This window comes from Microtus oregoni, unplaced genomic scaffold, assembly GCF_018167655.1.
Source record: "Microtus oregoni isolate MIOR12 unplaced genomic scaffold, Mior012 000009F_ref0000495, whole genome shotgun sequence".
NCBI lineage: Eukaryota > Metazoa > Chordata > Mammalia > Rodentia > Cricetidae > Microtus > Microtus oregoni.
Genome location: NW_024543068.1, coordinates 3,161,054 through 3,305,232, shown reverse-complemented (window position 1 = coordinate 3,305,232; position 144,179 = coordinate 3,161,054). Strand labels below are relative to the sequence as shown.

The following is a 144,179-nucleotide window of genomic DNA, read 5'->3' as shown; positions in this document are numbered from 1 at the left end:
CTTACATCCTTAGTTCTGTTGAATTGTCTCATACTTTCTTGCTCTACCCTATCATTTAATCTCTTCCCTTTTGATACCTTGACACGCCACACCTGTATTAATCTGTGTCATGACTATTATACACAGTGAATACTGTGTTGTGTGTGTACACATACACATATAGAAATATCCAGTAGGATAGGGCATCACCAAGAACAGCAGTCAGTGGAATAAGACAGCCAAGAGTCAAAGCAGAGCCATGGAGAAATTGGTGAAAGCAAAGGAGGAGAAGTGAAAAATAATTGGTAGAAGGAAAAATAATTCTATTAGTCAATGACAGAATCTGAGTGAAATTATATAATTTAAGAATAAGACAGAAATGTTCAGGATGGGGAATTTAAAGGAATAATCAAGACCTTAATTCCAAGGGTCACTTAGAGAAGTGACTAGAAATAGATAATGAGCAGCAGTGAGGTAGACATCAAAGGTGACATAGCTGAACAAAGTCTTCAGAGACAAAAATAAAAAAAAGGTTAAAGACTATCATTAGGGATGCTTGAGGTCATTAGCCAATAAGTTGCTTGGTAATTTCTTCAAACTCGGTCAGGTTCCAGTACAAATTGATCATAGAATAAAAAGAAGGACCAACCTATAAGGGAGATATATATATATATATATATATATATATATATATATATATATATATATATATATACATATATATATATATGCTGCAATTGTGGGAAATGAGAGGTAACAGAGATTGGAAAATCAGGGGCTTGACAGCACAATTTAAACTGTCCAGGAATTCTGACAGTTTGATGATCTCACTAGTCAGGAAAGACTCCACTGCAGAAACCACAGCTTTCCTCTTTGCACACAGTTACGATTTCTAGTAATTTTTAGGTAGCTCGATGAAAGACCTTGTAGCTATGAATCAAAAATCTGTGTGCAAGTGCCAAGGATAGGGTGCAGGTGTTAAGCTGCTTGTTGAGAAAGCATAAGGACCTATTTTGATGGCCAGCATGTACTCAATACATCCCTTTATATTCTACTTTGTATGACCAGGAGCAAGCACATGTAACTGTAACCGAAACGCTCAGGGAGGAAAGATGGACGAAACCCAAAGAACAATAGACAGTCAATCTAGACAGTAAGGGAGCCTCAGTGACAGATTTTGTTATAATAAACATAGTAACAGTAATAATACATGATGCTGATATTGATGTAGAGGGGTAATGGAAAACACTGAACTTCAACCTAAGGCTACTATATATGCGTGCATAAACATGAGCAAACACAACCAACAAACAAAACAAAAACATAATAAAATGCTTTTTTGAAAACCTGTTGTCATTTATCTAGGTCTATCTGCAGATTAAAAATAAAACAAAATGTACATAAAAATTTAATAACGGATATATAACAAGTATTTAAAGAATTCCCCATGCTTAGCATTTTGCACTCTTTGTCACAATTCTTACAATAACCAAATCAAGAAATGTTATTTACATTACATCCATCACTACCCACAGGGAAACTAAGACCCAGTGATGTGAACAGGTACAGAAAACCAGAATCAAATTCAGGCTATGACCTTGCAGTCTATGGTTCTTCAGAATTATGATTATGTGACTAGAGGGGGAAATTTAGAAAAGTAAGGTGGCCAGATCTTCAGTTAAGCAAGATTGTGGTTAAGAATGATCCTCTGGGCAGATTGACGTGCTTAAACAAAGGAGGTTTCAGAGCTGTCAGTTTCTTCTGCAGAAACACCAGTCAATAAATGAGCTTCACTGCTTTCAAACCACAAAGCAAATCCATGCGCTGAGTTTGCACATAATTTTGGCTGTAAATAACCTTAAAACTCTGTCATGAACTTAGGCCAGGATTTGAGTTACAAGAAGATAAAATGTTTGAGATACTCAGATGGGCAAATTATGGATAAAGCCCAAGTGTGGCCTTTTATATACAACTATGTAAGTCAGAATGCCTTTCTGCACTATCAAAGGACTGGAATAAAAAAATAACATATTTGCATATTCCATGATAACACTACATGTGAAAATGATACGTTATTAAAAATGCAGTGTATGAAGTTTGTTTGGAAGATTGCCAGGCTTATTTGTGACATAAGGCCAGTGGTGGCTTTTACCCTGCCCCAGATGCATGGAAAGGCTGTTAACTACACTACGGAGACCCACTGTCTTCTACTTTGAATAAAATGAATCAGGCTTGCACTCTGAAATAAAAAAAAAAAAGAAAGTTCCATCTTTCAAGGCAGTTGTACCCAATTTCTGAAAAAATAAACTGTCAAATTTTAAAATTCACAAGACAAACTGAATTCCATGTGTGGCTCTGTAGCCCCCTTTTCCATTATCATGACACACTCTCACTATTGGGTAGATTTGATTGTTTTTTAGAATATAGTACATAATATCTTCTTGCTTTGAGTCTCTGCTGTAATATTCTTGTAGTACTGCCTCAACCTCCCCTTTCTAACTCTTTGTTCTTACTCATTGCTCATTTCTACTGTCCCACAATGAAAATATGTAGACACACTGAAATTCATAATAAATTTGTATACTAGCCACACTTATCTAGATGATTCATAATTTTGAAAGTCATTTAAAATTTCTCAGGCTCTTGTTTTTCTTTAGAACATCCTATAAAATTTTCAACACAACGCTCCCCTCCCCACAATTTAACAAAAGAGACATCAGCTGTTTTCAACCAGGACAATATAATAACCTCACCTTTTAAAAATGTATGACTATTGAAAGAGTAGGCTAATTAATACTCCTAGAACTAAGGTTCATTCATGGGGTAGTGAACTCCATAGAGGTGGCTTCTGGCCAAAATAGGACTGATAAGTTGTTAATTAGCTTTCCCTGTTATTTGTCTGAAAGCATTTACTCTGTAAAGGAGAATAAAGTATACCTTAGAGTTCCTTAAATTATAAGAAACCTGATGCATTGAGTCTAGCTGAAAACAGTGATATAATAAAAGTAAAGCATACTTTCATTGTCCTAAAGAATGTTCATTCATGGTCTGCTTTTTTTCTATGGTTATTGTTTTCTATATTCAACAGCTAAATAAATCACAGCGCTGGAGTTCCCTTTGTCATGGATCATTTTTCCAGATCCCCTCCCACTGCCATTTTCTCCTTTGTCCAGAAAGGCAAGAGTAAAATTGATTCCACTCAATTTCTTCTAAACCTGAAGCTGTTGTTTTATAAGACCAGAAAGCCAAGGGCAAACCCATCTCAGTTTGGAAGCAACAGTCGCAGAATTAGTCAAACACTCTGGTCTACTATATCTCTGTAGATGAACCATAAATTTCAGTACTTTCCTTTCCACATCTGTATTTCTTTATTGGCACTAGATAGCAACAGTTGCTGACCCTATTATGCCCCTATTTCTAAAGTAACATTGAGGTTTTAGATTCTTCTTTTTCTTTGCAATGGCACCTTCTCCCTCGGGATTTCTGGTTTCTATTACTAAGATGACCAGTATTTCACAGAAAAGTCTGGACCAAACTATTGACACATGGTGCTAAAGTACTGAGACTCACACACAGCCTTTGGTTTCAGTGAAGAAAATGTTATAACATGTGCCAGACAATGATATTTCAGATAGTAGTTACAATAATATGTAACATTTTCTCTACTGCCTAGTTGCAAATCTCAAAGGCTCGAAATTTGTAAGGTTATCAGAATTACAAGGTTAATAATGTGCATTTATGTTCTCTGACTCGAAATTTGGTGTCCTTCACATATCATAGTTTTAAAGAACTTTACTGTTAGAGAAAACAAAGGCAAATGCTAGAGCAGTAAGTACCTAATACAAGTCTCTTTCTTTTTTTGCCTCTTTTCCCCTTAGATTTGAAAGTCCCACAACAAGGTAGGTAGTTCAAGAATTTCAAGTTTTTTTACAGAGTTATTGACGGTAGAGATAATCATGGAAGGCATAGCACTATAGAAGGCGTTTCTGGTTGTGAAGATTTTTCTCCTCTGATTGAATTAATGCTGATTGATTACAAAATAAATTCAGAATATCTTGCTCTCTCTCTTTCCCTTTCCTTTCCCATCCAACATGGAATGTTGTGGCAAGTACATTCTCATCAAACATTGGCACTTTATCTTGGACTTCCCAGCCTTAAGACCTATGAAGAAATTCTGTTCTTGTGAAGTGTTCAGTATTGTTGTGACAACATATAATGGACAAAGATATCTCTTATATGGACTAAGATATAAATCCCTCTTCTTCTGAAAGTGTATTTTCTACTTGTACAACTATTAGACTTGACTTAGAACACATTGTGTATCTATTTCCTTCCAAGTAAACTGCCCACCCCCTTCAGAGGATGGAAACTCATAAGAACCAGGAAGCAAACAAAATGTCCAAGTTTCAGGAAGCTTATTAAAGGTACAGAGTTTGCAACACCCCTTCCCATAGTTGTGGGCATAAACATTTGTGGTAAGTAACATTTCCTGGCAGAGCTGTCCACGTGTGGTATAGGGAGTCCTAGGGACAAAACGCTCATGTGTCTTTGTCAATGCTGAGGTAGATTTAAGAGTGAGGCAGATGCTTTGAACCATCCACACTCCTGTATGGAACTCCTCATCTACAGTCATATCAGTGGCTGTCAATCTCACCTCTTCAGTAAAAGGCATGGCTAGAATTGTTTCTTGGATTTGTCATCAGTGCCTGACTCAGGGTAAAGAGATGTTTGACCATGCCTCTGAAGATAAAGTCATACAATAGAAAGAGTTTGTGTTAATCTATGTGATGACGCTGTTCCTAGGTCTAACTGATTAGACAAAGAATGGGCTATAATCCTGAGCAGTGAAATCACAGTCTTGTAAACTAACCTGCATCCACAGTCATTGTAAACACACCTATCTTCATTCAAAAGACCTAGATTATGAGACTCTAAGAGACTAAACAACTTTAAAGAGTTTGAGCGGACAAAGAGCCAGGCACGGCAAGGAAAATCCATGTGGACAGTTAAGATAAGAGAAAGTTGCATGAACTAACATATGAAAATACAGGAAATCGGCTTACGGGAGAATGCAACAGGAACACAGAAGAGCACAACATCTGGGAGTAAAGGACGTCCCTGGAGAAGCCCTGCTTCCTCTGTGTGTCTGCTTCTATAAATCACTGCTTTTAAGGTTACTTGAAAGTTCTCTTTTCCTTACCGCTATTGTAAACAAATCCACAGGCTAAGTATACTATGGGGTTTTGTTTGCATCCACTATGTAAGAGATGCATCATACTCATGCATTTGAGCAAATGTTTGAGAAGTCGGGTGTGTTTTTTTGAGGACGCCCACAAATAAAACTACACAGAATCCCAGTTCAATAACTAAGTGCTTAGGTCAACCACAGACAACAGTATTTTGCTGAATGACAGTTTATTAAGTAAGTATGTCAAATGTATTAATTGTAAATGGTTCTGTCTGTGTTTAAGAAAAACAGGGAAGCTCAGAAGTACAAACCATATTTTAAACTAAACTTAAAACATCAACCCCAGTGACCTTGTGATCTGTCACTTTGTCCTGAATTTTCAGATGCATTATGTTAAATATCCACCGCAGTTAGGGAAGAGAGAAAACAACCCTTTGTAAGGGGATGGGGTACATTTTGCTTGGTGATGCCGATTCTGTGGCATCTATTGTGTGAAGGTGACAGAAAAAATGATGCAAAGACATTAATCACACAAAATCTGTCAAGATGGAGGGATACAGCCAACAATTTTACCATCAAACAGGAATCCACAATCAGGAGAAAAGGGGAGATGCTTTACTCCATGATTCCATCCCTGATAACCAATTTAATTAGATGCAAACTGCTAAATACTGGAGTCAAGGAAGACAAAGGGTCTATTTTCTCTCTTTGTAACAAAGACATTTACAAATGGACTATGTTCATTTTTTCAAATTTTTATTTTGTCAGATTAATATTTGAAATGAATGATTTAAAAGTATGGTTATTAAAATACCTAAAAGTTTAAAAATTAAAATGGAAAGAAAAATGAATATTATCAATAATATTTATGCCATTTTTCTTAGAAACAGCATGGTATGCCCCTTAGGAGTTTTAGAACATGTATTGTTACTGTGTATTAAAATTTAAATAAATATCAAACTAACAGGGACAAGTTTTATGTAAATGTCAAAATGGCATAGGTTTTTTGTGTACACATGTTTTAAATTTCCTGTTGAGAGTTTTGAAAGGAAGTATGGAAAAGAATGGAATGAAAAAGCTGTCCTTGGCTTTCAGATTTTAAATCTATCCAAAGATAGGTCTTAGGGCAGTGGGTAGTGTTTATAGGAATTGTTTTCCTTTTCCTTTTCTTTTCTTCCTATTCCAGTTATTAACCAAATTAGAGTTATTACCCAAGAATAGAGGTCCTAGAATCAGGCCCTGGGGGAAGTTAAGGGCAAAGGCTTTTGTGTATGAATTTGTGCTGTTCTGTTCAAACAAAGCCATTCACACTTTCAAAAACTTCCTTTGTCCCCATCAGTGTTTTAGGAGAACAAAAGGGGGGTTAATATAGTACATACATGAAGGTAGATTAGAGATGGAGTGTGAGTGGTTCAAAAGGGGGGGCAGCTGGGGGACTTTCTGCTCACGCTTTTCAAGTGTTCAACCTAGTGACAATTGTTAGCAGGCATTAGAATCAGTGTAAGTTATCACTTTCTTACAAGCTCCCTGACTCCCACTAAGAAGCAAGACCTGTGTGTTTTCTGGATCTCAGGACAAAGTAAGTCCTTTCAATTAAAATATTAGTCATTTCTCACTGGGCAAAAATCATTTCATTCTTCTGTGGCATAAGCGACTGTGTTTTTATTGTATACTCATCCTGGGAGCTTAATCAGTGTGGAGCCTTCTGGTGGATCCAATATTGTTAAGACTCACTTCCTGCCTGCAGGACCTTGTCTTCAGTAAACAACAGGTATAATACACAAGAAATAAACTTGAGGGAGAAAGAGTGAGAACTGGACACATTGTGATGTTTACATAAAAGGTAAAATTCCTTCTGCTAATCTCTCAATTCAGGGACTCGTTTATGACTAAATGTGGGGCATGATAAAAGTGAAAGAGAAGTGAATTCTATCGACCATTTCGATACTCATAGAAAATCCAAGGATGTTTAGAATCTTTAAATTTGAAAAAGAGAGGTTTTATTTTATACTTAGTTGATGTTGGTGGTAGCTAGTTTTCCTTTGGTAACTAGCTCCAACACTGCCTGGTATTTAATGGCATGGTTATGTTAAAGGTAAATAGACTACATCATAGAATCCTTTACTAACATTTATCAGGTCATAAGTTGCCCCAGCTGCAAAAATTACAAGTGAAGTCTTTTCTTTGTTTTAGAGCGTTCCATTAGCGCTTCTTCACAGTGTGATGCACGATGATGTATTCCAAGAGCTTTCATAAGATGACCTCGGTCACATAACCTTTACTTGTCAGAAAAGAACAACTTTATCTTTATGGTGTTTTATCCAAACTTGGGTCTTTAAACATCATTTCTTTTATAAAATGTATAAAGGCTACAGTGGGCATACCATGTCTGATTTCTTGGGAATATTATGGAATTTATGTCATTGATCTTAATAGGTTCTTTAAAATATCATATAATAACACCTTCTCAAGATTTTTCCCATCCATGTGTTTGCTTTCATAGAACATTATAAGGAGAGTTCTTTCCAGAGAGCAGATCTAAATTTACCATGCTATGACACCAAACTGTTTTCTGAACTTCAACAAATCACATAAAATCTGAAGTTTTCTTTAATCATGGCGATAATAGAAAATATAGCATAAATTGAGACCTAGAACTAGATCAGTTGCTAAGAAAATATGCTATGAAATTCTGCATGTCCAGAAACAAATGCACAGACCTAGAGGAGGCAATGCATTGGGGGAAATGAGAAGTGGGAAAATATGGATATTACCATCCCACTTATGCAGATTTAACACTTGCATGCACACTTGCATGCACACATGCATACATATATACATATACAACACAGCAGTACCACTTTCACTCTTCTTCACCTGAAAACATGTATGCTCAAATACATACATGTGTGTGGTGATAAATGACCAGAGCATGGAAATAACGACAATGCAGTTCTGACGAAGAGAAAACCTGAGTTTATTTTAAAGTAGCTCACAATACTAATTTTACAGAAATAGTAAACACTTTTTATCAATTCCCTGCACCTGATAATCATAAAGAGAAAAAAAAATGTGTAGCTGAATTTAAGTGGTGATGTCTTGCTTTGTGTTCTAAAAGAAGACCCCTAAATGCGGCTTTGGGAACTCATGGTCATCTCAGAAAGGGGCTGGAAAATGACAGGGGCAGTTGTTTATTTAATGTGGCTGTAGTCTGCACTGTTCTCTCCTTTTGATGAGGTACTAGGTTGAGCAGAAACCACTTTCTTATTTAGCACTATAGAAACTGAATGAAGAGAATCCTGAAAACATTGTGAAAATGTGTCAAGGACAGCTTCTTTGGCTCAGAGAAAAACTGTGCTCAGTTTTTATGGGCTCCGGGACTTTCAGGAGGCTATTTATTTCTGTTTTATAAGTCTTGGTTTCCTTATCTGTTAGTGGAGATAACAGTGCTTTGTAGGATAGTTACAATGAGATACTTTATTCATTCAATACAATAAATATTTATTGGGTTTCATATCTTCCCATTCCTTAGGGTTGAGATATGGCAGTGAAGAAATTGAATTAAAACATATTTTTTTTACTAAAGTGTCTAGTTTTTATGGCTAAAGGAAATGTATGGAATCTTAGGTGATGAGAATTTGATATAGACAAAAGGAATCTGGGAAACATAGAAAGAAAGTCCCCAGGTGCCGGAGAATTTCACTTTAAGTAGAGTTGTTTAGAAAAAGCCTTGCTAGGAGTTTTAAACAAAGACTTAGAAACAGTAAATGGTAATCAGGACAGATAAAGTTATACAGATAATTAGAAGTAAAGCTTGGAACCTTGGCAGCCAGAGGTAGAAGCTTGTGTGCCATGTGGAAGAAGAACAAGGGAGCAGTGGATTGCAGAGCCATGAGAAAGGGGAATCACTCATGGTTCGCATCACAAGGACTGAGTGGGGCATTGCAATGACTTTGACCTCCACTCTAAGCAAGAAGCTACCAAAAGGATTTGAGCAAAGGAGGGTTAGGACTGCACTTACTTAAAACACCTTTCTGTACTGATATAGACCAAACTATAACAAGCAGAGAAAGAAGAAAGGACTAAGAAGCCGTGACCCTGGCAAAAGGCAGTGGTGGCTTAACCATGCTTGTACAGCAGAAACTTTTTTGGGTGACAGATTTTGAAGATATTGCTAGACTAAACTGCATAGCATAACCACTTGGGGAAACACTTAGAATCTCAGAATCACTTTAAAGGCAGTTTCCTCAAATGTGACATTACACCAGAGCCCCCTAAAAGGCACCCACTAAGTACATAGCACTGGCATCTATGTGAATATAACTTCATTCACTAACTATGAAATGGGCACTTAAAGGAACTGGTTTCTCTTGATAGGTTGCTTGATAATTCTGGTTGTCCTGTGCAACTGTTTCTACCAAAAACAGTAATAGAAGTTCTATGTGCTCACTTTCAAAAATCTGGGCACTTGGGGGGAAGAAATACAATTAAACTATGGAAAGCGGGTTTATGACAATCTCTAGATGAAGAATTCATTTCAATATTAAGGCAGGAAATTGACATCTGATACTATGATGTTTAAAGGTGACAGGTGTGGAGCTACAGGGGGAATGAACTTAGGCAAGTATTCTTTCAGTGAAAGTAAACCCAGGCATGACTGAGTATTTGATTGTTTGATTACATGGAATTAATATAAAACATAATAATTGTAAAAAGAAGCAAAAATTAAGTTGTGGAGGATACCAGATCTATGCCAATTTATTTTTCACTATTTTGTGCTTAGGTTAACACACACACACACAAAATATTTCTAAAAATAAGATAAAAAGTGTTTGCCACTGATTGTCTCTCAACTTGATTTAAAAGCTCAGTCTGACCTTGAAGAGTCAAACAAGGAGAAAAGATATTACTGACACTTTTTCTTTGTATGTTGACTATGTACTTTCTTTTCAAGTAGCAAATTTGAGCAGGATTTCAAAAGTTGTTGATTGAATGGACCCTAGATTGAGTTCAAGATATGTTTTACTAAATAATGATAATTAAGAACATTCCTATTGTAATTTTAATTAATTATTAGTGGCTAACATGTACTCAGATCCTACATTAGAAATTCCTCCAAAATTAACTACTTTTCATAAAATCAAGGAGCTGGAGGGAGAAAGGTATTTCTCAGTGTTTGGGACATGAAATTTAAAACACTGGATGTTCAGATAAGGTTTGGGTGAAAATCCCAACATTTTGTTTCTTTTAAATTCATCCTGTTGCTCTAAAGTGGGAGATAGATACTGTGAATCAACCATAGTGATCATTGTTATAGACAAAGTTCTTGGGTATATATGAAGACTAATAGAAAATTAAATATTTCATTAATTTTTAAAGAAAAAGATATAAAATAATGTTCATTTCATGCTATAAAATATTGCATTGCAGAAACAAATGCATAGACCTAAAGGATGCAATGCATTGGGAGAAATGAGAAGTGGGAAAATATGGATATTACCATCCCGTGTATGCAAATTTAATACTTGAATACTTGCATGCACACATGTATACATACATCAGCTATTTAATTATTAACTACCCTGTTATGTATCCAGAAAAATTAAAGAGTGCCAAATGTGCCCCTAGTCTGTAAGAAATCCTTAGATAGGCAAGAAATAAATAAATTCAATTCAGATACTTAGAGTTGTCAGAAAGTTTGATGAGGATAAAGAAATGTAATTATAATTTTGTTGAGACTTCATCCACAAAACATCATTTTTAAAGAAAAATATGAGTTTCTCTTCTTTCTGAATATATGAAAAGAAAACGTCTCTGGAGACAAATTGCTAAGTATCATTAATGAAAGAGAAACAAAGCAAAAAGACAAACCACTGCAGTTAGCAAGTCTTAATGGCTCAATTGTGTGTTCAGTTCAGCAAACCCTGAGCATCTGAGAAAGCCAAAAGGAGAAGATGACTTTTGAATGCATAATCCAATAGTAAAAGCCTTGGAAGCTCTGCCCAGTGTTTGCATGGGGAGGATTTGTCCTGGATTTTCTCAAACTTGGCTTTGATACATCTGAAAGCAGAAAATGGAGCTCACAACGTGTGCCAGATTAAAGTAATTTAAAGTATGTCATTTTTTCTCTCTCCCTCTCTCTCTTATCTTGTCAACTGCAATCAAACATTTAAGAGGGTAAATAAGAACAATTCACAGATGTGCAATTCAGAGAATATTTAGTAGCCATAATATATAGACCAAGAAGAAGAACCTCCTCCATCACCACAAAAAAAAAAAAAAAAGGCTCAAAGCCAACAAGTCCGTAGGACTATCTAGAGACTTTTCAGAATTATTGTCACAACTGGTAGAAGTATAAACGATATCTTTTGAGTAGAAACTAGATGTACTTCTAGTCTCTAAGAAATCCTTAGATAGGTAAGAAATAGACAAATTCAATTCAAATACTTAGAGTTGTCAGAAAGCTCTATGAGGATAAAAGAAATGTAATTATGTTTTTATTGAGACATCATCCACAGACATCACTTTTAAAGAAAAAATATAAGCTTCTCTTTTTTTCTGAATAGATGAGTCTACAACGTTCTGGTGCAGTTTCTCTATTGTAGTCATCTCATTACAAATTTCAGAGGAAATGAGGCTGACAAAACTCCAAAAAAAAAAAAAAGCTATTCAGCTATGAAAAAGTAGTGTTCAAGTAGAGAGGTCTAGTCAAAGGATAGTGGGAGTGTATCTGAAGGGATTTGTGCCTTTAAGGATTTGGAGGCACTAATAGACATGTTTTTGAAACTATAATCATCTTTGAGTTCACTTAGATGAATTTTTTGGTTCATATAAGTAGAGCTAGCAATTCAAAATATTAAGACATACATGTGAATAGGGAGCTCAAGAGATGGACCAGTGAATAGGAACACTTGCTGTAATGGTAGAGGATCTAGATTTGGTTCTCAGTACCAGTGTGGCAGCCTTGACCACCTATAACTCTACTTCCCAGGAATACATTGCTCTCTTTGGGCCTCCTCAGTCTCTTGCACATAAACTCCACAAGCTTATAAATATACACATACTTTTAAAATTAATCAATTAAATTGGACTTGGTAATGCACACCTTTAATCCCAGCACTTAGAAGCCAGAGGCAGGCAGAACTTAGTGAGTACAAAAACAGTATGATCTCTAAAGAGAGTTCCAAGAAAGCCAGAGGAGCTACACAGAGAATCTTCATTTTGAAAAACCAAAAATTTAATAATCAATCAATAAATAAACATTTAAACATAAAGTTAAGCGAAAGTGAAAAAAATTTAGAAAAGTAACTGGAGCATTTTCAAAACAACTTTGAGATACCATCTTACACCTGTCAGAATGGCTAAAATCGACAACACCAATGATAGCCTTTGCTGGAGAGGATGTGGAGTAAGGGGAACACTCATCCATTGCTGGTGGAAATGCAAACTTGTGCAACCACTTTGGAAATCAGTGTGTTGGTTTCTCAGGAAATTCGGGATCAACCTACCCCAAGATCCTGCAATACCACTCTTGGGAATATACCCAAGAGATGCCTTATCATACTACAAAAGCATTTGCTCAACTATGTTCATAGCAGCATTATTTATAATAGCCTGAACCTGGAAACAACCTAGATGCCCCTCAATGGAAGAATGGATAAAGAAAGTGTGGAATATATACGCATTGGAGTACTACTCAGCGCTAAAAAACAATGACATCTTGAATTTTGCATGCAAATGGATGGAAATAGAAAACACTATCCTGAGTGAGGTAACCCAGACCCCAAAAGATGAATATGGTATGTACTCACTCATTTGTGGACTCTAGCCATAAACCAAGATCATTAAGCCTATAGTTCACAAGCCCAGAGAAGCCAAATAACAAGGTGAACCCAAAGAAAAATATTTATAGATCCTCCTGGAAATTGGAAGCAAACAAGATTGCAGGGCAAAAGTTGTGATCATGGGGGAGGGGGCAAGGGTGGGGGTGAGGTTGGGGGAAAAGGGGGAGGGGGAGTGGGAAGGGAGAAGGGAGAAGGGAAGGACTGGCAACAGCTTGGGGGAGTGGGAGGGTGGAGATGGAGGAAGGGCAGATATAGGAGCAGAGAAGATGATACCTAAATTAAGGGATCCATTTTAGGGTTGGCTAGAGACTTGGCTCTAGAGGGGATACTAGGTGTCCACGGGGATGTCCCCTGCTAGGTCCTTGGACAGCAGAGGAGAGGGTACCTGAATGGTCCTTGCCCCACTATCACACTGATGATTATCTTGAATATCACCATAGAATCTTCGTCCTGCAACCGCGACAGATGGAGATAGAAACAGAGACAGAGACCCTCATCAGAGCAATGGACTGAGCTCCCGAGGTCCAGTTGAAGGGCAGAAGGAGGGAGAAGATGAGCAAAGAAGTCAGGACAGTGAGGGTTTGGTCCACCAACTGAGGCAGTGTACCTGTTCTAATGGGAGCTCACCAAATACAGCTGGACCAGGTCTGAATGAGCATGTGATCAAACCGGACTCTCTGTGACTGACGATGGGGGCTGACTGAGAAGCCATTGATAAAGGCACTGGGACTTGTTTTTATGGCATGTTCTGGCTTTTTGGGACCCTAGTCTGTATGGATGCCCAGCTCCCTAGGCCTGGATATAGGGGGGAGGGCCTCGGATTTCCCACAGGACAGGGTTCCCTGCACTCTCTCAAGCAGGGAGGGAGAGAGAGGAGGATGAGTGGGGGAGCAGGAGGAGATTGGGAGGAGGAAAGGAAGTGTAAACAATTGAATGGAAAAATAAAATAAACAAACAAACAAACAAAACACAAAAGCAAACAAATAAAAAACACAAATACACACACACACACACACACACACACACACAACTGAGAAACCAAAATATACAAACAAAAGACCAATGAAACAGGAAAGTCCCCACATAAAGCTTTATGGGACAGAATGTGTCTAGAATCTTAGCATTGAGGTTTTTGTTTTGTTTTGCTTTGCTCTGTTTTTGTTGTTGTTGTTGTTGTTTTTGTTGTTGTTTTTGTTGTTGTTGTTGTTGGTGGTGGTGGTGGTGGTGGTGGTGGTGATGGGTTTTATGTGTGTGTTGGCCATCTACTCTTGAACATGAGACCAATCCTGAATTTTGATGAGTAAAGGCGTAAATCACAAAGAATCCCACACCAGTTTGGAATTATGATTAATAGAATGGTTATTTATTTAAAGGGGAAAAAACTTACAGATCACCGTCCAAGACAACAGTCCTCTGCGCAATAAAGAAGGGAGTCTAGTCGCCAGAAGTGGAGCAGAAGCAAGAGAGAGAGAGAGGAGAGGGAAGTGGCCACTTTTTTAAAGGAGAGAGACCACACTCCAATGGGCTGGTATCTCAGAGGCTATTGGCTGAAGGAGCGGAAGGAGCTCCTGCAACAGATGAGCATATCCAGTGAGGCTCCACTGGGGAAGAGTATTTTTCCTTTGCAGGTAAGTACCTACTGCACATAGCTTCTTGGTTAGGGATGGGAACCCATGTCCGTCTCTCGTTTTCAGTACTGGAAGCCTTTCTGGCTTGAATGGTGGAAGGATCTGTGTGTACTGCCACAGTCTCTGTCAGTTTATATGTATATAGTCCTGTTGTGTCTAGAGGACACAATTGAAGTCATCCATTACCTCTGACTTTTACAATCTGATTTCTTCAATGGGCTGCAAGACATAGCATTTTCCAAATATATACTCCTAAGGAAAAATTTCAAAACTATTCAACAGGGATAAAAAATATTTTTGAAAAAAAAATGATGACAGCAGATTAATCTAAGATCTTTTATTAAAATTAATTGCTTGCTTATTCTGTCCCTCTCTCCCATCGACCATATCCATTCTACTTCGACTTGCACCTGATAAGCTGAGCATAGGCTTGTGACTAAGGAATCCAACAGGCACAGAGATGTTTCTGTGCCCAGCTAAGGATGTTGTACACATACTTCCAAGAAGAAATAGTAAAAAAAAAAAAAAAAAAAAAAAAAAAAAAAAAACCTCTAAGAAAATACCAGAAGTAGGATAATAAAACTTGTATCCCAATATTCCTTGGGATTGAACTTGTATAAAAGCATTTTTTCTTATGGATTATGGTAATATATTGAGGAACAGTAAGTAATTACTTGAATCTAGGAATAGCTTTCATGGAAGCAAGGAAAACATTAAGTAGTGTCCATGTCATGTATTTGTCCCACACATACTAGAAGGACATAGATCAAGAGAGCTTATTTAGTGGCTTCAAATTTTCTTTCTTCAAAGGATATATTATAACCTATTAATATGTAAGCATGCACAGCAAATAGAAGGAAAAAAAAACTCTAAAAATCAACTAACCCAGAATCCAAACCCATATTACTCCTCTGCCATATCTCCTTTCCCACTGACATTACTTCTTATGATAGGGTCTGGAGTTAATTAGCTAATTGAAAAAGATAAAACTCAAGGATGCAAAACAGAAACTAGATTTGATGAATACCAACATTTCTACTTTGTCGAATAAAATGCATTTCTCTTTTGTTATCTACATTTGGTTCTCATTTATTCTTTATTAGTAGTCAGTAAATATTTGGGGAATTTCCAGCCAAAATGAGTTTTATCAGTCGGCTATCAAGTTGGTAAATTTTGATTCATATAAATGCATTGATATAAAAGATTAATGTTTGGCTCGAGTGATGGCGTAGTGGTTAAGATCACTGGTTGCTGTTTCAGCAAAGCCTGGTTCAATTCCTGGTACCCACATGATAATTCTAACTACCTGTATGTATCTCTAATTCTAACTACCTGTATCTCCTGCCAGGGCATTCCAAGTCCTTTACTAACCTCTGTGTACACAGGGAGTGCATGTGGAACACAGAGATATAAAACAAATAACCATATTCATAAAGTAAAAATAAATCAAAAATTTAAAAAGTGTTGTTTAAAATGTGGTTTACCCCTTTAGGCAGTCACTGAATGCTTGAAGATAGGCAGGCTGAAGTCAGTGGAAGAGAAAAAAAAACATATATATATATATATATATGATAAAAATCACTCGTATTTTCTCTTATTGGCTATTGACCTTTTTGAGTCTTGCTTCTATAATTTATTAAATTACTCAGTAAAGAATTCTTCACATCTTCAGTGGTTAGCTAAACAAAGTAACAATATTCTTTAAATTTTCAGTACCCATTAGAAAGTTCTACAAGAATTATTTGTCATTCTGCCAAACTTCAGGTTGCTAATAAAATTTGGAAGTCCTTTTCTAGACATGTTCTAGAACAAAAGAAAACTGGCTATTTATAGTTCATAATAATTGATGACCTTATCAAATATATGTAGGTAATGATAGCCAACTTAAGCAACTTAATATTCTATCTGCTTGTTTCAAAAGAAGAAATGCTAATGGAGCATGGCTAAACGTGCTTCCTAGTCAAATTTCTGCTCTTACTAACTGGCCTGGTTGTTCAGGATTTGTATAGAAATTTCTCAATATCTGTAGAAGTCACTATTTCCCAAGTTGGCCAAGTGCAACAGCAACAGTTATTGCTTCTGAGAAACTTGGAAAGAAAGGAGGTTGGAAAATGACATTCTTTTGGGGGATAGCTCCTATAGCACTTTAGCAAGATAAAATTGAAGGTTGGGTAGAGCATAAACAAAATATATGTTCTGACAGGTTTTTGACTTGGTTTTGCTTTTGATTTCAGTTTGTTGTTTTTTCTTTAGTTTTTTTTTCTTTTTAATGTTTTAAATTTATTTTTTATATATAAGAATAAATTTTAAAACATATGTAATTTATTTTGATATTTGCCCCATTACCTTCTCTTTTTCTTTTTCACATTCTGTTTGTTTATATTGTTTTGGTTTTGTATGTATGCATGTGTGTGTATGTGTGTGTAAAAGGGTTGGCTGGCATAAAAATCACAATGTACACAAAGTTGTTCTTGAATATTTATTCTCCTTTCTTTACCTGGAATTACATGTGTGCTAACACCATGTCCTTTGTAAGAGGGCTCTAACTGTAAAGTTAGAGTCACTAGAAACACATGGCTATCCATTGGTTGATGTAATTTGTAAAACTGATATGGATAAGATGATTTGGTCTGTATCAAAGCATCACCTTGGAATAATACGGACTAAATAAGCATATCCTAAAAAGTGGATCTCTGAGTGTTCTCCAGATGACTTGAGTAATTATTGGACAGGGTAAGACTTTGTAAAGCAATGCCTGATTTTGTGTTTTATATTGTCTGAAATGCATTTGATGTTCTGCAGTTATAAAATTTTAAATTACAATCTTATTTACTCTGGATCTGTTTCAGACAAAACAATGATGTTTTACAACTATTTGTAAATATTGCCTTTCAGTAGTTTTAATGAAGCTAACAAAAGATTTGGAAAATTATCCACTTTGTGTAGCAACGGGGTGAATTAAGTTAGAGACAATAATATATCATAAATATGAATGTTTAAAATATTATAAATGAATGCTCAGTATTGTTTGCATTTATATTTGACTGATGACATTTCTTACATTACAAATGTGTGTTGTGTGAGTATGTATGTGTATGGTATATATGCACATGTGTGTGGAAGCTATGGGACAGTATCAAGTTAACTATGTCTTCAAAATACTTAATAAATAGTTGCTATGTCTGTGTGTTTGCTATCATTTGATAGACAGTAAAGCTGGAAGAGCTTTTGAAGTTCATGTAAAATAGTAATAATAACAATAACATGATCTGGGATCTATGGTTAGAAATGAAAAATAACTGAATTTTACTTTTCTATTCTACCTTTTTTCTTTGAAAGTATAGATAATAGACATACATATACATACACACATGTACACAGATGCATAGTCTCTGAATACATAATCATTCTCTGTGTGCCTGCACATTCATTTTGGCAAACTCCATGAAACCTTGCCCACATACATCTGGACGTACTCAGGGCTCGTCATGTTGGAGCTGAGAGCTGCGGGGGGAATCTGCTCTGCTGTCACTGGCTTTTGACATTTGTATCTGTGCCATTGCTTTAGAATGTGAGCATTTGAAAACAGTTTGTGGAGTGGTGCTTGAGATCTAACGCACACTGACACAGCTCGGTGTACATGAAAAGGAAATGTTTCATTGTTTGCTGATGGTTTACATGCCAAAAGTTTCAGACTTTAAAGGTAATGATGCCAAGTGTTCAGAGAACAAAGATTGCTGGAGTCAGAGCAAACTTGGGTATGAGAGGGTATTTGGACTTCAGCTGCTAAAAACAATGAAAGCTCGAAGTTCGAAGTTATATTCTTTGAGAATTATAAAACAACATCTCTCATTGATTGTCTGTGATGACCCAAGAATGAAGCTTGCCAGAAAGGAGATGTACAGAGATCTCAGTTACTCATAGTGGAGAAGAGCATCTGCCAGTTTCTTGAAGAAACAGTAATTAGGAGTTGCCACACGTTTTAACATTAATTGCAACAATACCACCCTGTCTCTACATTTGTCTGTAAAGAATAAATGAAGGGAGCCAAAAGTGGAGAGGGAGAGAGATGGAGGGAGAGAGAGAGAGAAAGAGAGGAAGAGAGAGAGAGAGAGAGAGAGAGAGAGAGAGAGAATAGCCTGAGAAAACTCTGTTCCTGAGGTGATAGCAGCGATGTTATCTTCAAAAAAAGAAAAAAAAAAACGATGGATTTGAAATCTTGAATAAAGACAGATTACCGGCAGAGGCATTCCTTAAAGAAAAGAACTAGAAATCACGTAACATTTTTAGGATACATGCTGCTCCTTCCCTCATCTTATCTCTTCAGATGAGATAGTACACCATCTGCTCTCCAAGCCGCTATTTCCTATCAAGTTGGATTTCTGCGTGGCCTCCTCCCTCCGTTTCTCTCAGTTTTCACATTGACTCTCTTCCGGTGAGTCACATCCTTTCTTTAAATGCTTCCATATTTCCCTTTCTGTACAGCTTATGTGCGACTCTTTGTTGAGCAGAGCATTTCAAAATATTACACATAACGTAATAGTTTCCCTGTACCTAACACCCTTTTGTATTTGGGGGATTTAGTATGTTCAAACAATTACCATCTTCCTCAGTACAACATTAAAAATGTTTATTTGTTTAGCAGGTTGGAGAGTTGCCTCATAATGTACACAAGTGGTAGAATGGATGCTTCGGGCTTTGATGCTACAATTCTACAATTCTACTCCGGGTTTTGGCAGTATTATTTCAAGGTATCCTTCAATTGATAATTACATATTATTAATATATCTTATTTTTCAAAACACTCTGTATATTATTATGTGAACTTTAAGATTACTCATTGGTATTTATCATTGCATGCTGATTAGGTCAGATTCTGTACAAATCTCCCTCTTCCTTTCTTTTACCCATCTTTTCCCTTGCAATTTTATATTATAAGTAGTTTGCTAATTCTTGCAAACGTTGACCTGAGAATCAAATTCTGATAATTGCTTTTTGACAATGATGTTTTATTGGACTAGAGTCGTGCTCATCTACTTTCATACTGGCTATGGTAGAATGTGTAGCAACAGCACAAAATGGAACTCATTGTTATCCTTTTTGAAATACCCAGGGACTCCCTACGTAGCCTCAATTTGTATGGCTTGTTGTTACTTCTGTGCTATTTTTTTTTCTTCCCACACAATTGAGATTCTAGGCATCAACAACTTTGAATATGTTTCCATAGTATCCCTCAGCATATTAGAAAAGGCTGCTAATTCTGATAGAGTGTGTAAGGGGCCTCCCACTGTTATGCCATAAAACATTAAATTTCTAACACTTTCTGGAGTTTCTCTACTGCTTCAATCATTGTCCAAATTACTTCCCCATTCACGAGCAACAAATACCCTTCCAGGTATATAGGAAGATTTAAGAAATAAACATTATTGCAAATAATAATGTGCAATAGAATCTATATACTGTTCACATGCTCAAAAAGGAAAGGACAGGGGCTACAGAGGTAGTTCAGCAGTTGAGAGCACTTGCTACTCTTACAGATGTTCTAAGTTTGGCTCTCAGTACTCATATCTGGTGACTCACAATGACTTCCTCTTCTGGTTTCTATTGGTGTACTGCACTCATGGCCACACATATCTATACAATACACACACACACACACGAGAGAGAGAGAGAGAGAGAGAGAGAGAGAGAGAGAGAGAGAGAGCTTTATTATTTTAAAGAAAAACGAAAAATTCATTTTTATATGAAGATTTTTCTGAAACAATACAGGTGGAAAAAAGCTGAATGGAATCAGAAAACACCCCAGAGATGTTGAAAGGATACATAAGTTTATTGGACATGTGTTAAGTTTTAGAAAGAAATGTCATAAAGCTGTAAGAGATAACAGTGTAGTGAAAATACACATGTGTTGGTTCATCACATGGAGAACTTAGGGAACAAGTCCCTAGCTGTACCTTTTATGCTGATTATTAATATACCTAGTATATAGCTGTATATATATTAGCCTTTCCTATTTGTGTCATATTTATGATAATGATTGTGAATTACCCATTGTTATTGTTTAGATATATATTTTTATTAGTATTACTTTTATGACTGCTAACCTAGGCCCTGATTTGTAATAAATAAAAAGTATTAATTAGTATAAAAGTTACATAACTGAAGCATTTTTTTATTAGACCAATCTTTAAACTACTGTAGCTATAAGGTCACCTAAAAAACAGCCAAGTAAGATGATCAATGAGATGAAATACTACCAGAACATCAGTGTTTAATCTTATTCAATATTACTTAATGATTGAAACTTCAAAAGCAATGTTGATATTGAAACTACTGGCATCATTAAATTATTAATGCTGTAGTAAATACTTATATATTCTACTCAAATTCTGTTCAAAGAATCATTTTAGTATTTTTGTTAGCATTAATTTTATTGAGATACTTTTTGCTACAGCTTTTTTAAAAATCGCTCGTTGCAGCTAGATATGTTTTCAGACATTTCCAAGAAGAAAAGTATTAGCAAGTATAAGAAAAAAAATAAAACATTGGCAAAAGAGAGGGTTCTGAAGTACTGGATGAAGAGTCATACTGAATTTCAAATGTCATTTGACCAACAAGGGCGACCTGAACTCTTGGTTGTGTAACTAACCCAGCTCCTCCAGAAGCGGCTTTTACCAATGACTTCAGCAGTCAGGTAGAAATAATGCTTTCCTTTTACTCTGCCCCTGAATATTCACAGGAAGGGCTGCCAGCGCTCTTTTCCTAACTATAGCTTTAGATTATTAAGTATCTAAAAGCAAATAAATGTGGGATATTCTGTGATTCCCATAAACAACGTGACTGATCCTGAGAAAGGAAAGGCCTCCTACGGTTCTCAATGGTTATGTGGCAGGACAAACCTTGTTTGAACTGTTTGAATGCATATCCCCTTACTTCTGCCTGGTGGGATTCAGAGTCACCCACCAGGCAGGGTTAACTAATAACTGAAATGAAATCCAGTCATTTAAGGAAATCTCAAAGGCTTCCTGGGGTTAGGCTGGAAAGATGTTACTAAGAGTTGGGTTGTACTTCATGCTTCTGCCGTGTTTACAGAACCTTTAACACAATGGAGCATGATTAATGAGGCTCTTCCAGCTCTAACCCCGGCATAAGACCGCACTTGTCATGAGTACAGATCAACCTTTATCACCCCAATAATGACAGAAATGTAACCAGAAGGGTAAGCCTGGCTTCCATCCTCCAGTAAGCTACAGGGTTAAAAAGGAAGCAGTCTCATTCTCTAAATGAGGTAGACACCTTTGCGTTGTAAGAGACTTTACCCTCAAACATCTATACATGCAGAGTGGTGTAAAGGGAGATTGCCAGAAATCACTGTCCTCTCATGACGGTTGAGGAATCTGAGGCACAGGTCATTAAGTGACTATCCTGAATTATAACAGATTGGAACTTGTCTGATGCTAGAATTCAGTTTAGCTCAATTTCATTTTGCTTTTAGTTATTAGCAAAATCATAGGTTTTCTCATGGCAGTCCTGCCTCTATACTCTTGTATTTGTTCCCACTCACCCCTGGTGTGTCTTAAGTTTTTCCTTTCATTTCCACTCTTGTTTATTCCCTTCCTAATTCATAATAAGCATAAACATACATGCATAAATATTATTAAAATATGCTTACATATTCTTTCACCTAAGTACATCCTATAAGACACTGGCCAACGAACCTGGCTAATAGTAAGTTTTCCTAACATCTTCAAACTGAGTTTCTACCTTCTTACCCATAGTAATATGAAACATAAAAGCAATATGATTTATATTTGAAAGAAAACATTTTACTGTTTAAATAAAAATAGGTATTCTCTAAATGTTCCTAATTGTGTTTCTGTCCAGCAAGGGATCACACCTCTGAAAATGTGCTGCCCTTCTCTCAGTGAGGCTGCTTCCTGCAGAACAACTGATAGGTGACTCACAGACCCAATAGATCTAGTCCTGACATCTTTCATCCTAGTAAGTTTTTTCAGGCTTGAAAATCAAAGTCTTCTTAGCTGTAAAAAGCCATTAAAGGGCATGCCAACTTGATTTTGCTGCATATTTGGTTGGAGAAAAATAGACAGACAAAAGCGACCAGGAGCTGTCCTCACTGATTGGCTCTGAGTCTGGTGTCTTGCTACTCCTGGTGTGACGAACCTGATCTGTGTTGTGAATCATTTTATATCATTGAAGGTAGATGGGGATTATTTTTCCTGCAGATTTTCTTCAACAGTGCCCCCCAAAGCATGATGACAGCTACCCAAATGTAACAGATATGACATACCCTTGTTGGATTTTCTTTCCTTTTTTTTTTTTTTTTTTTTTTTTGTAGTTAAGTTTGTCAGGTCATTTTCCTAGTAAAATAACAGATCTAACTTTTTTAGTGAAAAACATGAAGAAGCAGTACCTTTGGTGGCTTTGGTTATTTATTTTATGGCTGCTCATAGCTCTGTAGCTGTCACCATTTGAGTAAAGAAAGGCCCTTGATCTGAGTTCCTTGATGGACAAGATGTTGTCCTTATTTTTCCCCCTTGGCAAAAGATACTATGTCTGATTTTCTTCTTAAACCATCTGTCTTTTGTTTCTTATTTTGCCAGAAGAGAAAAAGAAAATTTTGACATTCCCAGAAATTGAGAGTTACGTTTTCTGTAACTGGACAGGGGCAAAACTGATGCTCAGTGCTTGAATATATAAAAGAATTAAACTTCTTTGTGTGCAAGTAATTCATAATTAAATGATCAAAGATAGAATTTTCATAAGAAAAAAACATCCATTGCGCTTGAAGCCTAGTAAACAGACATCCCTACAGTTGTCCTAGCAGAAGAAATCTTGCCATTGTATCTGGATGTTGCTGGCAACACAAAAACAGGAAATTTCCTTTGCATGTGTGTTCAGATGCCTTTTAAAAGATATTGTAGCTTTTAAAGAAAATACAGTGGGAAGGATAAGTCACTTTGAACTGTGCTCACGTTTCTTCTGATATTCACAAATCACATGGAAGGACTTAATAAAATTTCTGATTACCTGCTGCTCGAAAGAACTTGAGAATTAGCAGGGCAGCAATGGCACATGCCTTTAATAAGAGCACTTGGGAGGCAGAGGCAGGTGGATCTCTCTGAGTTCGAGACCAGCCTGGACTACAAGAGCTAGTTCCAGGACAGGCTCCAAAGCTACAGACAAAACCTGTCTCAAAAAACCAAAATCACCCCCCCCCAAAAAAAACAGACCTTGAGAATCACAGGCTGTATTACTTTTCTCATTAGTTTGCTATTTGTAGTATACACCCAAAATCTCATTTACTGCTCTTAAGATTCAATCTTATACATTGGTAGTGAAAGACAATTTAACAATCTTCCAAGATTAAATCATCATAGATACTTTCATTTTTTTGTTAGTGGTTTAGAAAATAATTACATTTAAGCATGTTTTGTATCATACAACTCACTGTTATTGAGTGTACAGCTCAATGATTTTCTAACAAGCTTAACAAGTGATATATCTGTCTCCTTGAATCTTTTCAGAACATCATCACCATAATATTGTGACTCTACATATACTTTTCATACCACCTTCATTTATTCCTTGAGGATATCATAGATGTGTACCATGTTTTTTGATCTTATCAACCCTCACTCTAGCCTACAGCTTAAAAAACTGCGCGCTCAAACCTTTATCCATCCAATTTCTTGTCCTCTTATTTTTTGGTTGACTTAATACGGTTTGGTGTTCCAATGAGTTCAATTAGTGCTGTCCATATGTCTATGGGCATGGGGCCATCCAGTGGAACACACCCCCAAGGAAAAATGACTCTCTCTAAGGCAGTCATTACCTGTCATTAGCTTCTCATCTAAAGAAAGACCTACTGAGCTCTCCCCCATCCATTTATTAAGTTCTATTGTTTGGGTCTTATGCAGATTATGTGAAGATAGCCACGGTTATACAGTTTATGAGTGTAGCAGTCACATGATGTACACAAGAGAGCATTTAACAACAAATTCTTCCCATTCTTAGTTTCTTGTTCTCTTCTGCTCCTTCTCTTATGCTGTTTCATGATTCATGTTTGGCAGAGGAAGGCAATGGATGAAAATTAATGCAGGTGACCCATTTTGGTGTGAGCACTCAACAGTCATTTATTCTGAGCCCTTAGAACAGTTCTAAGTCTTGGCACTGACGGCTGCCTACTGTGAAATGAAGCTGCTCTGAAGAGTTGAGAAAAGTCTGGCTCTATGTGTATAAGCATAAATATTAGAAGGTAATAGGAAAATCTGACCATTTGGCAAAGTAATAACAGGAAGTTCCTGATAAGTTCTATGATGTGCCCAGCCATGGGTTTTGAAGAGGTTTATAGTTTCAGTTATGAATTCCCACATAATTCTGAAGTTGTAGGCATAAGAAATGCAGAAATAAGTAGATTATGGAGGCTTGCTACAAGGTTTTCAGAAAGCCACTGAGGTCAGCCAATGTGTTGCAGTATTGGATTTTCTCTAAGGAAGTCTTGAAGGGCAAGGCCATGAAACTAGAGACAATGAATATCTCAGGATGATATATATGTTCTAACTGTGACATATTCACCATATACAATTTCAAGCATGGATTGGAGCCTTCCCAAGAAAGAGTATGTGTGTGCTGCATTCATTGGAGTTGGAGTACCAGGGCTGCTCAGAGATGCAATCCAAAGTTCCATATGCTATATATGAAGGTGCAAATTTTGGCATTTGATCCTTTTCTGTCTTTGGTTTAGTATTTCTTTGTTATTTGAGGAATGTTTATTCCATTATATATATGATGAATACAACTTAGTTCTTAGTGCCTTATAGTCTTGAGTCTCAAAAGACTTTGACAATATTGAGCAATGTTGGAAACAGCAATGGATAAGGGACATTCAGAGACAATCTAAAAATATTTTACATTATCATATGAAAATGAAGCATCAGGAACCAGAGGCGGAATGCTTTATTATAAAATTGATGTGTTTGGGTGTCAGGTTGACAAGGTACGGAGGTGTGATGATTGCTCCTTGTCAACTTGGCAAGATTTAGAATCACCATGGAAATAGACTTCTAGGGCTCAGAATTTGTTTCCAGAAGGTTTAACTGAGGGTGGAAGACTTACACAGATTGTGACTTTAATGAAGCCGCGGGCTGGGGTTCTAGGCTGAAGTAGACATAGAGAATGAGTTGAGTGTTCTTTCTCTTTTTCCTGACTTTGGGTTATTGTGGCCAACTGCTTCCTGCTCCTGAACTCCATGTCTTCTCTACCACGAAGAACTTTCCTTTCAGATTTTGAGCCCAAATAATGTGTGCATTTCTCTGGTATTTTGTTTCAGCAAAAAAATCAAGTGACAAAACTATTTCATAGTAAAATATTTTTGTCAACCTGAAAAAATAAGCTAGAAATTCAGAGTATGTCTCTCTCTCTCTCTCTCTCTCTCTCTCTCTCTCTCTGTTTTTTTTTTTTTTTTTGCCTTTTGAGACAGGGTTTCTCTGTAGCTTTTTTGGAACCTGTCCTGGAACTAGCTCTTGTAGACCAGGCTGGCCTCAATCTCACAGAGATCCACCTGCCTCTGCCTCCTGAGAGCTGGGATTAAAGGCGTGTGCCACCACTGCCTGGCTCCAGAGTGGTTTTTTTAAGGCATAATGGGAAATTTCAAAATAAAGTTATGAAGATTGAGAAATACTATCTATGAGAAACTATTTAAGCTTTTTAGTACCAAGTTCTGGTGATAACTTTCATTTTCAAAATGTGTTTTAAGTAGAAAAAGGAGGAAACACAGAACCCACGTAGTTCCAATTTGGTTAAGTAAAGAGAAAACTACATCTTGGGAACTCAGTCACTAAAATAATATAAGAACCTGAAAAAGATGACAAGTGGAAGATCTGTTTTAAAACCTTTACAATTACTTCTACCAGTAAGAGGAGGAATCATGAAATAACATTTCTTCAGCAAATAATATGAAGTTTTAGAATAACATGGTGACAGATTAATGTCTCTGAGGTCAGGTTCTTTATTTCAGGAGTGAGCTTTAATACCAAATGTAATACCTGAAGGCATTGTGGAAAGTAACTTTGCAAGAATGCCATGGCTGTATGCATGGAAAGTTTTATAGAGGTTGTGTGGAACTAAGTGGCCAGCAAAGAGAGAAACAACGCACAAGTAAAATCCAGTGAAGAAACTTTGGATTATCTGTACTGAAATATATCAGATGTTGAGTCATGCTTTGAAGAATACATAATTACAATTTCTTCCTATGTTGAGGTTTGCGTTGCCTCGCTGGAGCTGATTTTTACACATGCATTCTGGATGGCAGACTGGCTTTAACTTTTCTTACTCGATAGGAAGTAGCTTGGGGCTGTAAGCCATTTAAAGATTCCCTGATAAATTGATGGAGACTTGAAATAAGATCTTCTAAGTCCAAGTTTGGAATATCTGTAATCGAACAAGCCAGAGTGAAGATGTGTTAGTTTTCCTAATAAAATCAGCCTTGAATGCTGTCTCTGCCTTCCTAAGAAATTAAGTTTATTATTCTAGGATGTCAATACACAGAAACTGAGAAAATATATATCACTTTTAATTCAGAATCTTAGACAGACACATTCAATTAAATGTGCTTTCTTAGATTGTAAGTCGTTGCTTCTGCTCATAAGAATTACAGTTAGACATATGAAGCTCGGTTACATTTACTATAATGGCAACATCTAAGATTAAATAAGTCCCTTGGTAGATTTGCATTTCTTTTTATACCCCCTTTAAAAGAGGTGTGTCTCTCAGTTATTCCCACTAGAGCAGTTGGGGAATATACGTCAAGTTTTTGCTAGCCTTCCTTTGGAACAGAGCAACTGCTGAACAAATGGCAGGTTTATGTAAGAGGAAATCTCCATGGTTTAATGTGCTTTTGTTTCCTGTCAGTGTGTACCTTCTGTTTTTGTTCACGCATAATCATCTTGTAGCTTACACAGAAATGAAAAAAAAAATCAGAGCTAGGAAATGATGTTCAAGCAATTACTTATAGGTTGGCTTTCCAATTTTGGTCAACGGGGCTTTTCATGGGACCAGAGACTCCAGTAGCCAGGGTTGCAATGTGCAAAAGGGTAGATATAAAATAATGCCACAGAGGCTCCTATAAAATCAGTACACTGTCAAGAGAACTTCATCATCATTTCAATAAGGCCTTCTCTCTAGAGAAATGTCTTGCAAATCACTAAAGCACTTTGCACATACTAAAGTTGTTTTATTTCTATAATGAGCATACAATTATGTGTCTCTGGGTCTCCACTAGACTGAGAATTTGACAGGGTAGACACAAATTCTATTCATCAAAGGTCTGCTACATGTCGTATATTTTCTATAGATATTTGTGGGTATACTCTATATTTTATAGTGTGGCATTAATCAGAAAAGAATGTATCCTGTAGCTGAAGAGGGCAGGACAACAACCTCACTCACACAATAATTTCATAAATTAGTAGTATTTTCTGCTCCTGAAAGAGAAGAAAGGCAGTCTAATCACTGTGTTCTAGGCATCGATTTCCTTATAATGATACCTACCTTAGAAGAAGGGTTGCATTTCTATGCATGTTAAAGAAGGCTTATTTGTGCAGGCAAACCATCTTTGAGCATCTGCCAGGGGAAGTGTGATGGTCTGGGTAATGACAGAAATAGAAAAGTGTAACCAATGTAGCTCTTCGAGATGCTAAGATGTAGTTGACAGACAGACATGTAGATAAACTCATTTTATGGAATCAGCATGGTGGTGGGAAAACATGAGAGGGAAAGATAGAGAACAGTGGGCATAAAGACTATCATCTCTGCATAAAGAATTTGAAATTTTGAAAAAATGAGGGATGTGATGTAGGAATACAGAAGAATATGCAGAATACTTAGAAAAGCACTAGCAAGATTGAAGAAACACTTTTTTTTTGGCACAGATTAGTTGAAAATTGCTTCAATGTGAGTACACAAAGGGGAGGTAGAATATTCTTCCAGATAAATACTGGACTCTCTCTTAGTATCAGAAGGTGCTATGCAATACCCACTATCAAGGGAGAGGATTGGTGTGGGAGAATTGTCTGTATTCTGTCAATCATGTTTTAAATAAACACTGATTGGCCAGGCAGAAAGTATAGGCGGGAAAACCAGACAGGAAGTAGAAATGATGCAATAAGAACAGGCGAATTCTGAGAAGGATGAAGCTGATTCCTCCCACTCCTGCCCAGACCACCAAAGCAGCAGGATGTGATCTGCCCCATTGAAAAAAGGTACTGAGCCACATGGCTAACATAGATCAGAAAAATGGGTTAATCAAGATGTGAGAGTTAGCCAGTGAGAGGCTAAAGCTAATGGGCCAATCGGCTTATAATTTATGGAGAACTATGTGTGATTTTCTTTGGGGCTAAACAGTTGTGGGGTGAAGGGCGGGACAGAAACCCCAACAACAAGCAGGCCCCCAATCATGTTACAGAGGATGACCAGATAGTCTTATCCAAATATAATTCACATCAACCACAACAATGTCTGTACTTGTAAGATATCCCCAATTAATATGAGACTCTTCTCTGTATGCTATTAATATGTCTTATTGGGTTTCTCTGTAACTTTGGGGCCTGTCCTAAAATCTGCTGTACAGCCCAAACTGGCTTCAAACTTATTATTCTCCTGCCCCAACCTCCTTCAGCAAATTCTACTAGAATGCACCACCACAACCAGGTATGGGATGGCTAAGAAGGCCTGGTTAGTTCATTCAGTACAACATGAAACTCTTAATCTCAGGGTTGTGGTCTTGAGCCACACATTAGTCACCATTTGTAGACAGAGACTGCACTTTTGTTTTCTAGCTGCCCAGATCCAAATAATCACATAATATATTTATATAGAAACTATATTAATTACACCACTCATTTGCTGATAGCTCAGGGATATTTCTAGCTAGCTCTTACATCTTAAATTAACCCATTTCTATTAATCTGTATATTGCTTACCAGTAAGATTCTGGTGTCTTTCTCCTTTGGGAGCTACATGATGTTCCCCTGACTCCACCTTTATTCTCCCTGCATTAAGTTTGCTTTTCTGGCCTACCTATATTCTGCCCTGCCACAGGCCAAAATAGCTTCTTTATTAACCAATGGAAATAAAACATATTCATCACATAAGAGGGTGACCCCACATCACCCAATGGTGCAATTGGACTAAAGGCATGCTCAACAGTAAGCAATTAATGCCTAGTACTATAAACCTAGATAACTATCTATGCCTGGAGATGACATAGACCATGAAAGAGAGCCTAGTACTGTCATTTTTCTAAACTAATATAAATCCTATCCATATTATAAATAGTTGTCTTTAAATCCACAGAGGAATGCAACTGTAACCCTTCATAAAGCTTCTTTTGCAGCAGATGAAGACTCTTATAAAGATCTACAAGTTGTCAAAATATAGAGAATATGGTCTTCTGGTTGTTAATTCCAACTGTAACATTGGTAAGGGCAACCGTACACATGAAAAGCTCAAAGGACTTTATCAAAAAGGGGTCTGAAAAGGTGTAAGATCCAGAATCCCAGGATGCCTGATGCTATCCCAAACACAACATGGAAAATGTACACCTGAAATTTCACAATGTGGTTTAATGACATTGTAAGTTTACATGGTATTGTGGACAGCAGAAATACCACATCAACCCACACCTAGAAGAAGTGCTACAAGTGGTTTCTCAATGAGTTGCAAGCAATGTTAAATGGTTTCTCTCCCCCGCGCCGTGTGTGTGTGTGTGTATGTGTGTGTATAGTGTGTAATAATGTTTAATGAGTCTACTGATTGAGGGGCCTATGGAATTAACTCAAGGAAAAGGGATGGATGGGTATGATATAGATAGTAGTTCTTAAAAATAAAAAAAATAAAATGCCCCAAAGTGTTAAAAAAAAAGTAAAGGAAAAAAATATAAGATTTTTATAGGTATCTCATAGGCTTTCTTTCTGAGAAAGCTTTCTTTCTGAGAAAGCCTATGAGAATTTGTATTTGGGGTTCTTGTCCATCATGTTGGGTACTTTTTTTTTTTTGCTGTTTTGACTATCTTTAATTTATTAGTGAGGGCTGGATTTAGCAATTTATTTCCCAAGAAGAGATTACCAGAAGTAAAACTGGCATTTTACTTCTCATGGCAGAAAAACTAGTGAAGAGTATTAGAATTTTGATGTAATAAGTGTTACCTGACCCCATGAGATTGATTAATGATTATTCACAAGGCCTACAATGAAAGCCAGAGCATGAAAAATATTAAAAACCCAAACTGGTAAATTCCACAAAATCCCTAATCCCCACTTTAAAAACTCCCAGGATCAGGGGCTAGAAAGGTAGCTTCTTGCTAATGTGCTTCTCTTGCAATCATAGGAATGTGAGTTTGCATCCTAATGTACTGTATAACAAGCCAGGAGCATGTGTGCCTGCAATCCTAGTGCTGGCAAGGAGACAGGAGTATTCCCAATGCTTGCAGGCTAGACAGTCTAGCCAAGTTGGTGAGCTGTAAGTTCAACTGAGAAAGAGTATCTTGAAAAAAAATAAGGAGGAGAGTAATTGGGGAAGAATCCAAAGTAGACCTTTGGCCTCCCCATGGATGTGCTCTCTCTCTCTCTCTCTCTCTCTCTCTCTCTCTCTCTCATAAAAAAAAGGAGAAACTGATAAACTGTCAACCTTAAGGAGTTGACCTTAAGGGCTCCTGAGACAGGAAAAGACTGTAAGGGGAAAATGGGAAACTGTTGAAATCTGAACTCAGTTTATTACAGTATGTAGGCATATTGATTTCTCAGTTTTGATAAACATTTGGAAGCAAGGTGAGAACATTAATAGCTGCTGCCTACACTAAAATTGAAGAACTTTGCCTTTGCAGTCAGTGTTTGGGCTATGTGATGTAAGGATAACCCCATCAACAATAATAAGCAAATTCATATCTAATACACCTTGCTTATGCTGATTTTCCGGTGGTGCAGTAATATTACATGTCCATTTTCTAAATCAAGTAATACCGGCTCAGTGTAGACTTGAATTTACACAACATTGAAATTTTCTTTTTTTTTATGTTTTTTTCTTTCTTTTTATTATTATTTATATATTTATTAAAGATTTCTGTCTCCTCCCCGCCACCACCTCCCATTTCCCTCCCCCTCCCCACATCAACTCCCCCTCTCTCCTCAGCCCAAAGAGCAGTCAGGGTTCACTGCCCTGTGGGGAGTCCAAGGACCTCCTACTTCCTTCCAGGTCTAGTAAGGTGAACATCCAAACAGCCTAGGCTCCCACAAAGCCAGTACATGCAGTAGGATCAAAACCCAGTGCCATTGTTCTTGATTTCTCAGCAGTCCTCATTGTCTGCTATGTTCAGCGAGTCCGGTTTTATCCCATGCTTTTTCAGACCCAGTCCAGCTGGCCTTGGTGAGTTCCCCATAGAACATCCCCATTCTCTCAGTGTGTGGGTGCACCCCTCGCGATCCTGAGTTCCTTGCTTGTGCTCTCTCTCCTTCTGCTCCTGATTTGGACCTTGGGGTTTCAACACTTGAGGGGTAAACTGTGGTCTGTGGTCCAGGCATTGTGTTATTTTCACTGTTACCTAGAATTAGAAAGGTCAGCCCCCCCCCCGCCCCCATTGCTCCTGAATGCATGTGCACATGCTACTTATTAATGGAGAATTATCTGAGATATTAGGAAAGAGGTGAATAACTTGCAATGTCAAAAAAGTTTAGTTGCAATAAAAACTCCATTAAGGGCTAACACCTTAAAGATTACGACTGAGCTAGTTTTCTGTTTCGTTTCATTTCTCTTCTTCCCACTTCAGACAACCGTTAACACTCTGATTTATTAATGATTGGTTCTCAATAGAAGTAAAATAGTGTAACTATCATAGATTGTGAATTTATAAAACCATTGTACTTAAGAGTCCTTGGATCATATCCATTTCCTTTGCTCTGTCTGGTCCCACTTTCATACACTTCTAAAGTTCATGTTTAAGTCATCTGGACAAGAAACTTACTACACTGCTTCTCTTTTTACGTTTGTTGCACTGTAATTTTTATTTATATTTAAAAAATCATAACCTTAATAACTGTATCAGTGGCTTTTTAAAAAGAAGAGCATGCTCATCTCGCTGTTTTATTTTAGTTAAGAATCACCAATACTTGAAGATGAAATTTTAAATATTGATAACCACTCTCTCTTTCTTTACACTGTTCATCTCTTCCCAACAGCATAAATCTGAAAGTAAAGCCTGTTTAGGCTTCCATCTTGCCAGTTAACCTAAATATATACTTAAGGGTGAAACTCAATAAAGAGCTAAGAGCTCTTCCGCGGACACATAGACACATTTCCATAGGAGAATGGCTATTTAAAGGCAGTTGGAAGCTCATTTGTCCTAAAAGTGTGGTCTTCTTCGCGAATGGACTGAAGAGCCTGAGGAGCTATCCCTGTGTTCTACTGCCACCTTGGCAAATCAGAAGGATTTACAACGGAATTCTTCACGCGGAGGTCTGGAAGCTGCTTGCTTGGCCTCTCAGGACTGCTGGGCTCAGACAGGCATTTGGAGTGACTGCTGTTCACATTGGCTTGGATGTGTTGCCGGGCGGGGGAAGGGGGGAGGACGTTGGCATCTATTCTGTGGAAAAGCATGTTTTGCTTTCCTTTTAGAAACAATCCGGCTTCAGCAAGATCTACTTGTAACTCTCAGAGCTCTCTCTAACAGCTTCCTGCTTCTTTAGTGCAGAACAGAGCCTGAAAAAGCAATGCTGTCCTTGCGCTGATCTGGGTTTGCGCTCAGATCAGTCTTGGCTCATTTTAGTGGGAAGGCTGCAGTAGAGGCGCCTCAGAACGATTTTCTCGGGACTATGTTTCTTTTCAGGGTCAGCAAGATGGTTCTCTGCTATTTCAGTTAACTTCCTGGAAGTTTTGAATGCAGTGCATCTGCAAAGCTGTTTACTATATCCAAGCAGGAGTTCATTATCTGTTTAACCTGTTCCAGGAGTCAAATCGCCCTTAAAACTCACCTGCTGTTTTAAGTCCCCCTCCCCCGCTTTTTATTTCCCTTTTCTTGCCTATTTTATGTTTTGCAATCACATATTAATCTCATTTTTTCTTCTCCACTGGGTCTTCAGGTGTCTTAATCTTTCTTACTTAAGTGATGTCATTGAGTTTACACTGGCCTCAGATGGATAGGTGGGAGGCGGCTGTCCTTGTGGTTTCTTTAAAATTTGCCTGGAGTGGGTGTGTGCCCTCCTCCATTCCTTTCGCGCACTGCACTTGGAATTCTGTTAAGAGTTAGAACTAGATCAGAGATTTCCACGTCTTCAAAGTGCAGCTGGGAAAGGAAATGATACCAGGGGCCGGGGGTGGGGGGTGGGGGGTGGGGGGTGGGGGCAGAAGTAAAGGAATAAAAACCAACTTTTCTGGCAACTTCAATAAATCCGGTAACTGAAGGTAAAAAATAGATTGTGAGGGCTGGGTCTGGTCCGGATGAAACGCTAGGCTCCTTCCCAATTCCTGAGTCTGGCTCGGAAAGAGCGCCACTGGCATCTTGCCACGCGAGTGCCCCTAGACAGCCACACGCCCACTGGAACTGCACGTGAACAAAGCTTTTACCCGGAGAGCCACCGCCTGCGGTTTCTCAGTGCAATCTAGCTTCTATCCGGAGTGTAGGGTGAATACAGGGTTAAGCTAGTTCCCTCCTCGGCAGGAGGGAAAGGAGGGGGAGGGGAAACGAAGCGTTCTGCCTCGCAGGGTACCGTGCAGTTAGCTGTACAGTTGAAAGCGGTAGCCAGCACTTGTGAGTTTGGCGTCATCCATTGTCACAACCTAGGAATGTGCGCTGGGAGATAACACCAAGTGCAGGGCCTCTCCAACACGCAGAGCTCGCTCTGCTTCCAGGTGCGCTCCTTTCTGGTCCTCCGTCTCGAGTTTCCAGCAGCTGGAGACAGCACGTCTGAAACCGTCACGGCGTCCACGGAGCCTCAGGACCAGGGTGGAAGTTCTCAACAATGGGCAGGAGGGACCTCGGCGGCGACCCCTAAAACAATACCATGCCCGGGGAGTCCCTCTGCTGCCGCTGTGCCAGTTTCTTCCCTTTCCACCTCCCCGACCCAGTCGAATTCGGATGAGCGAAGGAGACAAGGCCACCAGGTAAAGGGGCTGCAAAGCCAGGGGAAGTTTCTAGTGGTTGCCCTAGCTTTTCTTAGGTGGGCACCAAGCCATCTGGGAAAACTGATTGCTTTCCCTTTTTTGAACAAGTGGTGGATGGTCATCGGGTGGGAGTTCTCAGTATTGTCTCTTTACATTACCAAAGAATATAGGCTTTTTTCCCTCTCTCTCTTTCTTTCCCGACTTGGGGATGCTCTCAAGTCGAATCCACGTCCTCTACGGAGTTTTGTGACTGAGTTGTGGGGAAAAAAAAAAAAAAAAAAAAAACTCCCTTGCTGCCTGCCAGAAACATCGATCCTAAATGGAGTTTTCTAAATCCCCCATGCTTTTCGAACTCCAGACTCCCATTTCCACTAGAATGATTCTCTTAAGTCCGGTAAGTAGCAACCTCCCCTACCGTCCGTGTTGAATCCCAGAAGTGTTATTTGTATCTGAAGCCTCTACCCGCCCTGTGCCCCAAATCCGGGATTAATTAGCTACTAAACTGAGGATGCTAGTTTGTTTTCTTTCCGATCGAGTGCGATTTTTCCAAACCAAGGACCCTTCCTGCTCTGCTCCTGCACTGGGGACTGGCAGTTCCAGGGTTGGTGTAATTGCGCTTTCCTGACTCACCGGCGGGGGATGGAGAAGTCCCCCGGAACTCTATAATCACTTTCCCTGCGCCGCGTGCCTGGGACGCAGATCTGGGTCCTTCTATCCCCCCCCCCCCCCCCCCCCCCCCCCCCCCCCCGGCGCTGAACGCAAGGCCGAACAGACGCCCAGGGCAGTAAGGGCAAGGACCCATGAAGCTGCCCTGGAGTCCCCACCAGACTAGGGACCTCCTGGAAAGATTCCTCTGCTAAGCTACCAGTCCAGGATTCTTCCTGGAGCTTTCAGCGCCGCCGCGAATCACTTCTGTTTTGCAAACCCTCCACGATGAAGGGTCCGAGCTAGCTAAGGTCTCTGCACTAATCAGGGAAGGGAACATTTTAGAAAAGAGCCTGTCTGTCTTGAAAGGACGCATTCTAAACTTGCTGTTTGGATAAATCATCTTGCCTGCTGGGGGGCTTGGGCAGGGGCAGTTGCTGCTGAAGGCTACCGCAATCGCGACTGTCGTCTTGGCGCTTCTCTTCAGAAGCTTCCAAGATGACTCTCACTATTTCTTCTCCTCGGATTAGAGTCTCCATTCGTGCCCCCATTCTGTCCTGGATATTTGTCAGCTACACTTCGAGTTTGGAAAAAAAAAAAAAGACAGGCTATGTATATGTGTTTTCTAGTCGCCTTGGTGTCTATCAAGGGCAAGAGTGGCAAGCTCTCTTCTCTTGTACCTCAGCGATGTGTGTCAATGTGTGTGAATGCATGTGTCGCGGTGCGTTTGGGTGGATCCATGTGTGGCCTGGGAGACAAATCGGGCGTATCTCCAAGTCGTCTCACCAGGATTTAAGCGCTCAAATCCATGAAGGTAGCAGACACAACAGCGATGCAAGGAAATAAAAACAATTGGGGAAGTGGTGCCAAGTGACTCAGACTTTGAACTGAGGACAAGGAGTGCGGTCGCGCCTGGGGTTCGTCCGGAAATCATCTCCAGCGTGTTACAGGCAACGCCCTTGCCAAAGCCGTCAGCCCAGAACGCTGAGAAGATCCCGAGGGAGTTGGTCCAGGACGAGCTTTCAACTTGTAAATTGCCTTTCCTGGGGCCCTACCCACAGCGCGCCTCACTGCAGCCTAATGCTCGGTGCGTGCTTGTTCTCCCTTTTCTGTTAGTTTTCTCCGGGTCTACAGACTAGTTAAAACAGGATCCCAACTGGCTGGAGACTTATGGGCAACAGTGAATGGAAGAGCAAACCAGGCAACCATTCCTTTGCCAAAAAGAGACGGGGAAAAAAATGAAAGAGATATGTCTCAGCTTTCTTAGATTACTTTTTAACCTTTGCAAAGAGAATCCAAAGTGGGAAAGGTGTGCCAATTGGACATTTTAACCACGTAGCCTGTTTTCAGTCTTTGAAGCGGACCTTGTCGGTGGCCCATTGTAATTTCTAGAGACAGCTCATCTACTGATCATCACTCTTTCCAGGAGTAGCCAGGGTGACAGAGGAAAATGGATACGTTTGTTTATATACGATGCCAAACTCTAATTCCTCCAATTAAACTTTATGAGAAAGCTTGATGAGTAGACCTTTGATGGGCTGGGGATGCAACTCATCCCCAATGTTCCCTGCCAGTAAAATAACGCCATTTTGGTTGAGAGACTTGCTGTATTTTTACCCTTTAATGTTACATTTCGATCATTTCTGAGTCTAAGTAATAGCTCCTCTTGCGTGGACATACATCGGGCGAACTACCAGGTGGTTTCTTCACCGTTCTGAGAAACTGAGGGTAGGGAGGATGCCTGAGGCAGAGAGAGAGAGAGAGAGAGAGAGAGAGAGAGAGAGAGAGAGAGAGAGAGAGAGAGAGAGAGAGAGAGAGAGAGGTGCTGTGCTAGGTCAAGTTGGCATTCCTGGGTTAGCCGGGTGCACGTAATTCTCTCCAGGGAGGACAGGGTTAAAAGCTCCATCTGACTTTGCCTCTTGGAAAGCTTAGGGTTGCTGCGGCTCCTCCCAAGCATTCTTTAAACCAGAGAAGTGGGAGGGACTCGGCTTGGGAGGGAGGAGAAGAGGGAGGCCAAGAAAGAGGGCTCGTAGAGGGAGCGCGCCAGAGCACGAGGGACCGAGGGAGAGGAGGGGCGTGCAAGCTGCAAAGCCGACCCCGCGAATTCATTACAGTAAACATCTCCCGGGGGTGTCAGGAGGGGTGGGGGTGGGGACCTCAGCATCTACATTAGCGGAACCGGTCCGATCAAGGCAGCAGTGTGGCTGGAGCAGCCTCCAGACTCGCGCCCCGCAGACGCTGCACTCGGAGTCAGCCCCGCGCCCGCCCCCGCTCAGCCCGAACTGCACGCCTTGCTGCGCGTGGTCCGCACATTCGCTGCGACCGAACGCCCGCCCAGTTCTCCGGCCGACTCCCGTGGTCCTCGGTCTCGGAGAAGTCCCGAACTCGACAGGGACGCTCTCCACCGCCCTTCTAGTCCGCCCTACTTTATTCGGGGTACGAGGCGGAGAGCGGGGGGGAGACGGAAGAAGAGAGGAGAGGAAACCCGGAGCTGTGGCAGCCGGAGCCTAGATAAAGTGGCATGCTGGACCCTTGGAGGCGGAGGTGGCGGAGGACGGGGGAAGAGGATGCCGCGGCTCCGTAGGGGACGTAGGCGACTACAGGCAAGGCGAGCAGGGCGCTTGGGCGCCGGTAAGCTGCCGGGAGGCGCGCACGGCTCTGAGGCTCTGGCCTCAGCTTCCCGGAGCTCCGACACAGCCAGAGACGTAGCTGGATTGCAGCAGTCACCGCCGCCACCTGGAGGACCCAGCAAAAGTTTGGATCTGGGGGAGGGCGTTGCGCTGAGCGGGATTACCCCCGGGGCTGGAGAGAGACCTGGAAAACCTTAGCAGGTAAATGCGCACCCTTAACCGTGTCCCCTCCCCCCGGGCTTTGGATATTTTAGGTTTGACTCAAAGTAAGACTGGGGGCCAAGTTCAAGGTCCCAGAAATGGGTTTTCAGTGCTGGCGGTTCGACAGTCATGTTAGCTGGGGGTGGGAATGGGAGCCTGTGGCGGCGGGGGTGGGAGGTGTCTTGGTGTTTCTTCCTGCCAGATAGGCAGCTGTGTAAATCGACCCCCCACTCTCAGTGGAGGAGAACCCTGGGCCCCAGCTGGTGTCTGATTCTGTATAGTTTGGAAATTTAGAAAGTGTATTCAAGGACTTTTAAGTGTGCCTGAATCCACAGAAATGATTGATGGATTTCATTCTCTCATTCTCTCAGTTCTGTTTCATATAAAAAGAAAGGAAGCTTACTTTTGCTTGCCTGCTTCTCACAGCCTTCTCTGAATCTTAGATTTAAAGAGGGATATGAATATTAAAAGCAAAGTGGAAAAAACATCTCTCCCCTGCCCGACCCTTTGGACCCTTTGACATCCTTGGAGTCTTCCCTAATTTCATTCATCTTCTGCTCTCATAAAATATGAACTATAAAAGTCACATTTTCATTGAAGGACAATATAAAAATTGGCTAATACGTTAGCCTTTGGAGGTCTAAATTTGATCAGTGTGTGTATAGTAGGGAAAAGAGAGGAGGGATGGATATGGATGTGCGTGGTATGTTCCACTGCCTGGGGTTAGTGATGTTGCAGAGAGCCCCCCCCCCTTCTTTGGTTTGATGCTCAGTGATGTGGGTGAACTGAGAATGGCTTCATGTGGGCGAGGAGGCTAGAGTACCAGAGGGAAGACACTCACAGTTCTGAACAGCAGCTCCCCGCACTTCAGCTAATAAAACAGCTTCTGCTTGCTCCCAGGGCAGAAAAGATTCAGCAGCACCACCCCTTAAGACACTACAGAGTTTTGAAGCAGCTCCTGGGGGCCCCGGTATCATTTTTATTATGATGATCACTATTAATTCTGCTGGAACCTCCTAGGACATTCTCTGAATGAAAATCATCTCTCTGAGAGCTTGTGATTAGTTCTAATAGAGGGACTCTCCCGTTAAGCTAACAGTAAACTAATCAAGTAAATGCAAGGCGAAAATCCCTGTAAATGCAGGCAAATGCTTCTCCAGGGGTGCAAGGTGCCTATCAGATTTCTTTGCATGCTGTGTCTGCTGTGCATTGCCTCTTGTAAATGGGAGCCTTTGCTCCCTATTCAGCTGGGAGGCTACTTAAATCACACAGGGCTCCAGTGAGCTTCAGAGCGTGTCCACTCGTTTACAGGATTATTGCTAAATTTATTATGCCTAACTTCCCCCCCAGTCCAAAGCTAATATATGAAGGATGGCTTCCGTATCAGAGTGAGATCCTCTCTAGTCCTACCTGGTATGACCTTATTAAATAAGCCAAGAAGCATCTCCCCCAAAATTGGGAGATAAATAGGATGCCAGGTTGGCATTTATCCAGTGCTTTATTTGATTGTTGCCGTATGGATATGCATTTTCAGGTCAGAATCTGAAATGCTGGAACTGAATTATGTCTTTTAAATCATCAAGGATATTTACCAGATACATGTGGTTTGGCTGACCACCATATTAGAGAGGAATCAATCTTTGGGGAATATGTGCACCAAGGAATGCTGCCCGTTTGCCTGTTTTACCTGTTTTTTTTTTGTTTGTTTGTTTTTTGCCCCTGAATGTGTACAACTTTTCTTCCCTTGTCTCCTCATTTTTTTTTCAGAAGCCTGAGGAAATAATAACAGGCTAGGGTAAAATCCTTAAGGATCTTTACTAATGACTGCTGATGGTACAGTACCACATTGTCATGTCAAGTTGCAAATATCTTTGACTGGAGAAAGTTGGGAACTGTGGTTCCAAACATTATTCCATGTGTTGGATAGTTGAAACACAGAATTGTAAAGAAAGAGTTGGAACAACAATGCTATTATAGACCTATTATAGACTTAGCACAGAATGAATGCTAGACTTTTTGTGTTCTTTCTTTCCATTCCTTTTTGTTTGTTTGTTTGTTTGTTTTTGGTACTTACTTAGGTAGTTTCACTATAGTTTTACATTCTAGGGGATGCTATAAAGGAAATAAATTATGCCATGCTGGCCTACTCTGGGGTTCCCAGAGCAGCCGTGTTCTTTTCTTGTATGCAAGGTTTGAGATGATGTGATCATATCTGAGTTTGAATGGCTGGTTCTCATTTGAACCTTCTCTGATGCACTTTACGTTTATTCTGGCCTGCTGGATAGCTTGACTTAGGATTTAGACCAATTTTCCTAAAGCAGCGATTAAGTTTCCCTGTTTGAAGCTGTGGTTTCAAGTACATCCACAACCAAAGTATTCTGTAGAGGCTCAGCTGGAGCATCTAATCTGGTTTGACTCTTCAGCTCTACACTTTTGCAAGGAAGAATGGCTTCTCCTGTGATCAGCAGGACCTTAGGTTCAAAAGAAATAAATAAATAGAAAGCGTGAGGGCGCTCAGAGATTTTGTTTTCTGTTTAGAATATTCCAGTAAGGTGAAGGTGATGAACATTGATTCTGTTTGATTCATGCTTTTCTGGAAAATCATCTTTTGGTATATTTAATTTTAATTCAAGTTCCCCTTCTCCCCCGTACACACTGGATTGCTTTAATAACTTTGTGGTTTCTGCTACACTGATTCAAATTCAGTCCATTAGTGACCTCTATCTGTGAGAAGTGAATACTCATTGTTTTTCTTTCTTCTCATCAGCATCTGCAGACAGATGATGTATGTCTGGGGACCTACCAACTCCATAGATCTTTCTGAATATTTCATTTTTTTTTCTGATTTGATTTTTCTAATACAGAGTTCAATGCAGATAATGATATTTAGTAACAGTAATAAAATGTTATCAGGGAACAGTACTACAAAATGGTTTTTCCATAAAGCATCGACAATATTATCAACATAAATTAAATCACAACAATGTATACTGTCTGAAAGAATTGCATACTCAAGGCGACTGTTATGTTGAGGCTCACAATGCTGCTGAATGTCTGTGAAATTTTATTGCCCCTAAGTGCTTACATAACAAGGGAAACTTGAGACAGGCCCAAAACATATATGTGGTAACTGGACTTCTTACTTGCAGTATGCATGCATCTTTAAATTCAGCTTGGCTTCTGCTGTGAACTTAGGTGCAGATGAGGGACTGACTAGGTGGAGAACAAAAAGGATATCTATAAACAAATGTTCTTTTAAAGAGACTCGAAAAGCCTGACTCTTAATCCAGCTGTATCTCTGGGGCTTTTCGAATAGAAGTCCAAATTTTAGTTGATTATTCAAAATATTAATTGAAGTCAAAGTTTGCTGCACTTCTTAACTTGGGTGGATATCGTTATTTGGCATTTTTCACATGTTCTTCATGTAGTGGTGTTTGGGATTTGTAGCTTTTAGGATTTTTTATTTCTTTTCCCTTGGACAGGTTTTATACAAGAGACATTTTTAAAGACCAATTATTGTTATTATTGAAGTTTAACAACCATTATAGTATCCGCATGGGCTTCCTTTCTTATTGTTCCTGCCCTCCTTTATTTGCTTTTGTGAAATCGTATTTTTCCTCTACAACTCCATGTTGAGGTTAGGAGCAGTATTATCAGTATGATGTGACCTTCTTTAATAAAAATTAATCTTCATGTTTATAATAAAGTACACACACACATACCTCAATAGCTATTTTTAGACATTATTTTCAAGGGTCTAAGTATGTTTCTTTTTTAAGGGCTATGACACTAATATTGTAATAGGAATACCCTGTGTTCTGATGAATACAGAGGCTTATTTCTGTCTCTTGAAATAGTAAAACACTGTGTTAGCAAAATAATCAGTGGTATTTTGAGTACATGGTCAAAATCTGTTAGAACCTTCATGTTTCTTTCACTTTTCTTTTTTTTTTTCCTTCTCCCCCCCCCCCCCATCCTTTGGTGAATTTCACATCTACTGGTCTTTCTGGTTTTCTTTGTTTCTTTCTACTGTGGCTCTTTGAAGTCCTTCAAAATTAAACAGTAGCTACTTTTTGGGGAAATTCATCATGGTATGTTCTGGATTCCAGGAGAGTTAATGACGCAGAAAAAGTCCTGTAAAACATCTTTGTAAAAGAAGTCCTTCTCTTGAAGGCTTCCTACTTACTGGCCTCCTGTACCATTTGCAGTGAATTGGAACTCAGTTATTTATTTTTCAAATACCACCTCTAACTTAATTTAATGTGGGATGTGTTTCTGCAGAAGTGTGCATTGCCCTGTGTGTCCCGAGTCCCTTCAACAAAGCGGTATCATTGTTACCAAACTGCAATAAGGGAAGGTCACAGAAAATCCTCTGGTATAATTGAGGAAGTCAGAAGGCCTCATTCACAATTCTCAAATGCTGGTCAGTTACTCTGCTGATATTTAATAAGGACATACATTTTTTTTCCCCCAGCAGCTTAGTGGTTAAAGACTTCAATTATTTTTGTAAGTGTTCACAAAATAAGACTTTGGAGCTGCAAACATTTCCTTGATGCTTCTCATTTTCTTCTCATGTTGATTTTAGAAGAATGTGCAAGAAATTTGAAAGCGGCCTTCTGTTGACCTAAGTTTATGTAAGTTTATAGGTCCTATTGCTCATTTCAATCTTATTGCTATATTTCAGTTCTTTTAATCCAGGCTTTCATAAAGATAGAAGAACTCCCCATGTGAACTGTTGAAGAACCTGCAAGGTTTTGGAGTTAAGCCTACTGAAAAATAGGAAGTCTCAAAGTCGTAGATGCCAGTGGTCACTGAGACCACCTTTTCCGGGAGTGAAAGACCAGTGGCTCCTGTGTAGACTCACGAATACACTGCTCACCAGAGTCCACACAGGTCACATGGCCAAGTGGAAACCATTAGATACATATTAGTCCTGAAATAGGTTCACATGTTGGTGTCACTCTTATCCCCAGCAGGTTGTGGGTGTCACTTTCATGAGACTCTAGTGTCAAGACAACCTTTGTAAGAGATTCCTGTCCTACTTTGCTCCCCAGCTTGGACGCAGATGCTTGGGTAAAGGAATTGTGAAGGAGTTCTAGTACTCAGTGATGTGTAGGACAAAGGGGAGCGAGGGAAGAATGCTTGGATGAACATTGCCCTCTATGACTGTATTCGAAATTTCAGTTTTTTTCTTCTTCCCTCGTGGTCCAACTTCTATGTAAGTGACATTCTGAAGCTAAGGGATACTGGGCTCTGTACAGATTCATTTAATTCATTTTAAATCTTAAGTAAGCAGATGCAGAAATCTCCAAATATAGATCAAAAATTTCATTCTCTATAGAACCACCAAAATTGATCAGAATTTGTTTTTTTTTAATACAAAAATCTTCGTGGCAGTCTTTGATATATTTGTATTTTAAACATTTGCATTTTGCTTCCCCTTTTCTACTATTGTACAAGATTACAAGTTTTTCTCCGCTGAATATTTTTGTGGTGTAGGCATTTGGCTTTTCAACCACGACAGGGCATGAGAAATGACATTTATCTATTTATTTTTTTAAGGAAAGAAAAACACAATATACATTCTTTTGTCAGTATATTCCTTCCTATATTTGACCTTGTAGGATTTGCTTAATCTCCTGGAGACTTAATTTCCTCTTTGCAGAGTTCAACAGAGTTGTTGAGAGGTCAAATAAGATTAATGTGTGTGGAATGCCTTGATAACAATACAGTGTTATATTCTCATAAAGAGGCATTATTCACGTCGACATTTATCACTGCATGTCTGTCTTATGTTGGGATAGGCTAGGTTCTGTCTAATTAACAGGTTAACCAAGAGGTTCCCCTTCCCTTTAATGAGCCTTAGGTCTTCTGTGTGTGGTTTCACCTAACTTATGAATTTTTTTTTTACCCATGTATCTCTTTTTTTCTTCTTCAATTCGTTTGGTGATTCCTTTGGTGAGCTTCACTGTTTTGATGACGTTCCTTTCAAGCCGTAGGAAGGGTGCGGTGAGATGAGTTCAAGGACTAGCCTTTCCTTCCCTTGAGCTACTGAAGAACTGACTGAGGCTAAATTCATCATGGATGGATTCTATTACAAATCTTTATTGGAAGAAGCTGCACATTCCCTTGAAATTAAATTGCTTCTGTTTCTGACCAAGTTTAAAGTGTATGTGTAAGAGTTACTTCACACGAAAACAACAGCAGTAACAAAAAAAAATATGACACATTGTTAATAAAACATTTATCTTGTAAAAGAAGACTGTCATTTTAGTTCTTTGGTTGAAAAACAATTCCTTCACTATTAGTGAACTGATTTGCTATGAAGGAAGCAAATATTACAAAACTTTATGGTGTTAGTGTCACTGACTTTTAGTGACCCAGTTTTTTACGGCTTATGTCTGTGCAGTTGTCCTATGTTAAACAGTTGTTTCCACCTTTATTGCTCTTTGCCAATTTGTTCACATGCAGGCTTTTGTGAAGATTAATTCTGAGTGTTTGATGACCCATGATCCAAAGTTTTACAGGCATAATACATTTATGAAATATACAAAACTCTCTTGAGATGGGGATTCTTGGTCAGAGCAAATATTTTAACCAGTGATTCTAAATTCTTTCTGATTTCTAATTTGTTAGCTTTCCAAGTTCTAAAACTTTGTCTTTTTGTTTTATTTATTTCTCTGTTTAAACTTTTTATATATTTTTTTGAGATTACTGAAGTAGGGGTTCTCACTGTTTAACCGTGGCTGTCTGAGAACTCACTCTGTAGACCAAGGTGGTCTTGAACTCACATAGATCTGCCTGTCTTTGCTTCCAAGTGCTGCTAAGTCTTCCTTAATTTTTGTATTTTATAGTACCTCATAAAGATCATGATCATAGCTTGTTTGACATAATGGATCAAAGTATTTTTGGTTATGGACTTGCTAAATACTTTAATAATAAGATTTTAAGAAAGAAAAGCAGCTTTCTACTGCTTAAAGTTTAAATAATCAAATGAAAAGACCTTATATGTATCAGTGTGGGGAGTTAGTATGTTAGTGTGTAACCTTGCTGTGTATAAATATAATCTTAAATCTTGGGAGACTGGAAAGGAAGTACTAAGCTGTTGTTAATTTAGCTATTGTTTTCTTGAGATGATAAAATAAAAATAAGATAAAAAACTCACTAAAAGTTTTATCTTTTCCCCATATTTTCTTTCTTTCTTTTCTTAATTACACTTCTTCCCTTCCCTTTCTGCATTCTGAACCCTCTCATACACCCCACCTTGTAGTCTTTCAAATTCAGGCTTTTCTTATATTACTGCTGCATATATGTATTGTTTATGTATATACCCATATATTCTCAAACATAACATGCTCAGTATGAACAATGAACAATTTGCATACTCTCAAATATGTTCTCAGGACTGAATATTTATATCCGACAGCCAACTGGTGTGATCATCTCTGGAGAAGACTCTTTGTCCCACTCAGCATTCCTTGGGTGCCTGTAGTTCTTTAATTGGAGATTTTTCTTTTCCATGTAGGTTGAAGGAAACAGTTTGTGAAGAAAAATACCAACTGCCACGAGAATAACTGTCTCTTGTGAAGGAGACTATGATTCTTTAGAAGCAGAAGGTATACTACAGATTGTGAAGAGATCTTATTTATTCATTCAGAAGAGAATCTTTAGCGCTTGCCATGGGCCAGGCCCACAAGGCAGGCATAAACAACCTGTATGACTGGAGAGTCAAGATTTAAGTAGTCAATGAGTCCTATGCTGAGACTCCAAGCTGGTGGCAGGAGAGGGTGGTGCAAAAGCCTGGTTGCATCAGTGGTTTATGCATGGCTGAAGACATTGCTGTCAGCCTGAGTAAGTGAGCCAGGAATATGCAATGAAAGGAACTCTGCTTTCAGACAGGGATACCTTTAGGTCCTAATGTTGGCTCTTCTCCGTGTTAATTTGGTGAAATGTGTCAATTTTAAAAATGTTTCTCAGTCTTTGGTTAAGTAGAAAATGGAAAGGCTGGGCATGTATCTTTGTGAGAAACTACTTAGTATTTAAAAGGTTTTGCTGTCTGTTTCCAGCTGAAGAAGGACTGGGAAAAAAGGAGCCAGATGCATGCAGTGAAACAAGAAAGGAAATAAAATTTTATACAGTAACAAAAGTTCCGCTAGTACAAAGTGGAATAAGAAGATGGTTTCAGATGGGGCTGGGAAAGAAAGAGAAACAGAATGAAGAATTTCTCTCAAGTTGGGAAATCAGACAGTTACACCAATGAGTTCATTGAAAGCACCAATTTTTGATTAACAGTTTTGTGTAATGTGTTCTCACACCTAGAAGTATATCCTTAAACCCTTTGCCAGTGTTTGAAAGAAACCCAGGTTCTAGACTGGGACACAGAGCACAGTGAGCTGTGGTGATGATGTCTTTGCCAAGGTACAGTGACTTTTATAAAATGAATTTTAAGCATTTGCCTTGACCAATTCACTTTACCCATTACCCTTGACAGGGGCATGGAACACTCCACTTTACTGTAGAAAATTAACACTATAATAATTGTTGTAATTTCTTAATATTTTTTCTCTCCATGTGCAATGATTATATCATAATTGTCATGGTTCATTTTTATTTTTAGCTCAGTGCAACCTAGAGTTAGCTGCGAAGAGGGAACATCAACCAAAGAATCACCTCATTCAGACGAGTCTGTGGCCATCACTGTGAGAGACTGTCTTGATTGATAATTTATGTGCGAGGGGCTATCCCACTGTCTACTGTAACATCATTAGCCAAGCAAATTAAGCTGTGTGAGAATTTCCCTGAGTGCGTCAGCTCCTTCCTTGACTTCCCTCAGTGTTGAAATGTGATCTGGAAGTGCAAGCAAGTGAAATGAAGCCTTTTTTTCCCCCTAAGTTGCTTTTGGTCAACAGAAAACAAACTAGAACCCTTATGTAATGATGGCCATTGGATGTGGGATGGTGCTGTTGGGCTATCGTTTCAGGGAGAAACCATTTCTCTAAAAAGCAGTTTCAATTAATTTAAAAGTAGGGCTTTGCACAGCTTCCATAACAGGCTTCTCAACAAATATAGTCCTCAGATATACTGTTCAAAATTAATTTTAATTATCATTATAGTCACATATATATGCAGAAAATATTATATATTGTTATGTATATATAGTAACAGACCAAAATGCAGAAATTAGTATAAATTCATATGCTGTATACAGTATATATGAAACTTGCTTATTTTTAACGTTATGAGTGTATAAATGTATTGATTTATAAAAGTGATCTTTAACAGAACATTAGGTAGGCCCAAGCCATCAAGTAGGGAAACAGTAACTTTTCGTTTTAAGATCATATAATATATAATGTAGCACAAATGTAATTAATGAAATTGGTGCAGTGGGCAGCAGGCAGCAGAGTAGTCTTTGTAAGCTGCTGATTTATTTTTAAGTAGCTTCTAAGCTACAATTCAACCCAACATAAAACAATAAAAGCCTGTTTTGCTACTTTAGAACATGTAAGGGAGATTAAAATTCTTTGGAAAGTGATTTTTTTTAAAAAAATATTTTTCTTTTTACCCAAATAGGTAAGAAACAAGTTCAGTAGTGCTGACAGCAATGGAATTTAAAACTTCAGTCTAATAATCTCAGGCTCCAAGGAATGCCAGGCAGACTTCCGCTGGAGTCAGGAGCTTATAAATGAGGACTGGACAAAGACTGAATCTTATCCACGTGCTATGCACCATGCTAGGTTTTGTTCAGGGCATTTGGGATAAAAGTTCATGCAGGATGTTGTCCTTGCTCACACAGTGGAAATAGATTAACCCACAGCTGAATTAAGTGAAGACACTGGATAAAAATGCATTGAATATTGTGTTTTAGTAGAACCTGGGATTATGGGCTCTTAAGAACTCCTTAATTGTAACTGTGAGATTTCATTCTTTCTAACCTCAGTATTCTGTAGATATATGATAGTCTAGTTGAGAACCACAGGAATTTCTCTCTCTCTGTGTGTGTGTGTGTGTGTGCATTTCCCACTTAAGAATACTGTTCTATAGTCTTTTATTTTTCAGATATCCGGGTTGACTTCACTCTTGGAAGCAACAGTGTCCTGTGTTGTTTTTTTTTTTTTTCTTTCTATCAGTACCTGCTCTCCCAGCTCCCTGGAATTCTCATCCTGTTTTTTTTTTTATTATTCTCAGAATTAATTTACTAAAATATCAAATGAGCCAAAAGATATAGTTGCATCGTATTCTTCATCACCTCCTGAGTTTCCTGGGTTCTCTGTACTTCTAGACAAAGCCTGTCCAAATGTGTTGGTCTGTCTTGCAAGATCCCTGATTATCCAGATCTAAAACCAAGCTCTCATTTGTTCTCAAACACCCATCCCGTGTACTTAAGTTAAGAAAATCAACCTTTCCCATGGGGTTTATCTTTCATGCAGAACATTAACCAATTGTTCTTCTTTTAGTCAACTTTTCCTGTAAATGTCACTGGGATGTAAGCTTTTTTTTTCCAAGTATCATTTAAAACTTCGGCGCCTGCTGGTTCATCTTCTATTTTAATGTGTTTTCACTCATGCCTGTGTCCAGATCTTTGACTCAGTCATTCTTCCTTCCTAGTGATAATGAAAATGCCTGGTGTAGCAAATTCTGCATCCATGTAATTAAACGAGTTCGTTTGTAACCTCCTGGGCTGATCAGGAATGACAAGCTCTTCATATGGTAGCAGAGAAGGGCTGTTTGTCAGAAGTACATTTTACTCCCTACACGGGTTGCCTAATGGAAAGAAATATAGCCCCCGCCTTTTGGACTTGCTCTAAGCAGGTTTTACAAGCAAACGCCTGCTGGGTAACCAAACCCTGATCAGCATCAGGCTTTCCAACCCACACGTGAAGTAATTCAGGTACCACATAGCTAGCACGTATCTGTTTAAAGAGATAATTTTGTCTCATGATATGTCTTTCCTGATGCTAAATGAAACTGTTGAATGGGTGCTCATATTAGATGTGTATTTTCACATGGGATAAAGTTAATAGTTCACTGAAATTACCTTTATGGACCTGTCTTGGCAGCATTAAAGAGACTAAAACAAAGCACATTTGAAGGTTTGTACATTTTCTCTCCTTTTATAATTTTTGTTTTTTGATTTTATTTTATGTATTCTTTCTTAGGCATAGTCTTTTTTGACAGCATTCTCTGAGAGGTAAGGGCTTTCCAGAGAGGGCAAAAGAAGACTAGAAATGACAACTTCTTTATCACTCTTTCTCCACATAACAGGGTCTGCTTAGTGTATTGGATTTTCATGTTGAGTGCAGCAAAGGACATGCAAAGGTTATCATGAGTTCCAAACATGTGTAGCATAAGTTGATTGACTAGTTAACCATGACAACGACAGTGGGTAAATCTTAGATCTTTTTGTTGTTGCTGTTGTTGGCCAAAAGACAGTTCTAACTGTATTCTTCTGATTTCACAGTGGGTGATGAATAGGTGGTTAGAAACAGCTTGCTTGGAAGTGCTGTGTCTATGGTTGCACCTCTTTTTCAGAAAAAACAAGCAAAGCAGAGGCAGAAAAGTATGGAAAAATGAGGCATATATTTTGATATTCACCTTTTAAGGTTTCCTTAGCATTGCATATATATTGTCCTTTCTTTCACACCCTAAGATTGTTTTCCACAAGGTCAAGGCATTTCACACAGCAGACTAATGGCATCTCACATCTTTAGTTCTAATCGTTGGGATTCTATGAAGCAGTAATGTCTCCCTATTGTTGAGTTGCAAAGGGTGTTAGAGAGGCCACAGTCTCATCCAGAGGATCAATAATCACAACACCACCATTAAAGGTTAGTGATAATGCTATCCATCATAGTTACTCTTTTAGAAGGCTGCTTATTCAATTCATACATGATACCACATTAAATTCGTTACAAAGCATCTGTGAAGTACCTTGTTCTGATTGATACTGGAAAGGCTCTGCTTTGCACATAGAACAAATGGTATGGTTGTGTAGTTTCCTTACCTTACCTTATAATTATTAATATTTTTGTTTATACAGTGGAACCACCTAAGACATTGTGATAGAATCCTTGCCATTGTTTTCAGTGAAGAAAATGATTCTTGAATCATTTAATATAATTCAGTGAAATGGGAATAGTGGAAGTGTCATTTATTTGTAATTAAAGCTTAACAACGTTTAGCAGCATTTTTGACAGGAGTGCGAGTCTGCAGATAAAAACTAGAGGTGGAGGGCTAGGTTTAAACGTAGAGGAGTCTCCCATTTCTTTTTCCCTTGCCTGCTTATCAGCATTGCTAATAAATAGTTAAATGAATTGATTTGAGATTCACCTCTTTTCCCTGTGGAGGTGATAATGGGCAATGAAGTGACCAGAGGGCAGAAAACAACATAAAGTGTATAGCTGGAGAGAGCCTGGAATAATGGAGAATTGACTGGGTTATAAATAGGTCAGGTCTGCTCCTTTTCTCAATCTATGTAATTGCTCGGGTGGTAGACTTTTATTGAGTGAAAAAATGACCCAGAGATGGGCTAGGAAAGACTTATTCTCTGTTGATGACTTGAGAATAAGCAAAGTCTAAGCTTTCAAATCTCATGTCTGTTAAATTCTTTTGGCCATCCTCCCCTCTTCTTGACTTTCTGCCAGTGGTGTTTATTTCTGCATAAGTAAAATTTGTAATTTTTCTTTTAAATTTCAGAGTTAGAATTGAGATCCCCCAGTTACGTGTTCATTATGTTTGCACGTAAGCACTTTTAAGGTTGTTGAAACCAAGGGTTCTGTTTATCATTCCTTTCCCTTCCCTTACGGCAGTAGGCTGCAGCTTCTGTTATTCCTGCACACATTTGTCACCCTACCCCATTAGCTGCAGTGAGTCATGAGGCCACTGCAGATTATTTCTGACCTGGGTCAGTCTAGATGAGCTCACTTCTGGGCTTGTCTGACAGAATTCGATACCCAGGTGTGGAAAAAGTTTGGAGAGCATCCTTACAGCTACCCAACTCTGTGACTCCTTGGAAACAATAGCTCATTTTAGAACTCTGTAAATGTTTTAGTGTTCCTTATCTCGGACGCTGCACTGAAGGGGATATAAACTTTGGTTACCCTGGTTTTATAATTAGAAAGGATAAAGTCCATTTCAACACGACCCATCACTGCCTACTGTCAATTCTTTTGAGAATGGCTGGCCAGCTTTTTTTTCTGCACCACAAGTGTCCATAGGTTGGCCTAGGGTATGGGGACTCTCTTCCCCTCTTATTGCTGAACTTATCTGAACTTTTCAGATTTCAGTGTCAGGATGTTTTAGGTTAGCTAATCATTATTGGCATAGTTCCACTCATGCTCGATTCACAGATATTTTTTTCTTTCTTTTCTTTCTTTTTTTTCTTTCTTTTTCTTTTTTTGATTGTTTGTTTGTTTATCGTGGCAGGTTTCTCTGTAGTTTTGGAGCCTGACCTGGAACTAGCTCTTGTATGCCACGCTGGCCTTGAACACACAGTGAAACGCCTGTCTCTGCCTCCTGAGTGCTGGGATTAAAGGCATGCCCCACCTCTCATAGATTCGCAGATATCTTATGAACAATTGATGCTGCTTATAGAGGACCACGGCTTTGAGTCATCTGTTCTTGTTGTTTTTTGAGACCAGTTTCCGTCTGCAGCTCAGGTATGCCTCAAACACTTGAGTCTGTGTGTTAGCTTCCCAGTAAGTACAAGGGTTCACTCCAGTGGCTGGCTGACACTGAATAACTGTTACAGTTCTTCCTCATTTGTCTCTACTCCTCCCATCTTTAGTTTCTTGCATTATGAAGGAATTCTTTCCTTAGTACCCTTAGCAGAGACTTAAAATTGCGACCAGGGTAGTGAATTCCACCTAGTCCCTCCTTTCATGAATTCTTCACTATCCTCAAGGGCAGTTACGTGACATCTACTCTTCCTGATAATTACACTTCACATTGTGGAGTTCAGGCTGATTTCCAGGGTGTGAAACTAAATTTTTTTATTCCCAAAGTCTTCTCTGGTCTTTCAAGGACACTTATTCTTCTCCCTTTCTTAACTAAATTAAGGATAGGCTTATACTTATTTTTCTGCTAGTCTCAGTGTGGGTATAAAGTGCTCCCAAATGCTCTGTTTCTACTCTCTGACTGTGAACTCACTCAGAGCAAATGTTACTTGCAAAAATGAGGAGCTGAACACTCAGGTGTCTATGTCTCTACCTCTGAAACTTAAGTGTTGCTACAGGCTGAACCCATCTTTAGCAATACTTGCTCCAATGAGGTTTTCATTGCTGAACATACTAGTATTTACGGAGCTTGTACAAACAACGCTGATGTACAAAGGTTTTAAATGATCTAATAGAAGAAGCTTCCTTTATTCTCTCTGTGGAGTACTTTTCAAAGCAGTGTGGCCTCTTGCTGTGAAAACAGGAAGGCAGAACATTCCAACAGCATCATGAGTCCTCTGTTTATATCTGTCGAACCTGTACTCTTTCCAGGCCTCCAGGCAAAGGCAAATGGGAGTAATCAGAGACATTAGAACTTGATTATGTTGAATTGGATTCTTAAAACTGGAGCTTGATAGCCAAAATTAGTGGTGTGGTAGTTTATTGTGAAAGAAATACTTGTGATATTGCAAAACCATAGACTCCAGCTTGCCAGAATCCTTGCCGGAATTCAAAATGGTATTTTGCAAAATACAATAATAGTATGTTTTTTAATCATATTTTGATTATCTCCATAGTATACAGGGAACACGTCTTAGGGTGGAGAAGGAGGAAGACTAGAGTGCTTGCATTTACATAGAATGGATTTGAACCCTGGTTCGGCCTCAGCCTGTTAGCATGCTTCTTTCCCTTTATATCTGTTTTCACACTTTTTAATTAGAGGACCATTTTGATTGACAGCTACGAGGTACTGGCATCTATCATAACTACCAGGAACAAAGTCCTTTCTTGTCTACCAACCAACTTGACACAAGATATTTGACTTTTAAGTCACTGTTTTCTCCTGCATAGATAAGAACATTCTGCAAGGTGGTTACTGGTGCCCCCAAGGAACCTTTTGTCTGGCCACCATGCACTTCTCTATAACAATATTTATTTCTGAGGTCCAGAGGAAGGTAAGATACTCTGGAAATAGTTACTGCTCTCTCAATGAGGATCCTTTTGCTCGTAAAATCAATTCTCTTTCTGAGAACAAAATGAAAAAATAAAAGAAAGAAGAAAGGAAAGAGAAAGAAAATGGAAAGAAAGATAAAAGAAAGAGAAATCTTTCCAGCAGTCTCATCATTTCACAGACAGTGGATAATGGGGTTTGATAGAAAGGAATTACCCAAACAAAGCGTTCTTCAAAGTAACTGGCTGTAGAGGAAGGCTGCTGATAACAGGAGAAAAGGGAGTTTTTCTGCTAAATTTCATCTTGTCACTATAAATGAGCCAGGACAGGATTCCTGACTCATGGGGGCAATGCTGTGAATGTTTCTACTACGTGCAGTTCTTTCGTAAGAGTGTCTGAGGTGAACATGTATTTTAGAGAACCCCAGGGAAGGAGTGACTGTTAGGAGACAGACAGAAGAACAAACGAGAGAGAGAGAGTGGTTGCAAAGAGAAAGGCAGAAATAAGCAATAAATTATAAATAGGTAAATCATTTGAATAAATTCTCTATCACATTATGACATGGAATATGTTTCATTTTGCCCAATATGTAAGATTAATATGATTATAGTTTGCCTTTGAGGGCTTTTGCTTTTCTGCATGATATTAATATCATCTGAAACTGTACGAAATTTTTGTTTCCAAATTCCTTAGTAATGCAAAATTATGTTAGGTTTTTGTCTTTTTCACTGGTTGGGAAAAAATGTGGTCTGTATTCCTTTCATCTTGAAAATGATTTATTGCTTTTTAATGTACGTGTGGGTTTATCTGCATGTATGTATGCGGGATTACCTGCATGTATGTATGTATGTATGTATGGACATCGCATGTTTGCATTTCCCATAGAGGCCAAAAGAGAACCTGGGATTTCCTGAAAGTGAAGTTATGCATAGGAACAAGTTCTTGTGTAGATGTTGGACCATAACCAGGGTCTTTTGTAATGTCAGCAAGTGCTCTTAGCCACTGAACTGTCACTCTAGCCCAATGTTTTTTTCTTTTTTCTTTTTTTACGAAAACGTAAAGGTTTACCCATAATCTGTAAACTCAATGTCAGACATAAATACAGTGATTTATAGAACATATTTGTGACCCAAGGGAAAAGAATGCTGGATATTACTTGTGTGGGAGGATTTATCTCCCATAACACACTTTGGAGATCTGGAAGTGGTATCCTGAGAAACATCAAGCATTCCCCATATCAGAGATTTTAAGAACATGAGGTGTCATTTAAATAATTTAGTATCAATTCAGTCTCCTTTTGACAAGTGTGCAAACAAGTTGACCATTATTGTCCTATCTAGCTCTGTGCTTTGAGATTGCTAAATCATTAATGGAATTTCTCTGAATATAGCATATAAATTCCTGAAATAAATTGTTATTCAAATAATTCTTCCTTGTGCCCAGGAGAGACTTCTAAATAATTAACTATAGTGATGTCTTTAGATTCTTTTGACTGGTTGATTGGATACATGATGGAGGAGGGTCATCTTTCTATCTGTTGTTTCATTGGTTAAGTAATAAAGAAACTGCTTGGCCTCTGATAGGACAGAAAATTAGGTAGGCGGAGTAGACTGGACAGAATGCTGGGAGAAAGAAGCTGAGTCAGGTCAGTCGCCATGATTCTCCCACTCCAGACAGATGCAGGTTAAGATCTTCCCTGGTAAGCCACCTCATGGGCTATACAGATTCTTAGAAATGGGTTAGATCAATATGTAAGAGCTAGTCAATAAGAGGCTAGAACTAATGGGCCAAGCAGTGTTTAAATGAATACAGTTTCCATGTAATTATTTCGGGTATAAAGCTAGCCATGCGGGCAGCTGGGTGCCAGGAACGTAGCCCGCCGCTCATATTACAACAGATACAGGCCTGACTACAATTTTATATCAGAACTCCTAATGGGAAGATGAAGGGAATCTAGTCTTCAAATTTCATTTCTTTTTTTCTCTTTGAAATTAAGAACACTGCACTATATTGGAAGGAAAGTGATGAATGGGAGCACTTTATGATAGTTGAAGTAATAGGAGGAATAAGATTGAGCACAGAGATTTGAAAATGAGTGGTGGAGGAATAGGAGATTACTCAAGAAAGGTCCAGGTATGTTAGAGATACAAGAAAAATTCCTTCATTTTTGAAGAGTGGTCCTTATACTTCTTCAAGAGGCATTAACTGTTAATTTGTTGAAAAATTTCAAAAAAGGTGAAACTCCTGCTTTCATGTCATTATCTCTTGGAAGCTCTTGTGATAGCAATAGAGACTCCAGGTCATCCTTGTGTGTCTTGTTCAGTAGGAAAGGGCAGAAGAGGCAGTGGCTGTTTTCCTATGACAAATGCAAGCATGACTCTATGCGCATGGAATTACAGGTGTCACGTCATTTTAGAATTAAGTAGACCTGAAAACATGAGAATATTGTTAGTTTTATCTCAGCCATTCCTATAATGTGAGAATATTTTATTGGAGTTCATAGAAAAATGAAGTGAAATAGGTGGAGCACAGCGCTCTGTATAGGGATATAGCATATTGTTGTTGGTATTGTGTATACTTCACTGTTGAGTACTATATCCTAATTGTTTTATAAATTTACTGAAAAAGACCTGCATGCAGAGACTGAATGGATTTCAGTGAGATTTTTGGTCCTCAAAGTCTATAAAGGTTTATTTTGTTTAAGATTACAAGGGATTCTAAGGGATAACTGAAGATTCAATTCAATTATTACAAAAAAGAAAGTATATCCATATAACCATGCAATGAGAAACTAGGAGGAGAGACTAATCTTTTTTTTTTCCCTGTAATTTGTGTTTCTTTGACTGAAGTGTCCATTGGGCTTATAACATTTTACTTTCTCCTGCATGTGGATCCCCTGTTGGGGAATGCTGAAGGTGATTGTCTATCTATCTATCTATCTACCTACCTATCTTTCTATTTATATCTGTTTCAATAGGTATTTTGTAAACAACTGATACTGTGAATGGAGGCCTTCAAGTTATGTGGGATTCTCAACAGACCAATAATATTTATTATAGATAACAGTGCCTTCTAATTTTTATGCTGCTTCTAAAAAATTTTTTCGTGTTACGTGAAATGACTTAATCTCGGACTTCAGTTTATATGTTAGAACTAATCTCTGATTTTCAGTCTAGGTTGCCAACATTGGCAGATGAAGACTTGGCCCCTCACTTAGTCATCCTGGATTTATAATTGCCTTCATTGTTTCACAGTTTTGTCATTGACAGGATGCTTAACCTATGTGTGACCCTCATTTTTCATATGTGGGCAGTGTGGGAAGCATTGATTACAAACGTCTTAATGAGTTGCCTGAGGATTAAATGGCAATTGAGTAGGAAACCTTTGCCAGAGTACCTGGTACAGGTGAGAAGTGAATAAAAACCACCAAGCTTTTCCTGAAAATATATTTAGACAAATATCTCTGATAGTTTCAGAAAGCTTTGGTACTGATATATTCTTGTGTTATTTACCCAGGAGCCTAAACCATGCTCAATGAAGCACCCCAAGGACTGGGCCATCATGACTAATCCTAACATGTCTCACAGGCCTCCTCAAAGGGAAAGTAAGTCTTTCTAGGCACTGAGGACTTGAAAGTGATAGTGTTGATGCTTTTGTGAAGCATGAGGCTTCCAGGTGAAGACAGGTACATTCTGGAGACCTGTGGGATTATGGCAGGCTGTGAGGGACACCTATGTATTTTGGAAGGAGCTTAGCTATTTCTGAAATCCTAAGACACCTAAACTGCTGTCCTAATGATACTTGACACTCATCCATCTGATTGTCTGCCATTGTGTTAAGTCTCTGAAAATTTACAGTCTAATTACTAGGATAGAGTTCTGAAGACTATAGGAGCAATGATCTTTTTTTTTTTCATGCAATGTTTGGCATGTGAATCCTTCACTGAATTTCAATGATGGGAATTTTTTTTATTAAAGATATTCATTCAAAACAGATAAGGTGGATCAGATAGAACTGTCAAGAACAGCTGCTTTTTTTGCATACTGGCTCTTATCTTTTTGATTCAGGTAAGAGAGTGTGAGTATCAGTGGGCTATGCAATGTGCTCCCAACTATCCTTTGCAATATTCAGGAAGGCCAAAGGATTCAACGAATATTAGAGCTACAAAATTTGATGGGCCAAGAAATGTGAGTGAAGACAAGATATGGTGATGAATACAGGATATTTACTAGTGGACAATCAAACTGTTTACAGAGAACCTGCCTCAAAAATACAACAGAACAATAAAGGAATCAATACAAAGGGTCAGATGTGGTTGTACCTACTTATTATCCCTTTAATTTGGATGGGCCAAAAGGTCAAGAGTTCAAGGTCGTCCTCACTTACTTAGACCAGACAATGCTACAGGAGACCCTATCTCAATCAATGACAAAATAACTGTATGAGAAAACAAAATTAAATGGCTTTTAGTGATACAGTGTTTAGAGCAATTAAAATACTTTCTTATGATTCAATTTTGTACACTGCTGAAAAGAAATGAGGTGGCTTTCGTATATATGTGGATACGAATGGTTGCCAGGAAATGCTACTAGGAGACACTATGATGTAAATTAGAGTGATCTCATTCTTTATACTTAATTTTAAAGAGAGTATAAATTCTTATATATTTGTTTATGATTAGGAGATCTCTGACAGGATATATAGGTTGTACCTAACCATTGCTTATAGATAGGGCAGTTGATTACATATTTGGAAAGAATGAAATGGAAGCTTGCTTTTTTTTTAACTGTATTCCCCTTGTGACCCATGAGTTCTCTCTGTCTCTTGAAACTGATGCTGTGATATCACTGGTAACATTGAAGACCATCAGTTCTTGAAACACCTGGGGACTATAGATGTGAAATCCATGATTTTATCCTCAGATCCTGACAGTAATTGGAGATTCAGCAAATATTTGTGGAAGGCAGGAATTGGGGGATGTAAAGGAGAAGGGAAAGATTTTAGGGATAAGTGTAAGGAGAAAAAAAGTGAAGCTTTCCTCCAGCAAGTCATTGTAAATTGTTTTTATTTTTATTCTCCACTTTAATGTTTGAGAATGGTAGAGACTTTGTAAGGGCTGTGAAAGAAAGAGAATTAAGTGGGAATTTTCAAGGCGTATTAAAAATGCAATTCTGCCCAAAGAAGCACAATAGATTCTATGTTCGTTGACTTACAGGGTTGGGTAGATAGTTGTCAAGTGTGCTTTTGAGGGTTTAAATTGGAAAGAAAATCTTATCAGAAACACAAAGCAAAGCCTTCCTTTTCATTCATGGAGAGAAGAAAGGGAAAACTTCTTATTTTATTCTCTTTTAAGAGCTTTACTTAGTAGAAGGTTTTATGACACTCTGCAGGACACCATATATGTTTAAGCAAAAATAAAAAAAAAAACCTTTTCTTGCCAGAGACAGTCATCATCAAGTATTTATTGAAGTTCCAAATGCCAGAAAGTTCTAAAGCTACTTCAGTGGTCTTCCTGAGTGATTCACCACACTGTCTGCCATCTAGTTATAAAAAAAAAATAAAACTATTAAAGATGAACATTAATCAAACCATTGTCACGGCTGTGATGGCCTTTTTAACAATTACCAGTATATGCTTCATTTGCATCATAGTAGTATATCTATGAATTATGGCCCAGAATGCCCACGGTTTCCATTTGTTTTTGAAAAATACCAGTGGATGACAGATGACTTTCAGGTCTTAGGTGGTTGTGCACTCATTTTACTTTTTATTTTTGTCATTTTATTGAAAAGAGATTTTTTTCCTCACATATACATTCTGACGACTATGATTCCATTTCCCTCTGATCCACCAAGTTCCTTCCCACCGTACCTCTCAGCCAGATCCACCCACTTTCTGCCTTTCATTAGAAAACAAACTTCTATGGGATGATAATAAAAATATGATAGAACAAAACTAACATCACATTTGGACAAAATAAAAAAAGGAAGAGAGTCCAAGAGACGGCACAAGAAACAGGGAATCATTCATCACAAACTCAGAAATCCCATAAAACACTAATCCGAAAGCCATAATATATATGCAAATGATCTGTAGGGTAAAAAGAGAGTGTGTGTGTGTGTGTGTGTGTATATATATATATATATATATATATATATATATATATATGTTCAATTTGAGTGCTGCATGAAAGCATGACTATGAATCCAACTTATCAAATAAAAAAGAGGCTGCTTCTTCTTTAAGCTATGTGATTTCCATTTGAATCATTTGTATAGTTCAATTCATTGACCTGAACAATTAGCATTATGAATATTAGTGTAACTTATAACCTAGTCCAAACAATGTTTATCCCTCTAGTAATTCCTTTCTGAATGTAAGGTCAAAATGAAGAGCTTTTTCTTTGAATTTTAATGAATTTAGCCTGGTGGAGCAACATTACAGCATGAAGGCCACCCTCTGACTATATGGTTTCTTGTCTCTGTGGCTGAAAGTGGTAGTTTGTTGTCCTATAGGGTTAGGAGTAGCCTTTACTTTGTGCTTGGACCACATACCCTCACCCCTTGAATATAGGTCACGCTCTGCAAAATGCTGTGATGCAGATGAAAATCAAAACAAGAGAAACAGAAAATAAAAAAAAAAAAAACAATGTATCCTCTAATAGTGTCTATTGACTGAGAACAGACAGCACTTTGGAAGTGCAGTTTTGTTCCTTAGAGCTTTAATAGACAATAAGAAATTGTATTTTGCTCTATGTGTAAAAGTTCTTCTAATAGAGAGGAAGGAAGGAAGGAATACCTGACTTAGGAACAGAATAAAGGATGTTCGGTTTGCTATTGATTGTGTTGCTTAGAATTGAACCTTGGGCCTTGTAGTCCAGCGTGTTGCCAGTGAAATGACAAAATTGATTAGGTGAGGAAATGGGAAAAATGAAGACAGGCAACTAAAAATCTTGAAACATTTTTAAAAATGAGAAGAAGATTCGGGCAGTGGTGGCGCACACCTTTAATCCCAGCACTTGGAAGGCAGAGGCAGGCGCATCTCTGTGAGTCTACAAGTGCTAGTTCCAGGAGAGTCTTCAAGAGCTACAGAGAAACCCTGTCTTGAAAAACAAAAAAAAAAAAAAAAAAACAAGACGAAATAAAAGTAACACAAAAAGAAAAAAAAAACCACAATAACAACAATAGTACACATGATACGAGGAGACAATTCTGTGGGGGCAAACACTGACCACACAAACATGACTGCAGTCTGGATCCCTTGAATCTGTGTTAGAAGTCAGACTCAGTAGCACATACTGCTTTTTCCTCCAGGGAAATATCTGGAAGCTCACAGTCAAGATAATTTGGCATACACAGTGGTGAACAGCAAACCACAGTAACTAGAATAAAGTGGAAGGTGAAGACGGGTGTTTGAAGTTGTTCTCTGACCTCATCCTATCTATGCTGTGGCATTCATGACTATGAATATGCACAGACAAAAGGATATCTAGTTTTCTGATTTCTAGCCAAAAGATGTTGGTTCCCTGTGAGTAGAATTAGGGGATCCCATCAAACTAGCAGATCATCTTATCTTGCAAATCTCAAATTATTTTGGAATTTAAAAATATTTGTTTACTGTACTGTGTGTGTGTGTGTGTGTGTGTACACATGCTTGGCATGTGGCATGGTGCATATGTAGACATCAGAAGAGATCTTAGAGAAATTGATTTTTCTCTTTCCGTTATGGGAAATTGTGAGATCAAACTGAAGTTTTCAGGTTTGGTGTGAAATGCCATTACACCCTAAGCCAGTGCACAGAACCTACCATTTGTTTGAAGTATCTGTTATATGCTGAAGAGTGCCCTGGTGTGGATTGACACCGTGCCATCATCTAAGAGCATCTGTTTAATGGAAGCATGCATTACTTTGGCTGTGGAGTTACCTATTTGCATAGAACTAAATGGAATATTTAGATGACTCTTTTAAAATGAAAATCAAAGCATCAGAAGTAATTCTTGATGTCTGGACATTTAAAATGACAAGGCATCATGCCCTAGGGACAATCTGTGTATTCTGTCTATAGTAACCACAATGCAGAAAGAATGCCACCGGGGTCTTGGGGAAGCAGCTTGTATAGGATTGTCTGTTACACAACGATTTTAGCAACGAACACTAAAAAAACAAAACAAAAAAAAAAAACAAAAAACAAAAAACTTTCCTTTCAAAGTTCCCCCTTATTCCCCAAAATATCCTTGTTTTATTCCCCTGAATTTCATATTCAAATAATGCTGTTGATTAAAAGGGAAACATCCATAAAATTATATTTGTAAAATATGTTCATTTGAAATGGAATCTAGGTTAGGTTTGGAGCATAGTTTTGGGAGAAAGGCACATACATCCTCAATATTAAATATCCTCTGGGAGATCGCTTTAGCTGAAGAAAATGTCAAGCAGGCTGGGGAATCAGACTCCCGAGTTTCAGTTCACATCTCTTGGAACCACGGTGTCACTTTGGACAAGCCTCTTGTCTCTGAATCTCTTAAAGTTCCTTTTAGAACATGTGGGTGTTAATGGAATGCCTGTCTTATGTGGTAGTGGAGAAGATTACATCAGTTAGCGTTCAGATGACTTCAGAACATGGTTTCTGCATGGTAAGTATTTGCTTTTACTTGTAGGTATAAATGATGCTTTCTTGGCATAACTTCTATACCACTCGTAGTTTGCCTACTAAATGCTGTTACAAACACCAGTATAAAACATATTCCTGCTGATACGGAAGCTTAAAAAAATCATGGATTTCCAGTGTTCTTTCTTAAAACATTTTTAATGAGATAGCTGAAATGCTAGTTTTAAAATATTGCAAAACCAAGGGTGATGCTTTGTGCATCTCGTGATACCTCTGCAGTACCTATCTGAGCATTAAAATGATGACCAAATCTTCGTTAATGTCCTTTTCCCTAACTTTATATTATGAATATGAGTAATGTTAATGACGATATCATGCATAGGCCTAGATAACATATGATACCAAAACCCAAAATGATTCTTCTCAGGACTGATTTTATTGTTTTCTTTCTTTCTTTCTTTCTTTCTTTCTTTCTTTCTTTCTTTCTTTCCTTCCTTCCTTTCTTTCTTTCTTTCTTTTCATACAAAAAGGAAAGGAGTAGTAACCATTGAACTGGTCTGCCTAGGAACATTTTCAGGAAAATAAAGAACAGAATGGGTTGCCACAGGAAGCATCTCTTTCACAGTATCTAGGGACAGATTATTATGATAATGAAGCCTCCAGGTGTTCCGTGTTGTCCTTGGAGTATATGTGCTCGTGTGTGTGTGTGCCCAAATGTATTTGTGCCCCTGCTTTCTCGAGGTTGAGCGAACATTTTTATTTTGTAAGCAGAATGAGAGTTAAAGTGTTTATTGCACCCACAAATCATACTGAAGTTTTTCAGAGATTTTTTTTTCACTCTACCTTGCAAGATTTAAGCTTGTTTCTAAACTTAGTTTGGAAAAATAAGTAAATATGAAGAAATGAAAAAGATAAACTAGACAGGTGGCAGTGAGAAGGCTCAGAATTTGGGGAATGGGCACGTGCTCAGTTGATTTGAAAGAAGTATATCAGGAACCAATATTCCTGGATAAATGTCAATATGCATTATTAAATGAAACCAAGATAAAATATGGAGTGTCAGAGCTATTTTTTTTCTTTCAGAGACATGAGAAAAATTGAAATGTGGTTTCAAAGGAGAAGTTTCTCACAGTGCTCTTTCAGTCTCTGGGAAGCTCTAATTACAGCACTTCTTGCTGCCTAATGCTTAAGGTTTCATTCCCCTTGCAGAAAGAGTGTGATTGCCTGTCTGCAGAGCACCATCTCAGCGTGGAGGTGTTCATTCATCTGGGAGTTCCTGATACATGATTCCTCTCTAGATCAACATTGTGTTTTGGGGGATGCTTTTGTGTCATGCGTACCTGACGCAATGTTGCTTTGCAGTGATTGCTGTGACACTGCCATTCCCTGCACAGGTTGCAGGAATCCTTTGTGAAATAGTGTATCCCGAAGTAAAAGAGCTCATTATTCGCATAGCATTATCTAGATAGGATAATTTAGTGCAAGGTGGCTAGTGGCTTCCTGGGGCTTTAGCATCTTAATCAGGAGACTTTGAGTTTAAAATGTGTTTACAGAGCTAGAGATACACATGGAGGCATGCATATGTACATGTACATGTGAACACACACAGATTACATGTGGGCTTAGTGTGAGGAACTCTGTGTCTAGAGGACACAGTTTCTGCTTGCAGTGAACAATGATGGAAGTACAGATCATTATTTGATGATTGAGGATATAAACACATAGGCGGGAACAGAGTAAAGTGAGGCTTTTTTCCCTGGGGAACCTTGACAGTTTCTAGGAAGGAGTGGTCTCTGAGCTGATTCTTGATAGAGGTAATCACGTTGGGATTGAATTTATTCATGAGCAAATAGTTTTTCATTTTCAAGTAAACCTGTTGTTATTTTGGTCTGTTGGGTTTGTGTCTTGAGGAAACTGAGTCAGGGAACTGGCTTATGCCATGGTGCCTTGACTGAAGGCTAAGTTTAATGTGTAGTGTGTAAAAACCATTTACACACACCCGTGTCCATATTTTTTTAAATGTGTAGCATGTATGCATATGTGTGTGCATGTATTGCTTATAAAACTTTTATACATTTTACTTTTCTTCCCCATTTTCTTTTTTTTTTTTATCTCACTACCAATGAATCATATTAATGGCCCAATTATCTTCCAGAGAGGGACAAGGAAGAATGAAGACAGTATTCCTTTTGCAATTTCATAGGGATTATTTCTTGTCATGAAGTTTGGGGGTTCATCTTCCTTGCCATGACCCTCAGGTTGAAATATAGATTGCAGAAGGCAGTCAGTTCTGACCTTGGTCCTCTGGACATTATGAGCATCTTGCTAGTGACTTTCCTAGGATTGCCATTTGGACTATTTCAGACATCTTATGAAATCTAAAGTGCTGACTCTCTGTCAGCTCTGCCAAATCACCAGGAATTTAAATAAATCTCTTATTTACCATTTCCTCATTTCCACACCTCAAAAATTTCCCACCAGACATACTTTGCCGGAACCACCTTTGAATCTTTATGAAAATTCTATTCTTTTCTACGTGGGCATGCATAATGTAAGAAAACTGCTTCACCTTGCCTCATTCTGTAGATAAGAGGGTGTAGTCACTCAGTTAACTGGAATGATTATATTCAGAATCAGATCAAACAGAATTAGACATGGTATCACTCAAGTGAAGACTGATTCTTCACACACCCAACACATGTGGACCCATTCTAGTGGACTAAGAATTTGTAACTACTTAAAAAAAAAGCAACAACAACAACAAGATTTCCACAGGGAACAAACAGAAGGAGTCTGTATGTGCCCATAAGGCTAGTCATGCATCCTTGATCTCTTGGGCCAGTTATAGGAAAATTTAGAAGATTGTACAAATATCTGTTTCTCTTATTTTCTCCTAAGATGAGATCTTTTTGACGGAGTAAAACTTCAGACAGAAGAGCAACTACCCACATATAGTAATTACTCTCTTAATTATAATGATAGCCTTGTCCTAATCTCATAATTCTCCAAAATGAAAACACAAGCTCCAAATCACACCAATATTGGTTGTATTACTGTGTAAATGGCTCACTGTCAAGCCTTAGGATGCTAAAATTTTTCTCCATTACATTTCTCTTACACAGCACATATTTTTTTGCCTCAGAAAATGGTAATATATTCAGTATGATGTGTTTGTGTTCCACTACCTCATGATCTGAATATAGCTTTTTGAGCATCTCCACAGTGGCTGAAGCTGTCTCCTGAGCACTATGTAATTCTCTCTGGCTTTTTGATGGTAATGGGAACGGTATGTGTAACTGAGGGAAGTAAAACACAGCCTGGGGTGAGAAAGGTGCTGTTTATCAAGGTATCTTACAAGCTTATGTTGTTATAAAACATTACTGTGCATGCTCGGGGAGATTACATCCCTAGAAATTTGTCAACCATTGTCAACATAGTATAAGGAAAAAGAATATGTATTATTCTAGTCAACTATATTTCATTCATTTCTTTGACCTCATTTTCAATGAGACTGACTATCAGGGACACTCTTTAATGATGCCATCTGTTAGATAATAAATTGTACGGAATGAGCTGAGGAAATACACTAGAACACTCCCTGAACCTTGGCAGGTGGATGACAAGGCGCCCTGATGCATGGCTCCTGCCCGTGTGGAAACTCTCCTTCCATTGTTACAGCTCATGATACCATTGACAACAAATATAGTTACAGAACGGCGCCCCCAAGACAATGATAATTGGAAATGCCATAAAATATAATCACTTTCTTTATGCTATCAGAAATTGCCCTAATTTTTAGTTGTATTATAATGGAGCCTTTAAAATCATTAGTCCCAATGCTGGATGGATGGCTTACTGATTAAGAACACTTACTGTTCTTGCAGAGGACATGGGTTCAATTTCCAGCCCCTACAAGGTAGCTCACAACTGCCTGCAAGTCCAGTTCCATGGGATCTGTTACCAGCTTCTGGTGTCTACAGGCATCACATGCATGTAGTACATAGACATGTATGTAGTCAAAACACTCTTACAGGCAAAATAATAAAAACAATAAAATTATCAGTTAGTTCTTCAGGCATCTGAGTCTAGGACATATAATTAATTATTCTGTGTTATTGTATTTGCTTTTTATTCTTATTGCTTAGCTGTGCTATTCCTAAACTTCCAGAGAGCCTCCTCCTTGCACCTTTGAGGCACTTGGATTATATATATAGTGTTACATATGTCCTAATGTTTTCTGATGACAGAAGCCAGTCTCATTGAGGGGGAGACTCGTTCTCATGATAGTGACTTTGGCCCAAAACCCATGTTATAAGGGCACTTCCCCAAAGTATTTAACCTTCAAATCAGGAGGCTTGTACTGCATTTTGTAGCTATAATATCTTCTGAAAGACTTTGTTAGAATACTGATGAATTGGGTAAAAATATTCATGGACACAAAACTACCTTTGGCTTCTGAAAGATTTCCTTACATTCCTGGTTAGTGTCCAGGGTATTATCTACTACATTTTGAGTCTGGGGTCTACTGGAAGTTATTAAATTTTCCAAAAGTTGAGTCTCCATTGTACATTTGTTTTAATGATATGGACACATAGATGAATTGCAAATATCTGATGAGCTACTGTCTGTATATCGTCATAGAAAATAGATTGCTAGAAACTGTCTGATATGTGGTGTTTGTTACCAAAGATTCCGTTGAGTCTTTGTCACATTCCTTTAAGTTCCATAATTTGTTTCTATTTTTTTTTCCAAAGAGTGATGTTTACTAGCACAGAGACTCTTTGGGACATTCATCAGGTTGTAACAGCTCACTTGCAGGAAACAATACAATCATATGATTGCTCCACTAGTCTCAAGAACAAAATCTATTGATGGCTCAACAGTGTAAACAGTGAAGAACATAATTGGTCAGAACGACCCAGGGGAAATAGCCCAATGAAATTAGGCAAAGGAAATTTTATACTGTGAGTGAAAATCAATAGATGGTAACAGAACCCTCTATGAAGAGATGCTCTCTGGTCACATAGAAAGAGAGAGGGGTTGTGAAGCATCATAAGACATGCCCTGGTCCTAGTCTCTACATTTCTATGACTTTCTATAATGTTAAATAATTAGTAGAAAAATGTGTCTTTATGTCTTTTATTAAAATTTATGAATACATGCTGCAATGTACCTACTACTGAAAGAACTGTATTTTAGGAAATTAAGGTTGCATGGACAATTCTTCCTTCTCAGGTTAGTCATTATAGGAAGAAATGTAGTATGAATTATCACAGGTATTTTCCTGGGTAATATCCTAACAATTACTCACTTGTCAGGGCTGCATAGTCAAGAAGAAGGAATATTAGAATAAGAACAATTCAACTGATTGAATAAATTATGCTTTGTAACAGACATCAATGCCTTATTGAATCCTGGCTCTGGCTTTTAACTCAGATCTTATGTTAATATCAAACCCTGATCATTTATGTGATACTGACAAATAGGCACAAATCAGCTAAACAAAAAAAGTAACATGGAGCTCCTCCCCAAATATGTTAAGCCGTGCAAACATTGCCTCATAGGCAGAAATCGTGGGAATGTCTCGTACATTTTTATATCTCCGTGGCGGATGATTGACTGTCAATCCCAAAGAACATACTGGAGGTAAGGGAAGATGATGATGGATTCTTCTTAAGGGTTAACATGGAAAGATCCTCAAAAGGGTAGTTATGAATATGATCCTTGGTTGGGGAGTCAGGGTAATGGCCCTTGTCGTATGTAGGGTGACTTGCATTTGAGAATGGCTGCTCACAGTAGTGTCCTTTCTCATAGGTTTTGTTTGCTAGTCATATGGCAAAAATACATTTCACTGGCTACCCCCTCCTTCTTGACTAATATAAGAATATTATTACAACCAAAATCTTTTCTTCATTCCTCATGAATTGATTTGGCCAGCATCTATTAATGGATTGAATACTCATTGGATGGATCAATTTGAATAGCCTGCTAGTTTAGAAGCACGATCACTCTTTAAACCCTTTGGTGTCAAATAGGAATTTAGAAACAGGAAAATAGGCACTGGTTTATCTCATTTTGGTAAAAAGTATTTGTTATAGAAACATAGAATTTAATTTAAAAAAAAACAGAAAAAAAATAACCACTAGAAACCTGAGAGTGTTATTTATGTGATTAAAAACTAAGTCACTGTATCATTATTGGACCAACCAGTACCATTTAACATGTTTTTAGAGAGGTCTATTTGAAGATATTTCGATGTCATCAAGAAAGACTTGTTTTCACATATAGATAATGCTCTCAAATAACATTAAAAGAAAGCACTTGAAAGCAAGATTCTATTAGACCATTTTCTAGGTCTCTTCTACATCTTGGTAACCTTATTATCCGTATACTACCATTCCTATTCTTACTGAAATAAACACTATGTAATTGAATACTGTAGTTCTTGAACTGAAGCTTTGTATCATTTGGGGACCAGCTGTTTCATCCACTCCACCAGGCCAGTAACAGTGTCCAACTCAAGGGATTTTCTTGTGAAACTGTGTAGAAGTGACTTTGAAGTAAAAATGTCCTGTTCACATGTGAACCCCATGTCTGATAATTATTGTGAATCTTTAAAGTGACTCAAACTCTGGGTCTCTCGTGATGTTTTGATTCTTACTTTCAAATAGTAATAACAATTTGATTTCTTTTTGTTTCACTGATGTCTCTTCCAGTTACCCTATAGCTTGTATAGCTATATATCAGTTCTTAAGTACATTCCTGGCTTCCTTGAGAAGAAAATAAATGTAGGACTTAGACTGGCCTTTGGGATTTTTTTCTAATTTTATTTCTTCAACATTAAAAGAGAATTCTACCTAGTGATTTGATGGAGTAGCCTCACTTCTATGATATTATAAAGAGAGCTATTGAATGCATACTGGTGATTTCTTCTTGCAGAGGAGAGAAGTCATTACCACATGATTAATAATTTCATCCTGTCTTCTGTTACTGTCTGTGACAGCAAGAAATAAGCAGTGAGTCTTTGAATTGCAACTGTCTCACGTACAGAGTCTAAGGTGATATGTAGTAGAGTCAAACACAAAGCCCTTGAAATCCCAGCGTTCTAGTTCAAGCTACACTTTCAGTTTCATTGCCTCTGCTTTTCTTTTCTAGAGTATCAGGAACAGGAATGAAATGACTTAATTTAAAAAAAAAATAAAACAACAAAGCAAAAAATCCTGGCTACTGGTTTGTTTTTGCTTTTTGTTTTTTGGGGGCTTGTTTCTTGTTCTTTTCCTGATTGAGTGAATGGGGATAATGAAAGTCTCTCTGACTCAAGTGATGCAGTCAGGAGTTTCGTGTGTGTGTGTGTGTGTGTGTTGTGTGTCTTTTTGCATAGATTGATGATAAACTCATCAGACTATATAGGATAATAAAAATAACTTTTGTCATAACATCACTAGTGTGCTATTACTTTTCTCATAAGAAAACTGTCACATTCATTTTAAGCTAAAATATGTCTGTGAGACAAGCAGAACCTGCAGGTTTTGAAAATAGTCTGTCTGTGGGTAGAAAAGTATCTTAGAGTAATTGTTCAGAGTATTATATACTATCTGAAATCCTAACACTTTCTTAATCTTACTAATAAGAATATCATCCTCTCTATTGCATGCTTGGCAATTTATTTCTTTATTTACTAATTTACCTCTTAACCTTCCACATGATATCAGGAGCCAAGTACAAAGACATGGATTGGCTTGTGTGGGCGGGTGTGTGGGGGAGTCCTAGAAATCTGGTTACAGGTTTTAAAATATAGGTTGTTAAGTCTTAAAATAACTGGTGCTATTTTGGGATGTCTGACTTGAAAGACATTTTGAAATAGCATAAAAGGATTCCCAGATTGAAAGCTGCTACATGGCACGAAGAAAAATGTTCTTGGTGTGACAGTAATGTATTCACACAGGTTGAATCCATAGGGCCATGGAATCTGAGATGGGATTCATTACAAAATACCACCAAGCTTTATGTTAAGGGAGAAAAGATGTTTCTATTAGCCTCCTATACTGAAAACCCTCTATTTAAGGAAAGAGTGCCATTGAACCTGAATAAACACACATACTTAGTTTTATAAGATCCTCCTGCAAACCTTTAGAATACGAAAGAAACATATTTATCTTCTGCTAAATATATACCATGATAACAGATGAAAACGTTTAGAAAAATGAACAAGTTGGGGAAATTTATATTTTCTTCGGTCAGTAGTAGTTTTCTCCTGTTGTAATCTGAAGATACACACACTGGGGATGACTAGGAGACAGAGGAATTAGACCTTGATTAAGGTTGCTGCTTGTAATGCTACTTGCCTATTTTTTTGGTACTGGGGCCTTAAAAAAATGCTCGAACCAAACAGACAGTGAGATCTAGATATAGTAGATGGGGAAAAGCCCAAAGAACCTGATGCGCTTCATGTACCTGGCCTGAGACAGTGACATTCACTAGAATCCAGTGACTAGATAGTAAATGAGTCCGACTCGAGAAATATGCAATGGAAGGTTTCATTGAGAAAAATACAAAAATAACAAAGCTTTTTTTTTTGGCATTTTTGAAAAAATCAGAGATTTTGCTCTAGGATGAAACCTTTTTTTAAAAAGTGAAGTATCCATCCTCATTTTTCAGAGCATAATAAAACACTGACAGAATTCTGAAACCTAATCCTAGACAAGCTAGTTTTAAACAGTTTTATAGTCCTGTGTGTGTATGTGTGTATATGTCTCTATCTTGCTGTCGTTCTATGTGTGCCTCCCTCTGCTTCTTTGCCTCTCTGTCTATCTCTCTTCTCTACCCTGTGTGTGTGTGTGTGTGTATGTGTGTGGTGTGCCCACGTGTGTGGGCAGGCACACAGTGCTTGAACAAGAAGGACATGTCTCCTACTTTGGAGAAAGACTTTTAGAAAATGCAATATTTGGCATTGTTAGTTATTTTCTAGAATTGTGCATGGTACTGTTTACAGGGTTTATAATTCCTAGCCTACTTTGCAGGAAAAGGAAGTGTCATCCACTGGCTGAAAAATATTGTCAGTGTTCATTCCTATTAAATCTTTGGCATGAAAAAGGACTTACCCTGTCCATGTATCAGCTTCCAAGAAATGAAGAAAGCATAAATACTTCATGGTGTAGTAATTTGTGAATTAGTCACAATTAAAGAGCATTCCATTTCTGCCAGATAAAGGATAATATACGATGACATTTCAGACACTAATAATATTTGTATTAGGATTAAAGGATGACGAAGCTTAGTTTAGTTATACAAAATTTCTCATCCTACAACATCACTGAAATTTGAGGGAGGGAAATATCTTTTAAAACTTGTTTAAAAATATATTATGCTAAGATTTGTTTTGAATTCTTATTTATTTGAAAGACTAGAACTGGGGAAATATATATATATACATATATATACATATACATATATATCATATATGTATGCACATATCCACAAACTAGGAGGAGAATTACAGATTTAAAAATTTAAAATTTGGAACCATCCAAATGTAGGTGCTCTACTTAACATGTCTGCCCTGAACCATGAAGCATAGTCTTGATCTCTGTGTTTTCAATCCTGGATGTGCAAGATGATTCTAGTGGGTGTAAAGCCTACATTTCCTTCTGCATCTAAGGCACATATGAGACTGAGACGGGGGTGGGGGGAGAGGAAGACTGCGTTCTATGAGTCCAATGGGTGTTTGTTTATTGTTTTGGTTAAAGTTGTCCAGTTGCTTTCCTTGAAAGTTCAGGTGTTTGCCTACCATCTCATCTTTTTCTCCTTGCAAAATGGGTGAAGATCTCCCTAACTTTATGTGTAGTAATGCCTGATTTCATAAGTATCTTTACATGGTGTAGAGTCGGGTATATACAGTAGGTGAGGGTTTATCTTGGTTGACTGACCTGTAAAACCTCATGGTTTGCTCTCCTCGCAGCACAGATGTTCTGCTCTGCCTATATGATGCCATGAGCATGGAGTTTGACAGCTGATAGGCTAATTAACCATCTCTGTTCTTGACTTGGGTTCCTTGAGAATATTTCAGCTATCCTGTTTCATAACGGGACAAATAAAAACTAATTAAAGCTGTTCCAATAAAGACCCCATTGATCTCTGTATAGGCCGGAAATAGCTCAGTACAGAGTGGGGGCTTTGAAGCACAGAACACTTGAGTTTTAGGCAGAGTATTTCTTTACTACTTGTATATTAGAGACATATTGTGCTAAGCTGTAATGAAATAACGAAATACTTGGACTTCTTAGAGCTTACATGCTAAGTATTAATACTAACACCACAGTCATAGCTAGATAATTTGGTCTTCATTTTAAGTGAATCTTCCTTATGTTGCTCAAGATCTATGGGATCACAATGTCACATATTACATCCACATGGCCTCGACTAGCTCTTGACTAATCATAATTAACCTACAGAGAGGTTTTTTTTTGCCATTTTATGCTTTATTTTTATGAACTTTCTTAGGGTAGAAGTTCAGATCCTGTCCCCTTTCCCATCCAGTTAGTTACAGTGGGACCCAGCCTCAGTTTGGTTGCCCTCTCCTACCTCTCCAGTGTTTTCTTCTGGCTCTGTATTATAAGCCAAAAAAGGAATTGCTGATCAATATATGTTTGGTACACTATCATTAAGAGAATGCCTTACATTTACTCTTACTCTCCTTTAACCTAATCTCTGCTTAAATTTAGGAATCAGAGTAAGTGCTGAATATTATATATAGTAATGCTTGATGCGTGAGTGCACACATGCACACACACACACACATACACGCAAGATAGACTTTCACTTCACTGCTGAGCCACACCACAAGCCCTTAGTTACTTACCAGTTTGAGTTCCAGTTCCACAGTTAGTGAAGTGAAATAGACATGACTGGCTTTGGAAGGTAATGAATGTGAGGTGCAGGCATGACAATTTTGTGTGTTCAGCATTCATGTATTTAGCTGATTCTGGATTAAAAGAAATGTATCTCAATGTGCTGAACCTGGAAAGTTTACTTGTCATTCCCCAAAATATAATCAATAACTATTCATATAGCATTTATGTTGTATTCAGTATTACAAGGCATTAGGAGATGATTAAATATGAAGATGGATGGGCATAAATTTTATTTAAGCATTATCAACTTTAAAGAGGGATTGAAGAGTTGGAGTCTTTGGAGCTGGAATGATGTCTTTTTCTCTCACTTTGCTTTTGATTTTATGTTTTTTTTTTTTTTAAAGAAAACAAGCTATCCTTTTTCATTTTAAATACCAATCCCAGTTTCCACTCCCTCCCCTCCTCCAGTTCCCTCCACTTATTCCGCCACCACATCCCCCATCCACTCTCCAGAGAGGGAAAGGCACATTTCTCCAATGCCCTCCCAAATATATCTAGGCTGAGTAAGGTATCCATTCAGAGAATAGGTTTCCAAAAAGCCAGTACAAGCCAAGGACAAATCCTCGTACCCCTTCCAGTGGCCCCTCAGTCTCCTCCAGGCATGCAGCTGTCACCCACATTAAGAGAGTCTACTTAAGCCTATGCTGGTTCCTTCCTTGTCCGGCTGGAGTTGGTGAGCTCCCATTAGCTTAGGTCAGCTGTCTAAGTGGGTGTCCCCATCATGTTCTTGACCTCTTTGCTCAGATTCTCAATCCTCCCACACTTCAACTGGACTCTGCGAGCCCAGCCCAGTGCTCCACTGCAGGTCTCTGCCCCTGTCTCTATCAGTTGCTGGATGAAGGTTCTATAGTGACTTTTAAGATAGTCGTCCTTCTGACTACAGGGCAAGGCCAGTTTGTGCACCCTCTCCACTTTCGCTTAGGGTCTTAGCTGGGGTCATCCTTGTGGATTCCTGGGAATTTCTTTAGTGTCAGGTTTCTTGCTACCCCTATAGTGGCTCCCTCAATCAAAATATCTCTTTCCTTGTTCTCATCTCCGTCCTTGCTCTATCTCGACTATCCTGTCCCTTCAAATTTTCCACTCCATTTCCCTTCTCCCCTCCTCCTTCCATTTCCACCCTGCCTTCTTTCCTGCCTCCTCCCCATACTCCGAATTTTGTCAGGAGATATTGTGTATTTCCCCTTCCCAGCAGAGAATGATGTCTTGACTCTGGTAACCCTCAGATGTTGAAAGCCAAATGTGTTTTAAAGTGTTCAGCATAATGTCTGCCTCAATTTTTTTTTTTTTTACTTCTTATCCCAGACTTTTATTAACCACATTTTCGCTTGGTTTTGATACTATGTTCTCTTAAATGATATGCAGGCCAATGGATTTGTCATTTTAGAAATAGTATAAGTTTGATCAGTAATTTCTTTTGTGATACGATAGTTTAATTGCAATTTTCTAGCAACTGCAGCCTTTTGCTATCAGGAGGTCCACACAGTGGTATAGATTTCAACTGGTGTGTTGGATAGGCAGGCATGTGGCACAGCCATGAGGGACCCATGGGAAGGAAATAAGGGCACTGCAACAGTCACAGGTGCCCACCATTTTGTCTTTGAGTGCCACTCTTGGGTTTCTGCTAGAAAGAAAGAAGGAAATGTGTCTGCCCAGAGCAGCTCTGCCATTTCCCCCACATCCTTGGCAGCTGAAGAGCTACTGTCAAGGCTACCACTGTCAATGCAGGTTTTCTTTATCCAGCCTGACCTGGAGTGAAGGGGAAATTTGATCTCCTCTGGTTCCCTTGGCTGACCAGGAAATGGCATTATAAATAAGGAGGAGGGCAGAATCAGAAATGGAATCTTCTATCCTGGGACTGTGGGGCCAGAGCAGGGCAAGGACAACAGGGACAAGATGTCATTTCATGTTGCATGAACCCTCACTGGTTGCATTCATTTCAGCTGTGCAGGCAAAAGTTTACAACAAGGGACCATTCAGGGCCAGGATATTGTAAGTGTACTGGAGAGTCCTAATATAAGACTTTAGACAGTCATGGTAAGGAATGATTTTGAGACTTCCAGGTGAGGTTTATTTTGTCCCTGTTTCTCTGTAACTATGGCTTGTTAGGATTTCATTACATATAATATATATATATATAGGCACTGCAACAGCCACAGGTGCCCACCATTTTGTCTTTGAGTGCCACTCTTGGGTTTCTGCTAGATATATATATCTTGGTAAAGGGTGATGAGACAATGACAGAATGCCAATCCTGGGATAATGTTATTAAGGATAACATTATTCTTTTTTCCTGTGCTTTTAGAGGGTATTTGCATTAACACCGAAAAGCATCACCAGAGCTGTGGTGACCGGGCTGTTTTCTTTTAAATATTTTTGGAAGATTGACCTTTGGTATCAGGTTAATTAAATGTGACAGTGAGTCTCAGTGGTATTTATAAGTTGTTGCTATGCTCATTTTGTTTACTTCCACATTCTTTAAACAGTCTTCCTCCACATGGGCATATCATCTTTCAACGTTAGAGAAAATCAAGAGCTCAAAGTGACAAGCTTTCACACCAAGTAAGATAGGCATTTCTACCATTCTTTCTGGCTTCTGGTATTGACAGCCATCACCCAGGAGTACAGAGTCGTCATTTCAACACAAGAGTAATATCGCTGCCCTTTCAAAGATGTTTTCTGACTTCTGGGTCAAGTTTCCATTGAGCACTAAAGATGAAAGACCTTGGTTCTTATAGGTTTTGAAACCCAACTTCAGATTCGAGTCTGTGTGAGGATATTGTAAATAATTCAAAATGCATACGGGAACTGAAAGAGTGGTAATTCAGCTTTTTGTTTGTTTGTTTTAGACATTAGAATCCTTGGCTGTGCTTTCTCGTCTCAATATGAGCATGGTATTGTAAGCAGCTAAATGACTTCACATTTAGGGATTCATTGCTTATTTAAAACTTTGGATTGGTATGCTTTAATTTATACAATTGAATGAGGAAGCAAAGAATGAAGTTTATGCTTTTCTATTCTTGTTCTTATTGGTTTGTTATGTTATGTCTTATTTGAGGCAAGGTCTCATGTATCCTAGGCAAGATTCTAACTTCCTATGTATTCAGGGTAGGCCTCGAACTCTTGATCCCACTTCCTCTACCTACCAAATGCCACAATAGACATGCAACACCAGGTTGCCAGTGTTAAGGGTTTTGAAGCATATTTTGAATATTCCCTTCATTATTTCTTGAAAACAGGAATACTCTATAGAATAGACTCATTAGATTTTTCTCTCAAGTCTGTGCTACAGCAGAAGTCCAGACATAGAATGTGTTGCTGCTATTAGCAACTGCCAAGAACTCTCTTTACACAATGCTTGTTTAAGTTTCTCAGTCTTTGTGGAGTAATGCAAATTGATAACAGTGCATCTTTGGTCTTGGACACATGCTAAAGATTTGGAACCATGCTTTGCTTCATGTATTTTTAGCAGGGTTGAAATGGTTTAAAAAGCAAAGCTTTACTTCTACACAGAAGACTGATGTATCTCTGTAGGTACACATGTCACTTTAAGAGTACCATGATGTTAACTTGGGGTCAGCTATCTTGTTTATAGAATATAATTCCTCTAGCATTTTTTCAAAATTAAAATGTGTACATTTTATATACACACACACACACACACTTCAAAAATTCTCAAAATCTATTAACCAAAAGTTGTAGAGGGTAGGGGGAATAGTGAATTATCAGATGTCTGAATACTGTATGTTACGATACCCCCATTCCCTATAAAAGTTGATAATGTATAAGTGTAATCTAGTCATGTTGATAGGGCTTGGTAAAGGAATAGGAAAAAATTGCTCATCTCATTTCTGAGATCTCTCTTTTCACTGATTGACATCTCTCAAGGCTATATCAATAATTAGTTTCTTAAAATAGGTAGGATAACCAATATTCATCTGGTATTATTTCCATGATGTTGTCACAGTGGTTCTGAGGCAGGAATTCTAGCAAATGGAATTACTTAGGATGATGGGGGAAGAGCTGTAGAAAGTTGTGTTTGTCTGACTTCTTGTGCGAGTGATGCCTGAAGAGCAACATCAGCACCTTCTTTCTTTATCGAGTGTTTTATGATATGCCTTGTCAAAGCATCCAGTGGCTCCTGTTTCCCAGGGTGGTGATGTAAGCCATGTGTCCAGAAACTCTTGTACTTTGCATTCCAGAGAACAAGAGCATGAGTGAACGCTTAAATTGTTGAGAGGATATAATTCTAATTCATTGGCTTTTTCATTTAGTTTGAAAATGGACAATACGGAGACTATTATGTAATAGCAATATATTGGGGAGATACCAAACTGTTGGAAGCCCATAAACATCAGTGGCTCAGCACTGGCATTTGCTTTTGAAGATAAGAACAACATCAATCATGGGTTGCAATGTCTCCCAGTCGTCCTTTGACTCTGTATTTTCTCATTTCTGTGGTTTCACTTGTGTCATAAGGAAAGGATTTCCTCTTCTCTGCTTATCTGAACTCTACTTCTTTTTCAAAGCCTACCTTCAGTGGCTTATCTTCCATGAAGAATTCCCAGACTTCTCTCAGTGAAGGTAGTTCCTTTCTCCTCTGAGCTCATAACTTTTTGTTTGAACTAATTTTACTAATTTTGACTAATGCTCAGTGGCTACTCTTTTTTTTCTCTTATGCAGTCGTTTTGTAGTTGTTATTTTAATCATTCCCATTAACTTTTCAAGCCAATCATACATTATTTTCTCATGCATGATATAGAGGTTCAGCAAAACAGTCTTAAGATGTGTGTACTTTGTGAATACTCCTACGCCAAGATCATGGCATGGGTTTGTATTAAGCATGCATTGATTTCCTGAGTTATATGACAATGATGGGCAAAAGAAGTGATAGATTTTGATCTTCTCCTGTTGCTCCTTTTTCCTGTTAATAGCTAGGAACAATCTTACATTCATAGCTAGGCACTAAGTAAATTTGTGTCTGAGAATTGGTAAATGTATAGTATTTGGAAAATCCTTTGGATGCACAGAAATGTACTTTGTTGCTTCCCATTCTTGTCATTTACTGATCATTTTTTAACACATGTTATTCTGTGCAGTGGGTACTTAGCATATATCAATTTATTTACTCTTCATAGATGGCTAAGATGCTTAGAGCGTTTGGGTTTGGATATTCTGTTTACTAGCCAGGAAAGGGGGAACTTGAATTGTAGAATGGGTCTGGATAACTATCAAGAGGAAACTTCAGTGACTCACTGCTTGTTTGTATGCAGTTTTGAGTTCATGGCATCTACACTTCAGCTTTAGCTTTCCAGCTCTTGGCCACTCTTTGCCTTGATTTGCAAGCAGTTTCCTTTACATAGCTTTCACTGTAAAAGTTTGGGGTTCCCAGCACTACAGAATTGTCATCCATACCCTTACACAGGGAAGTTCCCATCTATTAAAAAAGGACCATGTATATAATGGGCTGTGCTAAAAGCCTAGTATGTTAATCACAAAGATGCTAACTGTAGCTTTCACTCCTCTTCAAAATAGCTTATTTTTGTAGCAGAGGCAGATAGTTTCAGGAAGCCACAGCTGATACAAATGCAGAGATAAGCAGTGGGCAGTGTGGTGCTCAGATCCAGTTAATACATTTCATTTATATTGGAATCCTTTACCCATGGCTTGGAGACCATATCAAAAGGGTGACTCTGAAATTGTGTCTCCTAGATATGACAGGGAAGCTACACCCATGTAATTTCAACAGTATGGCTGCCTAAACAAGACCTGCTCGATGACACCAGCTGACATGCCAACACAGATGAGAGAAATCTCATGGGACTCCACCCGTAGATGAAGAGTTACAGGCAGCTAATGAGTTCTGAGAGGGAGAGAATCAATGTTCCCCAGAGATGAGCAATTTAAATGGCTATCAAATACTAGGTGATCATCCTGGAAAACATACACATATGAGCAACAATAAATGGATTCAGCAAGTTGTATTTATATATTTACTCGTCAATATGGGCACACATATGTAACAATAATTATTAATGGCAAAGAGACCATGAATTTGAGGCAGGGCCTGGAAAGTATTGGAGAAAGGATAGGAGATGGGAGAATGATGTAATTATACTTAATTTAAAAATAAAATAAATGTAAAAAGTTAATGATGTTAGTCGCCAAATGATATTATGCAGACAAACAAAGAAGGCTATTCCCTTCTCTACCCTGCTACACCACAACGCATCACTTTCCACACATGGACAAATGCAATACATATCCATAGCAGAAAAGAATTTGTTTTCTTTTCATTGAACTGCAGTTATATTTTTCTGTCCTCACTTTTAGTGCTGCATGCCCCTTTGCTGGTAAAATGAAGAAACAGTTTACATCTGTTGAGATAATTCCTAATTCCAATGTGGATTTTGTTATGCTGTATTATGACTGGACAGTCACTGTGCGATGAAGGAGTTAGCACATTATCTCAGCAGAGAAAAATGTCTCCACTCCTTCTCCTGGGCGTGCCAGTTCTTTCAGCTGTTGCAGAAACAGGACACGAGAGGGGCTTGTTCAGCAGGGACAGCATGTGGAAGCTCCAACGTCAGGTCCCACGGCTTCTATTCTGGTGCTTCTGGCTTCCTACTTTAGGTGAGGCTGACATTGTCTGTAGTGTCCTCATCTGGGTGCTAAAAAATAGACTGTTATTTGCATTGGCTCGTTCTCTTTAATCGTTCCCAGGGTGATGCTGTCGGAAGGTTTGGGACTTCTAAAGTAATTCTATAGTCCTGGTGAAGCAATCCGTGCCACTGGAAAACCTTAGTGTATTTTTTCTTCTTCATTTTTTTCCTTTTTATTGGTCTGGATTATAACATTCATTTCTGGATGAATGTGCAGAGGGACTATAAACATCATATAAACATAATGGTGCTTGATTCACAAGAATCCCGGTCCCACCAGCGGGTGTTTTCAAAATATGTCCCAGGAAACTGGGAAATGCTCTCCTAGATAAGGACCTCTGGCTTCTATCCCTAACCTAGAACACACCCTTCAGTATTTGACTCATGACTGCCAGGTTTTCCTGGTAATACAATATTGGTGTTAATAAGTAAATTTCGGTACACTAGATTACAATGGAATTTCTGTCAAACAGTGAGTATGTTTTGCACCCATATGTCTCGTGTAAGAACTACAGTTTGTTTATTATGTTTGTTCTATGTGAGATAAAGAGTCAAGAACATTTCCTTTTTTTTCCCCTCAAATGGTAATGCAGAAAGATTGCAGAGGATGGGGCAAGGGCATTGTAGAGGCATTGGTCCTGTAATGAACCCTTGTCAAGATACCTTTTATAGAATCATTATATTAGAAATTTGGAGATATCCAATTTATATTTCATTCCTTTTCCTCTGATTTTACCACTCAGTGGCAATTCAACATATACTTTTATTCCTTAAATAAGCTGAAGGTTGTTTTACTGAGTGTACAGGTGCCTAGCCCCATGGCTCTTACTACGTCCTCACCGCGCATGGTAGTTTGCTGCAGGTTTTCTCATTTGGGTGCAATCCATTCTAAACTGCAGGACTTTATTTTGGTTAGAGGTTTATGAGGAGTTCACAATGCCCCTACAGACTGCTTTGTCTTCTCAAATCATTATTTCAAATGGAATATTTTTCACAGTAATTGATTTACACCTTTTCAGTCTCCTTTTGAGAAAAAAAAAAGTATCCAGATGATTTTAGGCAATGCACAAAACAAAGACATTGGCCACCTTTCAAGAGTAAACTAGGTCAATAGCCACAATACCAGGATTCATTTCCACTCAGAACTCTGGGTACCACCCACATATGTTACAGGTTCACCCAGCAGAAAAGTCCTGTGACCTGGATAAGCAAATGCGTTCTCTATGGCTTTTAATAAGTGATCACATGTGGTTTTCTGTACTCTTCCATGAGTATACCTGCCTTGTGGTTGTATCAGATTCTAATACAGAACTTGCAATGGCTAGTTAGGATGGCAAAGGAAACAGTTGTTCTAGCCAGACTCAAACTTATCATCGTCTTTGTTTATCTCCAATGCTTGTCCTCAGGCATTTATAATCTGAGACGGAGAAACTCAGAACCAGATGAACCTGCACACCAATATTATGTCTAAAGCAAGAATTGTGTTATATTGCAGAAAAACATTAAGTGCATGTATCTGTTACATTTGGAATCTTGAGGATGTAGTATATATGCAGAGACAAGTAGGAACAAACTCTATGTCCTCTTTCAAAGATTGATAGTTTGATCATTTTTATTGAAATGTTTCTTTCAACTCCAATGCAGCTACATATATATATATCACCTTAAAAGTAGTTTTCTTAAAAGAAATAATCAAGGAACTTGGGATCTCCAAGTATTAACTGAATTTACCATTTTGGGAATGATGTTAGGTTGGAAGTAGGGAAAGAAAATATGTTTTTGCTTTTGGTGTGCCATTTCAACCCATGCTTAACAGAGCTTCATGGAGTAGTGGGAGAAAACAGTTAGAATCTCCAGATGGTTTCAGCTCAGAATTCTACAAGAGTTTCAAAGAAGAACTAATAACCAATACTCCTCAAATTGTTCTACACAATGGAAACAGAAGGAATATTGACAAACTCTTTTTATGAGGATACAGTTATTCTGATGCCCAAACCACATAAAGACTTTACTAAGAAAGAAAATTACAGACCAATCTCACTCAGGAACACTGATGCAAAATACTAAATAAAATACTGGAAAACAAATCTAAGAACATATCAGAACCAATATCCACCACGATCATGTTGGCTTCATCCCAGAAATGGTTCAACATACGAGAATCTGTCATTGTAATCCACCATATGAACAAACTGAAAAGTAGAATCTCTGAGGCCCCACACTAGCATATTTAATAGTCTGTGTAGAAAATTCTTCCTTCTGTGCTCCTTCCCATGGGTACAGTGGATTAGTAGATGAAGTACTTTCTTCACAGTTCCAAGGGTCAATGTAGGAACTACACACTGAAGATGCTTCGGAGGGAAGGTAAAGAGCCTTTTATTCACCTTCTTATTAGTGGAGCGCAGCCATAGAGAGCCTTCACTTCTGAGTGTTTAGTGTTCATACAAGAGAAATGGTGTCTTCTCTTACTAAGCTGAGCCATGGGAAGCATTAAAGGAAATAGTATCAGTTCAGAGCATAACACATTACCAGACAGGGCTATAGCCCTTAAGGATTCAGGAAATCTTAATGCTTTCTTGCTACTTGAAAGAGCACATTCTAGACTTGGAGTGGGAGCTTGGTGCGTGAACCCAATGGGACTATTTATTTGTGTGCTGTATTTCCTCCAATTAATGGTCTATTGTGGAACTCACAGTGACCATCCCGAGGAAAACAATGACAATCTATGCTATACTTGAAAATCTGACTGACAGAAGGAGACCCAGAAATTTATGACCAATCCTTGTTATTCAGTTTTGTTTTTATTCAGTGTTCTTTTTATTAGGTATGTCTTCTTTAGGATGAATATTATATAATTTTATCATGACAGTTATCTTTGAATACCTCAAAGTGTCTGACTGTTTCCTCCCATTTGAGCATAGAAGTAAAGGCATTCTCATTTGTTTGAAAGTATGTGCAGTCTCCAAACAGTAGACAGAGGGGCTTACATTTATAATGTGATAAAACATTATCGTTCTTTGCAGTTTGTGGCTGGCAAACTTGAGATTTTTGCATGTTATTAAAAGCTTTCAACACCCTTTCTTCTTTGAAGAATAATCAGCATATTGCTTGCCTCCAGCTTTCTTTCAAGGAAAGCCAAAAACAGTGTTTTTCATTTTGCTGAAAAAAAAAATTAACTTTACATGCAAAGGCAGTACACCCTGTTTATGTTGTTTAGGGCTAGGTTAACAAGCTATTTGTCCTTTTTATTTTTGTTTTCAAACTCACTGTCAGCTTTGCAGCTCTCCCTGGATAAAACTAATTGCCTGTTTAATGGTGGAAATTTTTTGGTCCATAGGGGAAAAGACATCATAGAGGAACTCTGAAAGCATCCCCGACACACCTACAAGGCCATGGGTCAGAGTCGAACTGACAATTCTGCTGGAAGGCGTGAACCATAGACATGAATGTTTTGCTGGGTGCCTTTGCTTTCTCTGTCTGTGGAGAAAAGATGGGAAACCAGCTCTGTCAGTGTGTGCTCTCCGATCTTAAACATTATTATTTCTCTAAATATAGTGCAGGACATTTGTCAGCGAACTGTAAAGCTCTTGTTAAAAATAAAATGGAAATTCAAATCTCAAAATAAATCAAGAGCAATCTGCATTGCTTAAGCACCAGCACTTTTCTTTGTGAGCTGGTTGTTTGAGGCCCATGGAATTCCATGGCGGGTCACTCCACTTAAGTGTTTCTTCACGGGTTGTCAAGTCTTTTAATTCTCAGGGTTACTTTCGATGTTTCAGGAGGATACTACAAAACAAAATTGATTTTTTAAAAGGATGTGTTTTTATATTTTGTCAATATGTATAAAAATGCAGCCGAGGAAGCACAATGAATCATTGTGAATGACGTATGAATCCATTTCTCCTTGCAGTGCTCTTACAAGCCTCCTGTTGACATTGGAAGGGAGTGCACTTATAGATAGGGTTCTAGTCATAAGCTCACTGATGCTGCAATTAAAAGGAGAGGCATGGGGTTTTTACTAATTCCCTGCAGCCACACACTATCCATGTTTTCTTTCTAGGCAGTGTACTGTCTTTTAGTGTGTTTCTTAGTCTCTGAGGAGCATACCTTCCCTCCAGAATGTGTTTTACTTCCTTGACTCTCAGTAGAACATGTATGAGAAGGTGAAGAATAGACTTGGGCCTTCATTCAGCAGATGGCATCAACATCCTCTGAAAGTTTCTCAAAAAGTGAGTTGAGAGCAAATGGACCAGTGGTTTTTAGTGTTGGGATCTGTATTCCTTTTTCTTGATATCACTACATGAAAGGTCACTCATTCTATTATTTTCAAAGAGGCCGTGGACTTGTTTTCTTTGTCCCCCTCAACTCTACGTGTAACCATGCAGAAAGCTGCCAAACAGGAAACCCTTTGGTGGCAGAGCAGAAATTAATGGTATGCCGTATTAACTAAGCACAGAGGAAGCTTATTGCAAACATTATTATCAGAAGGCTCATCGTTTTAAGTCTGTAATGATTTTGAATAATGATGCAGAAGTAACAATGATGTTAAAATAAGAATAAAAGCCTAAATGGCTGTCTCAAAGAAGTTAGCTTGTAAATCAGTAGCAGAGTGGAGGGAGGGAGGCATTGATGTGACTTCCAGGCAAACTCCAATCCCTGATACAGCAGAAGAAACAGAAACCCAAGCGATGTAGGGAGGCTGGAACTGGGAATCACCGGAAACCTCTTGTAAGTAGTGTTCTAGTTACGTCACAAGTTTCTTTTAAGTACTAGCTCAATCTAGTGTCATTTTTTTTCCTCTTTGAAAAAAATAGGATTACTTGAAATTACACAAATGTGCAAATAGAGACAGGTCAGCTCTGTGGGAAGCACAGTAAGGCTATCTTGTCATGGTAGGGGTAAATTAAGTCCAGTTGACCTATGGATGCCTTTCCCTCTTCGTCAAATTCAGACTGGCCCACAGAAACCTGGAACGGTCTTAGAAACCTGGGAAATATCTGCACAGCAGAAGCACATCCCTCCCAGATGGAAACTCTTACTTTGTGAGCCAACCCAGATCCCTGATAGAAATCAGCACTGGGAGGATTCTTTGAAGGCACGATTTGAGGTGACTGGCATCTGCAATGAATCTCTGTTTCTCCCTGCCTCCCTTACAGATCAGCGCCTCCTCCCACTGACCCTGCTAGACCTCACTGCTCTTTTTCTTTTTCCCCAGGAGCTGGTTTGGAAGGCAGTGGGAGTTGTTTAGTGGGCTGGGGGAAATGAAACACTGAAGAGTTAAATAGGAGCCAGCAGAAGTCCATATTGCTCCATGGAACTGCAGCTTCCTCCTCTTCCCCCTTTTCAGTTGTTTATTTTTGATGTGACATGTTTAATTTCTCTTTGCTAAAATAAAAGAAAAAGGCATCAGGATTTCAGTAACCCTTGGTAATTAGTTTGATTGTGAAGAGTTGGGTGTGATGAGCACCTGTATCCAAAGCCACTGGTGCCAGAATTTGGAATTTGAACATAGGTTATTGACATAGATGATTGAGAATGGGAGAAAGAGATAGGAAAGTGTCACAAAAATGCACAAAAGGCCCTATTACCCTCTCCTTGCTGTTTCCTCATTAATTTACTATATGGATCAAATTACCCCCCCCTACTCAGTTTCTTCATCTGTAAAATGGGAAAAACCAACCAAACAAACAAAAACCCTATTGTGCCTTCTGTAGTTTTGATGACTAAAAGTTGTGATATGCTAAGGCACTTTATATAATTTCTCATTTATTCTAACTGCTCAATGACTTTAATCATTTGCCGTAAGCGGGGCTGTGTTTATGGCAAGGCAGGTGCTACTGGATATGCACAGAGGCTGAAATAGCCAGATTTGAAAGGGTTTAAGGCAATGCCACTGGGATCAATGAGAATGCTTTCTAGTGAATATGTAAACAATACTGCAGATGGGACGACCGATGGCGGCCATCCCATATGTACAGTGCTGGGGTTTGCTGACTGTGTGGTTGCCAGAAGTGGATGTCTGCATCTTTGCATCTTTGCCCTTGAACATGCACTAGTCTGTTTTGACTTGCTTCAGTTCTATTACTCAGATTTGCATATTCTCTTCTCTTTCTTTCTTTTTTTCTTTCTTTCGTTCTTTCTTTCTTTCTTTTCTTCTTTCTGATTTTAGTTGCTTGGATTTCCTCCAAAGTATTTGTGGCCGAGATTCCTTTTTGAGCTACCCCACCACCACTTTTTTTTTTTTTTACATAAGCTTTGGACGGGAATCAATAGGATGTCAAGATGGCAGGCACATTCTGCCTAATAGCAGGTGTGTGTCTGACTGGACAGTGTGACTGCTTTTCTGACAATAACAAATGTGGGTCAGAATTAATGATCCAGGGGAGATGCTGTTGGTATTGCTGGACTTTTACAGACTTTCAGGGGAAATGTGGTTTTTGCCCCTGATGAGTATGTTTACACGGAGTATATCTATTCATGTATGCATATGCTACTATTAGTGTACATTTACTATGGCTTTGACCCGCTTATTACACACAACCTTACTAGGATTTAATTTAAAGTTAATGTTCAAGGGAGCACATCACTGGAAAACTGAGTGAATGGCTGAAGTTCTTAGTTGCATATAACAACACAATTCCTATCACGGGAAAGGATTCTTAAAAAAAAAAAAATGACTTATCAGAAACCGAGACTGTTAGTTAAGAAAATGGGTCTAAATTTGATCATTACTGCATTTGTATCTTGCTTCTTCTCTTACAGTATTTTGGATATTCTCATAATTCTAGACCCTTTTGCATATTAAGTGCAGAAATGGAAATGAAGTACCTGGGATACCTCATAGACACTCTATAAATGCTGGATAATCAGAGATAGGACAGCATAGAGTGATTCCAGTTTCTTCCAGTTTGACACGTTTCACTGTCACTCGGGTCTTTTTATTCCTTTTTTTTGCAATAGGCTTCCTTTCCCTCCACTATTAGCCTCCAGTACTTCTTGAACCTTTTCCTTTTAGTTACTCACCCCGTATACCCTTGAATGTGACCTCTACATTGGGGTGTTTCTAACCATCCTGATCTAGACGTGGACAAAAAGCAGAATAAAGTGGAAATGAACCCTATGCAAATTGCTTTCTTATTTGATCAGTGATGGTTTGGAGGCAGCAGCAAGGGCAGCCAGTATTCCGAATTCCAGAAGAGAACAAACCGTGCGTTGAATGGAATGCCTGTGGTCTCAGGGGCTCATTGAAGAAAGCCGCTCCTCTCAGAAAAGGCCTGCTTTAGTGGTCAAGAAAGAAAACAGTAACTGGGTAGTGCCACGGAGTTCTGGTTGCAACCGTCAGGAAACTCTACCACTTCTCAACTTCTTGGAAGCCTGTGGTGGTGGTGGTGGTGGAGCTTGTTTCCTTCCTCAGAGTTCACAATCCCGGTCTTCCTAGGCATGCATGCTTATCATTGCATTAAAAGTTTATTCCAGGATGCAGGTGTTCATTTTCTGCTGGAAGGAAAAGAGAAACGAGAGGATAAATTCTCTCTAGAAAATGGTGATGTGACATTGCAAAAATTCCTAAAGGTTTGCTTTTTAGACACTTTTATGTTTTAATTTATAGCAATGAATTTTAAATGATTATATTATCATTGCTCGGTTTTAAGAAAACAGTGCGTATGTTTACAGAACTTATGAGAATGCTAAGCCAATATTTATTTTCCATATTTCATTTAAAGAAAAATGTGATAAAAATTTTAAAACCTATTTTTACATTGTTTTTTCCTTCCTTCTGTCTCCTTTCCTTCCTTCCTTCCTTCCTTCCTTCCTTCCTTCATTTTATTCTGCTCACATCTTGGAAGTGTCATACACAAAATTGTGTGTCATTTATATTCTACCAAGATTAAGGCCTTTGGAAGGATGCAATCTTGGCTATGATAGGCACATGTACAGGCAAATGCAAATGTTAAGCAATATAAACATGCTATTAGAGACATGTAAGGTACCTCTGGTATTGTGAAATCTTTCCTTAACGATGACTACTAATCTATAGCCTTTCTGATATACAGATTAAAATGCATGTGCAGGTCCTGTTATTAGATACTACAGGCTTGTAGTAAGGTAAAACAAGGTGGAATTTGGCTATAATTCTGTGCAGTAGTGATATGAGCATTATTTTTGTTACAAGAAATACTCTAGCATTCATTGATTTGCACGGGTGTTTTTTTCTGAGTAAAACGTAGCTATGGTTTATTATGATTTAAGAATAATGGAAATAGCCAGAAAGTTCAAAATAGAAGCCTGGGCAATTGTTTACTCAATACATTTAGACATCCTTTTGAATTCTACTCACTAAGTTTCATTTGTACCTACCATTTCTTTGAGGTAGCATTACACAGAGGTTATGAAGTCTAAAATCCAGGCACTGTGAGTTAAAATCCTGGCACTTATTTCCAGAGGCACGGAATCATTTATGTTCTGTGATGTCACTTTCGGATTTATACATTGGAAACGACTGAAAAACCAACTTCAGTACTGTGGCTTGAGCTAAATGAAGGCACATTCATTTAGATCCAGCTAAGTTCCCTCAGATCTTACTAATGTAGTCGCTACTGTGAGCGTATAAAAGCAATGGTAATCAGGCTGATCTCAAGTGGCCATTCAGGGGGCAGCCTGAGATATTCATGTAGAGACTCTTTCAACTTCAAGAAGTGTCCAGTAAATCCGGGCTTTTTATTATCAATTCGGTAGGAAACCCCCTCATTTTGATAGCTTGATAAGTAGAGGCACATATGTACAATAAAATAATGATAAGATTAAAAATTGGAAAAAAAAACCTAGAAAAAATTCCCTTTTGAGGAATGGAATATTGAGTTGACGGCAAGGATTCTAAGAACTGTGTGGAGAAATGGCAATGGAAGATAATCTCTGTGTGTAATGAACATAGCAGGCAAGGTTCACCTTTAAGGATCAGACTGTTTCTCCTAGTACTTCTTCTACCAACAATATTTAGAGAGATATATCCATTTATGGTGTCTATCTTACTTTTGTAAAGTATATCATAACATTTTCAGAAATGTGGAAATTAAAAACTATCAATGAGAGTCTTTCATTTTTGTGCATATTCTTAAACCCTCCCAGTTTCTTGGTGCTGGGAGATAGGAACATCACATTTACCGGAGTAGCAGTTATTAAGGAGTTAATCCATTGAGCAATGGATGGGCACTTCTTCCTGAGCAGAATTCAAATGTGGGTTAGTACAATGAATTTTAGGAGTTTAGTTCTATTTTGGCAGCAGGTGCTTCCAGAATCAGCCCCTGATGCCTCTGAGAGTTACTTGGAGCCTATTCCTGAACTGCTAGATAGTAAAGGCAGAACCGCACCCCCCTGGCACCATTTAGGAAGGTTGCCTCAAGGCATTGTTAAAAGAAGGAAATACGGTTCGGTTTATTGTCAATGAGTGCAGAAAGTTGTCTGCCTTAGAGCAAGAGCCTCTGAGGGATCAGTTAGGAGAACAGGGACCTTTCTTAAGCTAATCAGAATCTGACCATGAGTGTATGAATGGCATAAGAACAGCTCGTGATTGGCATTAGTTTCTTGTTACCGACTGAGCTCTAACGTATGAACTGTCTTTAGCATTGCAGTCAGATTTATTTGTTTTTCAGGGAATGTGGACAGCCGCGTTCCTTTGGTAGTCAGCTCGAAGGCTCTGGAAGGCCCTTCAATTAAATTGCTCTGTTGTCTTAACCTTTCTAAGCACTGCTGAACTAGGGCTTCTGAGCTACTTACCTCATAACATGAATGAGTGAGTTGATTAATGTTTGCATAAGACTTGAGATGTCTTTTCTGAGTGGGATGTGAGCTTCCCGGGTTGTAGAATATTGATTCAGGACATGATACTTATTTCCTTGTTTAAATAATTAGGAAAGATATTTCGTGACCAAACCGGTGAAAGATATAAATGAGAAAAAATGGAGGGGCCGATGCAAGCTGCAGGAAGGTTTCTTACTCCACATCTTCATTCTGTGTATCTGTAAAGCATCAGATAGTGAGTGCCTAGGCTGGAAGCCACAGTGGAGCTGAGGTTCATCCATGGACAGCTTTTGGCGGGCTTTCCCCTTCTTGTCTTTCAGGATGTTACAATACACCCTCCAAAGCCCCAGAGAATGGACGTTCTTCTCTGCCTCCCAGGCCCTTTGCTCTGCTCACAGGCAGGCCTGCCTGGCTTTGGCAGAGAATCACTCACTGTGCAGTGGCTGGCTGCTGTTGCAGATGCACACTCACACGGGGTGCCAAGTGCTGCTGAGAGCTGCTTTCTGAGCCATGCAGAGTTGGTGTGCATGTCTGCAGCTGCACATCTATGAGGTTGCTCGTGGGTTCAGGCGTCACTGGCCCTACCTCAGGCAGGCCTTCTGTGTGGGAGCTAGAGGAGGGTTTGGTATAGTTGCTTACATTTCATTGAAAAAGGGTTAACATCCAGAAAGTGTAGAGAGAATGAGCAGGGAGGATGGCAAAAGAATAAGTACAGATATAAATGGACCAGAAAAAGACAAGAGACAGCCTAGGTCTCTGTGACATAGTAAATGGCTGTTTGACTTACTTCCAAGGACTATGGAGGTATTTAAAAGTCTTCTTCTGACCTATTGTGTGTCTTTGACCTCTGATTGCTTTCCTCATGTGATACCTCTAGTGATACCTACAACAAGGGCTGCGATTAAGGTAGCTAATGCCAAGCCGGGCGGTGGTGGCGCACGCCTTTAATCCCAGCACTCGGGAGGCAGAGGCAGGCGGATCTCTGTGAGTTCGAGACCAGCCTGGTCTACAGAGCTAGTTCCAGGACAGGCTCCAAAGCCACAGAGAAACCCTGTCTTGAAAAACCAAAAAAAAAAAAAAAAAAAAAAAAAGTTTGATAAGTGGGTAGGTAACATGTTAGATGTGATTGCTATAGTACAGTAAAATTTCTAAAATGAGGAGTGGTGTTAAAAATGATGTTTAAATATATTCTGTATGTACCAATATTTATGTAATAATTTTCGTTGTGCAATTTTTTTTTAAAAAATATGGTATTTAGTGGAGCTGGAGAGATTGCTCAGTGATTAAGAGCACTTCTTGGTCTTGCAGAGAACTCTGGCCTGATTCCCAGCACCAACATGGTTGCTCATAAACATTTGTAACCTATACACATAAAAGAAAACTACCATACATATAAATTTAAAAGTAAAATAAATCTTTAAATATAGCATATATAAGGATATGTAATACATACAACACATAGAAATACGTGAATAACTTTTATGTATAAAAGGCACATTTTCTTGGTAATGGTCAATATAGAAATATTCAATTTGGATATGGACTTAGCATTTTGTCCAATGTGACCTCAAAGTAATAAGAAAGAAATTCACGACGAAATGTTCGACACACACAGAAGGGTTGTTAAGGAGTTTTGGTGGGACAAGGAAGTTTTCTGGGAGCTTGAAAATGCTTGCTATGTTTATGTATTTATTTTCATTCATTTTCCTTTCCAGATCAATAGTCTGCCCTTTAACTTCAGCAAAACCTGAGCTGTTTTTTATAACCAGCCTCTCACATGGCATTTGCAACTTTACAGTATTGTGGACAAATGTGCTATGATTGTCTCTTACCATTGACTGAGGAAGCTCAGTTTAACCTTGTTTCCAAAAGCGATGCTTATGCACATGAATGCTGGCTTGCACACAGACTTTCTCCTTTTCAGGAAGTGGGCACAAGTGCATTTTTGCACTGCAACTGCTTTGTCATCTAGTTTGTACTGGCTGAGGAATGAAAGAAAATTTAATAGCAGAGATCATCTTGGACCCTCTAATTGGCATTGACAGCAAACACCAGTGTGCTAATAGTTGCAGTGAATTTCTGCTGATGAGTCCCTTCTGCTGTCCAGAGCCTCTTGACTTGTTTAGTTTGTTAGTTGACTGTATAATCTTGTGGTTTATGGCTCTCTACACCTCTTAAAGTGGAAAAACATATTGGGTTTTCAGGTCATTTTAATAGGAACTTGCTTTTCAAGTGCCAAACTGTTTCAACAAATTAAATAACTTGACCAGGGAGGACCCCCCCCCATCCCCCCTGATGCCCAAGTGAAGACATCCCTGTTATTCGAAACTCACCACAATATCAACAGACAAATGAAAACTGCCTCTTCAGATGTGGTCACAGTTGACAGTTCAAACAAACCATATTGGATCCCTGAAGACTAAATAAAAATTTTAGCCTTGGCAGAGGAACTCGTGTTTCAAAGATGATACAAATATAATTACAATTTTAGCATCCTTTTTTGGTGTGAATGTTGCCAGCTTAAATTCTGCCCATAATTTTTAATTACCATTTACATTCAGCAAAATACTCAGACTTGTGGCATGAAAAATTATTGAGGGACTATTCCAGGGTTGTTTGTTTTAGCATCCTTTCTTATTAGTGGTGACTGAATTAGACAAAGGTCTTTTTTTGGGGGGGGGTGGGGGTTAGAGACAGGGTTTCTCTGTAGCTTTTTTTGGTTCCTGCCCTGAACTAGCTCTTATAGACCAGGCTGGCCTTGAACTCACAGAGATCCGCCTGCCTCTGCCTACAGAGTGCTGGGATTAAAGGCGTGTGCCACCACTGCCCTGTGACAAAGGTCTTTTAAAACACATCAAGTAAATACTTATTCAATACTGGACATTTTTTTTCTCAGTGTTATTATAAATTTAAGACTTGTGTTTATTTTTTGTGGAGTTAGAGTTTCTTCTTTTTAAAGTTACGTGTTTTAATGTTTTCAGGTAGCATTAATGTTAAATTTTCAGGTAACTTTGAGTAATTGAATGAAGTATTTGAACTGGATTTTTTTCTTGACTCACCAACAGGTAGCTTTCATGGTCAAATCTGCTGTTGTATTAGTAATATTATGTAGATGGAAATACAAAGGTTCCAGAAAATAAGTAACCTAGTCCAATTCCTGACCTCAGTTCAGTACTCTTTCAAGGTGACACTCCCAAACATTGATGGCTTTGTTTCAAAATGTCATGCTGTATTGAGCTTTGTAGCAGTTAGCCCACTCTGTTTTCTCTGCCCACCCAATGCTAATCACCCCCCAGGCTGTGACTGTCAAAAGTTCCTCCCCTGGGCCCAGGTTCAAAGAGTGGAGGCTGAGAGGTAAAACTGTTTAAACAGAGAGCTATTATGATAGTTATGTTATGTGGCAGAGCCTGGGGAACATTGTAGACTAATTTATTTTTTTCTTAATTCATGAGTAAAATTGCTTCTCTCTTTAATTCATGGGTAAGAATAGTACCAGCTTGTATCTTCTCTCCCCTCGCTTTTTGCCTTTTCTAAATTTGAATTTTATCCTCTAAAAACCAAATCACTAGTATCAACTTGTTCTTCAAGGTGATAGGTTCAGCACATGAATAAACTCACTTCCCCTCTTGTCTTTGCCAATATATTCAGTTAAAAATAGTATAGGGTTTGGGTACCTGAAGGTCATGGCATCTACAGGTACTATCATATGAAGAGGCATGTGTGAAGTGCCATTTGATTATTCACACCTAGTGTGCTCTTGGCATTTGTGGCCGTCAGAAGCTCGCTGAGTCAGACGTTTAATCACTGTTTCTTCTCAACGCAGAGTGGCCTTGAGTAGGTCACTGAATTGCTTGTTTCCTTCTTCTTTTTATGTAGATAAAGTGGTTTTTTTTTTGATATTTCTTTTACCTTTGTCTTTGGGTAAGTTGCAAAGGGCTAACAGCAAGGTAGTTTGAAAGAAATTCCAAGTCGGTTAATATCATGCTTGGGAAAGAAAGCATCAAGTGTTTTGATTTTAACTCTTGGTGTGAAATAGTCATCTTTTTTTTAAAAAGGGAGGTTTCAAAGACTTGCATGCAAGCTACCATTTGGTTTCTGTTTTCTCAGTGTTGACACTTTCTTGGGAGTTGGAATCCTTGAAGACTGGCCCCTAGACCTAACCCAGGTGACACTTTCTCTGTGCCTGTTCAGTCTAGTGTGTGCTGTGGACCATAGAACTCTTATTCTGTTTCCACCCTCCATGATTAGCATCCTTGTGACATGCCAATCTGCAGAGCCTTCCTGACTCTAGTCTGTTGTGATTCTAACAAAACCATTTCATTTCTCTAGGCTTAGCCTGGGTCTTACATTTGGACTGTCCCAGCCTGTTGACTGCTTAGAAATTTGCCTGTGTGCGCCATCCTCAAGTCTCATGCCTAGCCTCTATACTACATTTACACTGTCCTAACCAGCAAGTACCTAAGGGTCAGTGCCACACCCATACTCCTCCCACTCCAAGCATAGCCCAGCAGCTCCTCTGACACACCAGTCCAAGCATATCCTGCTATTTCTCTCATTCCCATGCAATTTTTACTAATGACCATTTGGAATTATCTCCATTCCTTGAATCCACATTCACCACGGCATATTTGAAAGTCCATTATTCAAATTTCTCATAAGTAAACTGAAATCAACCAGCCAATCTTGAACAATAAGAATACAACCATTAGGAAAACTGCTAGAAGGTGGTGACTTGGTGTTAGAACCAGCTGACGGTCAGGGAAGTTAACAAGACTCCGTGCATTATAGGTATGTTGGAAGTAAAGTCTTCTCCTGATTAGAAAGTCTGCAGTGTGTAGGAATTTGGAAACTGAAGATAAACAGGCTGAGCATACAGTACAGCATTCGCTGTCCCTTGTTTGGCACCTGTCAGAACAGTTTCTTGTTATGCACTTGAAATTTAGGGGACCACTTGGGAGGTGGAGAGACCCATTACTTAAAGCCTACAAAATAACTATCAAATTGCTTTGGCCAATTCATACAATATGCTGTCAGAGAATAAGACAAATCATTATATATCTAGGGTTATAGGCAACTACATATTTCTCCTCAATTATCTTTGATTGAGTGACAAGAGAGTATGTCTCCTTATTTATAATTCAGACATTGCTTTGACTGGTGAATGTATTGTACTCTCATTGTTTAATAAATATTTTGCCAGGTAAACCTTGTCTCTTACAGACATGTAGGCTAGAAGGACCTTATCCTCACACAGACTGTTATATAAATTTAGGGCACATTCATCTTATTGTTTAAATCATTCATAACAGTCAAGAAATGAATAATTTATTACACTAATTGAAAAATCACAGAGTAAATTACCAAGTGATTTAAGAATTGTCAAATGAACAATTTCTTTACATCATAGTAATAGATCTGGCAGTACTTGAAATTGGTCATTACAATAAATGTGACAAGATGAAATATGTTTTGAAGTGAGTAATAAGTTTAATTTAACATAATATATCCAAAACATCAGCACTTTAAGTCAACAATATTATTGATATTTCTATTGTTTTGAAATATTTCTTTAATTTTTAAAAATTTTAATTGTATCCTTATAATTCAATTTGTGACCTTTAAATTTTTCCATATATCCCTCCTTGCTCTCTTTCAAATTCATGTCCTTTTTTACCCATTAAATGTTATAATATACATATTTTTCACAAAGACGTAAGTAAAACCTGCTCTGTCTGCATAATGATACATTATATGTATGTTTCTAGGGATGAGAGACCATTGCAAAAGAGGAGAAGGGAGTATTTTATGAGCCAATAGAACAGGGATTTGCTCTAAGATTATGTCTTCTAAGAATATCAGAAGTTACACCCATAAAGTCTCACCAACATGACTCCTAATCTTGGGCCAAACAAGGACAACAAAGATAGTCATGCTGATGTAGATGAGGGAAAACACAGGAATACTCCCCCTGCTGCCAAAAAAAACCTACAGGCAACTAAGGAATACTGAAAGTGGGAGAAATAGTCTTTACCAGGAAAGAACACACCAACTGATTATCCAATAGAAACATTTTGTCAGGCTATTTTGGGGGGGGGGGGCAGGATAAAGATGACTTTCTAATATCTTAACACTCATCAGTATATATTGTAAGAATAAGTAAAACAGCAAGGTATAAAAGTGAGTACAGAGACAAACAAACACTCCCCTTAGTGCCCCATCGTTTGTTTAACACATCCAGGGGTTTTTCCTCCAAGTCAAGTAGTGATCTATCTGCAAATATTGAAGCAGCCCATAAATGACGGGATCTGCCTTTCTTCCTATCATATAGTAAATTATAGAACTTTTTGTAAGAATAAATATACTCAGAATGTGGAAATATCTGCTCCATCAAAAACTATGTCTGTGAATTTTGCCTTGGTTCATGTGGGATATTATATGCTGTTCTAGGGAATTTACGTGTAAAAAGTAAGCTACCATGTTAGTCTCATGAACAATGGAGTTTTTAGATTAAGTATTATAATGTATACCCTAATTACCTAAATATTTTATTCATAATGTTCAGATCAGTGGATGGATGGGAATACAGAAAATATTCTTCCCCAACTATCTGCTGTTTCGTTTCTAATCTGGATATAGGTAATATTTTCTTCTTTTCTCAGATAGATGATTGACAGTGGGTTATATTATGTTTCTTTGAGAATGTTGTGGTTAAGTGCATAAGAAAAGCTATAAGTGGTATTTTAGAAGGTGTCTACATAGTGTTGCTTATACAATATTTAATCATTTTGTTTTGTTTTTGTTTCCTTTTGCACAAATGACTTGTGGTGATTAATCAGTTTGTTTTTCACCCTCAAATTTTTAAATTTTGCTTTGCGTTGCATGTATTCCTAGTTAATATGCACTCATGTTACTTTGGAAAGTCCGTAACTAGCCACTTATCGCCTCTTTCATCTTATGTCCAACCTCTTTTCCATTCCACATCTTTTGACCATTAGGCAATACAGTTAGTCTAAGTCTTGGCATATTTTTCATAAGTTCCCTCTTTTAAACAAAAGTTGGGTGCCTTTATAAGATGGAAAATGTGGAGCAGAAATTAGGCCATGCAAGTAGGATATTACTTGTGTCGTGTGTGCTTTCTAAGGGTCAGTACCATGAAGTATCATCTAGTATTTTTGTATTTCTAAAAGCTAATGAATAACATTTTGTAGCCTGTCAACAATTCTACAACATTATCAACTCTCCACTATTTCTTTTGGTTGTTTAGCAATGTTTAGATGATTCTTAATTGCCTACGTATTTCTCCCTTTTCTTGAAATAATTTCGCATCTGGCTCCAAATACTAAAGATAGTTACCACCTGTTTCTTATAAAGTTCTCCCCCAACTTAATGTGTCTGACTTTGTTGACTTCCCTTGGGAGTCTTTACCGATTGAGAGAAGTGGACAGGGGATGAGATGTGAGGAGGGTTGGGGCAGAGCAGTTGAAAGGGTGGAGGGGAGAACTGTGGATGAAATATAAAATAAAATTAAAAAATAAGTTAAATTTAAAATAAAAAAATGAAAAAATGAAATATTCTTGGCAAAAATTGTTTGTGGGAAAGTTCTATGAGAATAATAAATATTATTTTTATTAGTACCCAAAAAGTTACATATGTAAGTCACTAATCAGCTTAGACTATGATCTCATTCATCAACTTTCTGTTTTTCTAAGAATGTTCAGGTATTTATTGATAAATTATATTAAAATTACTACTGAACACATGCATGGAGTACATAAGGATTGAAATAGGATTATTTAAACAATCTCAAAGAAATCAACTAGTGAGATTTTAATAGTAAGTAATTAGTTTTTACTTAAGCTAAAATTTATATATATATGTATGTATAGGTGAGTTTCTTTATTATTTTTTTTATTGAGCTCTACATTTTTCTCTGCTCCCCTCCCTACCTCTCTCCTCCCCTTCAACCCTCTCCCAAGATCCCCATGCTCCCAATTTACTCAGGATATCTTGTCTTTTTCTACTTCCCAGGTAGATTAGATCTATGTATATCTCTCTTAGGGTCCTCATTGTTGTCTAGTTTTTTTAAGTCTGTTCATATTATAGTTTTACCAGGAGCTGATTTCAGCTTCAGAATCAAGTTTTCTGCAAGAAATTCAAATAAGCATTGAGTTGGTAGACACATGCAGTTCACCTACAATGAGAATGAAGACTGGCCTTGTCTTAACAGGACCAAAATATGTACCTTTCTCTGATTGAGGACATGATATCGCCTGTGTGGGAGGAGGATTCTGACACCATGCTGCACTCAGAGGTACATGAGTCTGGTTGGCTGCTCCAAACCTTTGCCCAGTTGTGTCTTACTCAACAACAAGATCAGCTTCCTTGGAAATGCTCTGGGGCTTTCTTGCACCCAAAAATAGACTAAAAGTAAGTCATGAAGACTGTAGGCAGACTTTGGGATGTTGTGCCTGGTGCGGTGGTTAATATTGATTTTCAATATGACAGTCTGGAAAATCACCTAGGATATATATCTGGGCGTGCCTGTGAGGAGTTATCTAGATTAAATTGACTTATGCCTCGAATATTGGTGGTACCAATCAATGAGCCTAGGTCCTGGACTTAATAAAATAGATAGTGAACTGAGAGAGATAGCACTCTTACTCTTATCTCTCTGGGTCCTGACTACACATGCAATTAGACCAGCTTTGACAAGCTCCTGCTGCCATCGCTTCTCTGCCACAACAGATTGTACTTTGATTGGGGAGTGAACAATTCCTTCCTTAAGTTGCACACACACACACACACACACACACACACACACACACACGTGCATGTTTTATCACCGTAACAGGTCAAGTAATGAGTGTTATTAATGTAGGACAAGTATATGACTGTGAAAGACGTCTGAGGAAAGAAAAGTGAGACGCAACCAGGCAGCTGAGTCAAGATGGGTCCACAAAGCAGTAACAGAAGAAATTTTACAGACATGGTTCATGTTAATTCCTGGCTTAAAACTTTTCAAAAGAAGCAGAAAGTTGGAAATTATAGAATACGGTGACTAGCAGAGCACAAGGATTTTGCTCGGGTTCTGATTGCTTTCCAAGTTTGCTCTTGGTGAAGAGAGACAAGGAGAAATTTGGGTCATGATCCTGAGAGCTAAGAAACACGGCATGTGTATAGTATAGAATGAATATGCATGTGTGTCTTTGCCTGTAGGTGTGTATGAACTGGCAGATACCCACAGACATCTTTGACCCAGGTCCCTTATGTTAAACATCCCTGGTGTGGTTTAAGTTGACCAAAAGTGTGTAAAATTATTCCCACACACCCTTTTACTACACATCTTAAACTCCTTTAACCAATGTTTATTTGTAGACAACACATGGGAAATATCTTCCTAAACTCTGCAAGAAGCAGAGCCTTTAGGATTGTCTCTGTCTTGCTCATTTGAAGTTGATTCACATACATAATTATGTTTTAAAACCTTTGAATCTCAGACATCACATTGATTTTTTCCTACAATCCTGTTAAGAGCTAAAGTTTTCTTAGCAGTTCTATGAATGTTCCTAGTAATTAGCTCACATAAAATGAGTATTATAAATTGGTATTATGAACCTGGGTTTGGGAGTCTCATATGCATAGGACCAAGTGCTAATTTTCAAATAAATTCTATCATGTTGAATGACTTTTAATTTTTTTTATCTTAAAAGCCCCATAAATTCATGAGTAATCAGGGCTTCTAGGGATATTTCTGAAGATTGTTAAGAAAATATAATAATAAAAAATGCTCAACAAGATGCCTGATGTGGGGAATGTTCTCAGAAGTGCACACATTTCAAGGATTGTCTTAAGATTTATTTATTTATGTGTATGTATTTGGACATGACTCTAAGAAATTATGGATTTCTTTCAATGCTAAAAAAAAAGAGCCTTTTGAAGTCTATGAAAAGACCTCAAGAATTAATACTTTGCTTTTATCCAAGTTTTAAATGCTGGCCATGTTCAAAGGGTATCTACCAATAGGATTAATATTAAAATTTTCTTTGAAGTCCTAATACAAAAGAGCCTAGAAATAAAATCTATAGTTATTCCTATAAGGGAATATATAAAGAATAACATACAGTAGAAAATCTCAGCTATTTTTAGTCAATTATGTTTTCTTGACTTTACCTATGAATTTACATGTTTTCCTGGTTTCATGAAAATTTGACATCGTCAGTTGATTGGCATGTGATGATTTTGTTCTTTGGTATGCCTTTAGGGTGTCTGTAAGAATCCCTGGGGTGGGGAGGTCAGTACCTCTGAGGATTCTGCAGTTGGCATTAGACTTATGTTCAGTCATATTAGGAAAGACCTGTGACTGCATGTCTCAGGAAATTAACATTTTTTTCATAGTCAGGAAGAGTCTTTTAAAATGTTGCTGCCCCTAAGACAAACAGCATCTCCCTGTACAAGGCAGGGAGGCTGCCTCTCACCCAGGGTGCAGGAAGCAGGCACATCTGAACTGCTGTCTCTGTTTGTTTTCACTGGTTATCACTTCTTGCAGATCTGGAGCCAGATGTAGAATTTGTACTTGCAGGTTTGGGTGGAGTCAGAACAATAACTGACTACTCTTATCTTCACACACACACATACACAAAAATTAAAATGAATTATATAAATCTCTAACACAGCTGAACACACACATTCTATGTGTGTTTGTCCTTTTGTTTCTTTTTTTAAATTTTTTGTAGCTGAAGCATATTTTTCAATGATTTGTCATCTTTGCTTTTCAGAATTGTCTATGAAGCCAGAATTAGAGAGTAGCATAAGATAAACTGATTTTGAAGTAGTGTGTTTGTGTGTGTCAAAGGCATGCATGTACACATTATATATGTGGGTTTGTATGATTATATGTGTCTAGACTTGACTGATACTAGGGGTCTTCCTCAACCCGTCTCCACGTTGGTTTTTGAGATAAGTTCTCCCACTGAACTAGCTAATGGATCAAGACTGACTGGGCCGTGAGAGAACTCTGGGTTCTATCTGTCTCTCTTTCCCAGTACTTGGCATTACGGGCACTGCTGCAGTGCCCAGCTTTTTACATGGGTCCTGGAAATCAGAACTCAGGTACTTTTGCTTGGTACAGCATGTACTATTTCTACTACCTGATTTCTTCAGCCTGTGAAGTAATTTTCATTGTGAAAATATTAGGGGAAAGAATATTTTATATTCTTTATTAATATTTAATAATATTTTGTTCAATGTGCAAGCAGATAAAAGGACTTCAAGTTTAGAAATTTTAGTCCAACGACCCATCATCTTTCCTGAGAATTGATTATGTTTCGGAACTTTTTTCCTGTTTTAGTTCTGTCATCATGATCCCTGGGAGAATTTGGGTGTTTGCTCGAAATTGCATAGATCCAAACATGCTAGTTGTACCTTATTATGTGCCGTGTTGACTTTCAGTTGATTTCAAGCACACTTTAAATGGTAATGGGAATGTTGAGTAGGGATACAGCATATGGCTTTAAAAATCTGTTGCTCAGAATGCAAGCAAACATTTAAAAATGATAGTGTTTCCTGAGAGCGAAAAATCAAGGTGAAGTCAGGATGCTTTAATGGCAGAAGTGATTTTCTCCTTCCTTATTTTTAGATATGGCTCATTCTGCTGTTATAAAAATATAATTAGGAAAACCAGAACTAGCTATCCAAGCTGACGTCAAATCATATGACATAAAAGGCCACAATAATAACATGACTACCTCAGGGTTCTTGAAATCAGAAGTCATTAAATAAAATTTAATATGCAAATATAAATTAAAATGTAAGAAGGAAAATTATTATGAGTATTTATTATAAGGATATTATCCATATTATTCAATACATTCTTCTACCAATCTAGAGAAATTTGTGGTTGTGTTAAAATGATTGTAAGGATGCAATTTGTCAGAACGAGAGACATCTTGGTCATAACTACTATCTTGCTTGACAAATGATCTTAGTATACATCACAAGCCCTATAGGACAAGCAAAGTCACTAAATCAGATACCCAAGAATTATGTGCCATCATCTGATGGCCTTACTATTTTTCATGACATTAGACCATGTTAATAGTATGAAAGAAAGCTCAGGAACAGTATAGCTAGCCATAATCAATTATATATTATAATATATTATGAGTTCCTTCAGCTTGCTTGTGGCAGCTAAATTCTACCTTTCTTGATGCCAGGTTCTATGAAGATAAAGTTTAGTTTGGAAATGTGCTATAAATTTTGGAATTCTAGCACAATTTACCTCTTTCTTAAGTCTCAAGTCTCCTTACCTTTTCATGGCTGGGTCTCACACGCCAGAACTGAATTTCTCCAAAATGCTGTCATGTTGAATTATTTGATTGAATTTTGAAGAGAGATATTATGCATAAATGTCACTAGAAGTTTAATTTCTTTATTTGTTTTCTAAATTCTGTTGGTGGTAATCTCAGTAAGATAGCAAAAGTCTCTAAGTTAATTTTAAAAACAATTCTCTTTTCTCATTTGAAAGGTTAATTCAAGAAATATCAGCATGCAGCTGTCTTTATGATATTTAATGGGTTAGAACAAACCAGAGAATCTCAGTCTGCTCATAGAGCTGTTATGCATCTCTTGTCAGTGATTTTCACTTTTGTAAATAAATATAAAAATACTGAGTTTTATTTAGTGATATTTGGCTTAAAATTATACAATATAAGATTTTATAGCTGAATGGAACTAGAGAGACGGTAGATACTGTTCATATTGCTTTTTATACCAGCAAAATTTCTATACTTATAGTTACAATACATCTGTGTATTTTTGGAAACTAAGCTGAGTTGTTTGTCCCATTGTCAACCTGTCTCTGATGGCTTGCTGCGTACATTTAGCATTATTTTAATTAAGGTGCTACGCTCAAAAGTGTTAAGATGGTCTTTTCATAGAGACATAACCTATGTATAATGATGAAAATAATGGTTATCTTTTATTGAACACTTACTCCATTTAAGCTATTTACTAAGAAAAAACTTTGTTCATTTAATTTCTAAGACTTTGCTGCAAGGAAATGTTGCATTAGAGAAGTTAAATGACTTGTTAAATATTTGCTCGCAGCTCATTAATGGCAGAGCAGTGTTTGGATCTACAATCTGACTGACTATGTTCAATCATCCTGGTATTAAGCAGGCTTCTTAGCTGAGTAAACAGATTATTCTGGAATCTTAAACTCTTTCAGATTTTCAAGTTAAGTCTTGGGCACAATTCATAAGGAATCCCAGAAACTCAAAAGATATGCAAGGAATTGTCTTTTCTATCATCTTCATAAATGCTTTATGATCAGTGAATTCACCATAATCTCTGGCTTCTGCTGGTGACATTCAGATGCTCTGAGACATTCTGTAGGTCCTAGGGCTTCTTCTCAGTCAGACATGATGGTATACTGAGCTGTCCATCCATCAATGAACTCTGGAACTCAGATTGCATGAGACCTTACTTATTATGAAAACTCCTTCCTGATGCAGTTTCAAAATACTCAACTCCAAACCACCAAGATGTTTAGTTAATGACAGAATCAAGATAAAGTTTTAAAGCCTAGAACCCAGGGTCTCCTCTTTCTATTATACATTCTGTATAATTGACTTAACCATGTACAATCTGTTCGGTGCAGCTATGCCTTGGGATGGAATAGGAGGAATGCAGTTATTCTGTATATTAAGGTGGCAATTAGAATTCAGGTGACCGTTTTGAATTAAGAGGCTAAATGTTTTGCTCAGATTCAGAAACAGTCTTTTTTGTTGCTATCCATGAATATATTCCTTAGACATGTTTCAAGTAAAGTTTTATTAGGGTTGGGGAAATGGCTTTGAGACTAAAAGTACTTTCTTACCAATCATGAGGAATGGAGCTGAAAAGCCCCAGCAGTTTGTTCAAAAGCTGGACATGACCATGTGCATAACCCTAGTACTGAATGAAGCAGAGACAAAATGATCTCTGGAGGCTTCTTGAACACCAGCCTCTAAAGTTCCAGATACAATGAGACTTGTCTCAAAAGAATGTAAAAATTTTTATAATACCCAATGTTCTCTGAGCTCTATACAAATGCACTTACACACACACACACACACACACACTCACAGTTCTTAGTAAGGATAGTGGAGTGGTGGTGACCAAAAGCAAAACATATTGGTATTCTTAGTTCTCAAAGTAATTCCAGGAGTTGGGTATTGTTATTACCTTATTTTGAGAGAGATTAAAAAATGGCATTGTAAACTTCAGTTTCTTCTCAGTAGCACACACCTATTAAAAATGTTTAGGAATAGAACACTACTTCCTTTATCTTTGAACACATGTTTGCTTGCTCTTGTAACATTATTAGACTGGCTGAATAGATATTAAGTTGATCTCATAATTCTCTCTCTGTGTTTGTGTATGTTTGTGTGTGTGTGTGTTCTTTCCTTCGTGTGTGTGTGTGTGTGTGTGTGTGTGTGTGTGTGTGTCTTCTTTTCCTTTGCTGGTAGTGCATTCAGTGGTTGGGAAGTAGACAGATGCAAGAAAAACAAAGAAGAAGCTTATAGGTAGGTGAGGACAGGGAAAGGAGAGATGATGATGAGTATGAGGCCACGAAAACACAGACTTAATTAGACTTTGAGACTTTGCATACTTCCATAGCTAATTCAGTTGGTCTGAGCTAAAATATGTGGAGCTAGAAAATAAGAAGTAAAGGCATTACAATTTACATGAAAGCAAAGGCAAGATCAAGTGGGAAGTTGGTAAGTTTCTAGTGCTAGAAACTTGGAACAGTGAAAACCTGACCATCTTTATCCTTGAGATTGACTTAGCCTGAGGCCCCATCGTTGGCTTACTCTTCATGTTGCAGTGTCTTGTCTTAGTGGATGTGTTTTAGATGACAAATTCAGCCTTTTGTCAAGATAGAATGTTTCATATTCTTCACATTTTATATTCTGAAGGTGTTGTTGGGTTTTGAATACAAAGACACAAATAGCAGCAGGATCCTCGTATAGACAGGGAGGTGAGAAAGGATGATGCATGAGAGACACAGTTAAGTTCATAAAGATAGGAACTAAGCACAATACATTTGGTTTTATATGGGATATACGACAGTGCTGAAGGAGTTACAGAGTGCACAATGTGAAAGAAACATTCAGGGGGAAGCACTTTGTGAATAAAACCTGTAGCAGAATCTGTCATCTGATGGGCAGTGAAGAGCTTTCCATACCATCAGGACCAAATGAACTTGCGGTAGCTCAATTCAGGAGAAAGATATTCCACTGTTATCAGAGTCACTTTTATGTCACATTCAATTTTAAATGAGGCCAGAACTTCATAAAAGGGTTCTGAAATATAGTCATACTTGTATGCATAAAATTATGCCCATTATCACTCATCGGCTGTGAAGCCTGGCGTTCTCTCATTAATAGGATACATCATGGTTCAGTGTGGTTAATGGCAAGGTACCATAGATGAATGGACTAGAGAATAAACCTTGAAGATCCTGCCAAGCCAAAAGAAAGAACGGAATACTATGGCTTGACTCCAAGCTCTGGTGCTTGTTGCCTAGAACAGACTAAGCAAATCCTTGGCTGGGCTCTGTTTTGTCATTTATAAAGGAAGATCTGTGATGATACTGCTTTCAAGATACTGTGATATATTCGATGAGGTATATCAGAATATTGTTTAATGGATGAGTTGAATACAAATATTAGATCTTTACTAATTGTCATCATTATTGTTAAACTTCTGAGGTTGGTATGACCATGGGTAGTACTGTCCTGTACCAGAAGAAAATACTCATGAATGAGAAAGTTTTTCTTTAATACCACAGAAGACACTTAACTCTAAGCAAGTGATCCTCAAACATTGGTCCAGGTTCTCAGAGTCACAGTGCTGCTAATATAACCTTGGGACAATCCTTTTGCTGTAATTAGATTTCTCTTTGTGGAAGGGATTCTGCTGTATCACTGGCTCCTCCTCCTGCCCTAATTTTTCTTTTTGTCATTTGAAATGGAAGATGACACTTCTGATTTCACAGAAGCACCCCGTAGCTTAAAGAACAAATCGGAGAAATCAGGACTGATTACATTTTCTGTTCCTTTTGTCTGCATCAGGGTTCGTCCAAGACTTTGATGTCTTCAAAGTGAGAGTCATTGAATGATGTCCTACACTCGGGGCAGAGAAGTATAATTTGACCAACATTCTGATTGTTTTCGAGGACTGAACTCAAAAGAGAGCAATTATACTTCAGCAAGTACACTCTCACATTAGTGGCTTGTGTCATGTCAACGGTATGGCAACTTCCTGGGAAAAAGTTGCTTACAATGGCCCAGATAAATGATGATTCTTTTCAGGCATGGGATTCTGTGTGGGGATCTTTTATTGCTGTGGAGAATGAGACTAATAATCACTTGGAAGATACATGGCAGAGCAATCTGCCCTAACTCTGGATCCATGGTGTTCTTGGGTTGTGTTTTGGGGGAGGGGATATCTGAAGATAGTTTTCTTACAGCTCACTGGAATATAGAAAGAGGAAAACACAAATTATCTTTCATGTAGCTTTCTCTCCAATTTTTCAGGTCTCCCAAATCAAATAGCCTCTCTTTCTTGTGAGTGGGGTACAACGTTGTTGATGCCTCTCATTTTGATGTTCTGCCACCAATCATCCATTAGTTCATCCCTGTTTTTCTCTCTGGTACATAATGCAAGTGGGACATTGAAGTGTTTTGTTTTCGGAGTTCCCGGAAAAGCTGGTTAGAGTACACTGTCCACTTACAAGCTCTCTTATGAACTAATATAGATATTCTTCTGGAATCAATGGAAGAGGAGAGGAGAGGGAGGTCCCTTTGTGATGTAAGGAAAAGGCAAGTTGAAGTCCTGGGCATTGTTTTGTACAGAGGGCAGGGTAGACTGTGTGTGTGTGCTGTCTAGAACACTAGGATTTGCCAGATAACTGATAATCACACCAGAAGGCTGCTAAATTATTGTTCACTGCCAATAGAAGCTTTCTTATGGGGATGTGAAAAGAACAGATAAGATACTTGTGAATTTTGTAGAAATAGTACAGATTTCTAAGTAACAAAATACCTTTTCTTGTGTTGTAATTTGGGGATATTTTGATTGTATTGAGCTTTCGGTGTTTTCTTTCAGTGTTCATTTCTATTGCTTTTTATAGTATTTTGATGAGCTAAATAATCTCAAGAAGCCATTTTACTTGTGTAATAGGTTTAAAACATGTTGTTGTGGAATGTTGTGTAGTTTGTTATATGTAGGCGCTGGAAGACTGTCACCCATTTTAAAGATGGCAAACAGATGGCTTCACTTCTGTGAGGGTGCCCTGAGTAGTGGCAATGAAAGCCGAGTGACACATCTACATTCCTATAATAGTCAGAACTCAAAAAGTCAAAGTTCTGACTTTTCTCCAGAGCTTGAATTACTTTTATTTTTTCCTGTGTTTTCTAAATGTTTGAATCTTCTCTGTTGTGCTAATTCTGTTTACCAAGTGAGACTACATTTTCCAAGGACATTAAAAATATTTCAAAAATATTATCTTTGATGTCTTTTGACTTCTAACTATACCTAGCCCACATCTTGGACGTTATCATTCTTGGTAGGTCACACTTTAAGGACAGATGATTACTATCTATCCCATGTCTTTAACATTACAATTTTTGGTAGGCCATACTAAGGATGAATTATTACTGTGGGTTGCATTTATTTTGACAATTGATACGAATGGAGAAATTGAGAGATAATTTGAAAATTCCCACATGAAAGTTATAAAAGGAAGCTTCTGGATTTTTTTTCAACAATATTATTATTTTAATTAGACTAATTATAGAGTCAATAAATAGGTACAGATAAATGGAATTTCTCTAAATAGCTGCAATTTGGAGCTATTTTCAAAAAGGACTTACAACAGAGTGAGGGTGGGGACTGGCTTTCCCTTCCTGGGTGTGTGAGCTAAGATCTGAGATGCAGACATTAGGAAACAAAAGGGGAAACTGGGGTGTAATTTCCAGAGGTGCTTGATCCTCAGTCCTGTCACCAAGACAGGACACTTCTGTGCAAAGTACAGGGTTCTCCCAGGTTGCACAGTAAGTACCCCTAGCTAATCATAGCCCTTTTGGGGAATAACTGCAGTGAATCTGGTAAATAATGAAGATGGGCCTGGAAGTCAGCAGTTCTCTCTTCTCCCTTAATGTAATCTCACATCTTTTATTTGACTCAATTAAAACTCCTATCCTTCCAACACTTGCTTTGGTCTAAAGGCACCAGGAGTTTAGGTTCTGCTCAGATTTACTTTTCTTACAGTAACTCACAGATGGACATTTTGAGGTTAATCTCTTTTTGTAATTCTCTCTCTCTCTCTCTCTCTCTCTCTCTCTCTCTCTCTCTGTGTGTGTATGTGTGTGTGTGTGTTATATGCTTGGGGTTTTGCCTCAGTAAGCTGATATTTAAGGCTCATTGTAGCCTCATGTGCATTTGGACATTGCCACTGTAATTAAGTTACCCAATATTAGACAAAATTGGTAGCTACTTTATTAAAATGAAACAAACATTAAATGCCTGCTTATAGGTAAACTGTACGTAGTTTGACATGAACTCACCAGGTGGTGGAGCCCAGGTTTCAGTCTTTTCACAGTGTTACTGACTGAGGCAGCTTTGCTTTCTCCACTCAGGGGGTCATCTCTCCTTTCTCATTTTCTCTCTTCTACTGAAATGAGATCTTAAGATTCTGTCTCCCTTCAACCTCAATTCATCAGTACTTTTAACTGTGTATCATCAATAGTTTTTAAAATATTGCTGTTTTTTTATTATTATGTTTCTTCCTATTATTTAGTTTTTAAGTTTCATGCAAATTCTATTGTATGTTCATCACATTTCTCCCCGTTCTCACAAACCCTCCCTTTTGCCCCCCCCCCTTCATCCTTCAACCCAACAAGAGAACATTGGGACAAGAAAATGTGGGAAGTTTTCTTTTGGTATTGTTTTTTGTTTTGTTTATTTATTTACTTTTTAGCTAAGAGCTACATTATAACTCATGAGTACATCTTTTGTGTATCCATATATTATTTCATTACAAAAATTTCATTCAATTATATAATTACAGTGAACAATAAAAGAAGTATTGATGATGTTCCATAGTCTTAGACTCTTATGCTCAGTTGTTGAGAGTAACCATAGGTGGCCTGGATACTTGCCATCCTAGCACAAAGGAGGCTGAAGCAGGATAATGAGTTTTGCTAGTTCAAAACCAAGATATAAACAGAGTACAGTGCAGTATTGGCAGGGAAATTTCTAAAACATGGGTCCTAACAGGGAGCTCTTAGTTATATAACCTTAGAAAAGTGACTTTAGTGTTTCACTAGGCTGTCTCTACATCACAGAAATGATAACATAGTAATGCTATTTCACAGCCTGATCAGGAAGCTGAAATCAGTTGACAGATCTCACAGTCATCTGTTAGGCTACCCTTCACTTGATGCTGGGTTCTCTGTAATGTTAATTACTTCCGTGATTAGTTGTCTACGACCTTGTCACTCATATTTTTTCATTACTGTTATCTAGAAAGGTGACTCACATTCTTTTTTTCTGTTTACTTCATGTGGTTGGAAGGATACAAACACTACAACTTGGCTAGGTGATTTTTCTTTTTTTTTCTTCTTCTTTTTTTTTTTTTTTTTTTTTTTTTTTTTTTTTTTTTTTTAGTTTTTCGAGACAGGGTTTCTCTGTAGCTTTGGAGCCTGTCCTGGCACTAGCTCTTGTAGACCAGGCTGGCCTCGAACTCACAGAGATCCACCTGCCTCTGCCTCCCGAGTGCTGGGATTAAAGGTGTGCGCCACCACCGCCCGGCGATTTTTCTTCTTTTAACGATAACCAATTTTTATCCTCTGGTGTTTACTGGACTCATTAAAGATGTAAGGGTCTGTTTCCAGTATTGTGCTTTCTATAGCTCAAGTATTAGGGGGCCAAGTTAGCATGGGAATGATGTGAATTGGGGGCTGATCAAATGTAAGCTTGAAAGTCCCACTCCCCTGTTTCTGGCATATTTCCCTCCTGAGATAGGCATTTAGTTTTGGAAGCTACTGGTGCAGAGGGTGAGTAAAATATCCAAGTACATCAGTGATTTCCATAGTCTGAGAATGCAATTAGAGTTAGGTGATATCACTTATCTTAATGAACACTTAGCAGCAGTTTTCATTTTTGCTAATGGATCATCATTGAAGATATGAAGTCATAACTCATTGTGCTGGACAGGAGGAGCTGGGTGGATTCTTAGAACTGCTTAAGACCACAGCACCTTGGAAATGACAGTTTTCAGCTCCTAGAATAGGAAGTACTCTGGGGGATGCCTGGAAGCCAAAATTAGTTTCAAAATGGGCATCTTATAGAAGAAGCTGCCCTCTAGTTGAACATATGTATCAGACCTACTGTGGGAGTTAGATCAAGTGGGTTGTTTCTGTTTATGGCAGGGCAGGGGGTTGAAGAATGGGATGGCCTTTTACATGTTAGAACTCTGCCGTAGAGCTACATCCCTGGCTCAAGCTGGCTGTGTCTTCAGCATCCCCTCTGATGGTGAGTTGTACGATCTGAGATGTCACATTTATGTACATGTGGCTGTATTGTGAAGGTAAGTGTGTCTCTCTGCATTAGCTGTCCTGCCCTGATAGAGCACCACCCATTATGTACCTAGGGCACTGAGAGCTTATTTTCTCTCATTCTGGTGACTAAAATTTCAGAGTAAAACTACGGACAGAGTTGGATTCTTATGAGGCTTCATTTCTTTGATTTTTTGAGACAACATTTTTTTCCTGTGTTCCTTGACATGGTCTATCCTCAGTATGACTATATATTATAGTCTCCTGTTTTTTTAATAAGACACAGAGATGTTAAACTCCATTTCTAAATATAGCCTCTTTCTAAAATATAGGAGATTAAGACTTCAACAAATGAATTTATGCATGAGTGGATAATGGGTTTTTATTTAATTTTAGCATGCATTAGGAGTTAGAAATTCTAACAGTTAACTAATATGCCACTTTCTAAAGTTTTTTGCTTTGCTCACCCTGCCAATATGCTTCAGAAATAAATTTCTCAGTGATGTTTCTATTTATTCAGTAACTGAGCACAATTTCTCCTCATTTAAGAAGGTAAAGAGCAATCGCATCTTGTAAGGAGATACTGCTACCATCAGAAAGCCTTTCTGAGACATTTGCAAAGCTCTCATGAATGATGCATAGAGAAGTATGCCATAGGTGTAATTCTTAAAAAGTTATGAATCTTGGTAGCCACTTTATTTTGATGTGTGTGTGGTTTATGTACTGTGGCTGGCCTGTATCTTAGAATGTCCTGGAAGGGCAAACAATTTATACTTTAGCATTCTCAAAATCCCACAAATTCTGCTTGGAAAGCTGGGAATGCTAGTAGGATTGGACTTTTATTCTTCCACATGGCTTTGCATGCACTCCAAGGCCAGCTGAGAAGGCTCCTCCTTCCTCCTACAATGTATATGAACAAGCCTAGGGACATAACCTGAGTAACCCAGGCCCAGAAAGGATTAGCACAGGATGTTATGGAATCTGTGTATCTAGGATGTTATCTTGGTAGGGCATTGACTTTATCAAGCTATGTCATTGTGACTTTATGCATCCCAGGCTCTGAAAATCAGGGCACCACTTGCCCTAGGGGTGGTGATCTGCGAAGTTGGAACTTCTTCAGGAGCTGTTACTAGTTTTAAAATTACTTCTATACTTTGATTTTTTTTGAAAAAAAATGGTCAAGAAGGTACAGAGGGAAAAAGAAAACTGAACAATCAACATGAATAAGTAAGAAACATCAGCTTTAAGCAAAGGCCTAGACCTAGGAACTTGACTCAGCAAGTATAAGCACTGGCTTCACAAATATGGAGTTTGGATCATTAGAATCTATATAAATAACTGGGTATAGTGTCATATGCCTATAAGCTCAGTGACAGCAAGATGGGAAGTAGAGACAGAATAATGTTCCATATTCACTGGCCAGCCGTCCTAGCCTACTTGGCAAAATTCCAGCTTAGTGAGACATCCTGTCTCAAACAAAAATGTGGAAGGCACCTGAGATGATACCCAAGGTTGTCTTCTAACTTGCACATATATGTGCCATTCACATACAACTCTACCCACAGCCATAATCAAAGGACACCCATGTCTATAGATACACATGTAAACACACACTCTCAAATATCTGAAATACCCCACTTGATTCTTGATTGAAACTGCCTGCTGTTAATGTACACTTGTAGAGAAAGTAGCATTCTAGTCCAAATTAATTGTTTTATATTAACACATTTTTGAATGTTGAGGACCTGGAGCAGAAGAATATTGAAGGGAGCATTGTAGTCTAACTTGATTGGATAGCAATGAGTCAGTGTGAATACCAGGGAGTTGACATGAACAGTGCTTAAGAAAGTGAAGAAAGTCCATTGGGAAATGACAGTACTAGGTCATCTGCTCATAAGTCCTTCTGATATGTGTCTCTTTCTCCTTGACTTGTGCTCTGTCATCATTTTTGAGTAAAGACTTGCTTGTGGATGTCATTCTCATCAAGTTCCCAGTCGAGTTCCATTCTGTAAAATGCCATTTGTGGTGGCTACATCTCAACTCATTTTTCCAAAGCTCTCTATCAAACAGCTCCCGGAGGTGGAAGAAAGGAAGTGAAATTGAATGTATCAGCAGAAGCAGTTCTATCACATGAGGGGCTTAGTGCTGGGGCTTGAGTTGCTTTTGCTGTTTAAAGCTAAGAAGGTCCAGCAGGCTGAAAATTTGATTTCTGATGTTTAGGCAATTGGAAAAGATTGATATTTCCTGTGCTTTACATGAGCAACAAGAGGTGCAGAATGGTGAAGTCATGTTCCCAAGTTAACTTACTAAACTGTTGTGGAATTATTCCAATACCCCTCAGAACCAGGTCCTGTGTTTCAGCCAAGCTAAAGAAGGCTTGGGTAGTCCAGTCTCGTGTATGCATTGAATGATGTCCTCATAACCATCTCTGTTTCAAATCTACTTTATTACTCTCACTTCCCACTGCTCTCTGACATTTTGTTTTACTTATATTTAGCAGTGTAGACTGCTGGTATTCTGCCCAAGAATTAACTGGTTAAAACAAAGGTTGAAAAATGAATCTTAACTATCTTTTCTAGAATTAAGTGTGTGTGTGTGTGTGTGTGTGTGTGTGTGTGTGTGTGTAATTTGGGTACCTTTCACCGATTTTACCTCTGTGATGGTAATTTTGTTCACATAGGCCTGAGGACATGTACTGAATCAAAATGCAGTCTGAGTTTTAGACAGAAAAATAAGGATATACCTTCTTTATTTTGTGGGAGGGTATGGTCTCTTCTCTTTTACTTCGGTGGGAAGAGATATAGAGTTTCTTATCTCTTACTTCCCTCTTCTCCTCTCTCCTCCTTCCCCCTTCCCTAAAATTAAATAGCTTAAGGCAATTGACAGTATATATGAGTGCAGAGTGAACAATCGTTTTATATTTGGGATAAAGTACAAGAGCGGTGTTCTGACTGTGTTTAACCTGGACAAGGACCTGCTCGTATGTCTACATAGCTATGTGATTTCTTAAACAATCACCAATATCTGTCTGTTCCACGTTCATCCTCATCCACATACATGGAGGCTTCTATAATCTGCCATCTGTTTTCAAAATGTATTTTCCTTTTAATAACTTATTCTGTGTGTTGCACAACCACCCTGGATATGATACTGATTATGCTTCTCTACAGTTTTATTTTAAGCATGAGAATGGCTTGATCCTAACCTGTATCCCATCATGTTCGAGGGGTAGCATGTCCTTGAGAGATTCAGAAAGTGTCGAGGATTTTTCCCCTTCTCATTTCACAAATCCAGAAAGATTCTCCAGAATGTAGCCTTGACACCTCAGTATAACCAATTTCTTGGGGGATGAGAATGTGCATTGTAAAACCTACTTATTCAGAGCAGAAGCTTACACCATTGCCATTCAGAAGCATGCCTAGGATTCCAAAATGAACTTGTGTGATGAATTTTTCATTTCTTTAAACTCAAAACCAGATAACTCACCTGGAAAAACAGTATGTAATTCACTTCATTTGCATAATCAGTATTGTATAACCCGCTGAAATCTGCATTCTCCTTGTGAAGGGGACATAAGATTTTCTCTTCTGATATGTATGTTATGTGTGGTAAAATATTTTGGTGAAGAAGTAGGCCATGTTTATATTTTTGGTTCAGTTTATTTTTTCCCATTGGCTTTTTTTCTAGCTCTTGAGGATACTGGCCTATTTTTTTTATTGATACTGACTGTGTAGCATGATAAAATGCTATGTGATTAAAGGTCACTTGAACAGTCCCAATGAATTTCTGTAAATATTTAGAAGGTATTTATATTATGTGATCAGAAAGATGTGTTTTATTGTACACCATAAAAAGTTTCCCGATTCTAGCTCCTGGTTCACCTCATAGAACTGAAGCATTAGGTACTGACATGCTTCTTACAGAACCTACTTTTCAATAATATTTCACTCTGATCCTATGTATGGGTTAATAAGACCATAGAATTTAGGGTCATTTTGTAAAGCAAGTACCGTACTACTGGAATTTGCAATTATTTTCCAGTTGCATGCACTATACCTGTCTCTCAGGTCACCTAGTTTCTTAGTGTTCAGGATTATTCATCCATCTCTCTGTCACTCAGTAGTTCTGCATAGGTTGGGGTAGCTAAAATTATAAAAGCCATTTTGAAATATTATCTTTGTGATTTTTTTTTAATGGAACCTCAGATGGAAGACCTGAAAGAGGTTTACGGATTGCCTCTTCAAACAGAGCAATATCCGAAGGTCTTTCTTTGATTCATTCATTTGTTTTATAAAGAATTCATAAATGCTTGCCATATGCAAGTGTGTATTCCGTGGCAATAGTCCAGATCAAAAGCTGAGACGCTTCTGCCTACAAGGAGACGACATGGAGGAACAAGGCCCTGCAGCTCATGTCTGGACTCAGGTTCCAACCATGTCTCCTATTCACCGATCAGCCATTGCATGTGTCCATACATTTACAGTACTGGTGGCTGGGAAGAGGCATGTGCCTAACACCAATGGGAAAATCTGTAATCAGTGACTAGAAGAAGGCAAGTGAAGTTGTCTGGGTTTGAGAAAAGTACCTCTATCAAATGAGAAACAGATGTTCCCGGATTTAGAAAGTATTGCCGTCTTAAACTATCGGTAGGGAAGATCAGCAGAGTGCACATCGTTTTCTGTATGCTCATGTTAAGAGATGGTGGTACTCTTTCCTCCCACTTTACCTGGATTATCTAGGTGGTTTGAGATGAATCCAGTTGCTCAAGTTAACCCAGAGAATAAGTAGATGCTGTTTGAGGTTATATGTCCTCAGAGCCCATCCCTTGCTCAGCACACTCCCATGCTCTTTCGCTCTTGAACCAATGTACTTTGCTTAATTGCTGCTGGTCCCTGGTTATCCTTTTGATATCTAATTCTCTCAATGTTCTCTAAACACAGCTGATCAGAGTGGAACTGGGAGCTATCACCCTGCACTTATTTAGTGAGTGGATGACCTGAAAACAAAGCCAATTTGAATTGACCCCAAACCCACTGATCTTTTAGAATGGCAAACCAACCGCTATGTGGCTGTTGTGGGAGAGAGAAGGACATATTGTTCAGATGCCATGAAAGCAGTTCTTAATGAGAATAACCCGATAGACCATCAGTCAGTTACCCAGGAAACATCACTTCAGTATGCATGCCTAGCCACCTTAAGAAATGGACTAAAATGTTTCTAGGTAAAAGCTCTAGGAGGATCATTCTTGATGCACCATGCCCCTTTTTGTTGTTGTTGTTGTTATTCCTTCATTCTCTCCTTCTGCAATTGAGTTTGCATGGCTACTAATCCAAACCTCTGACGGTGGTCATCAGGAATTGTTTCAGGGGCATCTGTCAACACAGCCAGTCACACAAGTGCTGGCTCAAACTAACGTCTAGGGAGTTTAATGTGGAAAGGTGGTCAGTGTCTGGCAGCCCCTAAACTGCAGGAATCACTTAGCAATCACCCCTTGAACTCCCAGTAAAATGAGCCAGACAGGTGGCAGTAGTGAATATGTATTCAGATTTGTTTGTTCGTTTGTCTGTTTGTTGAGTGTGATGGGATGCCCCTAAGAAAGTAGGCCTGGGGATGCAGCTCAGCTGTGAGTGCTTACACACATGCACAAAGGCCTGGGTTCCATACTCATCACCATGTAACTGACATGCTGGTGTTCAGCTATGATTCTAGTAACCAGATCAAAACTTCAAGGTCTTTCTTGGATACACAGTTTAAAGCCTTTTTAAACCCCTAGAGTCTATGCTTCACTAGAGTAGGTCTTATTTTTACTTTTCATGTTTTCAGATCTAGACTTATTGGAGCCAGGAACCGGCCCACTGCTTAGACTATCTTCTTTTTTTCCCTTCATCTTTCTCTGCTCCTGGGCATCCCTTCATGTACCTTTCTGCTTCTGAGTGATTTTCAGGATGGGGGAGAGGCTATTCTGGTCTTTTAAATTCCTTCTCTAATCCCACATCTTGGCCATCTAACAAAGCATGTTCATTGTTATATCACAGTACTTATAACTTGTGCTTAGGAATAAGAGCTGTGCACAAGATCTTTAATATCTTTGGTGATTCTATATTGCAAGGAAGTCATTTTCAGGCTAGCTGTAAGGGTCCAATTTTAAACTCAGATTGCTACACTCCAAAATTGGTCTGAGTGGAGCACAATCCTGGAAAACTTTTCTTTATTCAGATCTCTCTCTTCCTCTCTCCCCCTCTTTCCCTCCCTCTCTCCCTCCCTCCCTCCCTCCCTCCCCTGTTCCCTCCCTCCCTCCCTCCCCTGTTCCCTCCCTCCCTCCTTCCTCCCTCTCACAATTGTTTCTTGTATTGTAGGTTGACTTTGAATTCACTGTGTATCCACAGAAGACCCTGCATTTCTTATCTGGTTACTAGAATCATAGGTGAACACAGCATGCCAGTTTACATGGTCATGAGTACGGAACCCAGGCGTTTGTGCATGTGTGTAAGCCCTCCCAGCTGAGCTGCATCCCCAGGCCTACTTTCTTATGGGCATCCATCATGCTCAGTGTTGTTCTGCCACAATTCAGATCCTGTCACTAGCTCTGGAACCAAGAAGAATTTATTAGGTTTATCCTGGTATCATTATGTGATGCAGTTGGCAGTGCTTATTGACAAATGTTATTTTCTGTTCTGTGATTTTTATAGTCTGAGTTTATTAAGCACTCCTGGAATTCAGCCTTCTGCGATTAATTAGAAAGGCACACTTCTTAGGCGTAAGAATGTGCAGAAAACTTTCACATCATCTACATGCTTTGAGCCTTAGTTCCTGTGGAAAGGGTTAAATTAGCTCCCAGTAGCCTAGCATAACTGCTTTTGTCACTGCCATCTTTAGGAGATTGGATGGACTGGGTTCTCACTGTCTCCACACAGCATTTGTACATCCTGGGTTTTGGTGCTGTGTTTTCCACTCTCAGTGCAGCTCTCCGTTTTTATCCAGAAAGTTCTCTATATAGCTGTTCTTTGTAATCTGGGTTGGGCGAGGGCCATATTCCACATAGTATCCATATGAGTACAGAAAAAAATGAAAAAAAAGTTTGTTCTCCTTATATTGAATTCATCTTATTTAAACAATTGTAAATGGACTATAGAGTGATTTTAAAGTGTTTATTGCATTTTAAAAGGACAATAAAGGGTTGCAGAAAGTGTTCTGCAGTAGAAATTTTAGTCCTCTAAGTTGATCTGGGTTGTATGTCTTGATTCAGATTGTAGGCGGACTGTATTCATAACAAAAGTTCCAGATGGGCTTTGAGCCTTCTTTGTTTCCATTCCCTCCAATCTCTAGCGTTTTTTTTGTTTGTTCTTTTTTTTTTTCTGATATGTCACGGGTTAGATTTCAAAGACCATTACATAGTGCCAGATCTCTGGGTGTTATACTCTCAGAGCTCTTGAAATAGTTTGCTAATTCCCTGCTTACATATTCTTTCCCCTCACTAAACTTCTAAGCCCCACTAGGCCATAAATCCCATGGTCCCTTCTGCGTGAATTAGGGACATTAGTTACTAACTGAGAGTTGCTATTAATGCATAGATGTTACATTAAGGAAGGAGATGTGAGTACTTCCCTTTGGAGTTATTTAACCAGATTTAATTTTTTTACTTCGTGCTCCCTTCCTTTGTCCTCTCTCTGTCTATCTATTTGTCTGTCTGTCTATCTATCTATCTGTTATATGAATCTAAATCTGTGCATGCCTGAAAACTATCTAGTGAATCTATCCCTGTATCTCTATCTGTCCTTTTGTGTCTGTCTGCTGCCTGACTATGTGGCTATGTGTGTCTGTTCCAAATAAAGGGCTTTTCTCTGTCTTTATTGAACATCATTGAAAGCATTGTGTGTGGAAGGAATGGGATACTTTACAAAATACCTTTAACGGACTTTTATAAGAGATTGACTCACTAGATGCAACTGATCTCAAGTGACCCAGACAACAAATGGCAGTATAAATATCATTATTTATCAACCATTACCCATAAATGTTATATTCAATATTTGTGACAGTTATTCATTTTAGAAGATTGCTTTCAACCTCTGTATTTGTTGCTTTTAGCAAATGATATATATGCATTTTTTTTTCTGGGCAGAGACATCGAGGAATACATGACTTCAGATAAAAGCTATGCATTAACTTAGTTTCTAAAAGCTTATTATATGGAGAATTCAAGACAAGTAAGGCTGGTTGTTACATTTTTTTCTTCAGGCTGTTGCTCACATGCCCATCTGCATCCCTGCATCCTTAGTTACCGTGTTTGTACCAACAGCTTACGTCAGACTCATGCTGCAGAGATAGCCACCACACTTGAGTAGCAAGGTATTAGAAAACATTAGGACCATTGGCAAGTTAAGCTAAGTATGGCACCAAGATATATATATATATATATATATATATATATATATATATATCTTATTCCAAAGCTTTATTGATCTTTTTTATCCTTCAAATTACAGAATAAATGTATACTGTTTTTGACACTTAGATAACATTCGCAGTACTCCTTTTTCAATTTCAAACTGTAAGTCTAAAGATAGCTAAGGAAATAATTTCAAGCGTAGTCTATCTGCTTTGGGTACAAGTTGTTCTAGTCTCCCTATTGGTGAGAATTGAGGAGCTTGCAGTCAGCCATGCCCTGTCATGTTAGCTTATTTTGTAAGGAAATCAAATCTGGCACCTTTCAATTAACTTCTTTCGCTCTCCGTCTCAAAGCAGATGGAACACATTGCGGAGCAAGACGGCAGGAGTGCTATCCTTGGATTTCCTTGACTGCCTTTAATTGTCGCTTCTGTCTTTCCAAACCTTGCTAAAAGTCATCCTGTAAAGGCAAGAGAGTTCCCTCACACTGAAAGGGGATCTTGTTGAAACAAAATGTATTCTCAATTTGAAGTTGACAACACTTAGGGCGATCACAACGGACTATTTCAGTTATACCAAGAGGCCTCAATGGAGGGCTTAAGTGTAAATAACCATGCATTGTTGTTTGGTCAATGTCCTTGGTAGTGAGTTTAAGCTATTCTACAGTAAGGAAAGGAGAGAGAGAGGTGGAAAAGAGAAATCTTTGACTTCATACTTGAATTATGTTGAATCATGGTATCAGAGGAAAAAGATGTCTGGTATTTTTAATGATACTGGTTCTAATCATGATGTACTGTTAACTAGCACAATGGTAAATAATTATCCCACTTTTGGTGTGTGTGTGTGTGTGTGTGTGTGTGTTCACAGCAAAAAGAGGTAGTATATAAATACTTGTCTCAGGATTCCCTTCTTCTCTCATTACCCTTTGCCCCTGTCCTTTATAGTGCATTCTCTAGGGTTCTCCTATAAGCACAAACAAGATTTTGTATTGGAATTTAAAAATTTATTTTACAGGTGATGGGAGCATAGAGATTTGCAGTTTTCTTACTATATTAAAGATATTACATGGCATCTATGTTTAGAAGTGCAGCACATTGGGGGAGAAGTTCTTAAGCAAGATGGATGCATTTTCAATTGGCATAGTTTCCATGTTGCATTCTTACAGTTGCTAGATCTGTAGGACTTCATGTCAAATCTCTTAGCATTTCCCCATCTCCATCTTAAAATCACAGAGCTTTCAACTAATCTTCATTAACAGACACCAGAAATCCAACAGGGTTTCAGCTGCACTTGCCTATCAGGATATGCAAACAGATGTTTAAGAAAAGGTACTGGTTGAGGTATAATAGTTACCTAGGAATTTTAATAATAAACTGTAATAGTCCCATCTCCTTTTGAAGATTTCATACTTCAGTCATGTATTTCATTTAACCATCATTTGAACTGAAGTATTATCATTTAAGATGCCACCAGCCTGAGTCCCAGCACACAGCCCAGGTCAGAACTGTGTACCAGGAGTGAGTTGTCGCACTACTTATTCCACTATTATACTTAACTGACTCTCGTGTCTTCTTTTCTACAACAGGTTGCAGACTCTGTTTAACCAAGAAATTCCTAGGCTGCTCTGCACTGGCCTGACTTCCTATAGAAGAAGCAAGATTTGTCTGACTGGCTGGACTTCTGTTGACAGTACTTACCACTTGGCATCACTCTTCTCTTCTGTGGAAAATCCTTCCTGTTGAGTTGTTTTGCCCACGGAGGACGGCCGCAGGAGGGCGACATAGGCAGATGAGACTAAACACATCAGGAGGATAGTTTTACCATCTGCCTTCAGGCCATTTCCTCAAACAGAAACTCTAGACTTTGACAGAATCTGCTTCAGTAATTTTGATTTTGCTTCCTGTTTTTTTTTTCCCTTTTTACTATTATTTGCCATTGCCTTTGTTTTTAGTATCCCACCCCCTCCATCCCTTTGTATTTTATTTCTGTCCTTCAGCAATGGGCCTGCAGACTACCAAGTGGCCCAGCCATAGGGCTTTTTTTCTAAAACTTTGGCTCATCATTTCCCTGGGGCTCTCCTCACAAGTGTCAAAACTCCTGGCCTGCCCTAGTGTATGCCGCTGTGACAGGAACTTTGTCTACTGTAATGAGCGAAGCTTGACCTCAGTGCCTCTTGGGATCCCGGAGGGCGTAACCGTACTCTACCTCCACAATAACCAAATTAATAATGCTGGATTTCCTGCAGAGCTGCACAATGTGCAATCAGTGCACACGGTCTACCTGTATGGCAACCAACTGGATGAATTCCCCATGAACCTTCCCAAGAACGTCAGAGTCCTCCACCTGCAGGAAAACAACATCCAGACCATCTCGCGTGCTGCGCTCGCTCAGCTCCTGAAGCTGGAGGAACTACACCTAGATGACAACTCCATATCTACAGTGGGGGTGGAGGACGGAGCTTTCCGAGAGGCCATTAGCCTCAAACTGTTGTTCTTATCGAAGAATCACCTGAGCAGCGTGCCTGTTGGGCTTCCTGTAGACTTGCAAGAGCTGAGAGTGGATGAAAACCGAATCGCAGTGATATCAGACATGGCCTTTCAGAACCTCACAAGCTTGGAGCGTCTGATTGTGGATGGGAATCTTCTGACCAACAAGGGCATTGCTGAGGGCACCTTCAGCCATCTCACCAAGCTCAAGGAATTTTCCATAGTCCGTAACTCGCTCTCCCACCCACCTCCTGACCTCCCAGGTACGCACCTGATCAGGCTCTACCTGCAGGATAACCAGATAACCCACATCCCATTGTCAGCCTTCTCAAACCTCCGTAAGCTGGAACGGCTAGATATATCCAACAATCAGCTACGAATGTTAACTCAAGGCGTCTTCGATCATCTCTCCAACCTGAAACAACTCACTGCTCGGAATAACCCTTGGTTTTGTGACTGCAGTATTAAATGGGTCACCGAATGGCTCAAATATATCCCTTCTTCTCTTAACGTGCGTGGTTTCATGTGCCAAGGTCCTGAGCAAGTGCGAGGAATGGCTGTCAGGGAGCTGAATATGAATCTTTTATCTTGTCCCACCACCACCCCTGGACTGCCTGTCTTCACCCCAGCTCCAACTACAGTCTCTCCCACAACTCAGTCTCCTACTCCCTCTGTTCCAAGCCCCAGCAAAGGCTCTGTGCCTCTAGCTCCTACCCCCTCAAAACTCCCCACCATCCCTGACTGGGATGGCAGAGAAAGAGTGACCCCACCTGTTTCTGAAAGGATCCAGCTTTCCATCCACTTTGTTAACGATACTTCGATTCAAGTCAGCTGGCTGTCTCTCTTTACTGTGATGGCATACAAACTGACATGGGTAAAATTGGGCCACAGTCTTGTAGGGGGAATTGTTCAGGAACGGATTGTCAGTGGTGAGAAGCAACACCTGAATCTGGTTAACTTAGAGCCCAGATCCACCTATCGGATTTGTTTAGTGCCATTGGATGCGTTCAACTACCGCACAGTGGAGGATACCATCTGTTCCGAGGCCACTACCCATGCCTCGTATTTGAACAATGGCAGTAACACTGCTTCTAGCCACGAGCAGACAACTTCCCACAGCATGGGCTCCCCTTTTCTGCTGGCGGGCTTAATCGGGGGTGCAGTGATTTTTGTGCTCGTGGTTTTGCTCAGCGTGTTTTGCTGGCATATGCACAAAAAGGGACGCTACACCTCCCAGAAGTGGAAATACAACAGGGGCCGACGGAAAGATGACTATTGTGAGGCAGGCACCAAAAAGGACAACTCCATCCTGGAGATGACAGAAACCAGTTTTCAGATTGTCTCCTTAAATAACGATCAGCTCCTTAAAGGAGATTTCAGACTGCAGCCCATCTATACCCCAAATGGGGGCATTAATTACACAGACTGCCACATCCCCAACAACATGAGATACTGCAACAGCAGTGTGCCGGATCTGGAGCATTGCCATACGTAACAGCCAGAGGTCCAGCGTCAGAAAAGTGGACAACCAAACTCTCAAGAACACACATGAGTGTGCACATAAAGACACGCAAATTACATTTGATAAATGTTACCCAGATGCGTTTGTGCATTTGAATACTCTGTAATTTATACGGTGTACTATATAATGGGATTTAAAAAAAAAGTGCTATCTTTTCTATTTCAAGTTAATTACAAACAGTTTTGTAACTCTTTGCTTTTTAAAATTAAAAAAAAAAATGTTGCTGAAGTACTGTACTGGGTTGTACAATGAGGACCCAATGCCAAGGCAGAAGAATGAGTGATTCATACTTAAGATGCATATTAACCACTTTGCTGTTGAAGCTGTCAGAATAAATTCCTTCTCTATAGCTGATAGTCATAGGAAAGGATAGATTCAGATGGGCTCATCAGGGTAAGAGGGATAGTTTGAGTAAAGAAAGAATGACCTAGTTATTTCTGTTTTCTATACCTCTTGGCCTGGAAGAAACGCTGTTTGAAAAATCCATAATATAATAATAGAGGTAGTTATTCCAATTTGACCCAGTACAAGAAATAGAACATCATGAGGAATCCAGTTCCCATGAGATAAGTTAGGTCTACTTGACCAAATCAAAGAAACTGAGAGGTTTGAAATGTCCTTAAAACTCCAGGGTTGGCTTTCTGACTGTGAACTTCATGCTTCCCTGGCCTTAAGTGATAACAGAATTGGAAACCTGAGTCTGATTCTAGTCATCTTCAGGGACCAATATGATCAGTTCTAGCAAGAAAATTCCCCTCAAAACTGTCACTATTCAAATAAGATGTCAGGTGGAAGTATATCCAATAGAGTTATATTCTAGAATAATTTTTTAAAAGAGGCTAATAAAAATAATGGGAAGAATTATATTGAATGGAATTATTTTTGATAATGAAAATTATTTGGGTAGATTCACTGAGGCTATATCAACATGGTGTTTAGACCAACAAAGAACAGTGTTTGGACTATATTAACAGTGATGTGTTTACTTAAAAAGTACTAATACCACTTAGGAAAAAACATCAGTGATACTCTTACACTGTATCAGCTGACTTTGTTAGTATCATGTTGAAATAGCTTGAGTTAATACCTATATCCCCTCTCAAATTCTTGTCTTCCAATCATCTTGCGTATATTTTTTGTAATTAAGTTGTATATCCCCCCTTTGTTTCCCATCCACCACCTCTGCTTAGTATTTCAAAGAAATTGTGGACGCGAATCTTGGTCGCACAAATGATCCCTGTGTATTTCTATGTATTAAAATCCATATTAATATCAATTGCCAATGATTCTGTGGAGACACCAAACTGGCCAAAATAATGCGTATTGTTAAAAAGCAATACTATGTTTCCATTAGGAATTAGCTTTGATCCTTTTCCACATTCAAAATTCCCACTTGTTCCTTTTCAGTTGTGGATGTCCCTCTAATTTGTTCATCTGAGGGTGATAATTAACTTTATGCTAAAAGACCACCAATGAAAATGAGTAAGTCAGAGAATGCAATATTTCTCTCATCCTGGCAGAGGGTATAGGAAAGCAAGGGATGCCCACTATTGATGCTAGATATTTTTGAAGCAAGTCCATTTTCAGAAAGCATGAATAATTTACCCTAATTATTGTCATCCCTTAGGTGTAGAAGGGCTATAGACCACATACATTGCTTAAAGAAATTTACCCTTGGGGAATTTTTTTTCGAAACCAACTTTAGGCATTTCATTCTGTATTCCTTTACAACCATCCATCACTTTAGGGACTCATGAAGTAAATGTCACCCTCTTCTTGCTTTCTCTTTCTCTCTAAGCAAAATAAAACTGTGATGTGTCTTCTTGTAAAATTTTAAGTATAAAATGCTATGCAAGCTTTTCTTTATAGCAAGAGCTTTATTTTCTTTAATAATATACCCTGACTTATATGTTTTAATCTCCCTCATTCCTCAGAATAAGCAGAAAATATAACTGCAGCGATAATGTTATAGACACAAGCATTGAGATGTGCAGTCAGTAGAGCTGAACATAGTTATGAATTAATTTAATTAATTCTAAAGTGACTCGGGTTTCCTCTTTCGTCTATTAGCTAGCGGGTTTGGGCTGTTGGTTCCTTAAAAGTAGGTTCACACAGTGAAGAAATAAGACCATCTGGAATGGTGATCAGTGGAGCGTTACATCATCAAAAATCAGGACAGTGATATGGGGCTCCGTGTATTAGCTAAGTGTTTTCCTTTCACTGTCCTCTTGCATCTCACTGTAGGTAAAACTGTGTGCTGAAAATTATAATGGTACTTTGGTTTTTGAAGATTTCTATTTTGTTATAAACAAGATAATCAGTATTGTCGGTTCGTACTGTATGTTTAACTTCCAGTGGGATTCAGGACTATGGAAATGTCTTTTCTTTGACCCAGCAGAAAGATGGCATGGTTCCCACAATGTTGAATGGCATCCACAACACTATAGAGAGTTGAAGTGGTACTGAAGAGACCCAGTCATGTACAATGGTTAAGTTGCTTGCAAAATTGCTCTGGTAGAGGTGTTTAAAAAAAAAAAATCTTCATTTTGATTTATGAGCAGCATAGCAAAGACATCTGCCATGAAAATCAGACTACTATCTGTAGAAGTGTGCTTTAGGGACTCCTACACCAGAGTCAAAATCACATCGTGTAATCTGTACTAGCTTATGATACTTTTACAAAAGTAGATGAGCACCAGTCCTTACTGGATGATATTTTGACTGGCACCTTTAGTCAGGAGACTGTCCTGCAGTTGTATCTCCTCTGTGTTTGGTCCTCTCTTAGCCTCATCATTATTTCTTTTGAGGTGATTAATTAAGAGTTAAAGTTGAGTTATCTCAGATAGTTTCACCCTCCCTGTCAGTACAATAACTGTAACTACTAGAGGACATTGCAAAAGAAAAAAGTAAATCAAGGTCACACAGATGTTATCAGTGATTAAACAGAAGGTAATCACCAGTACCTCCTTGCTTACAGAGATGCATATGACCCTGGAGCGACCCTGGGTTTCACTTAAACACAGTCACTTCCTTGGCTAGGAAGTACAACACTTGTGACAATCACAGACATGAGAAGGGTGTTACCTATTTATTTATAATATAAGCGGAATAATCCTCCCTTGCGAGAAATAATGCTATTTCTAATTTTCCAGATGTTTGTTGATACAATATTAGACATTTTCTCTCAAGGGTAAAATAGAAAAAAAGAAACTATAATGTGATCTTTTTGGAAAAAAGTGTATTAACGGTGTAACTAATATTACACCTCTGTTTTTTTAAATAGTGGAGGTCATAATGGTCTTAGTCATGCCGCACAGCCAGAACTTCCTTCTTCCCTGGAGAAAGCGTAACTCTTCATATGAGGAGAGCATCCATTTCAAATACAAGGCACCATTGTTTTCTTCAGAGGCAGGTGCTACACTGGATCAGCAAATTTCAGCTGCAGCATCCCTGCAGCTTTTGACAGTGAGGTGATTAATTTTCATCAATGTCTTTTTCTAGGGTTTATCTCTGACCTATCAAAAGGGGATATTAGATGTTGCTTTAGAACTTGAGAATAACACGTAAACTCAAAACTTGCTTCTCCAACTAAATGGGAAAGCAAAAAGGAAGAGTGAACAACAGGGAAACAATACACACACACACAAAAAAAAACAAAAACAACAAGTCTCAATTATTAATCTTGTCAAACTTAGCTTCTTCTTTTTTTAGTTAAGATAAATAATGGTAGGAAGCTGTATCTACACCCTTCTCCAGTTTCTTCAGCAGGATTGAAGCAATTGTTGGCAACTGCAATGCTTTTCACTGATTGTGGAGAATACATTTTGTACACAGTATGAAGCTGTTTTAGCAAACCAGGTTGTTTTGTTATAGTATTTCATTTTATAGCTGCACATCCACCAGAAGAGCACAAACCAAGGCCATTGCGACAAGCATTTTAAAATTAACATAAAACATGCAATTCCATGCATACATAATACATGGACTGTTTGTAAAGGTGTCTGTGGAATGTGAGATTTGTAGCCAGCTGCAACAAAATGAGGCATCACTATTGTATGCCCTCATAGGATAATATTTACTGAATGTTAAGTTTGATGATCTGTTACTATTTGAAGCATATGTTGATTTGATTTCAGTTTGTGTTTAGTGTGTTTCTCTGACAAGGGACTTCAAGGGGCTGGAAGATTCCATGTCATGCATCCTCTGAGACCTACCATGTTGCACACTTTGTTAACTACCAACTTCACTCTACACTATACAGTACCTTGTTGATATATTCAGTAAAGGCTTATTTTAAAAGAAAACCCATTGTGTTTATCTGAGTAAATTAACCGGAATGTAACCAGTACTTCTGCTGTAATGTAAATGAGAAACATGAGAAATTCTTCATAGACAACAAAGAAGGCAGAAATGAAGCAGACTGTAAAGTGTTCGTACCCTGCTACTGTAAAAGCAACATCTATTTTTAAAGACAGTGATCTCTCTGTGTAAAAGGATAATGTGATGGTTCCTCCCTTTTTCCCCACTGAAATAATCTCAGAAGATAGATTTATGTACACACCACAGCAGAAAGCACAGCCTTCTCTGTTTGAGAAATACAAACAGATACGTATAATATGTACACAATTACACAAGTCTTTTTTTCACAATATACACTATTGATTTTGATTGTTAACTTTGAGAATTCTTGTCCCCCTTCTTTTTTGTAAAGAATTCCTCACTGTTCATCTGTACTTTCCGATGGATACTCCAGGTAGTACATCTACCCATATAACTCAGATATGATTCTAGATTAGTCCCAAATGATCTTACAGAACCCCCTTCTCTAACATTTGACCATTTCACCACTGATGAATTTGGCATGTGCAGTGTGGAGCTGCAGGCTGCGTTCCTGCCACCCTGCTCCTGGCCGCCTGGCTAGCTTATGCCCCGAAATAATTACATGAAAACTGTATTCTTTTAAACATTGTTTGGCCCATTAATTCTAGCCTCTTAATGGATAATTCTCACATCTTGCCTAACCCATATTTAGTAATCTGTGTAGCACCAGTCTTACCGGGAAAGATTCAGCATGTCTGACCTGGTGGCTTGCTTGCCCTGGAGAGGCGCGGCATGGCGTCTGCATAACTTCCCTTCTTCCCAGCATTCTGTTCTGTTTACTCCACCGACCTATGTTCTAACCTATCAGGCCAAGCAGTTTCTTTATTAATTAACCAATGAAACCAACAGATTGATATATGACACTCCCACATCAGGCATGGGCTTAATGAATCAGAAATAAAGTGAAGACTTTTCAGTTAACTAGCATTACTAGTTGTAGGATTTCAACTGGGTGATAAACTATGAAAGCTGGAGTTAGCTGGTGATTCATATCACATTGAGAAGCCTTTACATACAATACTAATTGCTAGTTGTTTATTTTTGTAAGTTATAGAGGTTACTGTAACTATGCTCTAGCCAACAAGAACCATTCATTTAGTAGAATTTATTAAGATCTTCACTGTCTGGCCTCTAGAGTGACATCAGAGATTTTAGAGGAGGACAATGAAATCTTAGAAAAACCACCTATATTTTCTAATCTACTGGAAATCTGTGTACCCAAAATATTTATTCCTAAGCTACTTTTTATGTGGCTATGCTACATTCTCCTCTGTTACTTTCAGACAAAAATGAACTTGCTATTTAGAATCTCAAAGATCACTTCCCAATACTTTTTAAAGGACATTCTGATGTTCTCTACATCATTTCCTGATAGTAACAGTATACCCCCAGTAATAAAATAGGTACATCTACCAGCAAGGAAGTGAGATGATGCATTTTTCATTAAGTATCATAAACTGTCACAAAGTGACAGTATATTGACAAGTAGGGGCTTGGTTGGAGTTAGGGTTTCAAATTCACAGCAAGAAATTGAAGTTGTATTTGCAAATTACACATGCAACCTATGAAAGTTCTATTAAGAACCAGAAAATGAATCATTCAAATGTAACAAACGTACCTGAGAAGTGAAAAGAACACATGGAGATAAATGTGCTCTTGCTTCCTCCCTCCTTCCTTCCCTCCTTCCCTTCTTCTTTAACTCCCTCTCTTCACCCTCTCTTCCTTCATCTCTACTTTTCCAGATTTTACAGCTGAACTTCAAGAGAATCTCAGTGTTTGGTCCATAACCCCGAGTGTTGCAGATGGAGGCAGAATGTAGCTTCTCCCAGGACTACATAGAATCTTCAGTAAATTGACTAGCCTGAAGGCTGACGTTCAGGATAAAATATTATTCAGTCTTTAAAATGTTTTGATGACAGTTATTGCTGACTTTCAGTGGACACCAATACTAATTCTTGTGTACAGATGTGCAAATTGATATTTTCCAGGGAAAGATGGTTCTTATTATTTCAGTGATTTATAATTCTCTCTATTGGGGTAATGTTTCCTTAATGATATATAACACAGCCTTGGATTCTGTTGAACTCCTTGGATTGGCATTATCAGCCATTATTGTTTCATTTTTATTACCATCCATTGAATATTTGTTAAAAGTTTTGGTGCTGAATAGTACAATATTCCAGGAGAATTTATATGATGCATCAAACTCTCTCCCAGAAAGAAAGTACTTGACACATGGCCCAGATTCCTCATGTTTCTACATCCTTCAAGGATTCTCATATTTATGTTTAATTTACCATTCATGGATGCTGGTTATTCCAGCATTTGCAGGAGCTCTTTAGATTTGTTTTCCTCCTTTCTGTCCTCTGGCTGTCCTATGCAATGCAGAGAAACACTGTGTGTACAATGCCTGAATGTGATGTGGTCTTTCTTTGAAAATCTATTGAGATCACTTGTGAAGTAGAGGATTAGAAAACAATTATTTGAAATCCGATCTCTCTTTTCAACATTTATCTTAGGGATCTAACTCAGTTTGCCAGGCATGGCTGTAAATGCTTTTGCATACTAAGTCAACTTTTTAGCTATTGTCACCTTAAATTTTCATAGAGTTGTTTCATTCTTATGCTCCTGGAGACATTGAACATGTTCTATCAATCCCTACATTCTGTCCATTGCTGAGTGAAATTCTAGGTCTCGGATATGCATAAGAAGTCTTAAATCAGTAATGCCTTCTACAAATAGAGGCTTGAAACATGCGGGGTAGCCTTGCTCATACAACTGAAAATTTGCTTTATATGTAGAAGAAAAATGACCACCCTCCCTCAAAAAAATTTGACTACCCAATAATATATATTTGATAGGAAAAACTGTGACCATGTATTTGATTTGAAATTTTTTTATAGAATCATGTTATGCCCTAAGGGTGAGCTGAGTGAACAAGTTACACAAACTGAAGAACTTCTTTTTAATCTACAGGCAAATTTAAAACTCTGAAGTAGTTTCTGGGAATAAAGGCCAATAAAGGAATATCTTTTAAAATTATCTTGCAATTCAATGACACAGACATGAAAAGTCCACAAAGCACCTGTCTACATTAAATCAAACATTCTGACAGTTTTGGGTGTTTAAATCAGTTTTCCACATTTGAAAAGCATAGGTAGATGTTACTTTCATATTTAGCAGTGAAATCATAGCAGATCATTGTTTGTTATTCATTGTCACAGCCCAGATAAAAACACAGAAACATCACTAATAGAGTTACATTGTATTGTCTCATTTCCATCTATGGGGAATATATAATCCTTCCTAGAAGTAATTTCTCCCTGTGAAAAGATACAGTCAGTGATAATTAAAAGGTCAGACTTGAAATCAGTCTGATTAATTTGAGAAAGTTGACCATACTACTAGCTAGCCAACTCACCTAACCAATAACTTGCATTTGAAGTTATTTCTTTCCATTTGTGTACGTGTGGATAATGATATTTTATACAAGTGTCAACATGCAAAGCATCTGGCGTAGTATTTGCTTCTGAGGAAACACCAAATGAATGACATTTAGCCCTATGTTTTGTGGGTTTTTTTGTTTGTTTTTCAATACAAGATGACCTATAGCCATTTTTCTATGATGAAAAATAAATGTTAGAATAATTAAAAGAATTCTTCATAGATCTAATCTCCTTTAAAGTAGCTGCTTTCCAAATGAAATGTAGTTGTGTACAACTATTAGCATCACAATTAGACAGTTTTCCATTGTTCTATTATCTTTTATCATTGTACTTGTTTTGAAAGAACTGACTGGACTCATAATAGCACACAGAAATAACAGGCCCTTACTTTCTTTGTGAGGAAGACCACTGACCAACTGTTGAGTGAAGTGAGAACACACTGCTTTGTAAATATAGCCCATTCCGTCCATCATGCAGAATGTGAATAAGTATGGTCATTTGGGAAAGTCAGTTCAGCATATGTAGACAACATGCATCCCTGAATGGGGGCACTCAGAAGGCGCTACAAAAACATAAATAAGAAATATGACATGATTTAAAATGCATGTCTTAAAATCTGTAAGTTGGGTTTTTGTTTTTTCATTTGCCATGCTTAGGATGAAACCTAAGGCCTTTGATTAAGCTGTACTCTGATATGACCTGATGGTAATTTATGCTACCATGCTGGCACCATAACATGTAAATCTACCCTTGTATTGCAATGACCAGCAAGGCAGCAACCCAAAGAGAGTATTTTTATGGTTGTGGAAGTGCTATTTTTATCACTTGCCAGTTACTCTTTGCAATCACTGAGATTTTTAGTTTTCCATTCTGGTAGAAATTCACAGCTATACAATCCCTTCTGCTTTAATATAGCTTTTAAAATATTTTGGCCTTTTATTTGTATGTTGTTTTTGTCTTGGATGTATATCTGTGCACCATGTACATGCCTTGTGCCCATTGACCAGAAGAGGCGTTTGGATTTCCTGAGATAGTAGGTACAGACAGTTGTGAGCTACCATGTGGGGCATAGGAATCTAATGTTTATCCTTTATAACCACTGAGCCATCTCTACATCCCTTGTCATGTTGTTTTTGCATATATATATATATATATATATATGAATGTAAATTTCTCATTGCTTTTTTCAGCAACACCCCTTTCCCCAATATTTTCTCTTTCTTTCTTCAAAAAAAATTTAGAAAGCCAGACATTTCATTCTTACACTGAATATGTATTTTTCTTCTTACCCTTAATTTTGTTGTACAACTGATTACAATAAAATCATTTGCCACCTATCCAAGGAAATAGCATTATATACTGCAATAGAACCAATCTCTACCCTCTTTGGACAACTGTTGATTTGCTGTCCCTCAGTTCTTTGTATTTTGTTGCCTACTGGCCCTCACTAGTAGGGTGACTGTCAATTTCCCTGGTCTTTCTGAGGCAAGGAGAAGCTGAAGTGAATTGCTTTGTGATGGAGTTCACTCCCACGAGAATGAAAGCACCAATCTAAAGACACAGACTACCGCATAGAAAGCTGACCTATTCAAACATGACAGATCTCTTTAATTTCTGGGTGAAGGCTCTCTAGAACTAGATTCAGTTCTCCGCCACAGCTTGTAGTAATGTGGACCAAGAGCACATTTATGCATTGCTTTTCTCAACTGGATTTTGGAATTAAATTGCCCTCCTCAACAATAACAGCACAAGCCCAATGCCTGAGTATACTGAAAACATAATCATGCCAGTCACTGTAAAATATGTGGAATTGGTTTTTTAGAATTTATTCAACATAAGCCAACTATTTACTCGACCATGGGTATGGTCACTTATTTGTCTTGTTGGCTGCCTGCTCTCAAAAACCAGAAGAGTTTGTTGTGGTCTCAGAAGTCCTGTGCTCATGCCTTTCTATAAAGATCATCAGCAATCACTAATGCTCCATAAAGGATATATACAGAAAATATCTATGCGGTCAGTTCCATTGATTTTCTTATAATGTCTGACATGTTATGCATAAGCCAGTGATTCTAGAGCAATGCCAAAGCAATTGATTACTTACTGCTCTTAAAGAGAACCCAGATACATTTCTCAGTACTCACATCAGGAGGTTCATAACCATCTGGAACTGTGCTTCCCAGGGAATTGGTTTCCCTCTTCTGGCCTCCATGGGCCCCCACACACAAGTTGTAAATGTATATACACATAAAACAAAAATTAAATAAAAATAAAAACTAACGCTAAAATAGGCAGGCTAGTGGAGTGACATACACATTCACAATCAATAGGAGTGATACAGTCTCAAATAACTGTGACTTTGAATCCATGTAAGATTCTTCAGGACCCTAAATACTTGGTTTCCACATATGTGAGATAGGATACTAATACTTCAGAAAGTTTAATAGAGTCAGTGATGTGAAAAGGTCAATGACAGGCATTGCAGCCAAAAAACTGCTGCAATAGGGAGAAAAAGCAATCGAAAACATTGTTTGAAGTTCCAACTAAAAATTATATAACTAAGGAGACTTATTTATAAAGTACATTGAATAAAAACCTCATTTGAGTTCCTTGAAATGGCAAATTTGTCTTCTGTTTCTGAAAGTCTTTGATGTCTGAGTCTGGAAATTGCTTCATATTTAGAGACATAAAATTATGAGAATAACACAAAAGATAATATTCAATCAAAATCATGTAGTTTAAAATAAACAGAACAGATTTTATCATCAATTCTCCCACTCCATCCTCCAAATCTGGAAACAATACATTTTTTTAAATAAAAATCATAGAACAAGTTCTCAGAATAATTAGGTAATTCTTTCCCAACATCTTCAGTATATTGATAAAAACTTCTGCTGAACACATAACAATGAGACACTAATTTTAAAGAGTTTAGACTTTATAATAGTTGTCTACAAACAGACATTTTTGGATCACATCACACAACTGGAGCAGTAATTAAACATTGTTTTAAAGGATATTTAGTGTGTAGACTTTCCAATAATTTATAATTATCTAATGACAAAAAATTTTAAGTATCATTACCTATTTTTTATAAGCTATTATTCGTATTTCTAATAAGCCAGCTCGTTGTTATGAAATTTTAAAACTTTCATTACTTTTGTAAGGAAACTTGATAAAAGATAACCAAATTATTAAAATAACATTTTTCAAAGTGCTTAAATATTATGCTTCCTTTAAGCAGGATCAAATTATATTCTTAAAGTAATTTAATAAATGAGATTTAATAAAAGTATTTATTAATACTTTTATTGCAAAGGCTACAATTTTGCCTGGAAGTTTAGAAACATTAATACTGTTACCTAACAACAGAAAATCAGAGGTGAAATCACAAGGGTATAAAGATTCCCCATTCTTATTAAGCTCACCTAATATTTTTAGAGTGACAGACAATTACATTTTGAAGAAATGCACTTTTGGAACAATTTATTTTGTTAAGTATAGTTGTTATCAATGAACTCATTACTATAAAGTCTTTTTCCAGATGCCAGTTTTCTTCCAAAATTATGCATTAAATTAATATAAAGAAGCAGTCTATTTAAAAATAAAGTAGCCATATGAAATTGGTCACATTCTCACAAGATGCAGTAAACAGGAATACAGGTAAATCAATTGTGGCACTACATAAATAAAAAATCAATATGCCTTGAGGATGAATCAACATTTATTAACCAGAAAGCATTTGTGATTTTGGTATACATATAAATCAGTCTAATTAAAAACAATGGAAAATTATATTTAGACAAAGAAGTTACTAAAAAGATCAACAAGCTGTTATAAATACTTAGTTTCCCAAACTAAAAAAACTGACTACTATTATTGATATTCCACCATCCCCTGTCCTCCCATATGAGCAGCAGTGCTATAGACCTAAATACGGCCTGTCATTTGACTTGAAATAATATTTAAATGATGATTGATTCTTTTTGCACATGTATATGTACACCTGTAGAAAGGCTTCTCCAGACTTTTCACATTTTAATCTCATACCGGAATTACAGAAGATCTAATTATATGTACCTCTATCATGTCAGTAAAAGAGCTTGAATTTCCATTCTTGTTCTTTGCTCTGGAATCCTCCATTTGATTTAACAACCTGTCATAATCTTTATACTGTTGAGTTCAATCACCATCAGTCAGACGCTTAAACATAGTCTAGTCTCTTTCCCAGCTTAATTTAGTAATTTAGTTTCTGGATTTGAAAATGTCAGGGAATGAGTAGAATGTCTTGGGTAAGGACAGATTTTGAGAGCCACATCAGCCCATCCATACCCAGATTTTACAAGGCACCAGGATAAAATCAGCACTCACTGCTCAGGACCACTGAGACTAAGAGACAAAAACTATGTCAGCTAAATGCCCTGACACAAGAATCCTGTGCCATGGGATATTTCTGGAACTCATACTCCTTACCTATTCAGGTAATACATGGACTCAGAACATGAAGAGAAGGAATATGTCTTAGAAGGAACTCTGGCAGAAGTCAGTGACTGGATGAGAAGCTAAAGCAGGTCTGGACCTTTCATAACCTACCTCTTAATTGATGAGTTTCCATAAAGTGACCCAGAGAAACACCATCTGGCTTTATATTATCACAGCACAACCTCTGTGAGGAGAAAAATAAAGTGGTTTTTTTTTGTTTGTTTTTTTGGTGTGTGTGTGTGTGTGTGTGTGTGTGTGTGTGTGTGTGTGTGGTGTGTGGATACTTTGGCAATTTTGGCGACAGAGGCACTGGCCATCTTGAACCATCTGGCCAGAACCTACTACAGAGCAGACATCAAGAAACTGAATCCAGAACTTGCAGACATTTCTCAGAATTATGAATTCAGATATCCTTGCAAAGTAGCCATCATTGGTAGGAAAAAAGATCACACATATGCATCTGTGGATTAGTTGCTTAATGTTCTTCAGAAGGATTGAACCAAGCTCTTCAGAAGGATTGTTTCTCAACCTCTAAGTCTTTCTAGCTTACTTTGGGTGACTGAAGAAGCTCTCTGCCTGTAAGACCCGCCAAATCCTCCCTACACATGCATATACAAGGATGGCCAAATGGGACAATGAATAACTCCTTGCAAAGGAATGGGATGGTGGTAGAAATAAGCCAATGTTGCATTGCTTGAGTCTTTGAAGAATGACTGACGTTGTACCCTTGATGCCATCTTCTCTTTTCACTTCTTTTCTAGCCTACTCTAATGTATCATTGAACCTCGATTCTCTCATCTAATCATCCACGCCCTAGCAAACTTCATTCTTCATGACTACATTTTGCACTAACACCCACCTGACAGTCTTGCTGGTCAGTTGCTGTCATACTTTGAATAGCCATTTGGGGACCCTCACCAAGAGTGCATCCTCTCACTGCAATCTGAGATGCTGCGGTGTGACCCTGTTTCCCAGTGTTGTTCCTGTTCTACTCCTTCTGACCTCCATAAAGTTTGAGCCAAAGTTGCCCTGGCTACTGCACAGCAGACTTCAATGTGACTTCCAAGGACTTGCTGGGAATCCTGATTCACAGTTATTCTGTAGGGAAAGGTTGGAGTATGAGGTTCCCTAATCTCAATGATTTGTAAGGATGAGAAGAAGAATTTCGGAGCCAGGAAATTTCTTTTTTTTTCTTTTTTTCTTTTTTTTATTTAAATTTATTTATTTATTAAGGATTTCTGCCTCGTCCCCGCAACCGCTTCCCATTTCCCTCCCCCTCCCCCGATCAAGTCCCCCTCCCTCATCTGCTCGAAGAGCTATCAGGGTTCCCTGACCTGTGGGAAGCCCAAGGACTGCCCACCTCTATCCAGGTCTCGTAAGGTGAGCATCCAAACTGCCTAGGCTCCCACAAATCCAGTACGTGCAGTAGGATCAAAAACCCACTGCAATTGTTCTTGAATTCTCAGTATTCCTCATTGTCCGCTATGTTCAGCTAGTCCGGATTTATCCCATGCTTTTTCAGACCTAGGCCAGCTGGCCTTGGTGAGATTGTGGAGAAAGGGGTACACTCACCCATTGCTGGTGGGAATGCAAACTTGTGCAACCACTATGGAAAGCAGTGTTTCGTTTTCTCAGGAAATTCGGGATCAACCTACCCCTGGACCCAGCAATACCACTCTTGGGAATATACCCAAGAGAGGCCCTATCATACAACAAAAGTATATGCTCAACTATGTTCATGGCAGCATTGTTTGTAATAGCCAGAACCTGGAAACAACCTAGATGCCCTTCAACGGAAGAATGGATGAAGAAAGTATGGAATATATACATATTAGAGTATTACTCAGCAGTAAAAAACAAGGACTTCCTGAATTTTGCATACAAATGGATGGAAATAGAAAACACTATCCTGAGTGAGGTAAGCCAGATCCAAAAATAGGAACATGGGATGTACTCACTCATATTTGGTTTCTAGCCATAAATAAAGGACATTGAGCTTATAATTCATGTTCCTAGAGAAGCTAAATAAGAAGGTGAATCCAAAGACAAACACATAGGCATCCTCATGAATATTAACCTTCATCAGGCGATGAAAGGAGACAGAGACAGAGAACCACATGGGAGCACCGGACAGAAATCTCAAGGTCCAAATCAGGAGCAGAATGAGACGGAGCACGAGCAAGGAACTCAAGACCACGAGGGGTGCACCCACATGCCAGGAAATTTCTTAATTATAATACTTCTGAAGCCTCTGCTACCTCAATGATGAAAAACCAGGCTAATTGCCCTCCCCAGCAATGAACCAGGATCCTCACTGTTTCTCGGCATTATAAGTCTAGGATCACATGCGCTACATCTCTATTCCTTCGGTGTTTCTGTCCTGGCTTCCTGCTGCTCACCTGAGACCATCCTTTTTCCATTAATTTCTATTCTTCACAAGTCCCTGTGAAGAAAAGTCCTTCATCATTCTATTTAAAAACCACCACCAACCACAAAACTTAACAACAGTTAACTAAAACCGGGTGAGATAAAGACAACTGAGGTTGTACGAAGGCAAATGGAAGAAATTTGAACACAGCCCATTTGAATAGACAGACACCAGGAAAGACTTCAATTTAGGAGCAGTGAGGAAAGCAAGCTGTCTTTTTCCTGTGTGCATGGTTTCCCTATACTTTTTACTGAGTTACTGGTTTAAAACCTCCTTTTGTCAGCTCCCATTGATCTCTTCCAAGCTGAAGAGAGATTTCACAGAGGTTAGATCCTCTTACAGAAAGAAAGTAGAGAAGGGGCACCTGGGCATCTTCCTCTAAATAGAATAACTCTAACGTGCCCTGCATTTCATGATGGGAGGCAGGCTTATCTCAGACTTCCATTTAAATGTCATCATGATACTACTTCTTCCTCCACCCAGTCCTGTCTCTTTATCATGCCTTTGACTGGTGTCTGTCTCAAAAGATCAGCCTAGTATGACCATGGCTGCTTATTTCTGCTTCAGTCAGCTTCCCAGACAATGCAAAGTGCCATGCCAATTAAGATTTTGCAAAAACTGTCCTTCACCTAATCAGAGATAGAGCCGCCAGCTATATAAAGTAGAATGCCTGAGCTCAAAGGACTGCCTATTTTATTGCAAAAAGTGAAATAAAATTGTACTTCATTTTGTAACCTCTCCTGGTTGTTCTTGTTCTGTGAATTTCAATGATAACTGTGATAACTGAATGATAGCACAAGAGGCCTACATTTTGCAGCAAAGCTGTATATAGTAAACCTGTGTTGGTTGGGGAGTATTGCACCTTTCTCTGATGACTGTAATTTCAAGAATGCAATCCCATATTGCTATAAACAAACAGGTGAGCAAAAGCAAGCAAAATTTACCTAACACTCACTCCTTTGAATGAAGCAAAATGAAATTGTTTATCACTTTATATAAAACCTGTTAGCAAGTAGCCGTCAACTCCACTGGTGTGTAGGGCAACTGTCTGTTGTGGGTAGATAAAAGAAAATAAACTCAATTCAATGGGATCGTAGGAGCTGGCAGCCTGTACTCTGCAGCCACTTTTGTGCAATTATTTTTATGATACCTGCGGGATAGTGTGGATTGTCTCAGTTGCTGACTGGGAGATGAGAAGGTAGAGACTCCCACTCACAGTAGCCTGTTTTCCTTCTAGTGGCAGTACTCCTTCCAAATTCAGTTACTCGGATGGCATGCTGTTTATGAGCAGGTCTTCATGTTCAGCTGACATATCCGAGACAGGAGTAAAAGAGAATTGCATTCTCCTTCTGAAGTGGTTTACGGTTTTAAAATAAGCAGCTTTTCTTGAAAGTGGCTTATCTGTATGAGAAAAATGAGACGGACATTACAGTCCATCAAACATTTAAGGTCCAAATGTATTCTCTTTCTTGCAAGCAAAACAAGTGACAACAAAAGGTGCCCTGCTAGGAATCCTGTGCCTTCTGTTTCTACCATCTGATGCTTACTTTTCAAGAATCCAAATGATTGACAGCTGCTGAGTTTTCTTTTATGCATACACATTTTTGCCTCCATTAAACACAGCATCCATTTTAAAGGTAGAAATAGTTCACCTGGAGGGTGCCTCCATCTTTAAAGTGCTTGCAAATCCAAGGATGTAAGTTAGATTCACAGAAATTATGAAAGAAAAATGGGAAACAAACCACTCACACTTGTCTCCTCCACCTCCAACACACACACACACACACACACACACACACACACACACACACACCTCTTATAATCTCAGTATTTGTGGGCAGAGTGAGGCAAATATGCTTCTACAACTGAATTTAAGCCTCTTGACTAAAACATAGGGAATTATACATTCTGACAAACACACCTTTAAAAGAGACCTGCTAGCCCATGTGACTTATGCCTTATTCCACTTGGCTTAAACAAGTATCTGGAATCTGAAGTTCCCTGCAAGTTTTTATTCAGTATGGCTGTGTCACCTGTGTGGGCATCTTGACTTTCCTTTCTACTGTCTAGACAGCTTTGGAGCCAGTTCTTAGACTTTGGAAACAATTTAAATATACATAATGCTAGTATCACATCTTGTGCATGTCTTCATAATGTAGGTGGCAATTATTCTAATACTACTACCCACAACGTATTTAGCCTATGACTTACTTAGGTTTGATAAAACCCACTGAAAATGTTATCCATTAACAAAGAAAAATTTTACATATATAACAACCTCAAGAAAACACAGATATTGAAGGATCAGAAGGCAAGCTGTGAAAATTTACTTTCTATTTGTCTATTTTTTATTTTTATTGAGCTCTATATTTTTCTCTGCTCCCCTCCCTGCCTCCCCCCTCCCCACTTTAACCTTCCTCCAAGGTCCCCATGCTCCCAACTTACTCAGGAGATCTTGTCTTTTTCTATATCTCATGTAGAGATAAGATGTCTCTCTTAGTGTCCTCATTGATGTCTAAGTTCTCTTGTAGACTGGTTTTCTTTGCTTTATGTTTAAAATCCACCTATAAATGAGTATATGTGATAATTGTCTTTTTGTGTCTGGGTTACTTTACTCAAAATAATGTTTTCTAGCTCCATTCATTTGCCTGCAAAATTCAAATTGTTGCTATTTTTTCTGCTGTGTAGTACTCCATTGTTTCCTTATCCATTCTTCAGTCGAATGGCATTAAGGTTGTTTCCAGATTCTGGATATGACAAACAATGCTGCTATGAACATAGCTGAGCACAGGTCCTGTCGCATGATTGAGCATCCATTGGATAGATACCCAAAAGTGGTATTACTGGGTCTTGAGGTAGGTTGTTTCCTAATTTTCTGAGAAATTGCCAGACTGACATCCAAAGGGGCTGTTCAACATGCTTAGTAATCAGAGAAATGCAAGTCAAAACAACTCTGAGATTCCATCTTACACCTGTAAGAATGGCCAAGATGAAAAACACTGATGACAGCTTATGCTGGAGAGGTTGTGTGGAAAAGGGAACACTGCTGCATTGTTGGTGGGAATGCAAGCTGGTACAGTCAGTGCGATGTCAGTGTGATGATTTCTCAGAAGATTTACTCTTTTGGCAAAGCCCTGTTTAGAATTGGTGTTCATTATTCCTAAATCTTTCTATTCACTTGAATTTCTGGGAAAAAGAAAAAAAAAAGCAACTACTTGATTGAATCTTTTCTTTTTTTATTTTTTGTTTTTCCATTCAAAAATTTCCACTTCCTCCCCTCCTCCCATTCCCTTCTTGCTCCCCCACTCACCTTCCTGCTTCCCCCCAAGTCTTAAGAGAGGGAAGGATACCCTGCTCTGTGGGAAGTTCAAGGCCATCCCCCCTTCATCCAAGACTAGGAAGGTGTGTATCCAAAGAAACTAGGGTCCCAAAAAGCCAGTACATGCAGTAGAAATAAGTCCCAATGCCATTATCAATGGCTTCTCTGTCAGCCCCCATTGTCAGCCATATTCAGAGGGTCTGGTTTGATCACATGCTTATTTAGTCCCAGTCCAGCTGGATTTGATGAGCTCCCATTAGATCAGGCACACTGTCTCAGTGGGTGGACCAACCCTTCACGGTCCTGACTTCCTTGCTCATTTTCTCCCTCTTTCTTCTCTTCAATTGGACCTTGGGAGCTCATACCAGTGTTCCAATGTGGGTCTCTGTCTCTATTTCTATCCATTTATATTCTATAAGTGAACTATGCTTTGCCAAACATATGTGCATGTATCAGATTTTAAGGCAGAAGTAGAGAGAAGTTATCCTCACAATAAGATTTGTACTTAGGCACAAAGGCGATTAATCAAGTAGACAAGGCATAATCAAGGCTTCTATGCCCAAAGACTAGTAGAAGCAGGCGATTTCTGATTTCTTGAAAGGGATATGTTAGTATGTTTTTGCATATAACCCTTCAAGAGAGTTACTACAATCTTTCCCCACAGATGTAAGGCTTGTAGTATTTTCTTGTGGGAATCATGTGGAATACTTTCGATTTCTTGAATTTTGTTATACTAATACAATAGCAGATTTATTTACTCAAGGATGTAATTGAACATTGGTTCCCCAAATGGTTACATTTGAAAGAAGAGAGGTTTTTTCAGTGAATAGTGAATCTGTAGCAGAAGTGCCTTGCAATGAAAAAGGGAAGCAAAATAGAAGTATTGTGTAACTAAATTATCACCCGAGGTCACATGAAATACAGAGCCTATTAAAACACAAGCTTTTCATGGACTCTGTGATTGCTTCAATAGAGTTTCATGATGAGATATAAATTCAGCAATAATGGGATAGGCTGTCTTTTCAACTGGACTAAACAGTATAGCAAATAGTTCTAAATACTGGCTCAAGATAAGTCTGTAAGCCAAGCAACATCCATAACGACTATCCCACAGTCTTATAATTGAGGACTGTTGCTGACAAAAATACAGTTTCAATCTTATTTTATTTAGAGTTTAATTAAAAGGGTGTTGATTCTCGGCATATTTAGGTTCCTGTGGAATTTGAGACACTGTTTGAAAAGGATCAGATATCTGGAAAGTCCAGACTTATGAACTAACAAATTTCATGTGTTTTATTGACAGAACAGGTGCCTCATCCATTTTTATGTACACTAGTTATTCCAATTTTGAAGAACTAAATCACTGATGCAACAAATAAAACATTGCTGCTCATGGTCTTGACATTTCCAGCACCCTGGAGTCTATAATGCAACTTAGATTTCAGCTCCAGAGTAATGTAATGGGCTATAAGTACTTCCTTGATGGAATTTTGAACCTGCCTTGTGTAGTCTAGCTTCAGTAGCAATCTGGAACCATGGAACAAGGCTCTGTAACTTTGTAAATATTTTATCTTTTCTCTGTGCAATACCGATGCCATGTGAGTGGTGCTGTGAAGCTCAGGTGCCTTTTCCTTATGGCACCTAGTCCTCCTTGGACCAGAGTTGCTTCAGCATCTGTGTACTTTTCACAGTGATCCTGAAGAAACTCGTACAAAGGTGGCTGCCTACTTTTTTATTATTTTAATATTTATTGTAAATAGATATTTTTCATATAATATATTCTGATTAAGGTTTTCCCTCTCTCAAGTCCTTTCAGGTTCTCCCCACCTTCCCAGTGACCCAAATGTCATCCTTTCTCTCCTTCTCTGATTATGAAGCAAACAGGTAACTAAGAACAACTAAACAGGTAACTAAGGTCAGCCTATTCTGCAAAGCAAGGTCTAGAAAAACCACTAACATACAGAAGGGAAACACACATTTGCACACACAGAAATCCCCTTAAAACACAAAATTGGAAAACATTTAAAAAATACAAAAGACTTATAAGATAACAATATGCCTAAACAAAGTATTATGAAACAAAACCTTCCAAAAATACCATTGAGTTGGTTTTGTTTTGGCCATCTACTGATGACCATGGGGCCTGTCTTTAAATGTGATTTGTATACCCAGTGAGATTACATTGAAGGAAACTAATCTTTGCTTTGGAGCAGTTTTTGATTGAAAATAGCTTTCAGGTTAGGTATGGGTGCTTGTGTCCAATTCCCCTGTCAGCACTGGGTCCCCATCTTCTTTAGACCTGTTCAGGCCCTGCGCATGCTGCCTCAGTTTCGGAAAGTCCCTATGTGTATCAGTCCTACTGTATCTAGAAGGCTCTGTTTCCCTGGTGCCTTCCATCCCTACTAGCTCCTGCAACCTTTTCTCTTCCTGTACTGGAAAGTTTCCTGTTTGAAGGAAAGAGTGGTAAGTTGCATTCCCAGCTCAGGCTTTGTCATTTCAAATAAATTTCTATTTCTACAATTGGATCCTTTGATACATGGTGTCTTGACCCAAGGCATCTTCTTTTCCTGTCACATAACATATAGCAAGAAGTTTCATCAGTTATGGCGCCTTTGCAGCACATTCCTTGAGCACAACTTAAAATTGCTCCTACTCTATTCATTGCACAGCTTATTTTATTTCATATCATTATTTTATTTTGGTGTCCTTCTGAAAAGGATTTTGCTGTTTCTCATTGCAGACCTGACTTATGTGGAACACTAAATAAACAGTAGTCATACAACAGTCTGAAAGCTCCTCTTTATTGAAATCTATGTATTATTTTATTATCTTTAAATATGGTCTCATCAAGTTTTAAGAACACAGGTAGAATATAGTTGTAGTGCTAATTGTTAAAACCAATTACAATTTGTGCTACATATAGCTGCATATTTTTCCAGAATAGTTTACATAAATGGCTTATAACCCAGCTTCTAGTACAGTTCATATTACTCTCTGAAACCTCTTGTTGTGGACTACCACTGTTTCCAGTTTTCTTAGCATGCTTGCCTACCAAGCTTTCACCAGGAAGGATCATCTGTGTTCAAAGTATTTAATGGATTTTCAAGTCCAAAGTTCTAACCACTTTCAGTGTCTTCCTCCAGACCAGTTCCAAAAGTATATGAATCATGTTTTGAGAGGTTTATCTCAAAAATGGCCGCACTTCTGGTGCCTGTTTTCTGTATCATTTACTTGTGTTATTGATATGGTCTAAAAATAAACAAAAAGCAAAAACCCAAAACTGATAAAAGGAAAGCATGATCTATTTTTTTTTTCATACAGCTCTAGAATACAGTCCATCATGGTACAATTGAAGCAGGAAGTTGAAGCAGATAGCCACATTGTGGCAACAATCAGTAAACAAAGGAAATGAGCGCCCAGTCTCAGGTCACTTTTTCCTTTTAATTCAGTCCAGGCAGCAGCTACAATTAAAGTGAATCTTCCCAACACAACTTACTATGGAGAGTCCTGATGAGGCATATCCTGCTGTCAGACACTTATCTACCATAAAATTTAGATCTCATCAAGATATCAATCAATATTAACCATACCATGGGTTTTTCTCTCTTGGACATAGGTAAAGGTATGAAAATCACTCTTGAAATGAACTCTAGGTTCAAGTGGTGATGATGTAATTCTGGTGTGACTAAGAACAAATAGCAACACAAGGCACAATGTAAAGATGCTGCCTTTATTAAGTAATAACGATATAACAGAAAGAAACTC

At 38.4% G+C, this 144,179-nt stretch overlaps 1 protein-coding gene across 4 annotated transcripts; it reads left to right on the top strand.

The window, feature by feature from the left end:
- Positions 1 to 34,448: 34,448 nt before the first annotated feature.
- On the top strand, positions 34,449 to 127,203 carry LOC121452376 (leucine-rich repeat transmembrane protein FLRT2). 4 transcript variants are annotated; one of them, XM_041658494.1, is made up of 3 exons: positions 37,531 to 38,284; positions 109,841 to 109,943; positions 119,940 to 127,203. In XM_041658494.1, the coding sequence occupies exon 3, from the start codon at positions 120,353 to 120,355 to the stop codon at positions 122,333 to 122,335; it is 1,983 nt and encodes a 660-aa protein (XP_041514428.1). In that variant the 5' UTR covers positions 37,531 to 38,284; positions 109,841 to 109,943; positions 119,940 to 120,352; the 3' UTR covers positions 122,336 to 127,203. The 4 variants fall into 4 exon arrangements, 3 of the variants coding, with proteins under 3 accessions (XP_041514427.1, XP_041514428.1, XP_041514426.1); XM_041658493.1 differs by lacking the exons at positions 37,531 to 38,284; positions 109,841 to 109,943 and adding an exon at positions 34,449 to 34,808; XR_005974845.1 differs by lacking the exons at positions 37,531 to 38,284; positions 109,841 to 109,943; positions 119,940 to 127,203 and adding exons at positions 34,777 to 34,808; positions 105,479 to 105,597.
- Positions 127,204 to 144,179: the final 16,976 nt, after the last annotated feature.

Excerpts from the sequence above, each read along its gene's own strand:
- LOC121452376 (XM_041658493.1), top strand. The coding sequence starts at position 120,353 with ATGGGCCTGCAGACTACCAAGTGGCCCAGCCATAGGGCTTTTTTTCTA.